The sequence below is a fragment of the Syngnathoides biaculeatus genome, chromosome 6, assembly GCF_019802595.1.
Source record: "Syngnathoides biaculeatus isolate LvHL_M chromosome 6, ASM1980259v1, whole genome shotgun sequence".
NCBI classification, from domain to species: domain Eukaryota; kingdom Metazoa; phylum Chordata; class Actinopteri; order Syngnathiformes; family Syngnathidae; genus Syngnathoides; species Syngnathoides biaculeatus.
In genome coordinates, this window is record NC_084645.1 from 1,308,740 (window position 1) to 1,410,761 (window position 102,022).

Genomic DNA, 102,022 nt, shown 5'->3' on the forward strand with positions numbered 1-102,022 from the left:
AATGAATAAACGACAGGAACACGTGGCACATGTAAATACCACACATGTGCTACCCAAAATGTTCATTATGATCAGGAAAACAGAATATGGTCAAAATGGCTCATTTTTATCAAAAACCTTGGATAAAATAAAATCATGTAAAAAAGGGTGATTTCACATTACAGTGTTGTTAGTCAGAAGAGCAGTGTGCAGGATTAGCCAAAATTGATGTATACTATTTGACTTTTTTTTTTTTTAATAAAATGAAGGGAATGCCTCATTGTGTGCGCACTAATGTTTGACCACATAAAAGAAGACCTCAGGTTTTCATTATTCTCTACATTTTCATGATTCTGATGAGATCATGGGCTAACGTAATATTGAGGCTGGACTTGACAAGCGGGAGGCCATTTTAGCAGCATAACGATGTCCTTGCTCCTGGTATTTCCCCGTGTCCTGCTACTAGTTGATGGCGGCGCTCTTATATACATTACGGTTTGTTTTCATGTGGGTGTTTAAGTGATCTCTGGTTATTACGGGAAGCGGGAGCTCTTGGCTGGCTTCAGTGGTGGAGGTGGTGTTGAGTGAAAGCTCGGAGCGCGACGATGTTCCTCCTCACTCTCTGCGGGGCTCACTCGCTGCACTAAGCGACCACCGTTTTCCTTCGGCAAGACTCGGGGTTCTGCTATGCTCCCTAAACCGTAAGTTACTTTACTTTCTTCTTCTTGAAATGTTCCTCTCCCGTAACGGCGAGTGTATCTTACGGTGAGCTGAGCGATGTGTTAATGTGTGCGTCCGTGAACGTTTCGTTGTGACTGCTGGCTAGAATAAGGCCAATTTACTTAAGGAGCATGCGAGATATCTTAATTATTCCTCTATACAGTATTTTTGGTCAAGGGTTCAGTTGGTGTGGCGTTGAAGTTTATGTCCAAGAGTGGGATACCATTGCAGGACGAAGTTAAGCATAGGAAGGAAGCCTTGCTTAAACTCAATTCGATAACCGAGCGGCAACTAAATATAAAGATACAACGCATGTCAAAAACTAGTCGACCAGGCGACCATTGAGTCTTTGTAAACTTGTTCGTTTGTTTATCTTGTTTGGTCAAACGTACTGCAGCACCGTGACACCACGCCCTAGTTATCTTAATTAGATTCACGGGCAATAGTAGTTTTTGAAGAACTAGTTATGAACTTGTTCAATTTTTGTTTTCTTATTGGTGATTATCTATCTATCTATCTATCTATCTATCTATCTATCTATCTATCTATCTATATCTATCTATCTATTTTCCGTATTGCTTCTCCTCACAAGGGTTGTGGGAGTGCGGGAGCCTTTTCCAGCTGTCTTTGGGTGAGAGGCGGGTACACCCTGAACTGGTCGCCAGCCAGTTGCACATATAAATAACCATTCATGGTTACATTCACACTTATGGGAAATTTAGAGGCTTCAATTAACCTACCAATGCATATTTTTTTTGACATGGAGAACATACAAACTCCGCACAGGCGAGGCCGACTTTAACCCGGATCCTCGGAACTGTGAGGCAGATGTGATAACCAGTCGTCCACTGTGCACAACATTTCATCGGCATTGAAACTAATATTTTTCTGAGTTAGATACTTTATTTTAAACACTGTACTTCACGAATTGACATAGAAGTACATGTATTCATTCCATATAAAATGCCTTCATTTGAGGGGTAATTTATTTATTGGGGCTGGATTTCTTGGAAAATTGCATTTACACAGCAATATGACAGGAAAAAAGGGGGGGGGGGTGGCATGGTATGAGCAGGAGGCATGCATGATGCATCGTGGGGATATTCTGCAGTTCAGGTCTGTCATGACTTGTCCTAAGAGTTGTTAAGCAATGCTGTAAAACACCTTCATTACATTAATCTGAATGACGAAACTCTTGACGTTGTTGATTGTTGTTTTCTGATTTGAGACCACACTCTCAACAATATTGCCTTCAATGCACGTCTCTGCTTTTGTATGCAATGAAACAACCTGAGAAATTATCGACTCAGGATGGGGGCTTGGGTCAAACAGGTGCAAATCAAAACATCCGGGAAGCAGCTTTACAGCTTTTCACATTTCTAATCACTCCAACAGACAAGCACTGATGTGGAATCAAAAACAGTTTGTAGGGCAACATTGGTGTTACTTGTTTTGTCTTTATCATGAATCAGTCTCGATTACCGTGGAAGCGGTCAATGGTTTTGCTCTAATAATTAATCTGCGGTTAGGAGTCAACAAATCATCTGTATTCTTTGGGTGGGCAAGGGGACTTTAATTGCCTGCAACCATGTAGAAAAGATAACTGTACTTCCCTCTGCTCTTTTTTTTCCCCCTATGTAACAACAAAACATTGTTGTATGGCTGCAATATTTGCTGCAATCTTTCTTAGCTGCCTCAAACCACAAATCGGTCAGCTGCGAGATCGCAATGTAAATGAAATGCTGCTGGTTTTGATGTAATTTTTAAAGGACAGTCATGAAAAATCTAAGAGAGGTGCTCAACTTACCCGATGACTCGGTGAGAATAGAGAGGTAACGTTTGCGGCGGTTTTCTAAATTTATCCATGCTGTCTTCAAGATATAGGGTACATATCACCGTCCTATATCTTTACCCCTGATTCAAGGGAGAGTCCTATCCAATTCCTTCTTTTTAACTTTAGTTGCTACCACGAGGCTCGTAAGCATGAGGTGTGTGTGAACAAAAGTTTGACCCCTCCTGTCACTACACTGAGGATGTCAAACTCATTTTTGTCGCATTGTAGTTATGGTTTTCCGCAGTGAGCCGTTATGACTGTAAGCCCGCGACTAAGTATGATCATATAATAACATTTACACAAAAAAATTGAAAAAAAGTCTTCTTTTGAAATCAGAAGTCAGTAAAATATTATTTATTAAACTATTATTGAATTCATTAATAACAAAAATTCTTGTACTATCTCAACAGTTAATTGATCATTTGACAACACATTGATTATTGGAGTGAACAATAGTTGTATACATATCGTGGGACTGAACAGGTGCAAAGAATATCATGTAAACTTGACACTACAGAGAAGAGTGTAAACAAGCCTTGCAAATTTGAATGGAAAAAATACAAACAAAAAAAAACAAAGTTGTACAAAATCAGGTTTCAGAATTTGAAAAATAAGGGCCACCTCTCAGCTCTTGGAAGCTGCGGGCGTGTCGAATTATACGATGTAAAATCACATTAGAAGGCTTCAAGATCAAAATTGAATTTTTGTGGACTTTAATGATTAAAATAGGCACACAAGTCAATTTACTCCCATTGTTTATGATGTGTCACAGTCAAAACATGGTACGTGACGACAGCAGGACAGTTGGACAGTCCCATTCATTTGTATCAAGTTACCCACAAATCTATGTCTCTGGTGAAAATTAACAAAACTATTCCTCGTAAAATACTCAGTGCAGACTCGGGTGGTTGTTGATGTTCAGCTTGCCATCTGCCCGAGTCTTCAACAAGTCAGTTCATTGTTTTTCAATGCACCAGTATCAAGTTACCCACAAAGCCATGTTGTCTCTGGTGAGAGTTTACAAAATTATTTGTCATAAAATGCGCACTGCAGAGAAGAGTCGTGGTATTGATATTCAGTTTCCCTCCTGCGCTTGTCTTTAAAAAGTGAATCCATTGCTCTTTTATTTACTTGTCTCAACATAGCTTAGTGCCACTTTAATACTTGTGCCACAATTTTCTATGACTTCTGATTTCAAATTCATTTTGTTGTTGAGCATATACAGTGTGTAACAAACAATTGCCAGGCCAATTGTGTTTATGAAGGATTAAGTGGGAAGGTGACTTTACATTTATACAGTTTTCATAGTCATATGGGCCCTCGAAAGAAAACCATAAATACGATGTGACCTGTGACAAAAAATGAATTGCCAGCCCTGCTTTAGGACTGCACACAAATTTGGTCGTGACTCAAATTTGGATTCAAGTGGGCATGAAAAAGCACAGTGAATCTGAATTTTTGGACTTGAATCAAACTGAATCTTAAAAGTTCACACTACTTCATATTGATGACCTACAAATGCTGCTACACAGTGTTTACTTAAAAATAAACAAACAGAAACAACAAAAACAAAATACCGATTAGATTTTTAGCCAGTGTTTATGACTAATGCCATTTTGGCTCCAGTGGGGATGGAGATAGACTCTTTTGCCTTTTATCGAGAGGATGAGCTCTCTGGTTAGGCATCCGATAGCCATGCCTAGGAAGCTGCATCGATAATTATGGCAGTGCAATAACTAAAGCTGGAAAGTAGCCATCGCTAGAGGGGATGATGTTGGGAGAATGAATAGGAGAAACTTCAAGAGGATCCAACACAATGTGGCAGATCCAAAATATTCACAATGTGTACACCCGACGCCATCTTCACTTTGCAGAGTTTCTGCATGTGCAACGTAGCTCTATAGAGATTGGTCGAAACTTTGTATTAAGTTTGTTTGGGGGCGGTGGGGGGGGAAAACAAATCAGCTAATGGAGGCTTCTATCAGCCTAGCTCAGTTTAGGTGAATGGAAAACAGGAAATTGGTCCAACGGAAGCGAAAAAGAAGCCATCGCTTGATGAAATGACTAAAGCACCTTGAATGGGAGAAAGCTGATCCAAAGCAGTGTGGCAGATGAGAGCAGCTTGGTGGCCAGCAGGCTAGCTGGAAAGTTGACATCTTGGTATGCAAGGATTTATGGCACCAGTGGGCGCAACAAAGACCAGGGATTCTCCCTTCGGCCAAGCCACAACAAGGGATCCTGCTTAAAGTGAACCATTTAAAATCTTTCAATATCGAAATGAAGCAGCTTTTTCTGTGATCTGTGAGCCAAAATGTGCCGGCGTCCTCTCTTCCCATTTGAATAGTTTTCAAACCATCACAGTGGGTTTTTCATTTGTCAGACTATTATTTCGGGGTAGTAAGATTAACGCATCATTTAGTTGCTAGACATTAACTACTGTCAATCTGAATACTGAATGGAGTTGTGGGGGTAGAATTTAAAGTCCCCATGAAGTCAAAATGGCGTCTAAATTCAACACACTGCAGTTAAGAGGGTTTGTAACAACACTGCCAAATTTGAATGGTTATCTCCAAGTATATTAAATGAGGCTTAAAGAAAAAAATAAGCCTTTCTCTCTCCTTTCGAACACTATGGGCTTGTTTTCTAAATGCACTAAAACTTCGCACCACTGAATTTAAGGTCACTTTAGTCTCCTGCGGTCATGCAGTCGACAACGCCCACATTGCATCACTTGACCTGTGCATTGCCCTGTGCAGTACCTCTGTGTAACCTGCAACTCACACGTTAAAAAAAGTGGACACAGCTTTCTCCGCGTAGCTCTCGTGATTGTCCCGTTCATCTGTGGATTCTTGGTTCATCGAAACAGGACCCATTTTTTTTCTTTTTAAATTAGGAAACCAACATAAAACTGCTTTTTTTTGGCCCTGTCAAATAGCAACAGCCTAAAAGAATCCATTTCAGTGGTGCTCTAAAATAAGCAAGCATAATTAGAATTTATTACAGGATTTTTTAAAGCCAAACTTAGTAAACAATTCTTTGTGACTGATTTCTTCAGACAAAAGTTAAATCCATGTAGTACACATACAAATATGATCCTGTATATGTAAGCATGAGTGAAGCTTAACGTCTCTTGTCATCTTGGTGAGTCTGTGGTGGCATCTTAAAAAAAGACTTCATAGATATTCAAAGTTTCCATAGGTGTGATGTCATGGTCTCCTTCTGCATGAACCTGAGCAGGACAAAGTGCTTCTTACTTGTTATGCCAAATGCAAAAGTAGGTTGCGCATACACTGGACGGTGGTGAATGGGTGTGCTTCAGTTCATCTTAAAGATGCCTTTCAAAATGTAAATGTTAGTGCATTTAATCATTCAAGTCATCTTAATGGGCAAGTTTTTTTCTGTTTTCAGGTCGTATTTTTCCCATGGAACATTTAATTACTGCATCACCATAACTCTCGCTACCAATGGTCCAATTTGTGATATGATATTGTGACTTACAAAACACTCAACTTGCCTTGGCAAATGGAACCACATTTTTTTTTTCTTTCACTGTCCCTGTAGCCTCGGGATAGACTGACAATGGACAATCCTCATTCAGCTCTCCAGTTTACTAATGGCACTCATGTAAACCAACAACGCAGCAAGCTCTCTGATAGGCTGCATTCCCACTAAACACCCAAGTACCCAATTCTAATCCAAATCTGTTTACATGTATTTTCAAGTTACCCATATTCATTATCATTGTTTACCAAAGGCCCAAAACAATGCACAGATTACTTTTTTATTTTTTTGACCAAACATTTCGTACAAGAAGGTTAAAGGCAAGAGACAGAAAAACTCGAGTGATGAGCTCCCTTCACTGCAAAAACGTTCGATCAGATTGCTCTGATCCCTTTGCTTTCACAACCTCTAGGGGTTGGTTATATTTAATCAGTAATAACCAGGATTCTCATTTGATTTCTTCTATTTTGTTTATTAACATCAAAATCTTTTCCCAGATTGCACAATTTTTTTTGTCTAAATGTATTGTTTAGCCTGGGCATCCTGGAAGTTTCCACTGATTGGCAGAGTTAAGCATAAGCATTTGTAGCTGACTGGTTATGTGTCTATGCAAGGCAATGAGGCATATAGCAGCTCATCATACGGGTAAGGCCCCTCAGGTCCTTTTGAATATCCTTGAAATAGAATTGAAAATTAAATGGGGAAAAAAAAACAGCACAGTGGATGACTGGTTAGTGCTTCTGCCTCACAGTTCTGAAGACTGGGGTTCAAATTGCCTGTGTGTCATGAGCAAGGCTGGACCACGGTCAAGAGGGGCTTGGCCTGGCCACAGCTGTTTTCCATGTGGACTCTAATTAAGACTGTGTATTTAAGTCTGGAGTTTTGTTACTGGCGTTGCCAGTTTGTTGCCTTGTGTTAGGGAGTTGCAGTCACTGCCTGAGGAACTCTGTTTCTATGCGTAAGTTAGAGTAACCCTAGTCACAAAGATTCTGTGCCCTTTTGTTTGATCCTATCCTGTTGAATTTGTTAGTTTGCCCCATAGTCATCAGACCTTGCTGTATGTCTTTTGGATCCCCCCTAGCCCAGCATTTCTGTGCCTCTTTCTTGTTCTGGACTGGTTTTTGGTATCGACCAGTTTCTGGAATAAAACACATTAAACATTATGCCTCGGCCTCGAAGTCCTGCATTTGGGTCAGTCACTGGACCGTTTGTTCATGACACTGTGTAGAGTTTGCTTGTTCTCTCCGTACCTGCGTGGGTTTTCCGGTTTCCTCCCACATCCCAAAAACAGCAAGACTCTAAATGCCCATAAGGTGTAATTGTCAGTGCGAGTGGTTGTTTATTTCTACGTGCCCTGTGATTGGCTGGCAACAAGTTCAGAGTGTACCCGCTTCCAGCCCAAAGATAGCTGGGATAGGCTCCAGCACTCCCCATGACCCTTGTGAGGATAAGTAAATCAGAAAATGGATGGATGGATGGATGATTTAAATGAAAAAAAATTGAAAATGACATATTTTTTTGTTTCATCTCCAACTTCAATTCACAAGATTGGTCACTATAATATGCACCATCCATCGTACTTTTCTTTGATTATTTGCAATACGAACAGGGCTAGTAGTATTTATGTGGCAGCTCAAAGACAAGCTTTCCAAAGTCGCAAAGATAATTCAGTATTGGGCATTGCTTGTAAGGTTTGAACTGATTTGAAAACACGAGGACTACTTTCACAATGGCTTGTTTGGCTGGATAAATAGTGCACTTGTTCAATGATACATAAACTTGCACTATAAAACCTTTATTTAGGTCAACACAAGGTCTTATGATGTGAATAATCAAGTATTTATATAAATGCAGTGGAGCTGCAGAAGAATGGCCATTAAATTGGAAAATTACAAATTCGACCAAAATATTAAAACAAATTTTTTAGAACTATTGTTGGGCATGTTGAAATGCAGACCTGAGGACCTCTTGAGACTTCAGCCCAGAATTTGTCTCACTGAGTGTTCAACAGTTTTTCTTTATCTTTTGGAACGATGACTCTTAAACACCACAAAAACTATGTGATTAGGACAATTAGAGAAGATTTAAAATAAGTGGAAATAAAAATACTAAAAGCATTTTTGTAATGGACCGTCATTGTTCTTGACAGTATTATGGCTAAAGCAACTAAGTCCACAATAATTCTAATGAACAAAAGAATGGAACAGAAATTGAAAAGTCAGCTGTATTTATTGTGTATGTATAGTTTGTGTGAAGACTCCCCTCCGAAGTGAAAGTAGTAATCTCGCTCTTCATGTTCGCCAAGGTTGCCATCCTCAACATGCTATCGAATTCAACGTTGAATTTGTCTTCTTCTACAGCAATTAACTGCTTTTTCTTCACGTTTATCTGCATTCAAAATATTTTTGTAAAGGTTGACTAAATCTATTTGTTTATGGCCTTTATAAGTTCACCTGTGTGTGTGGTCAAAGCTTAACAATTGATTTTCAATGCTTAAATTGCGTGAATTTTGTGGAAAATTGTCTGAACCCCTCCAAAGAGAGTTAAAGATTTTGAGTTTCCATGGCCCACAAATCCACTTTCATATATCCAATTTTTGTTACAAGCACCAGTTTTCAATATCGGAGGCTTCCACTTCAACGTAGAAAGGCTTTACAAGAGTTATTGCTAGGATTGAAACAAATATAATTTTAGTTGAAGTGTGCAGTGGCCTATATTTAGAATCATCTTTCTGTGCTGCCTTGCGTTTTGTCTGCTGGGAGTCTTTGTATGAGCCGACATGGATCATTTTTTTCATGGCGTCTTGCCTCTTAATTCCCTACAGACTGCATTGAAAGTTTGTTAACTGTGGCTTTAATAATGACCCTCCAACAGATGTGCATGTTTTTTCCTGTGGACAAGATTAGCAGAGCTCAGACCATATGCTGCTTTCTATGACGCTGGCACTTTTATTGGAACTGCACCCTGCTCATGTCATTAATTCTAGCAGGGGGAAGACACACAAGCAATTTCATTTTTCAATGGTGACAAACCAGTGTGGACAATATTGTGTCGTCTGTTTGGAAATTCGTGTCCTTTCTCGTGTAGGTCCAGCTGTCTCCAAATCTGGCATTTATTGACTCGACTTATCATGTTGGTTAACTTGTACTGTACTTTTGTTTAGAGGCACAACAAGTAATCGATTTTCAGATTAATCAACTACTATTTTGATAATTGAGAGAATTTGTGCACTTGTTTAACTGAAAATATTCTGAATCCTCTGAATTTCATCTTCTCAAATGGAAATTTTGTCAGATATGTTGTCCTCCACTAATCATTTTTACCTTTAATAAAAATAAAACATACAAACATCTACTTTTTCTTTGGAAAACAATCAAAACCTTTACCCATTTTTTTGATGACTTTTATGGACCATATTATTAACTGAATCACATCTCAGTTTATATTTGTGCATTTTCTACACTGTATATCTGAAATAATGGCCTATTTTTTAATCAAGTGGAAACTACAGTTTTTTTGAAATCCGATTCATAGATTAATCGAGGGAAAAAAATAATTGACACAATCGATTTAATAAGCTAACCAATAGTTTCAGCCCCTTGTTTGCTTCCATCTATTCATTTACTGTATGTACTGCTTTGTGATTAGTTTCCAGTTAAATATTTTAAAACTTGCTCTTATCTGGATTAACAGGTAAACTGCTGAGGAAAACACCGGAAATTTGTTACCAGATACCTGCATCAGCGTACCATTTCATATCCCATCTCTACAATCAGTAAGTCAATTTAGTTCCTTCAAGGAGCAATGATCACTGGAAATTACTTCCTCAGTTTGTTTAGCTTTACTTGTGAGGGGTGGGGAGGTCATTGCTTTCTTGTTCCACTGTACTGATCATTGTTTGTGTGAGTGAGTGGTTTCACATTCCCGTTTTGCCATTTGGACAAGGCCTTCAAGCCACTTTCACCCAGAGGCTCGTGTATTCTTTCATCTAGCATTTCACCTCATGACATAATGCTGATAATTTTGAGCTTCTGTTTCTGATGTTGACATTATTCAAAAATTCAAAGAATGGAGTTTGTAAATTGTATTTACAACCCACTCTAGATCTCATGGTGAAAGGAAATCCCTCATTATTTAGCTGTTACACTCTTAAATTACTAATTCTGGAACTTTAGAATCAGATTTGGGTCTAGGTATTTTTAATCCATGAAATGGAGTTTCCAAAATTTCAAAGGCAATAAAAACATTTTTTTTTTCAGTTTAAGAGCTTCTACTAACTGGTGTGTTAATGATTATAGAAACAGATGGTTTATTTGGCCAATAACAAATGTTTTCATGCTGTGGTGTAAATGTTACATTTGGCGTGGTATAATAAACTTGTAAAAGCACTGCTTATATTTGACTGCTTTTTCCTCACTGAACAGTTGGTAAAAACAGTTGCTGGCTGATTGCATCCTTCGTCACTGAACTTTCTGTGCTCATCTGGAATAAGCTTCTTTGAAGCAGCTTAACCATCAGACATTTCCAAATAAACAATTTTCTCTATTTTAAAACGGCTATGAAATAATTTCTTGTTTTATTCGGAAGAACTGGTAAGGAATGACCACATTACAATAATTGTGTGGCATATTTACAGTACAGTGCATGTACTTGTGCATCAACATGTCAGGGGATGGCTCACTTCGAGGAAGTGAAGTACTGTAATTTCTCGAGTGTAATGCGTCTTGAAGTATAATGCGCACCCCCGTTGACCTAAAAAAATCAGGAAAACCCTTCTACCAATGTACAATGCACACCACCAATTTGCTGCTTACCCATATGCTTAAAATATTCTGAATTATCTGTATTTATATTTTAGGTTTGTACTTGTATTGTTTTTCAAAAAACTGTCCATATAGTAATCATTGAGCATGTGCTGATGTAGCACTTCTTTCGGCTTATCCCGTTAGGGGTCGCCACAGCGTGCCTTCTCAGAATAACGCTCATATTTGTTAAGCACAGTTTTTACGCCGGATGCCCTTCCTCACACAACCCCTCTTGGGGAGATATATGTGGTGTTGTAGCGGTAATATAATCTTGGGACAGGACATGCTTGTCTTGGTCCCTGTAATTGTCAGGACAGAATCCCTCAACCAACAAAAAGAAATGCTTAATGATAGTATAACATTTTATTAATACTGTTGATAACACATATTACAGTCTTTAAATAAATAAACTATTTAACACTGTTTAACTTTGTATTTAATATTTGTGCATAAAAGATTTATGCATAGTCTAATTTATCCTCTACATTAACACATCCTTGGCCAAGACTTCAAAACAAGCATCTGACTCATCTCCAACCTGAAAAATATCCATCGTAGCTACCTTTGGTGCATCGCTGTCGAATTCGTCGACGACTTGGTGCGGTTCTGGTGCTTCCTCCATTAAATCATGAACAGTGATCCTATTTTGCTCCCACAGCATGTCATCCTCTGTGCCAGCCATGGCATTTGTGAGGAAATATTTTTTTTTAATCCAAAGAGTTTTGGTTCCGCAGCGCAGCCTCTCGCTCTCCATTCGGCTACAATTTGTAGCATATGACACTGTGGTGTCAGGTGGGTATCAAAACAACATGAGCTCAAACTACGTAGAAACGACCTTAATGGGCACATTAAAAAAAAAAAAAAAAAAAGCGACCATTTCAATTGTGTGTGTGCGCGCTCCCATGTTTTTTTTTTTTTTTAAATGTGTCCATGACGCTCGTATTACATACTTTGAGCTCACGTTGTTTTGAAACCCACCTGAAACCATTGACGCAAGCTATCGTTGTTTCGGACTGCGCCGCCACTTCCAGGTTGGCAACGTCATCGGCACGGCTGATGACACATTTCTTTAAAAGCAAATGTACAACTAGCTGTTGCAGTCAACATTTTTTGTCTTAGTTTAAGTTGAAACAAACTCATGGGCAGTCGTTCCTGATATTTGGCGAAGTAGCAACAAACATGCGATGCCAACGATTGTAAAATGCAAGCTCTCTGAGGAGCTCAGAAAGCTCAGGTTGGGGGCGCACATTACTGTAATATAAATGTGTAAAATCAAACATCGTATCTAAACGTATACATATACCTTTTTTTTAACACTCCTTGGACCTGTACACAACTATACAATGTGATTAGATTTTTAAATTTTTCATCCATACCTAAATATAATGCGCTCTATTAACTTTTTTGAAAATATATTTTTTTAAAATGTGCACATTGTTTTTGAGAAATTACGGTATACCAGTCTTGAGCATGTGTCAGAGTTCACGTGAAACATATACGGTTTATGTGTCCAGTGCAGAGCTGCCAAATGTTATGGAAAGTCGGTATAGTCAGGAAATCACTGAAAGTTGACTCTTGTGTCCATAACGCTGATTGTTCTGGATTTCAGTGTCTGACATTACTGGCACGCCTTGATGTTTGCTATTTTTTTTAACACCCCCCGGATCCCAAGCCGTGGTGGTAAAAGTTCTCTTTGCATCCAGTCAATGCAATGTAAGTCCCTGATCACCACCTCCATGTTAGCGAAAAACCTACATTTCTTACCGTGCTTTATACACTTATCATTTACGACGGGGAGTTGAGAGTAGGAAAAGACCGGAAAGCGTGACTCTAATCAGTAAGCTATCATCTTGCTGTCTCAAAACATAAAAATAAGTGATTTGGTGAAATAACCCACTAGTCACACAGATATTGTCATATGCAGTGAAAGCAGGGAGCACGCAGAGGAACAATTGGAAAGATGGAGACATGCACTGGAAAGGAGAGGAATGAAGATTAGCCGAAGTAAAACAGAATATATGTGCGTGAATGAGAAAAGTAGAGGGGGAAGAGTGAGGCTACAGGGAGAAGAGATAGCGAGGGTGGACGACTTCAAATACTTGGGGTCAACAATACAGAGCAATGGAGAGTGTGGTCAGGAAGTGAAGAAACGGGTCCAAGCAGGTTGGAACAGCTGGCGAAAGGTGTCTGGTGTGTTATGTGACAGAAGAGTGTCTGCTAGGATGAAGGGCAAAGTTTACAAAACAGTGGTGAGGCCGGCCATGATGTACGGATTAGAGACGGTGGCACTGAAGAAACAACAGGAAGCTGAACTGGAGGTGGCAGAAATGAAGATGTTGAGGTTCTCGCTCGGAGTGACCAGGTTGGATAGGATTAGAAATGAGCTCATTAGAGGGACAGCCAAAGCTGGATGTTTTGGAGACAAGATTCGAGAGAGCAGACTTCGATGGTTTGGACATGTTCAGAGGCGAGAGAGTGAGTATATTGGTAGAAGGATGCTGAGGATGGAGCTCCCAGGCAAAAGGGCGAGAGGAAGACCAAAGAGAAGGTTTATGGATGTGGTGAGGGAAGACATGAGGGCAGTTGGGGTTCGAGAGGAAGATGCAGGAGATAGGCTAAGATGGCAAAAGATGACACGCTGTGGCGACCCCTAACGGGACAAGCCGAAAGGAAAAGAAGAAGAACCCACTAGTCACACAGGTCTGGTTGGAGCCATGTTTTCACGGGGAGTACTGTAATCAATTATAAACAACAATATATCAGGCCAATTAATAGTTGTTTACCATAAATATAAAATAATAAATGTCTACACAAGATGCCACGTCTGAACCTGATGAATTAGTACGTCAATGCCCACTTCACCTCTGAACGGGGACAGGTTAAAAGTACGTTTTCATGATTAATAAATATTTGTAATTTCAACCTTTATTGTTCCCACAATGTCTGATTAATTTAATACATTGATAAATAGCTGATTTTACCCAGTAAGTGTCAGATGGATCTACGTAGCCAGTGCCGTTCTGCCAGTGACTTCCTGCACAAGCACAAGATGTGCCTGGTGGTTGTACAATAACAAGACCTCAGTACAGGGTATTATTCAAATAATTATTCTTTGATTGGCAGACCTCCTGCGAATTTGCCAGTTCATCTAAAAAATATCTCGCAAATAGGTAGCAATATTAGGTCATGTCACAAAATCTTTTAACAAATGAGACTGAGTAGCTTGCTGTTGGTTTTATTCACTCTTAAATGGATCAAAACATGAAACTGGCTTTAACAAAGGAAATAAACTAAACAAATTGGTCCAGAAAATAAATTCAACTTTTTCTGTGATTTAGAGATCAAGCTCTTCATGCATGAACATCAGACATACTGTGCAGGCAAAGATTTGCTGCTGGCTAAGGTTGATTCCCTCATTTGTTGCTGTGTAAACTCTGCTGAGCCCTCATGACATTTTGGGAATCAGGAAAACCTGATTAGCAAGCTGTGTGCCTGTACTCACATTTACCAAGTGGCCGCTTTTGCCTATATGGATATGAGAATAATACAGACCATGTGAAAAATTTGAAGGCAGAGAGGGCCACTTCGGCGGAGGTCTCTATGGAAACATTTAAGATGTACAGTATCACATTTCAGCGGCACGGTGGAGCAGCTGGAGAGTGTTGGCCTCACAGTTCTGAGGACCGGGTTTCACATCCCGGCCCCGCCTGCGTGGAGTTTGCTTGTTCTCCCCGTGCCTGCATCGGTTTTCTCCGGAGACTCCAGTTTCTTCCCACATCCCCAATACATGTATTAGTTGGAGACTCTAAATTGCCCATAGGTGTGGTTGTGAGTCTCCGTGTGACCTGCAATTGGGTGGCAACCAGTTCAGGATACCTTACCTCCTGTCCGATGACAGCTGGGATTGGCTCCAGCATTCCTCCGACCCTCGTGTGGATAAGTGGCTCAGAAAATGGATGAATGAATATCAGATTTCATGTGAATACTAAACAAGGGCATATCAGTACACTGTATACCGTCACAATTCTATCAAACCAACAGTCATCAGATTAGCTCTGGAGGTCCACTGACTGAGTCATTTCAGTCCACAACAGGATGTCTGATCTTCTAAATTGTCAGGAGCTGTGTCTGTGAAGGCTGTGCCTAGATCAAAGCTTTTAATACTCAATGGAGATTCAACACTGTATTTAAGCCATCTAGAGTGCAATGGTAATTAATGAATATGAAACAAGCTCATTAAAACCTATTTATTCACCATGTCATCCTTTGTTTATAGATAAGTTGTGGCTGTTTATAGCATGAAAATTCTACTCCCCCTATAATTTATTTTGTTACCTTATATTAGCTTATATTGTCAAATTATAGGTTGTGCGTGAGATAATAAATGCAAACTCCAAATTTGAATGCTCTAAAAGTTATGCTATTTGGAAGCTGAAGAGATGAAAGACGTTGCACAACAGTTCAGTTGAGTGTTTTTTCTTAGGCTTTATTTGTGATGGTAGGAGTGACTCCAATGAGAAGTTGCGATATCTGTAAAGCTATTGCATGTAATATTTGTCAACCCCTCGGCTGGAATTCTCTATTACAGCAACAGAGCTGTTGCCACAATATGACGAAGGCTATGCATGTGATGTTCTTTGTCTTTGATTCTACATTTTTATTGTTTTTAAGTACAGTTGGTGCGAAAAAAGATGGAGTCTTCATGATGTCCATTAGGCACCTTGTTGGGGTGTTAAGGAATCCTCGGAAAGATGTGTTGCCTTCGTTTGCGTCAGTTGTTTTCTTTTGACATCAAAGCTTCCCCATGTTTATGATAGACATCAATTTGAATTATACCAGGCAGTGTTGCATTTGTGCATACATTGTTCAGTGCTGAACTTCATGTATAGTATTTGTCAGGCATCCTGTTGGGCAGCTAAGGTATCCTCAGAAAGACATGTTGACTTCCTTTGTGGCGGTTATTGTTTTCCTTTGCGCAGTAAATCTTGTAGGATTTTTTTTCTGCAACAGAAATGTAAAAATAATATGAATTTTTTTTTTTTTTTTTTAAACGATCTGAAAACAAGAAGCCGTGCTTCACCCATTGCTTAGTAAAATATCTGGTCAGTCATTTCCGTTGCGTCGTTTTTGCCAAGTGGACCAGCATGGGAATGTCACCAGTCGACACGAAATATAAAAGATTAGGTACTGAAAAACGTTGTTAAATTATGGTGTCAGAGGAGCTGATCAGCATTATGTGGCCTCTTCTTGTGGCTCGTGTGAGAATTCCCCCCACATACGCACTTTTTTTCCCCTTCTTTTTCTTTATAAAAACATGTTCGAGAAAAAAGACATTGTATTGTAGATGGTTAATATTCATATGGGTGCTTTGTCCCTGTTTCCTGTGATATGGCTTCATCATTTATCAGTGCCAGAAGGAAATGCTTAGTTCTATTGTGCCAAATGCGGAAGTTAATTACTCATACCCATATATCCTCATAGCGGGCAAGTGAAAAACTATCTGGGGAGAAGAAAAATACACAGCTACGCAGACGTCACAAAGGACAGCCTGCCCGTTGGATGACTGGTTGGCACATCTGCCTCACCATTTTAAGGACCTGGGTTCAAATCTGGCCTTGGCTGTTTGGAGATTGCATGTTTTTTTTCTGTCTCTGCATGGGTTTTCTCCGGGTACTGTGGTTTCTTCCCACATCCCAAAGACATGAATGGTGGGTCAGTTGAGGACTCTAAATTACCTGAAGGTGCGAATGGTTGTTTATATTTCCCCTGCGATTGGCTGGCAAACAGTTTAGGCTGTAACCCGCTTATCGCCCAACGATAACTGGGATAGGCTCCAACACGCCTGAGATCGGAAGGAGGATAAGTGGTACGGAGAATGACTGAATGAAATATTCATAATGTCAAATTGTTTGTTTTCACAATGGAGTGTAATATCATAGTTCCATTGGCTAAAGAACCATACAATCCATTCAGGAATATTGTCATTGTAACATTTTTACACTTTGTCGCAATATATGCTATTACCCTATTTGGATGCAAATTACACCATTACGTGAATTTTATGTCTTATTGCATAGCCTTACATTCTTGCTTTTTTAACGACAAATTTTAGGGAATTAAGGTAAATCTTTGTTTTGGCAAATGATTGAAAACTGTTATCCTGACATTCTCACACACACACACACACACACACACACAAATTAACGCAGGCACAGGGAGAACATGCGAACGTCACACAGGTGAGGCCGGATTTGAACTGTGAGGCAGATCTGGTAGGCAGTTGTCCATCATGCCACCAAGACATAAAATTGAATAAATTAATGAAAATGGAATTCCAAGCAGTCAATATTTTGTCATTTAAAGCTATTCAAAGAGTGGCTTTTCAAAGTTTCCTATTGTATGTGTAGTCATTGAAAGTTAACATAATGACTAATTAGCACTGATACACCTTTTGACAGGGCAACCACAACTCGGCTGACTCGAAAACATATGTTGGGCTCTGTTTAGATTACCTTATACTATATCATTAGCTTGACAGTATGTGTTGATGAAGAACGTTAAAGTGAATGAAGAGTAGTCTGATGGGAAAAATTGGAAGTTTAAAAAAAATACATCAAGCAGCATCCAGGTGCAACCTTCAAGGTTCCGCTGAACTTCCACTTCCAAAGAAGTCCTACCCAGCTCATTTGTATTTTAAGGGCTCTTCATCCAAAGAAGGTAATTCACCGTGTGAACCACTGGAAGCAAAAATTTCAGCTCTAAAAGCAGCAAATAAAAGGGACACTTGAATTTTATGGCGCGTCCGGAGAAACAATTTTTTTCCTTTAGGTTTTTACAATTGTGTTTCTGCCTTGGTCTCCTTGCTTCACAATAACAGCAATAATTAATGACGTATGCATGCATTGACAGCATATCGACACATTTCCGAAATTGTGAATTGAACTGTTTCAGCCTCATCTCATTTAAATGATACTTTACATAAGCTTAACATAAGATCTGCCTAATATAGTAAAGCTCATTGAGAAGACTTTATAACAGTTTTGATGATTAAATGCCTCTTTGATGTTCAATGTGAATGGTTTGATTAAACATACTTATTCAAACCACCTGAAGAAGCCGATTCATCTTGGCCAACTTAATTTTGTTGTTTGTGTGTCTTTCTAGTTCCAAGATGAGGACATTTCAAAGACAATTTGCTAAGTCCTCTAAACCAGAATTAATTGAATTCTCCTTTGGCACAAGTACTGTATGACAAACGATCTTACCCTCGTACATACTCACTCCCCCCCCCCCCCCCCCCCATACCTAAGGCCTTTGTCCATTTATGCAGCCTTTCAAGATCAAGCTTGGGTTTTTGATGATTTTACATTATTTAGATGTCACTACTATATTTATTTGCTACCACAGTAAAACATTGGCACTTTTTTTCAATGGAAATAATGGTGACAAAGTAGTCACAGAATGGCAAGCAACAGAAGCATATGTAGTTAATGTGTATGTGTTGCTGCAGCGGTGAGGATATCTGCTTAATGATACTAAGTGGAAATTAATTCCTGTGATATTAACACTTGAGTTATTCCAGCAATAATTACAGGCTGGTGAGCTATTTCTATGGGGTTTGTGGGGCTGGTTATGTAAATCCAGGTTTCTTTCAGAAAAGCAAACGTAGCCTATCAAAAAATAAATATAAAAAAAAATTGTACAATATATAATTTTATTCTTTGCATGATTTTTTTAATCTTACACAGGTACAAAATGTTTGTATTTTATTGGTTGTGACATCCCCCACAGTGCAGAAATCCAAATGTCATATTTGTTTACTGTCTCATGTAGATGGTCAAAAGGCAAAACAGTCCTGCAGAAGATGGAGACAAGAGCCAGAAACAGAAATGGAACACTTACTGGTCCCTTAGTGTTTTTGAACAGTTGCTGGTTAAACAAGTTTTGATTTTGGTTTTGGAAGTGAAACAATTTTAAATCAATCCATCAGATTTGAATTGGATTTACCATAAAGTGAAATAGTTTGACTAATTTTAGAAATTGCAAACATTCCTTTCATTGTTATGACAGACTTAATGCTGATGCTCAGCTGTTAGTGAATATATAGTACTTGTGATGTGTGCAAATTCAGTGATTCCTCACCCATAAATGGGTGGCTTAAAATGTTCCTGACTCTTATGAAAGCCTCTTGGTCTGTCATTTGAACTAGTGATTACCAGCTTTCCTATGCCAAGCCATAAACTTGATAGGCAGACAATGTCGGACGCAGATTGAGCTCTGAAATTAGTTCTGCTTGTCATCAAGGAGGCTGCTTAGCAACCAAGTAGCGCTTCCACAAGCAAGACTACTACTTCTGTGCAATTCACATATTGTAGTTTTGTGTGAGACAGAACTCAAATATGATCTCCAATATCGACGAAGTCTAAGTCTTCTGTTGATTGAGTGCTGTCATTTATGCATGACTTTGGATGCAAAGTGAAGATTTTATTGCCATTGCCGTTCAGAGGCTACAGGATGTAGGCAGAAAAAAATGTTCATTTGCTTTATCGTTAACCCATGGACATGAACAGAAAAGAAATGTACCTTTTGTAAAATATTTCTCTCATACTATAAAAAATTGTCTTTCTTTAGAAGAGGTAAAGTCATAAAAGCTTCTTAGCTTCAAAATGAGTAAACTGTGCTTTCCTCAAAAGAAAACAATGTAATTGTCTTCAACTAATGAACATATAGTACATGACATAATGTCTATACTGTATGCACGTCAGTACATATCTTTTATAGCCACTTGGTTGTTTGTCTCGATGTGCCCTGTGAATGGCTGGCGACCTGTTCAAGGTGTACCCCACCGCTCGCTCAAAGTCAGCCAGAATAGGCCCCAGCGTGCCTGTGCCCCTAGTGAGGATAAGCAGTGTGTCAAATGAATGAATGAATGAATGAATATGTCTATTAGACTCATTAACTATGACTTGTATATCTGTTAATAATCCTAGAATGGTACTTTACACATTGCCTGTGCAGTTTGTTAGAAGTACCTGATGTTAAAATTGTGCATTCATTTTATCAACCGCTAATTCGCAGTGCCAAATGTGTAATGTGTGTTCTGTGCTAACCGGAGAAATGCAAAACATTTTCAATACACAAGCTGTCTTGAGAGGGGAATCAGTTGGATAGGATTTGCGATTTTTATCCACTAATTTTTCATAAAAGACAGGCTAATTAGATTCCACTCATGTACCGTGGGCAACAAGCATTTGAAATCTGGTCTCGCTATATGCCCTTGACTCTGACTCATTGTCAAGGCCTCAATTTTCTGTAATAATGCTTTTAAAAAAATGATCTTTGCAGTGTTTCGTAAGTGATGCTGTGGGGTTTTAAAACTTTAGGTGATGTTAATTGCTAAGATGAAACCGTTTTCTGCTCTTGATAACGTACATAATAAAAGTAATGGTGTTTGGCTGTTTTATTTAAAGGTGTCTGTTCAAGCATAACAGAAATAGCAGTAATGATTTGTCAGCTTTGTTGCTGTGCGAAGAGCTCAGGACCTGATTATTCAGTTTTCTTTCGATGTTGGCCCTAGCCCTGCTGTGCTATGATGTAATTTTATGCTCTTCCTCAGAGGATATTTTTCCTCTCCTGCCTGTGTGTCTGTCAGCACTGCTTTACTTCACATTTGTAATGCTTCAACCATGTCAGGAAATCTCCAGAGAGAGTAACAACACCAGTGACAGTTCTTAATGAATCCACACTTCTGAAGACCCCATCCCCCAATGGTGTGACCCACGTATGCATCAAAATAAATCGCAGGCAGGGTTGTCATGACACTAGATAAAAACCAAGCAATTAAAAAAGATATAAATCTAAACTCTCTAAGTGCGTACAACATCCATCCATTTTCTTAGTCGCTTATCCTCACGAGGGTCGCGGGAATGCTGGAGCCAATCCCAGGCGTCATTGGGCAGGAGGCAGGGTACGCCCTGAACTGGCTGGCAGCCAATCGCAGGGCACATGGAGACTGGCAACGATCACACTCACAATCACACTTAGGGGCAATTTAGAGTGTCCAAGTAATGTTGCATGTTTTTGGGATCTGGAGGAAACCGGAGTGCCCGGAGAAAACCCACGCACGCACGGGGAGAACATGCAAACTCCACACAAGCGGGGCTGGGATTTAACCCTAGTCCTCAGATCTGTGATGCCAACGCTTTCCAGCTGATCCACCATGCCGCATGCGTATAACACACCTACACAATACAAGAGGAAATACCATTAGTCTACCTTGAACTTTTATTTTTCTCTGCTGTTTCTGTGGTGTTCTGTCTTGAAATTGTCTTTTATTTTCTTCATTTGAAACTAAATTTAATATTTGCATACCATTTAGAAGTGGTAAAGTGAATTCCAAATGTACACTGCAAATGTTGCTAGTGTGACGTAACATGAAACATTTAGCACTGCTTCAATATTGGAGCCATGTTTCCATCAGTGTTCAGCTTGTCACAGATTTTAAAGTCAGTATTAATGTTGCCAACATTCATCAGAAAAAGTACTGTACGCTTTCGATACATAAACCTGTATTGGACCTTTTTTGGGGGTTGTGTTGGCAAGGTTGTAGTGATGTCATCTGTCTGATTTAGTTAGCATACCAGTATGACAAAGCACCCACTGTTGGATGTATCAAAACATAGTCTTTAAAGGTCATGAAACTAAATGCCCTGTTGGCATGTGACTGTTGCAACCGGACAACCTTTATTTGAGACTGTGCATTTCATGTTCCTATTCAATGCGAACCAATCAACTACCCATTTGTGTTTATACTTGGAGTTTGTATTTACTTAATAGAGATTGCTTTTCTCATTTAGTCTGTGGTCATTCTTTCCCAATTTAGAAATAATCTCAAGTGTTTACCAATGGATTTTACTGAACTATATCAATTCACCCTTATTATTGTCTTCATTTCAACTTGCCTTTGTCTTGACTCACAATACCTAAATTACTTCCTCAGTCTTGCTCCTGACTTGTCCAACATGATGGACATGGACAGTAGTAGTAGTAGTAGTAGTAGTAGTAGTAGTAGTTCATGTCCATGTCCTCTACTGATACCATAGAACGGTGGTTGTTACATGAGCATAAAATGCCAAAGTGTGACATTATGTTGGTACACTTCATATTTTCTACAATGAATACACATATCCCTTCCCAAAATTTTGGGTTGATACTCTGTGAGCAATGTATTTACTGTTATACAACTATGCATTGATATTTCAACCTAATGCAATTTTTTTTCAAACTGGGGGGCGCAGCGTTATGATAGAAGGGGGTCTGGAATACCATGAACCACCATGAGCATCGTTATTAAGTTACACCCAGCTGTTTTTGATGATTCCCAGGAATGTTTGTAAGCGATAAGGGGGCTTAAAAATATGTTTGGGAACCACTGGTCTTTTGCAGACAATCCTTTTATTGCTATTTCTGCTATTTCAAAGTTGACTTCTCTCAGAAGAGCATTTTTTTTTTCCCCTACCAAAATAATCTTTTGATGGTAAATGAGGGGTTAGTTTTATGTGCAGAAGTCCATGCATTGATCTGTTCTGTTTTATAGACCTCCTTTCTTAGGGATTGTAAACTAGGGCTGCATGATACTGAAGAAAAAATATATATTGTATTTTTCTTAAACCTGTCCTTAAACCTGAGCGCATCATCCATGCGCAAAGTTGCAGAAGTGTCATTCTACGATATCCAAGTGGTCGCCATATTGGCTGCGTCCTCCGTCCGTGACGTCACCCGGACATTCACAAATAAACACGTGGTGCACCGTAACTATGGGAGACAAACGTACTCCGTCTGACACAGAAGCTCTTTTCGAAAAGGAGAACACCACACAACAGAGTGAATTTACCGGGGCAATATTACACTATTGTTTCAAGCCCTTGGGACAATATTACACTGTTTCGAGCCATATTCAGATGACATGCGATCACGGCCAAACCTCATCCCCATCCGATCCACTTCCACGGCGGAGATGAGCCGTCGCGGCTCATCGCAGCCAGCCGGTGTGGCTGATTTTCTGCGCCGTGGTGGCATATAAGGAGGAGGTGGAGCCGAGCCATGCTGGTTTTAGGGGTATGTTCAAAACCGCCGCAGTACTTGTTGAATACCGTCGAGCTGGGGAGCATTACTGCCTCCCTGTCATTTGGAACCCACGAAGCTCTCGTCCTCTGCACCTGTGCAATCCATTTTTCACAACGAACAGGGTCTCTTTCAAATTTATGACTGGTAATTCCATTCTCCCGAGTGTTCAAGCAATGTCCAGCAATGCTATGAGCCGGTATTTTGGCTAACACGAAGGAACAACGAGCTACCTTCCCGGAAGTAAAACTAATGGAAACAAACGAGTTCACTAGGGGGCGCCACTCTCCTTTACATCATTTCCTCCTTCTTCTCTAACAAATTCCTCGAGGATTTTCATGGCGGGAGTTACAAAAAGCTGTATACGTCAAAATCATGTTTTGTGGTGGGGAAAAAAACACATGGGACCATATTGGCTGTGGGTTTTTCATTAATATACCAAAAATCATCCATTTCATGACACTTGACCTTTAAGTATTGTATTCAAAGAGGTTCCTCTGTTGGTCACTGCTAATATTACTTGAGTTGCATTGCAATCCACCAACTTTGCAACAAACCTTGCAATTTTACTACTGCGCACACGCACATCGCGATGATGGTGATCAAAAAAATATATATATCATGTACCCTGATGTACATTATTGTAAACACTCTTGCCCACAAGGACTTTTACTGTATAATATAAACTAGTTGATATTCATGTGTTTTTGGCTTGAGGTGCAATGCCAGTCAGAGGTGCTTGCAGCAGCAATTGTGTGTTTCTTTCAGCGTGTCCCTTTTGGGGTCGCCACAGCGTATCATCTCAGAGGTCATATAAAAATTGAACTGTAAAATGGCAATGCAAGATGGGAAAGATTGTTAAATGTTGGCAAGTTATATTCTCAGAAATGTCCTTTTTAGTTTGAGGCACAGCAGCATATCGTGTACCCATGACTATTTCAGCATCATAAAATTCTTCACTGAGAAACCGAACAATATTGCAGTGCTTCCTACCACTCATTCAGCATGTGGTTTGTGGTTATGCGGATTTCTGCAGAAGCCTGTCACGACTAGCCATAGAGCAGAACACAACTGTGGTAGTTAATTGCCTCTGACAAATATCGATTATACAAGCCTTTTTGGATGAGTGATTTCTACTTTCTGACTGAGTAGCACTAGGTGTATACACGGGTTAATTGTACCTTCTGCCATCTTTTGGAAGACCATTTAATTTTTTTTACCTGGCACCATTCATCGCTGGCATTGCTTAGATAAAGATACATTTGTGAATTAAGTTCAATATTTTCTGGCATTCCCGCGACTTTTGTCAAGATAAGTGGCTTGGAAAATGGATGGATGGAGAAATTTCCATTGGCACACCTAGTGATTGCTAATCGCCAAGTAGTTGGTAATCACTAGTTTGTTTGATAGGGAAGTGCCTTCCCATAAATGGAGTTGTACAAAGTTCACTCAGGCGACTTTCCTAAAACTTTTAAAGTAGCTGCCTTTACGCCTGTCCTTAAAAAATTGAACTCTAGATAATTTTATGTTAGAAAACTATTGACCCTTCTCAAATCTCCCTTTCATAGCCACAGTTGTTATTTTTTATCAACTCACTAATTTCTTCATCTTAAATTAACTTTTAGTCAAATTTGAATCAGGTTTCCAAAGCAAATTTGTGTAGCGCATTTCATACACAAGGTATCTCAATGCGCTTTACATGATTAAAAGCATTCAAATACATAAATAACATTTGAAAAAGTACAATTAGAATATCTTTTAGTGCAAGAAATAGAAGTACTCTAAAACCTATCAGAAAAAAAGTTTTTAATCTGGATTTTAAAATGTTCACACTTTGGGCTGACATCACCTCTGTTGGCAACATATTCTATTTTTTTTTTTTTTTTTTTTTTTTCACCATAATAGCTAAATGCTGCTTCACCATGTTTACTTTGGACTCTTTACTCCATCATTAAACCCATGTCAGTTAATCTCAGAGCCCTACTGGGTAGGCAAGCATTTCTTTCATGTACTCTGGACCAAAACAATTTAGTGATATATAGACCAGTAACAGAACTTTTTAATAAATATATTCCAAACTCGTAAAAGTACAGAATCTGCTCTTATCAAACTACTACATGATATAATGTTGAATACTGACTCTGGAAAGGTGTCAGTTCTGGTCTTGTTCAAGCTCAGTTGCGGCTTTTGATACGGTGGATCCTAAACTGCTGAACAGGTTAGAAACTTGTGTAGGACTAAGTGGAACAATTTTTAAATAATTCAAGTCCTACTTTGAAGAAAAGGGTTATTTTATAACCATTGGGGTTATTTTATAACCATCAGAAGTGTTCAATCTCATCGATTGGCAATAAGCTATGGGGTCCTTCAAGGGTCAATTATTGGACAGTCATACCAAATACTGTACATTACTAAATTATTTAATTATTATTATGAAGTTATGCAGAGTGAAGGCCTGCCTGTTCCAAGTAGACCAGGAGAAGCGGAGCCATGCTTTTATCGGAAGTAGACTAGACTATTGTAATGGTCTTCTGACTGTAGTCCCCAAAAACAGCTGCAGCACTTTCAGAATGCTGCAGCTCTCAAGTTCCAATTAGAACAAAGAAGTCAGAGCATATTACTCCCAATTCTATAGTCTGTAGAATAGATTTTAAAGTTCTACTACTGGTCTATAAATCACTAAATGGCTCAGGTCATGAATACTTGAAAGAAATGCTGGTGGAATATAAAGCCAGTAGACCTCTGAGATTGACAGACTCGGATCAAATACTGGAGCGCAGAGTCGAAAGCGAACATGGTGAAGGAGTGTGTAAATGTTAGGCTGCCCACAAATGGAATAAGTTGCTAAAAAAAAAAAAGTGGCATCGTCCCCAAGTTTAGGTTAAAAGCTCTTGCTCATGCTTTTTCGAATATTTCCACCTTTTATATTTCATGCATTCTACGCTGTTTTGATTTTCTTTTTTTGGTTTTGTTTTAAATGTGTATAAGAATGTTCCCTTTGTTTTTAAATGCTTATAATCGTGTAAAGCACCGAGTTAGCTTGTGTATGAAATGTACAATATAAATGCATTGGTTTCCGTCTTTGTTCCATTTCATTTTTATGTATGGTTTACTTAAGTTGTTCTCAACTTCTGGGGAAATTTCCAGGTTAATAGCACCTTTGGAAGTAACCCAGAAAAATTATGTTTCTATGTCCGTTATATTTTTCAGTTGGTACTCCTCAAAATGTGAGTGAGTTGGTGGGCTATGTTGCTTTCTTACTTTGGGGCGGGGAAGGAACAAAAGCAAGGTTGTCATATTTAAGTAACACATTTATTCACAGTTTTTCACACCCATAAACTGTGCGATGATTTTCCTCCCCTTCCCCCATACCTAATGCCACTTACAATGTTTCCCGGGGAGTTCACACATTTCCCACAGTTTTTACTTTGTTTAGCCATTTTTTCATTTCATCAAGACATGCTCTGCCATAACATCCAGCAAAGGAATGGAGATGGCGATTCCTCTTGTACACTTATTGGACCAATTGTGTAAATGTAGATTCAATTGCAAGCAAGAATATGGGGTACAGTAATCCCCCCCCCCATCTATCGCTGCGATTACATTCCAGACCCCTCCACGATAACTGCGATACAGATATACCCTATTTAAAAACCTCGTAGGCATGTTTTTCTATTTACATGAGTTAAAAAAAAAAAAAAAAAAAAAAAAAAACGTTTCAAGGTTTTTAAGCACACTTTTAAAGTAATGGATGACCCAAATTTTGTATAAAGGGTAGAAAAAAAGTAACCGTAATAATACACCAAAAAATAGCAATGTAGCGAGACTGTAATCCGGGAACCACATTGTAGCGGGGGTTTAATGTACTAGCGTTGTTTTGTGGCACGGGAATCTCTTCACTTAACAGCAAGTATCAGTTTGGCAGATAGTGAACAAGTTTTTTTTTTCTTTTTTTTAAAAAAGAAGCTTCAGTTTTTATTGCCTGCCCAGTTGAAGTTTACTGTCAAACTGAAATTAAAACAATTACTTTTTTTTTTGTAAAATAATTAGATAGCTTAGTGTTTAACCGAACGCTGAACAATACAAAATTCCATTGATGGGCTTAAAAAAAAACATTGCTGTTTAGTAATGATGCTTTAAAAAAAGCAAATGATGAGCACCACAGATTGTCAAAAATGACTAATTACAGCATCTTACTGAGTACGTTATGCAACACTTCTTCGTCCATGTCTCTGTATTATACTGCCAAAGGAGGCCAAGACTCTCTTTCTTTTAATCAACAATTTTGTAAAATCATGATCTGGGAAAAGTTGGATATTTGCATCTCTATGTGAGGAAATGGGGGTGGAACATAATCTTGAAATGTTCATACCAAGCAATGGGAAAATGTCAACACAGCAAAACTGTGGGAGATAATAGCGAAACATTCAAAAGCACTTGAGGAGAAGATGTCATTTTATTTTTCTTCAGCCTCCATTCAATCCCTTGACTGCGTGAGGGACCCATACAGTTCAGCATCAGTTGGTGGAATGGACATGACTTTACAAGAACAGGAGGAACTAACTGAAGTGAGACGAGATTGTGTTTTAAAGCTGAGCTTTGCACCAATACCTTTTGGATAATTTTTGGTTGACTACTGCCAAGGAGTACCACATACTGTCAAACAAATCAGTTTTGACATTGCACTGATTTTCCACATCTCTGTGAGGTGAACTTTTCAAGCCTGACTACTATAAAAAGTCAAACCAGAGTGAGGCTGAGAGCTGTTTAGGAAAAGCTTTGTGTCTTTCATTGATTCCTGCCAGTATATCAACTCAATATTAATCCAAGCAGGCACAGGTGTCACATTGAGTGAGTAAAATATGACTATTAAATCTATTTTGTTTTTTTGATTCACTATACTTTGGTAAGAATGGCTGTATATTGTTTATAAAGGCAAGAGTGATTCATTTCTCGATTTTCTGATGGTGATGTGCTGTGGGATTTTTGAATGGGTGGGGAAAAGTGTGCCTTGGCTCAAAAAAAGATTGAAAAACACTGCTCTAATGAATATTTTTATCTCTAATTGGATTGATTACTTTAATTCCTTTTGTTCAGGTCGTTCCAAAAATAGTGTTTCAAGCTCGCATTTTCAACTGAATTTTGCACCATGCGTCCTCATGAAAAACAGAAAGTGAGAGTCCATCGATTTTTAAAATCACTGTATTGCCTTCCTGCGTTTTTCAGGATTGATTTTAATCTTCTTTTAATTAGGAGTATCCCGGCAAGCATCTTATATCAAGGCTCTGTTGATTGTTTCTTTTTTGTTTTTCAATTATTTTTTAATTTGTGGCTGTGCACAAGATCAGGGTGAGTATACTCAGACTTTAATGATCCCAGTTATGGACTTCAGAAGTGAAGTCAATGTTCTTGGTTTGAAAAATGTGGTGAAGAGCCACCTTTTGAGGATAGCTTTCAAATAGGACTTTCTTTAAATATTTAGCTTTTGTTTTGTTTCCCTTCCATCATTATTATTTAATGTTGTTATGGTGTTTTATTCTATTCTAATCTAGTATAATATAGTGCTATTGTGCTTATTTAATTTTATCGGTGGGAGGCTGGAACAAAAAATGGTTGGATAATGGCATTACCCTTCAATGCCTAAAGATGATTTGAGATACATGTTTTGAGTTATTAAGTGCAAGCATTCTTTGCATGAATTAAACTCATATCTCAAAGCGCCACTGTATAGCTAGATTATAGGATGCAGGGGTTAATCTTTGCTGACTGGAAAGTGAAAGTTTGGGTAGATATTGACTTTCTTACCTTTAATCACAGACTTGACAGATAGGCTCAACTACACCTACGGGCATATATTTATCAGCTCCTAGACCAGTTTATTTCTGTTCTTTTTTTATCTTTTCATTCCAGCAGCAGACTTTCTCTTTGTCTTTTTAACCCGAGCGTGTCAGACTCATTAGTGTTGCGGGCCACATTGTAGTTACAGTGTCTCTTAGTGGGTCGTTATAACTGTCAAATCACATAAATATTGGATCGCCACCTTATATTATTACATGGACAGCAAATTAGTAGTTTTGAAGTTGAAAGTCAAAGGTAATACTTACTGTACTATACTGTAAACTGTTCTTCAAGTTGCAATACTGTAAAACGGTGTTTGTCAGTAAAAACATTAATACAACTGTTACTATATGACAGTTAATTTTTTTTTTTTTCCAGATTTTAGCAACAATCGTGGTAGTTCAAGTACTTGATTTGCTTTTGTGGGCCACAAAAAAGTGATGTGGTGACCCGGATCTGGCCCTCGGGCCTTGAGTTTGACACCTCTGCAGTTTAACCCCTCTGACATTTTATAGAATGTAATTGTTGTAGCAGTTTTTCCCCCAACTGTTTCTGTAGAAAGCTGACATATCACTGAACAGTGAGTGAGTTCTAAAGTTGTCTGCTCCCGCTTCATTCAATATTAAGATATGGTCTGTCCCCAGTTAACAGAATAATAATGTAGTCATTTTAGTATAGGCTGAAGTAGCCCCTATGCTATTGAGAATAATGCCAGTGGAGTTATCAGTAGCTCACAATAGAGACATCATCAAAGGTAGTTGTAATCATAGGTGTTTTCTATGATGAGAAGTTGTTTGGACCATCAGCAGTTGCTAGGCAACTGCATCAGCGCCACATTGGCAATTCAAGAAGCAATGTTAGGAGTGTTCATCTGGGAGACCTATACAGGAGCAGTTGAGCATATGGAAGAATGTGTGATATGCTAGAGTGCAGGAAAGTGTCACATTTAGCAATCTCATTAAGCACTCATTCCAGGACTTTAATGAGGTCTTGGTCCAGAAGCAGATCAAGATTCCAGTGCTCAGAGCTACATTCTTATACAGTATATTGCAAATAATGTGGAACCGGCTGGCTCTTGCCACATAACCAAATAAGTGACTCTTAACGCTTTAAAGAGTCTAGTGTTTGCTCCAAATGGGGAGGTTCTCTACTACTACTGTATTTTCATGGCTATAAGGCGCACTTAAATGTCTTGAATTTTCTCCAAAACGGACAGGGCGCCTTATAATGCGCAGCACCTTATACGTAATCTGTCGTCCAAAATTTGTACCTGACTGGAAACATTTCCTGCTGACACGCTAGTTATATAAAGGAACAGCGGACCTGTGAGAGAACAGCATGTGGAAGTTACAGGAGAAAGTGTGAGAAAGATGTTTTGTGTCAATTATTTCTTCGCTCATCGTTTTGGTGTCTGCTGGTTGAGCTGTTCTGTCTGCTGTGGTGTAAAGATTTTGGTTTGGTGTGAAACTGTGGGTGAAGATGGTGAGTTGGTTCATGACTCGCTTTCACCGCTCGTAGTGGGGGGCTCAGTGTAAGCTTATTCTTCTGCTTACAAAAATAAAGGTGCAATTGTGCCTCACTGTCTTGCGAGCGCCACCCTGCTTGCGCCTAATAATACGGTGCGCCATATAGCCGTGAAAATTTGGTACTTTCCATTTTTTACTTTGGAATGTGGAAATGACTAATTTTCCTTATGTATTAATGAAGCAAAACGTTCTTTAGAAATAATATTACAATGGGGTGTAGTAAATTGGGTCAGGGTTAGAGTATAAAAATGCATAAACAAAATGTTTTGTGACAACTATTGCAGGGTATACCTCGTCTCTTGCACAGTCAGTTGGAATTGGCTTCAGTTCCCCCGTGACAACGTAAGTGACGAAAACATTTATTTTTGGCCCCTTTTGGCTCACATCATTTAGTCACCCAGAATGGTTGCCCACATGCGACTGCGCTTTCATTGATCTCTGGATGTATGTACTCCGTCACAAAGGAATCCACTGTTGTCCGGCTTTTCATGTGTAGCGACAGCAATCTGACTAACAAAAAGATATTTCTCAATGTCTGTGCACACCCCACACAACACATTTCAAAATTTGGTCAGCTGTCTTTTTTTTTTTTTTTGTCATTTAGTCTAATTTACTGTGTGGATATGTCCTGTTTACACGTATATGATGTACAGGTAACCTGGCAAACAAATATTCACTAAGTTATCACTGATAATCTTTCAAATAGATGTCATTGAATACTATTAGGTAAATACTGGGTGTTTAGTTTGGCTTCCCAAAAGAGCTGATTTATTTCCTTCATTGTTGACATAGCAACGCCACAGTGGATGACGGGTTAGCCCATCAGCTTCACAGTTCTGAGGACCGGGTGCAAAGTCTGGCTTTGCCAGTGTGGAGTTTGTACGTTCTTCCTGTGACTCCGTGACTCCTTGGATTTCCTCCGGGCACTCTGGTTTCCTCCAACATCCCAAAAAGATGTATTTATTGAAGTCTCTAAATTTCCCATCGTAAAACTGAATGAATGTGAGTGCAAATGCTTTTTGTTTCTATGTGCCCTGCGATTAGCTGGCGACCAGTTCAGCGTGTAACCCGCCTTTCGTCCAAAGATAGCTGTGATAGGCCTCAGCATGCCCACAACCTCATTGAAGATAAGATGAACGGAAGCTGAATGAATGTTGACAGAACAGTTTGATGTGGTGTCCTCATCTACAAGTTTTTTTCCCTGTGGAGCAGTCTTTCATTTCAAAAGAGGTTGTTCAACAGAGCATGTGAAAAGAAGTTAAATCGGACAATCAGACAAAACTGTTTTTAGGTAGCCGCTGGCTTCCCAAAATTATCAGTGATAAAGTGCTATTTTTGGAACAAAATAAAATCGTTACTTCAAGCTCCATTTTGTGCTTGCAGTGGAATACCATCCGAGCTACAGTACCCTGTAGTTGTAAACCCTCTTTCAAACTGGCAAAAATGGCCACAATTTTTATCCTGGTTGCCAACGGTCCAATTGATTGGTTAGAGTGAGCAAACACTATCCTGCTAATTGGATCCTAAAAAATGATTACATTCTAAGATCATACACATCACACCCGCCAACAGCGTGTACAAGTTGTCTGATGTACAAAAACCACTGTTTGAGATTTTAGTAAGTTGGGCTTTTAATGAGTAAAAAACATTGTGAAATTTAAGAATTTATAGAAAGTCATACAAAGGCAAGTACTTTAAAGAAAAACATACGATATGAACGTCCAGTGGCATAACACTTTTGTTTATTCATAATCTGAAGGAAAGAACAGACCTTGGATTTTTTTTTTCTTCCCCTTCTAAATGAGACGTGAATTTGCATTTGTCATTTTGTCATGTCTGATGCCTTTTATGTAATTTCTGCTTTATCCCTCATAATTCCTCACATGGATCCTTTCCTTTTTTTTTTAAATCATCTCCTGCAGTTGAGTTGCCTTGGGGGGGAAAAAATGTTGTTGTTGATTCTCTCGCTTTTTTTTCTAGGCCCTTAGATCATGGCTTCTAAACCCCACCCTCCTCTGATGAAGAAGCACAGTCAGACTGACTTGATAAGCCGCCTGAAAAGCCGGAAGATTCTTGGAGTTGGAGGCGAAGATGACGACGGAGAAGTCCACCGATCAAAGGTCAGATTAAATTCCTGTATTGTGGATTCAGCAAAGGCAAAAACACTAATGGATGGTTTAAGAAATGTAAACCAGATCAGAATCATTATTCACAAAGTTATTTTTTTAAAGCAATGCATGTAACATATAGCCTGTGTATCTTCTTTCAAAGCCACATCAATCTAGTAATTGGCCTATTAATTGTATAGTCTCTTGTTTCTGCAAGGCATAGAACTCATATAGTGTACATCTTTTATAAGGCTTCACATGTATATGCTCATATGGACCGAGATACCAAACATTCCTGTCCCAAACACAATGTAGATGTTGGTAAAGAAAGTGATTTGAGATTCCACTCAACTGAAGATGCTTTAGAATAGAATGATAAAAATGCAAATCCAGCAAGGAGCATCAGGAACGTTATGTGTCCAAATCAGACATCTGCCGTGCACATTCTCTTTCATGTAGTTTACTGTTATACACAGTTATAGCACTCTAACAGATGGAGGAGCTGTTAATGTTTGACAATCCATGGGAATTAACAGAGTCGTGTGGTTGGTGTTATGGAGTGTAATGATTGCATGATCAGTATCAGTCACACTGAAGTCAGTGTTTTTTAATGTAAATTTTGTTAATTCCCTGTTTAAATCAGGCACTGGTTTACAATTTTAATATTGTTGCATACTGTGGGGTAATGAGGAGAAAATTTCCATTAGTTCCATGCTAAGGCTTACTCTATAAAGGAAAAAAACTGCACACATATGTGTGGATTTGTAAACAAAGGAGGGAAGTGTTTCTCAAGTGCCTCACATGCTGCCTCTTCCTGCCGTGACAGGAATACTATTACTTTTACTAATGCTCAAGTGAGATAGAGGCATTTTTTACGTTATGATATAAGATATGGCTGTGTTTCATTGCCAGCCCCTCAACACTTTGGCCAGCCCTTCAGTAGTCTGCCAGCATGAGACAAGGCATGCACACAAACACTAATCACTTTGAAACTGTTAAAATAGAGCACCCTCAGAAAGATAGTCTTTCACCTGGAAATTTTTCATTTTCTGTTTTCTTCCTGTTTATGACTGAGTAAGGAAACGTAAAGAAATCACAAGACCGAGCATCTATGATTAAACATCTCTCCTCAAACGGCACTCTAGTTCTTCATTTCCTGTTTCTTCCTTCGGTGCTGTTGCTCCAAGTCAATCCTTTGCCATGAGTTGCTGCTTAGCTTGCTGTGGGTATTTTTCAAGCCACAAATATTCATTTGTTTTTGTCATAGCCCCATTGAACCGCAGGAAACGGTATTCACCAAGTCACATCTCACACAGATGGAAAGACGGACTCATTGTTTGGTCTGTGTATAGTTGTACAAAACTGTACTATCTGCTTTACTGTATTGTTCAAGTATATCAGTGCAATATAAAAAAGGTTTACTATATGATATACTGGTACCCTTTATCACTTATTCTTTATTTTGATGTTTTATTGGGTTAGTTCCCTTGGTACACTGTCACATCCAAGAGAGTAACACAACAATGACATTTTATCATGTGATACTTGTGCCTTACTCTCAAAGCATGACTACTGTAATCGATTTACGATCAGTACAACTGTTACACAGTTGATTTAAAACTCCACCGTCATGCCTATAAACATTCTAAAATAGATATTGTAGTGAAAAATACATATAACGTTATTCACTTCAATGTCTATACGAAAAAATAAATATAAGCGGAGAGCATGTCATCCATGCGCAAAGTTGCGGAAGTCTCATTCGACATCTAAGTTGTCGCCATATTGCCTGCAACGTCATCAGCAGATGTTACACCAGGACATTCGCCATTGAAAACACGTAGTGGCAACTTGCTATGGAACACGGAAGCTCTTTTCAAAGATGACAACATCTCACAATCGAGTGAAATGACCTGGCCAATATTACCCTATTATTTCGAGCCATATTTTAATAATACACAGATCAATTCTAACAACAGACTCCCCAACAGTATGTAGCCTACTCAGGAGGACCCATGCCGGGCTGGGAGGAGAGCTCCTTTCTCCTCCCGCACGCAGCTAAGCCACCTCTGCGTCGGGGCCAACGCAGAAGCCGTCGCCGGTGAGCGAGCCGTCTCTGGCGGGTGAACCGTGGCAAGCGAGCCAACGCACGAAGTGGGGTGCCCAGACACTGGTGGCCACTGGGGGAAGAGCCCGGCCAGACCACCTAACTGCCCGATTCACCTCCGCGTCGGGGCTAACGCGGCGGCAATCCACAAGGCCGGCCCCGCCTTGTCGATAAGGCTGGTGGCAATCCACAAGGCCGTGCGAAGGCCGTCCTTCCGTGACTGCTGTGCAGAAGCCGTCCGACGCACACATCTACACATTTCGCACCCCTGACTTACATACGCGGATCTTTTGGTACTTTATGAGAGGATTACGTCCCCCCACCCCCACACACAGTTTTTTTAGTCGCTCTATACACACCTACCTTTCATTCGGAACCCATGAAGCGCTCGTCCTTTGCACATGTGCAATCCATTTTTCACAACGAATCGGGTCTCTTAAAAGTATGAAGTGTAAATCCATCCTCTCGAGTGTTTGAGCAATATCCACCTATACAATGAGCCAGCATTTTGTCTAACACGAACCAACAGCGAGCTGCCTTCCAGCAAATAAAACTAGTATAAACTGATGAGCCCACCTGAGTGCGCTGCTACTGTTAACGTCACTTCCTGGTCTTTCTCAAAAACAAATCCCTCGAGAGGATTTTCATGATGCGATTTACAAAAAGCCATAATCAAAATCATGTTGTGTAGTGGGGGGAAAAAAAGGGGTGGGTCCATTCCGGCTGCCTTATTTAATAACATACTAAAAATCATGCATTTCATGACAGTGGACCTTTAAGCAAAAGTTGATTGGTCATGCAAATGTGTTCTTTGGTACATAATTGTATATATTGATGTCTAGAAAAATTATTATTGGTAACAGAACGCTTTAGCTAAAAAGCAAGTAATGTAGGTACTAATGTCCTTTCAGCATTGTTCCTGTCATACTGTGCATTTTTTTTCTTTTTGTACATTTAAGACAAAAGCTCAAGCCCCCATAAAAAAAAAAAAGGACCAAGTATTAGTGCTTTGAAATTGTAGGGTGAAGCTGCAGCTAGCTACTAATGTAGTAGTCTGGAATGAATGGGGAAATGGAATGTCAGTATTTTGAGGGTAATACCCCTTCAGCAACATATTGGTATTAGTTTGTGTCAAATGAACTTTCCCAGTACTGCCTGCAGCACTGTGACACTGGCCTCTGCTCTGCAGTGCAAGAGAAAAGGTGAAGAACCGTGTCCATTTACTTCACTTAGAGCCATTTTGTTAGGAGACCAACACCTCATTGGATACTCACAGGCCCCATCTTCTCTGGCAGCTGTCAAAATACTTGCCGGGATGCTCACCCAATACCTGTGTAGGGGAAACAATCAAGAACATTGTGGCTTACAAAAATATTGGTCAAACATAAAACAAAAAAAAATACAATGGTGATAAAGAATCTGTACATTAATACTATACATTCCCCTTTCAAACATAAAATAAAGTTGTTTGTTTGTGACAAACTATTGTCTCATACTGTTTATACTACTTTCCTTCATAAAACAAGAATGTAGTTGCAAGTAGCAGTAGTGTCTTTGCCTTTGTCCTCCTCAAGCATGATGTTTTTCTTTTGGGAATTTTGGGTCGAAAGCTTGTGGTTAGAAACAACTTTTTTTTTTTTTTTTTTGCAGCTTGTTTGACAGGTAAAGAATGAAGCAGTTATTCTATTTTTCTGAGATACTTCTTCAGGTAGTCTTGCGTTGTTGTTGTTGTTGTTGTTGTTACCTAGCCCCACGCGACAGCCCTGTAACATTTTCCTTCCTCTTCTCAAAGTTTCACTTTGTCATGAACGTTCAGGTACTTTTTAACCCACCAGACGCCTGAGATGAAGGATGTTTTTGTGTCATTAACATTGCAGTACCATGCTATAGGATAGGAGATGTGGAAGTGAACAGGAAAGCGAGAAGCGAGAGGCTCGTACATAAATAAACTGCAATGCTCTGACTGGCTGAGTAGTGGGGCTATGAAGGAATTGTTGTGAATCAAAAAATAACATACTACGAATGGCACTGCAGTGATAGTGTCGCACTGTATGCTTCTTTCTTCCTTTATTTCATAGCCACCACTTTGGATTACTAAACATGCAAAGCTGTACAGTAGCAACTCTGGTCATGTAGCTAATTATAGAGCCATGGTTACATGTAGCCATCTCACCTGGACAAGGCGGCTAGCTGATGACCGTGCCTGAGGAACTTCACGGATGTTCATGACTACGACCATTCCAGAATGAATGGGAGAAATACGTGCTAGGTTAAAACAGACCATGGCCATGATAAGTCAGGGTATCCTGGTTAAAGTAAGCCATCATCGATTCTTTTCCGCCTCTGAGTGATATTGTAAAATGAATTTTCTGAACAGCCTCCATGATAGGTTTTTATTTTAAATGTAGACATTCAAAGCGCGTGAAGTATGTTTGATTTATATTTTCAGTGATATGGAGCTGATCATATTTCATTCAAGTACTTAAAATTTACCATTGTGTGATACGAAGTCTTGCTTGGATTAAGTTAATTTTCACCAAACAATTTGTCTCCTGGGAGTCATTTGGGTGGTGTTTACTCATCTGGAATTCACAAGATGATGATGTTATGACACATCTCTTCTTAATCTTCAGGCTCTCATTAAGGAGATGAAGACATTTACAGTCTGTAATTAATATCACAGGAGCATTTTCTGTCACTTGGTCTGAATGTTTATTTATTGCAGTTTACTAAGACCCCCCCCCCCTCCCCCAAGAGGGCACTTTCTTCTTAGTTATTTGCGACTTCAATAAATACTCTATCATTTGGGTTTCTATCAACGTTTCAATTATTACTAATTGTCCATTGTCATAACTAATTTCTTCCCTCTTCTGTGTTGATTTATAGATAAGTCAGATGCTGGGAAATGAGATGAAATTTGCAGTTAGAGAGCCAATTGGGCTGAGGTGAGATTTCAGCTCCTCGTTTAGTCAGCAGCAAGTGTCAACACACTGAACACAGCATCACTCACAGTAAAGTTCAAGATGTCAACTGTATTTAAACAAATTGGGCCCTGTGAAAAGCGATGCCATTATGTTATGTCTCCTCTTTTAGGATGTGGTTGCTAACCTCGGCAGTGGGTTTCACAGTGATTGCCTTAATGGTAAGTGTTGCAGAAATTAACCAATCAACATGCAGAGCAAATTGTGCCTTTCAGTCATTGTGTCATGTGCAACTATGAATGAATGGTCAGTTGCGCATGCATGAGGGATCTTGAGAAACAGTTCTGCCTTTGTCTGCTTCATTGCGTCAAAGTTCAATATCTCCAGTGTTCGCGGCATCAACAGTGCTTCCAGCTCACGAACGGAACGTCTGTGGCACAGTGGATGTATTTTGAGGGCTGGTTTTAGGGACATTTGGGGGGACAATGTTGCTGTGTTGTAATAATGAGGTTTGTGTCATTCTTTTCCTACACAGGCCTTGGTTTTTCCCAACCATTTATATGAGGTTGTGTTTGAGGATGAATTATCTACAACCAGCCTCTCCGTTCGCCTTTATGGAGGAGCTTTGCTAAGTGAGTCTTGGTGCAAAGATGCAAAAACATAAATTCACAGAACATTTAATTTGGTGAATATTCTTTAGCTGTATTTAAATGGAAACCTGTTTTAATGCTTATTCCTTTACATGTTCTCAACACTGCACTGTTTTTCTTCTGAAGTGTACACTAGTCATAACTGCTCCATCCAAGCATTCATAATGTAGGCTACAGTTGGCTGCAAAAAAATCCCTTAGGGGTAATGGGAACTGGCTTTCTATTTCTTTCCACTCTAATTTCATTCATTGTGTCTTGAGTTTATTATACGTTCCACAGATTATTCAAGAGTAGCTTCTGGTTCCTCATACATCACTTCTTCTGGCAGGACATTGTAAATGGTATAAAGCAACACATCTGGTCACAGTAATTCCAAAATTCTTTTCAAAAATGTGAACTAAAGCAGTGTTTCTCAATTAAATGTTTGGAAATAGAATTTGTCTGTTCCAGGCCCAAGAAAGAAGTTATGTTTGCCTTGTTTTTATTAGTGTGTAGTCGAAAATGGATATAGTAAAATGTGCAAATAACTGAAAGCACTCCTTCTGTAGTGGTTAATGTCTCAGACCCTTTGTATATTATAGCTTTGCTCCCACTAGCAGGCACTTGATCCACACTAACAATAATTTTCACCCTGTTCTACAATGTGGTTTCTTACTTTGTCTAAATAGTCAATTCTTTTGCCACAGATGCTACGATTGTTGTTTCTTTGTCCTTAAAAGTATGATTTCACCATACTGCACGGCAAGATCAAAAGCATGAATGCTCTTATGTTCAGCTATTACTTCTTTTCATAATAAAAACAAAGGTATTTGCAATTAGATGACGCACAGAGCTTAGGTTTACGTGCCGTGACTAAATGGACAAGTGAGACTTCTGCATGGATTGCAAGGCTGTGAATTGAAACAGTTACGGATAAACCATGGAACTTTGATCATGAACCATGGTGTTTGAAAACTTCCATCCATTTTCTGAGCCACTTATCCTCACAAGGGTCGCGGGATTGCTGGAGCCTATCCCAGCTGTCATCGAGCAGGAGCCAGTGTACACCCTGAACTGATGGCCGGCCAATTGCACGTGTTTGAAAACAGGCAATCCAAACCTGTACAGGGGTGTCATGGATTGAACACTATGAACGAAAGATCAACAGCCTAGCATACCTTGAACTGGATAATTTGTATTTTTGTCCATTTTAATATAAACCAATTTGTCATTCATTTGGTTGGATTGATAGCAACAGTCTTCTCTCTGGTCTCTAAAGACATCTCATATTTACAGGCTCTTTTAAAATACACAGATTTAGAAAGTTGGTCCACTTTATAAATTAAATTTGTATTTGAATTATTCAATCAAGGAGTCAATAATTTTGTTCCATTTATATTCTCACCTCTCTACACTGTAGCAGAGCAACGCTTGAAATAACCAGATTCGCCTCACAGTTTGCGAGTCAAAAGTCTCTAATTCTGCATCTTGTGAAAGCATATTTTAAAAGCACAACTGCGAATTACAGTTTTTTTTTTTTTTTTTTTTTGGTGATTCACAATACTTGAACTGTGGGGATGGTCCCAAAAATCTTAGACTGGACTCACAAGCGTTGATGTGCCATAATGCCCTGGAAGCAAAGCTACTTGGTTGAGTGGGAAGATGGTGATGACAAATACAGACGAAAATGCAATAAAAAAACTGGCACACGTGGTAACATTTCAGACTGAAATTCAAGGCAAGTACTGAGACGTGTAATTGTTGTAATATTGACCTTTCTATAAACCAAGGACCCCCAAAATAAAGCCAGGTAGGACCTGATAAAATAAAATAAATGTAGCATAAATTAGTGACATTAAAGTTAATGTACCTTAGATCTCGCTCTCACTGGAGGAGACATCTCTGTGAATGCCAGAGAATTGTAGGCCTCAGTTCGAAGACCTGGGTTAAGTTTCCGGACCCGCCTGTGTGGAGTTTGCCTGTTCTCCCTGTGCAGGTTTTTTCTGGGTGCTGCGGTTTCCTCCCACATCCCTAAAAACATTTATTTATTGGAGACTCTAAATTGGCCCTAGGTATGATTGTGAGTGCGACTAGTTCTGTTTCTATGTGCCCCGGAATTGTCTGGCAACCAGTTCAGAGTGTACCCCCCCCTCCTTCCTGTTGGTAGCTGGAATAGGCTTCAGCACTTCCATGACCCTTGTGAGGATCAGTGGCTTGGAAAATGAATGTATATAATGTATGCTGTGCATGTTCTCCAAGACAGCCTTCTAATGAGAAACCCTTGAACATCCATAAAATCCTCAATTTTGTCGCAATCGTTGTTTTCAGAGCTTGACGTGGGAATAAAGATGTTGATTCTTGACTTCAATGAAATCCAAAATATTGAGCCAATCGTGGTATTTTCAAAGGTTCACATGGCGATGGCCAGAGAGAGATGTCCACATATATTTTTATGATGATAGTTTGCAGTTTTGTGACATTAAGCTACATAAAGGTTTTCTCAATACTGAGCATATAGAAGAGTCACCAAAAGGTATCCAATAAAATCTGACTCCTTGGCGACCAGGCTAGTCTCCAGGAGATGTCACGGAGACCTCTCTGCAACCATTGGAGACTCAAGTTCCCATCAGGTCGCCAACCAGTGTTTGGTACAATGAGATAAGGGTTTTATTGATATAATTAGGCCTGCTGAGTGCTATGTCTCTGCTAAATACCCTCCAGTTTGTGGCTTATTATGATGACAAGAACAGTATAATGCAACCATAGTAAACGTAACTTCATCCACAGGTTTCTTCTAAGTTTTGCTCAGTGTACTACCACCTTATCTGGAAGTGGGTATATTTTGATTCGCATAGGAGGGGGAAAAAATGTGGTCCGAGATTTTAATAGAACTTTTGATGACATAAAAAGGAAACTATTGGTCATTTATTTAGTGAAATGTCTTGTTTCCTCTTTTGTATTCATAATTGCTCTTTAACCAAGAAAAAACACAGTTTGTCTCAATGTTCCATTATTCAATCAAATCTTCATGAATCCATATTCTTCCACTATCTGGGTCACGTCACGGGGGCAACAGCTTTAGCAAAGAAGCCCAGACTCCAGGCCCAGCCGGGAGGCACAGTTTCAACAGCATGTCCTGGGTCAAGTACAGAAATAATCGATATCTGTGTGTGTACATTCACCACCTCCTCTTAAATTGTCTTTTTGTCTGTGCGTAAAACCCTTGATCCCTTAATCTGCAAAAGATACCACCTCAAAATTTCAAAAGTGTTCCTCAAATAAAGTCACTTATGATCAAAACTGCTGCTCACAGAAAAAAGCCTTGGCCGTGTCACATATGAACCAAGTAAAAATTATTTAAAAAAAAAAACAACAAAAAAAACAGCAACAACTATATGATAGTAAATATGCTGCTTAGCACAAAAGGACAGATATAAAACATGGTGGTGCAAAAGATATAATTAAACCAGGTAAGATGGGCAATCAATAATAGTCTTTTTCCTCTATGTTGAATGTCAATGTCAGAGAGGGGAGGGGGGATGATTTCTTCTCAGACAAGACGCAGCAAAGGGGTTGAAGGACGGGGTCTCATTAACCAAGCAGCTGCTATCTGGCAGGGAGACAATACGGTCCATCAACCCAACCACCCACCCTGAAGCACCCCCGCCCAGCTCGTTTCCATAGCTTCACTGGCGTGTCCGCCTGCATGCGGGATGGCAGTGACATGCGGCGGAATGAACCGCAGGAGTGGCAGAGAACGACATGAAATGGAACAGAGCGTTTTATAAAATCAATAAGTCAAAGCATTTAACGGAATCGATAGACCAATTACCGTTGGATGTGATGAAATACATGTCCACAATATTCCAGTTAACGATGAGGTTCTATTAACCGGTGTCGTTGAATGTGTCGGGATCTTTTATTGTCTATTTTGTGGTTTACTGCAATGCCCCTTATCCTTTTCCCCTCTCACCCTTTACCATCTATTTTACCTCTTCCTTGCAGGCTTGGCCCTTATCATGTGGAACGGTCTCTACACAGCAGAGAAGATCGTCATCCAGTGGACTCTACTGAGCGAAGCTTGCTACTTTGCAGTGCAGTTTCTTGGTATCCACATCTCCCCACATAATTGTCTCCTTAACATTTCCTGTCGTTTGTATTCCAAAAGATGAGCAGAAAACATCGAAGTTTCTGAGTACAGTATCATTCTCATCCATGTGCAGAGACTCCCCTCTAGTGTTCAAGGTGTAGAGTTACACACTACATTTTTCAAGATTTCCTTAGTGGCTCAGATAATAACGAAAGGATGAATGTTTCTTTTTTCTATACTGGATTTTTAAACTGGTGAGGCAATTTGGGCCCAAATGTAATAAGGATGTTTCATATATATATATTTTAAAATCTACTCCCTGTGCTAATCTTGTGCTGTTATTCTGCAAGAAGCAAGTATTCATACAAACTTTCAGGGTTGTTACCTGTACTGTACTCACACAGAGGGATTCCCAAAAATGTAATCAGTCATTCATATGGATGTGCATGACAAGTGTTCATCTCTTGAGGCAAAATGGGGATATATTCCTTCAACTAATGTGAACTCAATCAATCAATGCAATGGAGTAAAATCCCTCATTGTTAAGAAAAGAAATATAATGATTGGCCAATCACAATCTTGACACATTGGTGGCTCTGCTTGTAACACTATGCGTAGGATGTGCTATACATTTGCACATCCATGGTCCCTGTGTTGTTTTTTACTCATCACGTGATGCTTTGTGGTTTCAGTGACGTCCATCACCTTAATAGAGATTGGCATGCTGCCCAATGCCGCCGTACTGCTTCTTCTCAGCAGAGTCCTCTTCCTGGCGGTCACCATGGCTTACTACTACCACCTGGGTCGCAAGCCAAAGAAGATCTGAAGTGATGTGCAAGCTCCAAGGATAAAGGGAGTGGACAGCTGAGCACAGATCACAAAACATGGTTGCAAAGTTTGGATTGTTATTTGAAATGGATCTTGGTTGGAGCGTTCTATTTTCCAAGTGAGATTTTTTTTTTCTCTTTGCTCCATCCATCCTTGGGACTTAGCGTAGTGTCTCTCTCTCCCCCCGTAACTACCACCACACCCCAACCCAAATAGTAAACAAATGAGCACATTACAGACTTGATAAGGAAAAACAAATGCCTCTTTCCTTCAGAAAAGTGAGGTTAAACGTTCATGGCACAAATTCCTCCCGAGTGCTGTTACTGTGTTTTAAAAAATAACCACTTTGTATTGTATTGCATTTGTATTCTTATCTTATCAGCTATGTACTGCGTAGGGCAGTGTCTCACTTGGTTGCTAATGTACCGTGGGAATATTTCCAAATTTACAGTTCAATTTACTGCTTCACAGGACCAATAGTTTGAGTTGGAGTTTGTTGTTCTGTTTTTTTTCACACTGTTTGCAAAAAAGCCTCAAGCGTCAACCACTGTAAAATTTCGACAGAGACCTAACAAGCCAAGTCTTTAATGTTGACTTTCAAGATTAGCACAGTAGTGAACAGAGCAAGTGTAGCATTTGGGTTGGGCTTTAGTGTCGAGCTCGCATTACAAGCAGTCTTTGATTTAGAGAACACAAAAAAAAATCTTTGGATCCTCATGAGTAGTGTAGCACAATTTTTATGTAACGCCATATCTGTAGCCTTGCCTTAAAGCCATTTAAAAGCGTCACCAACACTGCATCTTGACATCTACTGGGTGTGTATGTAAATAAAAGTACATGTGGTAGTGTGCGGAAGGAGACAGGGAAGTTGTTCAGTATTAGTTAAAGCTATGGTTTCTCTCAAGTGTAATTTTTGTACCTATATAAGCAGCTCTTGTATTTTGATGTCATGCATGTAAAAATTCAGCAGTGAAGAACTCGCTGCGACAGTGTAGCAACCAATGAATCAAACTGATGTTCACATTGGTGAAAGTCAGCATATTAATTATATATATATATATATATATATATATATGGTGTATTTCAGGAAAAAAAAGGTTATGTGCTTTGTCACAGGTACTTGGCAATTTTATTCTGCCTCCACAACACTCAGTACAATTGTACCTCCCAGTTCTTTGGCATTATTCCAGTTCAGATAGTTTTACTCTGAACTTGTGCTTTTGCACGCCTTAGGCCCGGTCGAGTCTAAAATATGACTGAAAACAAAGCTTCAATTTCTTAATGTAAACCGGGCCTCCTCCAGGTGGTCCCTCGGTCACGCTGCAGATGGGAGTAGTCTTGAGGTCTGAGTGATTACGGGTTAGCAGTTGCAAGTTCAGTTTTCAGCATGCACGTGCTTGTTACTTGGGTGAGTCTTAACTCCAGATAGCAATACATGGGTGAGGTCTCCTGTACTCCTTCAGAGTAGTAATTATCTCTTAGCAATGTTTAATTAGATACAGTCCTCCCCAGCAACTGAGTTTAAGACTACTACTCTGTCCTTACTACCACACTAATTAAGGGGTAAGAAAAAAATAAGTAATTCCATTTCCGCCTATAGTAGAGGCTTCAAATCATCAGACATTTGAAATGTTCAAAGGTCTGTGGAGTATGTTATTTTAGGGCAGATACTTTATTTTTGGGGCGGGGTGAGGTGGGTTGGGGGGGAGGGTGAACGAGAGAAGGCTAACTAAAAAGCTTTTCTGTACGCGTGGTTCTCCGACATTTCTCTCCAAATATTTTGTTGCTCAACTGAGTTAAGTGGAAGATCAAGAGCAGTTGTTTAACAGCTCCAAAGCTTTTGTTCTGTTCTGAATAGCATTCCTGGTCAAATGGTTTCAACTTGTAGCAATGTTTTCTCATGTATAAAATGTTTGTCGATCTTGAAAATTAGTAGTTTGAAATAAAGAACACTTGTTAATTTTGAACAGTTCCGAGTTGACGCCATTGCTTCTGTTTTCTTTTGCACCAAAATGGAAATCACACATCTAAACCAGGTTTGAAAATGAGACCCCACATCCACGGGTGCTTTCTGACTGTGTATCATATTGTAGAAACGACCAACACAGTGTTGCATCTGAAAGAGTTCAAGAAATGAAGGTTTATGAACTAGTTCATATTTTAGGCAAACGAGAACTGAACATAATTCATTTCTGCCAGATGACATTGCACTCTTGCTGAGATCTGTGAACGCTTTTCGAAACAAAAGTTCCTTTTCATTCAAGATTTACAGCTTTTGTTAAGGACATCAGGGATAAAAGCCATCTGGACACAACATACAATATGAATGAGCCTTCATATGTCAGGAGCTAAATCCCATATTGGGCAACAGGTTAAGTGTAGCCGCCAATCATGTTATGTGCGCACGGTGCATTCAGGAGCACTCCATCAATAGGAGTGAATCCATTCTTTGCTAAGAAAATTATTTGTATCAGTCCTTTTGTAGTAAAACTGCGGTGTGGTCATAATGTGGAATTCATTTTGTTTAATATAAAACCATCTAGCCATCCGTCATTTTTCTGCACCGCTTATCCTCACTCGGGCCACTGACGTGCGTAGGGCTATTCCAGCTATCTTTGGGTACCCTGAAGTGGTCACCAGCCAATCGGAAACATCCATCCTTTCCCACTCACATTTCCAGGCAATTTACAGTCTTCAATCTATCTTGCATGTTTTTGGGATGTGGGAGAAAACCCACGCAGGCTCAGGGAGAGCATGCAAATTCCGCACAGGTGGGGCCAGGATTTGAACCCCGGTCCTCTGAACTGTGAGGCAGATGTGCTAACCAGAAGTAAGTCCTAAGATTGATCTCTGAAAGAGAGCAGGATGCCACAGCACTCCTGAACAGGAAAGCAAAAGTAGTCAGAGGCTCAGCTTAATTCTTAAACAAACACAACCAGTTCTTCTTGTATTTGTGTCTGACAACAGTGTGAGCTTCTTCTTAATTTGTTTGTTTTATCTCACGATGTTTGTGAAATGAATTCAATAATTCTCTATGTATATAAACATTTTTCATGAACAGTAGTCCTGTGTTACGCAACCTTAACTGAACCAATCCACATTTTGCTTATGGTATACCACTAGCCATCGTAGCAAAATGTAAATGGAAATATTTACTCATTTTACTCACAAATGTACTTTGTGTGGAGTGTGTGCCTGTTTAATTGAAAACAACGCCATTGTTCTTTTGTATGAATGAACTGGTGGATACAAAGGTTAATTGCTCGTTCTCCTAGCCTATGGATGAGCATTTACCGGTAATTATCTCTGTCACTATACATTACTGCATATTTATGAACAAAATGCATTATTTGTACTAAAAAAAAAATATTGTGATGGCAATTGAGATCTGCTCCCATCCCAACTTGATGGCAGGTGTGGCGGTGGGTCAGCGGCCTGCCTTGCAGTTCCCGTGAGAAATTCAAAAACTCCCATTCCCAAAATGTTCAACTTCTCACATTTCTGCCACGCAAATGTAACCTTCCGTATGATGCAATCTCTTCAATCTGATCTCTGACAGCCTTGATCTTGGATGTCTTCCACATAAAGCAGTCCTGTTCATTATAGGATCACAACAGCTAACCTCCAAACGGGTTTTGACATGTTTCCACAAAGACACAACATAGCCGTTATGCAATTTAACTTTCTGTTGACGGTGTGTGCCCCCGCCCAGTTTGATTGGACCTACATGTCTTGACTCCAGTGAACCAACAGGCCTCGGAATGTTTTGTTTTTAAACAAAAACGACATCACGTTTTGTGTCAATGGTGATTCATAAAGGGAAGCGTTTTCAATCTACTGTATTTACAATCTCTGCTGGGATGCTGGGGATCTCTCCGATGCTACAGGAGGATATTTGTATAGGGTAGCATTCAAGACCTTTTTCAAAAAGGACAGGTCACAGACAGGGAATCAAACCACGGTCTTACACAGATTGCAAGTTTTCACAAGTTGCTGGACAATCACAAGGGAACTTGGAATAAAAAATAAATAAATAAATAAATAAAAAATATATATATAATTTTTTTCTTTTTCGGGGTGGGGAGTGGGGGGGGGGCAGCTGGAAAGTTCTCACAGTTCTGAGGTCCCGGGTTAGACCCCGGACCTGCCTGTGTGGAGTTTGCATGTTCTCCCCGTGCCTGCGTGGGTTTTCTCCGGGCACTCCGTTGTCCTCCCAGATCCCCAAAACATGCAACATTAATTGGACACTCTAAATTGCCCCTCGGTGTGATTGTGAGTGCAGGTGTTTGTCTCAATGTTCCCTGCGATTGGCTGGCAACCAGTTCAAGGTGCACCCTGCCTCGTGCCTGTCGACAGCTGGGATAGGCTCCAGCACTCCCTGTGACACCCTCGTGAGAATAAGCGGCGAAGAAAGTGTAGTTACAACTTGATTTCAAAGGCAACGCATTGCCTTTGATGGCAACCTTGACCTTCCCACCATGGCCACTCCGGCGGCACATTGGGTCTCTAGGCTGCAAATCTAACTACAACTAATCTTCATCTCTTTACAGTACACTGTTCTAACGAGGAACTTAAATTACATAATCTAGATATAAAATATATATATTGTTATAAAATGCACGGTGATTGTAAATGACCATGGAAAGCCTGTTTAATTGAATAATCTATGAACTATATAGTCGCGTACACGATGTCCATAGGAAATGCGTGGTGGTAGCAGTGAATGAATGGACACGACTGGGTTAAACCAAATCAGACACGCGGGGAAGGGGGCGGGGATTTTTGTGAGCTTGAACTTTTCTCTGAACACACTCCGACCCCACTCCACCCCACAACGGATGCAGTCAACACGCAAGCGTTACTAACTCGTTGGACTTAACGCGTTCGTCGGAAGACTCTCGACAAAATTGTGAATTCCTACCGCCACCGAAAGAAACGCAGTTTACAGTAAGTGTGCATTCATTTTTTTTTTCGTACAGTTAATCGTACTTTTAAACGGGCACTGTTGTTTTTTGTTTGCCATATTTTGACCGTTTCAAAACTGAGAAAAAAGCACAAGTAACCCGACGAGTTTTCTGGCAATTCAATTAATGTTAACCTAGGCCCTTTGATCTCTTTGAATAGGGTTCGTTGGCATTGTGGATTGGTCATTAAATTTAAGATAATACATACCTTTTAGTTCCACTATACATTGAAAATAAATTACGAACCACTTATTTTGGTAGCAATAAACATGATATTGTAGTTATGTTAATATCCCTGATCGCATGATACCCAGTAAACTAATTGTATCCAATCTATCCCACCCTCTTTGACACTGTCGTGGTTTTCGTTATATAAAATAGATTGCTTTGAGAAAAAAAATTTCTTTGGTTGATTTTAAAATGGAGTGGGTTGTATCGTACATTTTTTTTTCGAGGGGGGGGGACGGTTCACTTATTTCTTGGTATTAGTGCTATCGCCACAAAATATAATCAAGTCATAAATCAATCAAAACACTCGTTAACACGTTCATTGACAATACTTGTAATTGAGTAACACTCTACCCACCATTTCCTTTGAGGCAACAGCAGTTTACAACACAGCAACCCATGCTGCCTATTTCAGTAAGTATGTGTCCTCCCCCCCCCCCCCCTTTCAGCATTTTGACTGACCAGCAGACTCAGGATCAGCCTAAATCAGTATTCATTTTTTTTAATGGTGTGAGATTGTCATGGCAAAACCCAGGAAGAATCTCATAGGTGGTAACTGTGAGCCCCCTCTTTCCTCTTTCTCATGATGAATCATTGTCGAGACGAAATATACCACGACATCACGCCCTTAAAATAACCTTCTGATGATATCACGAGAGAAGCCTTTGTTCTTACCTGTATGGTCCTTTATCCTCCACATCCAACCAGACACCCTTCCAGCTGGAATCTCTGTTGACTTCGTGAGAGACTGACCTTGTAGTGGTGACCTGCAATGAAGATAATGAACTACATCCTGTGTTCATAGATGTTAAAGCAAGTTTCTGTGGCCATATTAAAGGCTTTATAACCGAAGTAGTGCAAGAGGGTCATGGCAGAGCACAGAGCACATACTTAACATATGTGTAAATGGGTCAGATATTGATATCACAGCAGTGGCTGGAGGTAGGTTGAGGCCTGATGCCTTCAAGGCTGTTTTTGATCCATGGTGGGTCCTTTACACGTACTACCATCTGGCACGCACACTGCTTGTAGTACAGGGCTGGGGAATCATTCACTTCTGAACATAAAACTGCAGTGCAAAAAAAAAAAGCACAAATGCTCATAAAAATACACATTTACTTCAATATTGTTTTTGATACTGAACTGGCCAGTAAATGGAAGAAAGGTTCCTTAGAATAAATTGTATGAGATTGATTTCATTTGGCCACATCTCTAGCCTTAATTATTACAGATAAGGGAAAGTGGCTAAAGAACTAACACGTTTCTCATTGTGGAAAGCTATGCCGTCACCCATTTAATTTGTTGCATTATGACGCTAGGTCGGAGGGGCTCGTTTCTGATAAGGCTCAATCCACAAATATGAATCTTAGTTCAACCTTTTTAAGTTTCAATTGACAAAGAAAATCTTTTGGAATTATGTTCTTGCATAACTATCAATTATATGGTCTTAGGTTTGTGCGCTAGGGCGTAACAACATTTTTTCCATTTGAGTCATGTAGCTCGTAGATGCTTTTTACATAATTCAAATATTTTGTCGTCGAAATACAATATTTGTTTACCCAACAAAGTACATATTTTCTGATGTGTTTTCTGACATGCAGTGCTCCCTCTACTAATGAAATTAATTTGTTCCGGTAGTCGTTTTGTAATATGAATTTTTCAAAAGTAGAAGTGTTTTTTAACATGTAAATAGCCTAATCCGTTCCAAGCCCCCCTCCTCCCACAAAAACTAAGCATTCAAATTACATAATGTAATACACTGTATATAATGTAAAATGTTGACACGTGAAGGGCTTAGTTTGCATTCAACTATATCAGCATTTTATTCAAAACATTGATATTGTGACAATGAGGATAAGCAGCTTGGAAGATGGATAGATGGAAGTAAAAATACAATTGCAATTGTTTCTTCATTTAAATAAAGTAAAAAATTACATGACAGGTTATGGATTAACAGATTTAGATGTCATTTGTTTAGTATTCACTGAACCAACTGGACATTCTGCAGTAAGAATACTCGTCCTTTGGTATATCACACAAGACACAAATCAATAAAGAGTCTCAAAGGGCTTCACAGGCCCACAGTCGGAAAAGTAATTGACGACATCTCCTGATCGAAACCCCTAAACCTCGATGGCTGGTTATTTTTTGAGCGTACACAGTGAAGGAAAAGGTCTGCTATGGTAAATATTTACTTTGCACTTTTGGAGCACTGCCTTCTCGTCCTGAGCCAGGGAGCTCCATAAAGTGTTCCTACTGTTCTTGTGCGTGGCGTTGGTCTGGCCCACAGCTGTCTCCCGAAAGGAAAATATTGCTCATTAGGAAACTACTGAGACCCAGTAGAAACATGGAGACTTGTGCAGTTCTGCTTATGTGGCTGTGACGCAAAATAACGAACTAGTCGAGTAGCAGATGTTACTGTAACTTGTTCAAATTTTATGTTCTTATCTTTAGTTCCACTTTTATAAGATTGTACATCATCTAGTCACACTGTTTACTGTTTCGCAAAGTTGCAGCAAGGAAACCCATTTGCATGCTTCTTCACCACAGTGTCTTCCTGATGATCTAAGCAATTGAGTCATTGTCAAGACTTAAAACTCTTGACAAGGATGATCTCAAAATTAGTCACATTGATGACAAAACTTTAAGTCCCGCCAGAGAAGCACCATTGTCTTCTAAAAATCTGGGGTTTCTCAAGATCCTGTCTTGAAATATGGTCTTTTTTTTTTTTAGAGTTAAACTTATTCAATTTTCCATTGTTTTTAACATGTGGTTTGACCTTCTCCATGGCAACTGCCTATAAATAACTATCTCTTCTCCATCTGTGCTTTTATGTTTTATACACACACTGGCTGTACAAAATTAATGGAACCACTGCACTGTTTTTACTTCTGCCTGGCAGAATTGGAACCATGGCGAAAGGATGCGTCACCGTCATCAAGTACTTTCTGTTTCTGTTCAACCTCATCTTCTTTGTAAGTAATGACCAGTTCCCAATCACACATTTGATCCTGTTTCACACGTTCACTGTGCGACCCCAAAAAAAAGGGACAAGCCGAAAGAAACTTACTTTCCTAGTGAAGAAACTGTTCACAGTTTATTGTTACTTCTCTGTTTGGCATGTGTTCAGCTGTGTGGAGCGACAGTGTTGCCAACTTGATTTTTTTTTTTTTTTTTTTAAGATGTATTTATTTAGCAAGTATTCAGAGGCCTCTGCAAGTTTCCAACAAAGTGACTAGTGACATTTTCTTGGGTTATTGGATGTAGTCGTAGCAGGAGATGTTCACCTCAAATGAACCATGCTTGCAAACCCAATTTGGAAAAGGTGCAGCTTTGTATGTGCACTTTTACGTAAACAATACAGAAGGTGGATCCAAAATGGACCCACAACCAGACTCTGTGTCTCCTAATACCTCCAATATAGGGAGAGATGGGAATTCTTCTCGAAGTCCACATATCCCTGATGTTAGTCCTGCAGCAGACAGCTCACCTGGGTAAAAATGTTTAGCGTGACAGAAAAATTAATGTATATATTGATTATAGCCAATTTGAACCCTTGTAGATATTCTCAGATTATGTAAAGTGGTCTTGAAATTATATTTATACTTATTCATATTTATATAATTGCATTTTTCCAAAGTTGCAGTGTGGCAAGACTTCCCATTCTGTCAAGATGTTAAATCTGGACACAATGACCACTTTGACCTGAATACAGCATACTAATAATGATGAAAATGAGTTCCAGAGAGTTTTATTAAGTTTTTACTTTGTTTTTGGTGAGGAAAAACAATGCCTTTTTCTGGAATTTTTTTGTGTGATATCGCCCATTTGAAAATCTGGCAAAACACCTTTCAATTACAGTAAAATAGAATAACCCAGTATTTTTTTATGTTCATCTTTGGATATTCATCGTCTGTAGTCTATTAAACTAAAAAACATTGTTCATCATTGAAACTATTTTTATCCAATTAACTATTTAAATACAGTGTGCCCTTGCCCATTCGCGGTCCACTGTTCGCAACCCCACATTTTTGCAGCCTTTGCTCTCCAAGTTCTTTTTGTATTTTCACAACCATAGAGGTGTTAAATTCTCTTCTAAATAGATGAGACACCACATTAGACATGATGCCTTACAGTGTAAGCTACAATATGATGCACTCACTATCTGCTAATATGAGGAACAATTGCATTTCACATCTGTAAGCAGAAGAAGCTTACATTGCCCCACACATTACCATTACTGAAGCTGTTGTGCACACTCACAGTATCACATTGAAACTAAAATTATCACACCACAGCAAACAGAATAGCATAACCAGCAAATGATAAAACATGTAAAAGAATGACTCAAGAAATAATTGACACAATGTGCACTTTAAATGCTGTTTACATCCTCCCAGCATGCTTTGCGGTACTAAGGAGTGCCGCAAAGCATGTTGGAGCGCTGGATAGTCTGAATTGCTTGAATTCAAACGATGCCCAACCCGAGGTGATATCGGTGCCAGGTTTAACATGACTCTGAAAATGCACTCTACTTCTGGACTTTTCTAATGAGTGAGTGTTCCTGAAAGAAAGCTTTTGATGTTCCTGGTGGGAGGTGTGCGTCGTCACTGGTCTGCACTGACATGTTGGTGGGAGCCAGGAACTGGCGGGTTGATGATGACTGCCGGGGGCTCAATAGTCCTACTAAATGAACACCTTTTAACCAGGGCTGTAGTTATTATTCACGTGTTGGAGAGGGGTTCCACAAGTACCGGTGTTTATAAATCGTTTCTCTCCCCCAACTGTTTAACAAGGATCACAAACAGCACATACAAGGTGTGAACCTCCTGACCTCATTACTGTTTTACCAGACGTTTCACACAAATCCCAAGTATTCCACTAAAGGGATCATTACAGTAGAAATAGAACAATTATAATAACAATAATATCATTAGTTTGTAATCTAGTGGCATGTTTGCACAATTAGCAGGACTGCAAATCAGAGGTTAACGTGACCACTATTTTTATCTGCATAGTATGTTGTATTTATCCAGATATGTAAGACAGTGGTCCATGTTTAACAGGCAGTGAAGCGCAGGACAGAGATTTACTTCCAGATGCTACACTTTGCATTAACATTTCCCAGATGGGAAAAGTGAATTGGGAAATTTACCATTATGCTGAGAGGTAGAAAGCAAAAGCTGATGAAGTTTTATAACTTGTTTATCCATGCACAATTGTTGTCACTTTTAAATTGGAGCAATTCTTAACCACAACAATTGATGTATGTTCCACTTTTTTTAAATAACAATCAGCTTCTTTGCTGTCACACAAGTGTACCTTACATCACTGTGAATGCACAGGAGCAGATGGAAACATCTTTGCAAGAACTGCAGTGATAGCGGTTTCGAGTGACGCGAGTCTTATACACTTGCTGTGTGTAAATCCTACACAGTGGTACCTTCACATCACTGCAGGAATAAGAAGGCAATGACTGTTATGTAGCCTGTGGATCTCTTAGTCTTGTTCCCTGCCCTTTTTTTCTTTCTTTTTTGAGAATTAGATTAATACCAGATGCAACTGGCTGTTTAAACAAAACTCTCCTCTTTTGAAGGCACAACAGCTTTATAATTTTAACAAGACTATGACGGCTGACTCTTGTCTATTTACTTTCACAGGTCTTTGGGGCGTTGATCATGGGCTTTGGACTGTGGATTCTCTTTGATAACCAGAGTTTCATTGCTGTTCTACGTAAGTGCCTTAACACACGCAGACGCTCGCCTTCCAACTGCCACGTCCTGGTGTGATATTGCTCTGTCGACATTCAGCACATTTGACCTGTCAGTTCTGCTGACAGGACACTGCCTGTTCTGTGCACCATATGTGGACCACCTCTCAAGTGGCTTACTGCAGAGCCACCATATAGGAATGTTCAAACCGGATCCCAAAAAAGCAGCTAGCAACTGAAACATGATGGTCTTAAATGTCACTGTTGTTCTAAAAATACAAAACTATCGTGGCCTGGAAGTGTAAAACAATAAAAGATATCATGAAATACTTACACATTTCGGTAAACATATTAACAAAAGCCAAAATCCATCCATCCAAAGCAGAAACACTTGTACGAGCAATAAAACAAATTACAATTGAGACAGCCTGGAAAGGGAATGACCCATTTCACAGACATGCTTAGATATCCCACATGCTTTTTCGGCAAGACCCGCCCTTCTTTAACATAATTCACTCTTGCATCCTGGGAAGTATAGGGTACGCCAGGGGTGCTCAATGTGTCGGTCGCGATCGACTGGCAGCGAGGCAGTCTTGGTTGATCAAGGGATGGCATGGCCAAAAAAAAAAAAAGTCATCAGCCAATTTTCCTTCTAAACTGCGCTTATGAGCAATTGTGCACCCCTGATGCAGTCTCTTCGCAGATATTCTGCGTTACGCACGAAAAAAAATCCAATGCAAATTGAAAGTATAACATGCAGCTATAGTGAGTGAGGGATGACTGGTTGTTACATCCAATGGCACAATTCAGATACGTACTGTAAAAAATAAAAAGAAGAAGCCACTGCTTTCTTTTAGGCAGCACCTTACACCCCCCGCCCCCTGCTCTTAAAAACATACACTCATAATTACACATGTTAAAGTACTTATGCACCCCATAAAATCTGTTTTATAATGGCAGCGTCCACCACCGCCGCTTTAGTTAGTAACACAGTCTGGGCAACGTAGAGCAAAGATGAGCTGGACATGCTGCTTATGTTTACTTTCAATATTAATTGAGAAAGTTAAAATTGAAATGTTGTTGTTTTAAGATGCAATGACTGTCGGATTATGTGAATAATCGGAGAAAAAGTTGTTAAACTGGATGAGATTTTTTTTCTTTTCTGAGTGGGAAATGTCTGGTCTGAAGCCAAAGTAGAAAGTGCAGGATTATCTGTTATGTAATTTTAAAATTACACCTTGGCGCACAGCCTGATCCAGGATGAATGCACAGACAATATAGTGCACAAAAAACTAATTCTGTATTTTAAATATAGGCAAAGTAACATTAACCTTCAAAAGAGTTTGGGAGCATCATCATCAATCTCCCCCACCCTCTCACCCCCCTCCTTGTCGGTAGCCCGCGAGACGCTGGCTGCTTGAAAAGTAGATCTTGGGGTAAAAAAGTCTGGGCACCCCTGGGCTACGCAGATGTAATGGGATGTCCATTCTAAATATAATTGAAAAAAACAATTTTTGTGAGTTTAGGTTAGGGTTATGGGAGTTGAGGCTGGCGCACACCCAACACCGCCGCCGAAACCGACGGAATTAGGGCGAAGTGTGAAATGTGTCTATCGGCCGCTGGTTTTGATGCCAGTTAAAATTATAAGCCGCGTTAAATATATAGTATGTCGAGCATCAAATCTTGTTTTAATATATATTAACCCATGTTCATAATGCAATGTGTGCCTGTGCATGAAAAAGCGAAGCTTGTGACGAGAATGGTCAATTCAAATGAATCGAGCCAGCAGCTTCCTGGTAAATATCCACACTTTCCCTTTAATTCTCGCCAGCATCCTAACTGTTTAACAACTTGGTTCTTCCTGAACTCTTCAGCTATCTTTTTATGGTTTAAGAAATGGAATCAACTACAATATATTGTATCTACAGCACTGAACGCTGGCTCGCTGTTCACGGCATCCCTAAATACAATCGTGCAATATGTCCTTCCAGGAAAATGCGCTCCAGACAACGCTTTTCCGGGTCGTCTCAATTGTAATTTGTTTCATCTTTTGTAAAAGTGTTTCTGCTTTTGTTATTGCATTTCCTGAAATGTAAGTGTTACACGATTTATATTGTTTTGCACTTTCTGGCCACCGTCAATCAAGTGAAAAGCTCACTATTACGAGACTTCATTTTGTTTAGCTTTATGACAGAGAATCTGCCTTATTTCTGTTTGGAGTTGGACCTTAAACCCACCAGCTCTTAACACAATTTCACACTCCCACACATGTTGTCACAGTTCTATTTCTACCCAAGGAACCAAAGCTTCCACAGAGTTGCTGACATAAGCGTTATCAGAGCAGTGTTGGGCAACAATGTTAGAAAGTATAATGAAACAAAATTCTAGCTTTGCCGGGCAGGAAACCAGGATGGAAAGTTATCTTGTATAAATCTCTACATCTGTGCTTTTTGCTATATTCATTCCAGCTGTAACTTTGCTTGGAGTACCAAAGTTTCCTTTGCTTCTGAATTATAAATTTACTGTCTCCTTTCTCATGGTTTGGAATGTAAATATCTAATTTCTTTTAAGATACCTTGTGTATTACCTGCATTTGGGTGTTAATCTGAATGTTCTTTACCATGTAAAAAGTAGCTGTACAACATTTTGAAGCCATTATGCACACACCAATTGGATGTTTAAATTTATTTTCAGCCATTAATTTAAAACATTGACATCAATCAACCAAATTGGATCTTGTATCCTTAACAAGTCACATTTGAGTGTTGTCTTCTTCCTGTGGTTGCCCATTGAATAATCTACCCAAGGTCATCAAAATCTTAGTTTAAAATTTAGTTTGAGTTTAGTTTTCTTATCACCAGTGTAGTCATCTAGCACATGGACTAAGGACATCCTGTTTCATATGGGACACAGCGACTTCTCCTACATATTTTTTTTTAACCATTTATCCTTTTGTCCTAGAATACTGACTTTACTGAAGGTATCTTGCTACTTCTTAAACAAAAAAAGAAAGTTTTCCACAGTTATGTATGTTGATTAATCGTGTTCTATGAAGCTGTAGTATTGCCAGACCATAAACCGGATCCATTTGTCCTTGGTTTCCATTTTTTTATACAGTACCTGAGCTGCTTCAAAAACTAAAGTCAAAAACGCATAGGGAATGATTTGGTGTCAAAAAATATCTTTTCTTCTTCCCTCACACAACGTTCCATAACCAGTGTCAAGCAAAACATTTTCCAACATCCTGATCAGAGTAAGCTTCTTTGTGAAATGACTGTACTTGCGAGTATGTGCAGCAACAACCATCACTTTTAATCATCTGCATGCTAAATATCTGGTTTTATTTACAGAAAAAGCTACAATATCAATCACTCCCCTCTCAGCCACTTTCTCACATGACCCAATTTCATTAGAACCGGCTAAACTATTTTCGAGGCGACTTGCCTAGAAGCAAGCCACAATGCATTATGGAACAGTGCAGTATGGAGGCCAACAAATTGCTGATTTGAACCATTTCCATCTTTTTAGTCTTCTTTACAGCGGGAAGTCTGAAATATAACACTGGAACTTTACTACCTTTTTTTTTTTTTTTTTTAAAGTATAATTTCCAGTAAAACTTCTCATATTTCAACCAGTGAAGAGACATCATATGGAACTACCCATCTTTTTTGTTATTCCATTTACCTAATTGTGTGTGGTAATGTTTTTGTGCTTTAGTTTAGAAATTGTTTTAAGGAACATGGAAAGCTCTGTTGTTTTACAGGTTGAAATATCGGTGTTATAGAATTCAAGCATTACAAATATCTTGCATTGTGTTTAGAACTGAAAGATCTCAGTAGTTTTTAACACCCTAAAATTCAGTGAACCCCCACCAGCAACCTTCCTGGGGTTCACTGCCCAGAGCGCACGCCTCACATCGTTCTCCTGTACAATGGTCAGGGTGGGGGAGCACTGGAGCAGCTGAATGTTGCAGAGACAGAAGAAGGGACTCTTATCTTCCTTTTGTACTCCTTTTTGCCATTTTTGATACCTTTTATTTTTTCAGTTCAGCTCAAGCCGTACAGTAAACCGCTCTGTTACCTGACCTGAAGGGAGTGCCGCGGGTCCTGAGGAGTGAACGAACCTGGCTGGCCATCCGGGGTTTCTGATTTTAAACATCTCTCTCTTTTCCTTACACACACACTTTTTATAGACCAGTACACCCCCCCCCCCCCCCCCCCACTACGTATCTGTCCAGGTCCCTGTGTACAAAAAGGTCCTGGTCTGTTTGTTGAAAGCAGTCCTGAAGTTAACTGAGTGCATTCTCTGGCCAGGATTTGTGTCTTGAGAGGGATATATGAAGGGATGAGCAGCAGGGACATGTGGTTCGCCTCACCAATGTGGGGGAGGGGTGTGGTTCTGTAGCCGTGTGGATGTTGGAATACATGTGGTCTAAAGTGTTTCCACACCTTGTTAGACATTTAACATGCTGGTGGAACTTTGGGAGTACAGTCTTCAGATTGGTCTTATTAATGTCCCCGGCTATGATGTTAACCCCTTTGGGGTGGGCCCACTGCTGTTCATTGACGTTCAGCAGGGGAGAGAGCACAGCTTTAGCGTTAGCATCCGTTGGGATGTAAACAGAAGTGATGATAGCTGCAGTTAGCTCCCTCAGGACGAAAAAGGGCCTGCATTTAACAGACATGCACTCAATGTCGGGTGAACAATGTCTCTAAATAATCATGTTGTTGTTGCACTAGTCATCGTGCACATATACAAAGAGCCCCCCACCTCTGCTTACGCTGGAGCTTTCAGTCCGATTCCAGTACTGTAACTATCTGGCGGCCAATAAAGTTTTTTCAGTCTTGTCGGTGAATAAACACATCGGCCGTGTGGGACTATTTTGTGGTCTCTGAGACAAACAACACATACATTATTTGCAGTATGTGCACAACAGAAGTACGTCCTGGGAAACATCATCTAAATGCTTCAACACAAAAAATGTGACTGGGCCCCTGAAGAAGGTACATGAAGACCAAGCCACGTTCAAGCAACACGGCATGAGGAAAGACAAAAACAAACAAAAAAAAAATGAAAGTCAAATGGATTATATTTTTCTATCTACATTTGTTTGATATTAAACAGTGGGGAAACTATCCAATAACAAAGTATTTGAGAAGGGGGCCCACACTTTTTCATGGCACTATCGCATGCCAAGAAGCAAAAAAGCGCAGCTGTAGCTAAGCTGCTACAGCTGCCAGGCTCTTGTCAACAATATGGAGTGAATTATCTGATTCTGGCCAGTTTGTTCCAGCCTGGAAATATTCCACGGCTGTTTGTTTTTGTGTTTTAAACCCAGATAACACATGGCTACATAGTCACTCCAGTTTCTTTCCTCTGCAATCCTCCAGCTTTCCATTTCAGCTACGCACCGGTCCAAAGTGGGCAATCACTTCATCTTACCACAAATATTGTCTTGGTTCAACTCTGGAGGCTGTTCACGTTAGAAAAACCTTTTTCTTTTTTTGGGGGGTGGGGGGGGGTAATTCTTGGACTGTTTGCACTGAGAAGCATTGTTTTTATTTATTGTACTTCAGTATATCAAACTGCTTTGCATGATGTGAATATAAGGACTTCATTTGAGCTGAGTTTGGAAGCTTTTTTAGTTGTTACAGCAGAAAACGAAAAGCAAAATTTCAGCCATAGCTGCAAAGACTTTTGTTGAAAAGTATTAGCCCCATCTTATATTTTTCTATAGTTTTCCCAGTTTATGATAATCAAACAAATGTATACGATATAAATATATAGAGGCCTTGAGTAATTAAGTTAACTAGCTTTTCCCCACTTCATCCCCACACTTGCATATCCATACATATTTTTTTTCTTCTTTCTGCAGAAGAATCATCCGACACGGTGAAAGTGGCTTCCTATATCCTCATTGGAGTGGGTTCCTTATCAATGGCCATGGGCTTCTTTGGCTGCATTGGAGCCATCTATGAAATTCGTTGTCTCCTTGGTCTGGTGAGCCTTTGCATTTACTGTACTTGAAACGCAGACAGTAATGGGTACTGTTGGGGAGTAACAAATTATTTGGAACTTGTGTAATTTAATTGTGTACTTAATACAATTGCAATTTATTACCGTACTGAGAAAAATGTAATTAAATTACAGTTGCTTTTACAAATTTCCATGATGACTGTTTTAGTGTGTTTCAAAAATGCTGCAAAAGCCGACACTTGTGCTTCGGTCCCTCTGTGAGATGCCGCCGTGGTCTCAAACGTGACGTAGAATTTTTTCAAATACGACCTCGAATTCCCATCCTGTGTTGCAATCAATTATTTTTTCCTATATTTTGTAACGGTTAGACTCATAATGGTACGTTTTCGATACAAAAGAACATTGACCTTTGAACAGTTTTATCATTATAATTTATAAAATTCTATTATTAAATCAAATATAATTTCAGACTTTATGGAACATTCACTTATTTGGGTTATCATCCAATGCTGTAAACAAAAAAAAAAGTATTTGCCTGTCTCAAATTCTTCTATTTTTAGTTTTCCCACTCTCATGTTTAATACTATCAAAAAAATGCAAATATCAGACAAATGTAACCAATATGATCTTAAAATGCTGTCTTTAAATGAGGATTTCATCGATCCATCCATACATTTTCCTAGCCGCTTATCCTCACAATTATCGTGGGAGTGCTGTCGCACATCTCAGCTATCTTCAGGGAGGAGGTGGGCTACGTCGTGAACTGGTTGCAAGCCAATCGCAGGACACAAACAAACAAACATTCACATTCGCATTCACACCTACGGGTAACTTAAAGTCTTCAGTTAACCTATCATACATGTTTTTTGGGATGTGGGAGGAAATTGGAGTGCCTGGCGAAAACCTACACAGGCACAGGGAGAATATGCAAACACCCGGGGTCAGGATTTGAACTGCTGTCCTCAAAACTATGAGGCAAATGCTCGTCCACTGTACACCTAATTTAATCTGTTAAGGATTTTAAAACATTTTTTTACCTGTTCTGTGGAAAAAGTAATGGTCCCTGAACCTAATAACTGGTTGGGCTATCTATCCTGAGCAAGGTTTTCAAGCATTGGCTGCATTTTTAAGACAAGCGACTGGATTTCAATCGCATTCAAGTATTGATTTCGACTAGCGCACTCCAAAACCTTGATTTTGTTTTCTTCAAGTCATTCAGAAGTTGACTTGCTGATGTGTTTTAAGTGGTAATCCTGCTACATAAACCAAGTTTCCTTCAGTTGGAGGTCCCAAACTGATGGCTGAACATTCTCCTTCAGGATTTTCTGTTAACGAGCAGAATTTATGGTCTCTATCAATAACGCCACGCTGTCCAGGTCCTGAAGGAGAAAATCGGGCAAATACATCGCACTACCATCACCATCTTTGACTGGTGACATGTTCTTTTTCTGAAATGCTGTGCTACATTTATGCCAGATTGCAAATGTGCTACTCATGTAATGACGTGTGACCGCAGCTTAGTCATGATCACAGGCAAACAAATTGTTTTTGTTGTATGACAAAGCCACTGATGGTCTGGTGGCAGGATGGAAGTTTTACCATAAGCATCCATGGTCAGCCTGAGCAAGTCATGTTAGTCATCTAAATTTCCTGTTACTCCCTTGCATTTCTGCCTGAAACTGAAATAGAAGAATGCCTTTAAATCTTGCTCGCTCTCCCCAAATTGACCACAATGGTTGATCATCCAGACAGTGGTGTTCACTACTGTTATTTCAAACTATTGTTAGAATAGAAGCTGCACATTTCCTTGTAAGAAACATGGATGGAATACACTTGATGAAGGTCCATGTGACAAATTCCTGCTGACATTAAAGTGAAAAGCATCACTACTAAGTGCGGGAAGGGGGTTTGCAGCTTGTGTTGACTATGTGTGGGGTAGCGGCGTGGATAAAAGCCAGTAAGATGATAGTGTATGAGAGGATTGTGTATGTGGCCTCTTCTGTTGAGCGTTAATTGTAGATCTCCTGTGACCTACTTCTCCCTGTGACCGTGACCAGCTTCCACAGGACCTCCCTACAATCACACAAATGTTCTAGATCGGATACAATATGTAAAACAGCATTGTGAAGATAAACAATGTTTGACCGTGTGTTTAAACCTGATTGGTTTTCTTGATTGTGATTTTACTTATGTGGGGGTAGGCTGCTGGAGAGGTCTTATTTGAACGTTACTCTCATTCTGTTCATCCCTAACAGTACTTCACCTGCCTCTTGCTCATCCTTATTGCCCAAGTGACTGCTGGAGTTCTCATCTACTTCCAAAGAGATCGGGTGAGACTCTCGGTTTTTGTGTTCTTTTTATTCTATTTTTTTTCCCAACTTCCTTTTTTTCAACCTGGTTAGAATCTGCCCACTGCCTTTCCTCCTCGTGATGCAGCTGTGGCCTGCTGGGTGTTTCCTTCCTCATGTCACAGCTGTGAGCATAAACCACCTGCTTCCTGGTGAAACCTATATCATAGCTCGACAAGTGGAAAGTCAGACACTGTTGTTTTTTAACTAATGTGACATTAGAGGCTTTTCGTAGGGCAGATGATGTGGGTAGTGTAGTGGAAAATACTGCAGTGTTTTATCATCACACCTTTACCCATCTTTACGTTGCCCTGTAAGAACAATAATGACAGTCTTTGAGAGCACAGTGCCCCCTAAAGAGGAGAGCTTCCACCCACTGGCTTTCTTGAATGTTTTCATTGTGCCATTTACTGTAAAAACAAACCTAACTAGAGCTGTCAGCCTTGCACCCAAGGCCACATTTGGGTACTGCCACATTGAGATAGGGTCCCATTAGGGATCTAGTACATATATAAGAAATAGTCATCGTTTGTGTAATTATAATCTTAGGTTTGATTTAAGGTTTTGCTCTGTTTGTAACCTGTAGATGACTAGATTATGCTCACTTTCCTCCATGATCATCAAAATTGAAAGAAAGGCTTGAAATATTTCACTTTGTGTGCGGTGAACTATTGCAACATGTAATATTAACATTTTGAAACAAGTTGACTCTAAGTCTATATTCAATTTTTTTTGGTCAGATACCTGTGTAATAACCAACCGTTAATGAGAGTGTTTTTGCACAGCGTGTGGAGGGTGTGTTGTATTTGAAAACGTCCCAGCCAATTAAGAGCTTTCATTCTTGGTACATGGCTACAGACTGCTGCTGCTCTCCAGCATGCGGGTGTCTGTATCCCCATGAGCCTGGCTGCACTCCTTGTGTTTAAGGCTCACCACAGGGCAGGGCGGTGCCCGCTTTCCCAGAATAGGGTGAGCATGTAGCTCCCAAAGAGCTCTGAAGGCTGAAACTCTGCCACAGCTTTGTGATCTTGCACACAGACGCTCAGGCTGCATTTATGCAGCTTTTCATCTCCGCTCAGCATGGCACCTGACAGGCCCAGAACACCGGAGGCGTGCCCTAGTGAAACATTACATGCAGATGTTTACACAAGACATGGGTCTGTTGTGTTGTCCATGCAGAAGGGATTATATGTGGAGATATTGACACACACACTTGCATACTGTTCTTAAAAATAATTATTGTGCTGGAAATGTGAATGAATGTGTTTCCTTGCTTTACTAGCTGAAACATGAAATGTCCAACATCATAAAAGGGATGATCGTCCACTACACCGGCCAGAACAAAACTACAGAGCAAACTTGGGACTACATCCAGAAGAAGGTGAGTTAGTTGATGACAGATGACAACATTGAACAGTTTAAGTTTGCAAACAGTTTTAAAATTTCCAACTCAAACGTCATTCCTATTCCTTCCAACGTATGAAGCATGTTCATTCTGTGTCCATACATTTGTGGTTTAAAATGCGCTTGTGTGTGCTAGCCAGTCAGAGGGAGAGATTATCGGATTATCGTTCCAAACAATTGACATGGGTGTTACTTCTGGACTCAATACATTCTGTGCTAACACTGCCCGCAGCCCTCACGACAAAGCAACATGTGCCAAATGTTAAATATTTCTTTTACGTGCATTTTTTTGCGAACACACCCTGAATCTGGTTTATTTAGATTTTTTATGTATCTACGTTTTATTTATTGTTCTTCATGATAATGCCAACATTCAGTGTTGTTTAGAATTGCAAGTTAATTGTTCTTAAAAGGATGTACTTGAATTATGCTACATAATATCATATCAGTGGCATAAAAACAAAAACATGCATACTATCGTTTTTCGTGATAGTCTTTGGGTAAATATATCATCCCAAAAATCTGATATTATGGCAAGATGAAACATAATACGATGTTTTGAAATAAGAGCAAGAGCAGTGGATCACGAAAACATTTTGTACAAATGCCCAAATACAAATCTGCAATATACCAGGACTTCAAAATGTAGCCTCCTCTCCAGAACCTTTGAATAGTTCATACCCTGATGGTGAGGAGTGTGATATTTTATTGGAACACAACTTCTGGTCCCCTGTACTTGAAAAGGGTTACCACCAACCTGGTCTGCCAATCCAGAGGGACTGTCCTCAATGTCCATGTAATGTTCCAAAGGCCTGTCAGCTAGGATAGGCCCACACCATCCAGAGCCTCTAGGAACTCCAGGAGGACCTCATTCACCCCTCAGGCTCTTCCAAGTATTCACCCCACAGACTCATAACATCGTGAGTCGACATGAGCAGCGCCCCACCCCCACTATACCCAGTGTTAATGTTTCCTCCTCCTGAGATCCCTGATGATGGACCAGAAATTCCTGAAAGCCATGTGGAAGTCATTCCCCATGGCCTCACCAAACTCCTCCCATGCCCGTGTTTTTCCCTCAGCAACCACAAAAGCCAAATTACTCTTGCCTAGCCAGAACCAGTCACCTGCCTCCAGAGTCCTACAAGTCAAAAGCCTTGATATAGGATACCTTCTTAAATGTAATGGTATTCCTTAACGCTGAAGTCCCATAATCGGTTTGGGGATTGATGCTATGCCAAGCACTGAGCACCTTACAGCCTCAGTCGGCCTCCTCAACAATTGAGGTGGAGAACATCTTCCACTCGGACTCAATCCCCCCCTTCTCCTCAGGGTTTGAGTTTGGTTCTCATGGAGGTGGGAGTTGAAACTCCTTCTGACAGGGGACTCTCCCAGACACTCCCAGCAGACTCTCACTAGGTCTTTGGGCCTGCCATGTCAAACTGGCATCTTCCCCCACCATTGGAGCCATTTTACCACCAGCTCCGCTCCTCTCCTCACCAGTTTCCAAAATATGCGGTTGCAAGTCAAATGACACGTTCACAAAGTTGATCATCGAACTACAGCCAAGGGCAGGGCTATCTCACGTACAGCTCAGATCAGCGCCACAAATGGGTTTAATCTAGCCTGTGAAAGGATTTTGCCACCTTCTTTTCCTTTCAGTTCGTCCCGTTAGGGGCCGCCACAGCGTGTCATCTGTTTCCATCTAAGCCTATCTCGTGCATCTTCCTCTCTAAAACCCACTGTCCTCATGTCCTCCCTCACAACATCCATCTAACTTTTCTTTCATCTTCCTCTCGCTCTTTTGCCTGGCAGCTCCATCCTCAGCACCCTTCTGCCAATATACTCACTCTCTCGCCTCTGGACATGTCCAAACCATCGAAGTCTGCTCTCTCAAACCTTGTCTCCAAAACATCCAGCTTTGGCTGTCCCTCTAATGAGCTCATTTCTAATCCTATCCAACCTGGTCACTCCGAGCGAGAACCTCAACATCTTCATTTCTGCCACCTCCATTTCTGCTTCCTGTTGTTTCTTCAGTGCCACCGTCTGTAATCCGTACATCATGGCCGGCCTCACCACTGTTTTGTAAACTTTGCCCTTCATCCTCGCAGAGACTCTTCTGTCACATAACACACCAGACACCTTCCGCCAGCTGTTCCAACCTGCTTGGACCCGTTTCTTCATTTCCTTACCACACTCTCCATTGCTCTGTATTGTTGACCCCAAGTATATGAAGTCGTCCACCCTCACTATCTCTTCTCGCTGGAGCTTCGCTCTTCCAGCTCCGCCCCTCTCATTCACATTACATATATTCTGTTTTACTTCAGCTAATCTTCATTCCTCTCCTTTCCAGTGCAGGCTTCCATCTTTCTAATTGTTCTTCCGCCTGCTCCCTGCTTTCACTGCAGATCACAATATCATCTGCAAACATCATGGTCGAAGGGGAATTCAGTCATCTGTCACCCTATCCATTACTACCACAGACAGGAAGGGGCTCAGAGCGGATTTTGATCGTGAAAGTATTTTGTAAAGTAATAAAAACAAAAAAAATGCTGCAAATTACCAATAAAAGAAACTGCTGTTCTGATTGTGTCCATTGGATGGTGCAAAAGCAATTTTGTCTAGCGAGCAAATTGTGTATACTGTGGAAGACCAAAATGCTCATTGTCCTATTTATTCACAGAAGTGAATGGACAAGCCATATGTTTGGTCTGTTCACAGCATTTTGCAGTACTAAAATAATATAGTCATTGTCGCCTCTTTGTCAGTCTTCATGCTGACAGATATGACAAGTTCTAAGGACAGCAGAGAAGAGAGAAGGTGAATGCACTGTTGGCGGGTCTGAAGAAGTAACAGTGTATACTCGCAGTGAAATCTAGCTACCACGTTGCTAATGAAATCACAGAGGTTTCACTTTCATTTAGTGAGGGTGGATTTGTGAAAACATGCATGATAAAAGCAGCGGAGATCGTGTCCCCTGTGAATGCCAAAATTCCTTTGTGAAGCACCGAGGCATTGTCAGAGTTGTCCTCAAAATCTTCAAATAACTTGAGGTGTTTTATGATTCAGTAGTGATGGTCTGCTTGTACTATTTTGGACACACTGCCTTGAGGCTGCTATTGTGAGGATAAGCGAGTCATAAAATGGATGGAGGGATGTCCTCAGGCTCCAGCTTTTTGTTGTTGTTGTTGTTGTTGTGCTATTGGTTTTAATTTTTATTTGATTTGCATATCAAACCTATTTTTGATTTTTGCGACTGTGGTTCTTGCACATTTGTGGAAGAGGATTTGATTATTTTTATCTACTTTTCTGTCAGAGAAATGATATAAAATGATACAGTTCTGTGACTCACTGAGTCATTGTTTGTGTGTTCTTTTCCTTTGGATTGTCAAAACACTCTTATAATTCACAGTGATGTGTTCGTACTGTTTTGGAGTGTATCAAAAAGAAAACAATGTGAAGTTGTTTTTAAGCTCCAAACAGTCTCGTGATTTTACCATTTGGGCCCACTTCAGGATGGATTTTTCCTTCATTTGCGAGAAAGAGAGCTCAAATGAGTTTGACACTCCCAGCGTAGGGTGTCCTGGTGCCATGTTTCATTGTGGACAATCCATGACGAGCACAGTAGTCCAGTAACTTAGCACCGCTCAGGTTCCAATTGGGGGAGGGTGTTCTAACCCATCACCGTGTTGCAGGTCTCAGTGTCATTACCCACGGTTGAAGTCCCCAACAGGGGTGCTCTCCAGCACCCCTTAACTACACCAAAAAAAGATGAGTGCTCCGAGCTGGTCTTTGGTGGATAGGTAAAGACTACAGTCAGGACCAATTCTTCCCCACCCAAAGAGTGAGTCTCCCCTCTCGTACCGAGACACATGGGGCAATCAATATACCTGCACGTGCTGGGTACCTCTCACCATGGGCAACTCCAGAGTGGGAGAAAGTCCAACACCTCTTGAGATGACTGGTACTGAAGCCCAAAGTGTGTGTGGAGGACAGCAGGTCTATAGCCAGCCAGAATTTCTTAACCTGGCACACCAGCTAAGGTTATTTTCCTGGCAGAGAGGAGACATTCCATGTCCCTACATCCCTTTTCTGTAGCTGTGGATTAAACAGCTAAGGTCCGTGAATTTGGCTGCAGCCCTGCTCACACTGCACTTGGCCCCTCCCACAGGTGGTGGAACCCACATTGTATTATCAGGCTTTACCAGGACTGCCTGCAGGGGGGGCAGTAACATGCGTCTGGGTGAGGAAAAACTCAGTCCAAAATTTTAACTTTTTTTCTAATTTTAAGGAGCAAATTTTTGCAAGTTTCTCAAGTTCCTCCAGCCTGCTCCTGCTTTGCCACCCACAGCCAGGCGGAACCCTACACACACACTCAACACGAATTCTTTTTTGGGGTGGGGGGCAATGCAAACCTACTCATTTCTTCAAGCCTTGATTATATTTGTGGAATTAAACATTTTGGAAGAATGGAATTTGACAACCAGATTGACATAATACTGTATGTATTTTTGTCATGCTTCAGGAATTAATCAGCTTCCCTCTCACCCCTCCCCCTTGTCACAGATGAACTGCTGCGGGTGGACAGGTCCCGGCAACTGGTCTGACAACATACTCATCAAGAACAGCTCCCAGTACCTCTATTCGTGTTCCTGTCGCAATGAGTCCTTGCCTGGTACTGACATCAAGATGGAGGGCTTGTGTGAGCACCTGTCCTCAGACCTTCCTATCTACGAAACGGTACCGTCTCTCACTACAATGTTTTTTCTCAGTGGTTTCTTGAAGTTCGTCCTGATCTTTTGAGGTTTTTTTTTTTTTAAATGTTGCTAGGTTGCGCCTGACAGTTGGTCTTTAGGTTTCATTGGCTCATTATCCATCCTGTAAATCCGGTATGACTAGCTGTTTTTCTCCTTGTACTCTCACTGTCTTCATGTTACACCATAATGTAGAGCTGAACAATAGATGTTTTTTTTAACCTCCCCGCTGATATCCAGTACTGTTAATTCTGTGCCCTCCACAACTTGTAACAGTGAAGCGTGTGTCTGCTTTTAATCAGTCGCCATTCTGGACGCTCAATTTATTGTTGTGGTCATCACATCAGCACAACATTTATGATGCTGTGCCATTAACTGGTCTGTGTGTTGCAGAAATTCCCTTGCCCCCCCTCCATCCTTCTCTGCTCAGCTAAGCCCTATTATTCTTACACTCACCAACTGGATCCAAAGTCAATAGTTGTTTTGAAAAACGTTCTGCTCATGTCCGGATGGGATTACATTCATCTCCCCCCAGCCACCCACTCCCCCAGACCTACAACCACCCCAAACTTTTTCTTTTTTTTTCTCCACAGCTAACATTCCTTTTGTCCTCTGCTTCCCCTCTTCTTGATTCCTTCAGGGGTGCATGACCAGTGTGGAGAAATGGCTACTGGAGAACTGTGGCGTTATTCTGGGGATTTGCATCGGAGTGGCAGTCGTGGAGGTATCAGTTTTCTCTTCATTTTAGGGCTGAAGCTAATTGTAGATTATTCCACCTCTCCTGCATCCTACCTGGGGGTATTGATGTACTGTATTGTGATGGAACCACACAATTTCATCGAAATTGCTCTGAACAACATAAACTTTCAGCCATCTCAGCCTCTGTTGACACCTCCCGTACAGCTCACATCCAAATCCGCCTCAGATACTTTTTCAAATGTTTTTTCAATTACATGAAGTGTTGCTCTGACTGCCCATTTTCCACAATGGATGCATGTTAGGAGAGCCATATTGTATGAGGGATAACTGCAAAATGCACAATGCATGAGAAACTGTGCACTTGTTTGGATAGTTCATCAGATAATGCACAAAGTAAAGTTGCTAACTGAATCAGATCGGTTGGCAGATACCTGTCTTTTGTTTTTATGTGAAACTACAGTGAAGAAAATAAGTATTTGAACACCATGTTATATTGCAAGTTCTCCCACTTAGAAGTCATGGAGGGGTCTGAAATTTTCATCGTAGGTGCATGTCCACTGTGAGAGAGATAATCTAAAAAGAAAAATCCAGAAATCATAATGTATGATTTTTTTTTTTTTTTTTTTAATTTATTTGTGTGATACAACCGCAAATAAGTATTTGAACACCTGAGAAAACCAATCTTAGTATTTGGTACAGTAGGCTTTGTTTGCAATTACAGAGGTCAAACATTTCCCGTAGTTGTTCACCAGGTTTGCACACACTGCAGGAGGGATTTTGGCCCACTCCTCCACACAGATCTTCCCTATCACTGAGAAACACAGTTTCAGCTCCCTCCAAAGATTTTCCATTGGGTTTAGGTCTGGAGACTGCCTAGGCCACACCAGAACCTTGATATGCTTCTTACGGAGCCACTCCTTGGTTTTCCTGGCTGTGTGCTTCGGATCATTGTCGTCATGTTGAAAATCCCAGCCACGACGCATCTTCAATGCTCTGACTGAGGGAAAGAGGTTGTTCCCCAAAATCTCACAATAGATGGCCACGGTCATCCTCTCCTTAATACGGTGCAGTCGTCCTGTCCCATTTATTTAAAAAAAAAAAAAAAATCATCATACATTGTTATTTCTGGATTTTTCTTTTTAGATTATCTCTCTCACAGCAGACAAGCCCCATAATGAAGATTTCAGACCCCTTCATGATTTCTAAGTGGGAGAACTTGCAATATAGTAGGGTGTTCAAATACCTATTTTCTTCTCTGTATACAATTTCAAACCAATTTCATACAGTTTTTACTTCCATTATCTTGTTTTTTAAGTATGTACTCTGAAGTAGTAGATGGTAGTGTGAATTCTGTTGCTGTGATATAGCAGAGTAATCCACAAAAAAAAAATGCGTGAGGGACCAGGATAGAACAGGTAGATTGCTGTACGTTGGTGGATAGAGACATGGTCCAACCACAAATAGTCAGCCTTCTGGTACAGTAAACGGCTTACAGCCAAGCGCTCACACACACACACACACAGACAATCTAGAGTACCTGTACTTACACATCAAAAATTCTAATGACGCTGTGAAGAATAACAGTACAGTCCAGTTTAAGACAACGAAGATTCGACCGCACAGTTGACCACAGGAGTTAAACATGGATCGTGACAACACTCTTGGGACGGCCAGCGCTGGTGAGAAAGTCTGCTGCTTCCTCTGTTGCAGCCACAACATGAACTGGCAGTCGTGGATGTCTAAATAAAATGTGAATAGGTTTTGCAAAAGTAGAACTGTGAATATGCCCAGGGCATTTTACCCAAAATGATACACTAAAACAAAAAGTCTTAGTCATATAAATGTTTCAATAGGAAGAACAAAAATTCTCTTTCATTGCAATGCCAACATCTAATCACAAACTTCACCAGTCGATAATATTACTTAACCAGCCTTGAAAGCATTCGCCTTTTGGCGTCAATGCTAACATCCCTATTATATAAATCGTATGGTTGTGTGTAAACTTTTCATTTGAACATGTGATGATGGCTCTTTATTGTTTTTTTATATATATTTTTTTTTAAATGTATCTGCGTTCCACTTGGTTTTGCTGTCAAAAAAAAGACAGGGAGGGAGCCCTTTGGTAAAACAAATATCTTTGGCGTCATACCGGGTGGGACTTGGAGCAGTGTGCAACCCTACATTTCAACGCATTTCACAAAATTGACTGCTTCTCTTCCCCCACCCCCACCCCCGCCCCTCACACAGCTTCTTGGGATGATCCTGTCCATGTGTCTGTGTAGGAGTGTCGTCCAGGAGGACTACACTAAAGTACCCAAGTACTGACGTGCAACTCAAGCATACATGCACGTGGACGTGGATGGACTCCTTCCCTCTTTCACTTCTTGGCTCACATTCTTATAGTCACGCACGTCACACACACACACACACACACACACACACACACACACACGAAGGCACCTGTGCATATTTCTGACACACACAAACACGGCAGTGACACATTTGTTGTCTCTAGTTTGCAAGTTTTTATTATTGTTGTCTTATTGTTCTTGTTCTGCATGTCTGTAGGTGTGAATGCGAGTAAATGGTTGTTGTTTTATATATGTGTGCCCTGCGATTGGCTGGCGGCCAGTTGTGGTGTACTCCAGCCTATTGCCCGAAGATAGATGGGATGGGCTCCAACATGGTTGCGACCTTAGTGAGGATAAGCGGTACCGAAAATGGATTGATGGGTGGATGTTTGAAGGACATTTTCTGAGAGGTATTTTTGGGGGGGATGTGGGATGTGGAGGTTATCCATTTAAAAAAAAAAAAAAAAAAAAAAAAAGTATGCAAACGCTAAAGTAAGCGTATGAGGTTTTTTTTCTCTTCGGCGATTCCTTCCGCTGACTTCAATTAAGCGCTTAACAGATTTAAAGAAAAAAAAAAACAGAGAGAGCACTTTAGTCGAATCTGATGAAGCAAAGATGCCCGAGATTTCTCCTCATTTGGGGGCATCGAGACAGGCGGGAGAGGAGAAGGTATGAGACGTGTGTGGAATCATCCCGCTCTGTGATCCTGCAGTTTTTATTTCCGCTGACATTGGGTGGAGGGGGAAAAAAAAAAAAACTCAGGCAGGCCCACTGTGGTGGAGGTTTTGGCATTGATTGGCAATTCCTCATCCTCTTGCGCCACGCCAGTTTACTCCCACCAACCTTCCTCCACCCTCGTACATGCTTGGCATCACATAATCAGCCCGTCTCTCCAGTGTCTGTCTGGGAGCCAGGGGCTGAATGATGGCTTTGCTGAAAGAGGAAGAGGCTTTCTCTGCCTTTTTCACAGTAAAATTGCCATCAATTAACAGATTTAAAAGGGTCCTTTTTGGCACTGTTACTGAACTGACAATAGATTCAAGACAATGATCTTCCCCTGCTTTCAAAGATGGTTTTCTGTTTTGTTTTTCTCTCTGTAATGAGACTTTTCCACAGGTAAAAATGTCCATCACTCATTTGTATTTAACACATACATGGACTCATTATCAACTTCTTTTTTTCTTTATCCATGTCAAACAAGTATTGCAATCTTCTAAATGTTGTGGTTCTTTGCGTTTATCCATTTCAAATATGTTAGTTTCATCTGCCAAATGGTAACAATAATTTATCTTAAGATGAAGGCGTTTACTGTGTTGAATCCTTTTTTTTACGCTTTGAAAGTAAAATAGTAGTTCAAAAATTGTTTGTGGGTTTTCAAGCGATATTTGATGATTTAAAAAAAATAATTTTGTATTTTTGTTACCATGGGAAAATGAGAATTAAATGTGACTCCACGACCATGTGCTGCTTTTTTCATTTTTGTATGCCCAGGGTTGTACCGGTGGGGACCAGTAGGTGGCACCATACACTAGCCCAGAAAAATGGGTCCAGAGCAAGTATAATAGTATCGCTTGTAATCATGTGATCTGAAAGAGTCTGCATCAGTCTAACAATGAAGCTTATAACATCCTCCGTAATATCTCCCCCCAGGGGATTTTTTTTTTTTTTTTTTTTTTTTTTGGGGTCTTCTATGTGACTGGAGCAAATCATTGATAACTGACAGCATTTCTGTCCTTCACACGGAAGAGTGCTCCTCCCAATGGCGCCATGCTTCTGGAGGGATGGTTCCTCTTCATTTGGAGCAGGCCACAAGGAAGTTGCTCACCTGTGAATGACCAGCACAAACAACCTAAAAAAGGCACTTAAATGCGGCTGCATCATCGGAGCAGCCAATTCGTCTCTCGAGAGGCCTCTCCATGAATTCAGCACATCAGCATCTGGTCCTGCTGAATTATAATCATTTTGCTTCTGATCATATTAGAGGCTATGAACAACAGCTGTGACACCACGTAATGACTTCCATACTGAGCAAAAATTGATTGCGGCTAACTAGTAATTCATTTCGACGTTGGTCCTACGTTCATGTAGTGCTGCTTTTCAAATGTGGCTATGAAATCAGTTCCGTTTGAAGACATGCCAAAAATGTTTGGGTTTTTTTGTTCTGTTGGTTTATACTATTTATATTATATTTTAATTGGAATCTTCCTTAAGGCAACTTGAAAGAAAGTAAGAAATAAAAATGGTCACCCAAAACAAATTTGTCCTCAGGATCACACCAGGGACACTGTTTTTGTAAGCCATCTCCAAAATAAGAACGTACATGCAGTATTTTTGTCTTGAATTTCTTTTTGTATCTTTGTCAAACATTCTTAACACTTGATTCCATTATTAAGAAGGAAGGCCTTCGATTGGGAGGTGTCACTGACTGGCAAGTAGCACATGGTTTGCAAACACTGACACTTTCCCCATTGAGATGTATTACAATGCAGTTATTCTATTATTAGCCTTACATATCCAACTTTTTTTTAATGTTTATTAGCAAAATAGGACTTTGCATACAATATTGTAGTACTCACTTCACAAAAGATGTTAATAGTAAGTGATTGCTTTTTTCCCCACTTCACTTTCATTGAACTTTTTTCAATTTTTGGAGTTTTATGTCAGTTTATTTTGACTCTTTTTAATATTTTTTTTTTTTTTCATTTGGCCACACTTTGCTCCCTTTCAGCAGCAGGTTCTTTCCGCGGACAGAGGTCCACAGTTACAGTGTTTCTTCATTAACACAAAAGCCTATTGTGTGAATGAACTCCTCAGTGCCCCAAACCCACTTACTGAATTAGTCAATCTTTGGTAGCATCCTAATAGATTTTCACCAGTTTAGACACAAATTTCACACATACAGCTCAAAACTCATCACACTTGTACTTCATGATGCAAAGAAGCCAACATGAGACAATTCAGGGAGCCCTGGTTGTTGAAGTCTTGGGATGTTTGGAGACAAAAAAGAGCCCGAGGCAGAGTGGTTGAGGATGAAGAGATCGGGCAGGAGGTACCGTGTAGTACAAAGTAAAATTGTGTATTTCAGATGACATACGGGGAACTGTGGTTGACCCATGTTCTTCTCCATAGTTTGACAATGTCGAAAGCAGGAATGCTGCGAGTCCAGCCCAACCTGGACGATGTCCACCAAAGTGATGATGTCATTACATATGCTTACGCGACAGTGTGACTCTAAAGTGCTGTTTTCAAAAAGGTGTGTCCATACATTTTTGGGGATATTATGTGTTTATACTTATTATTCAAGTTCTAAACAAGATTTATGGTATTTTGCAAAATTCATTCCTATTGGAAATATGAAACATTAATAACATGCTGTGGCTTTACGATCTAAGCGTTGTGTTTTCCTTTTTTCAGTGTTGCGTATAATGAGTTTTCACTGGTGGTTTTTTTTTTTTCATTTTTTGAGTTGGAGTCCAGGAGTTTGCATGTTCTCCCTGTGCCTGTGTGGATTTTCTCCAGGTACTCTGGTTTCCTGAGCTGACTAGGGCTGCACAAAGCGTTGTGGCTTCTTTTCTCAAACATAATCAAGTGTTCATGTCTGTATATAAGAATATTGTCGTCCAGAAGAAAAAAAAACAAGAGTGCCAACAGCGACCTATAGCTGTTTTTCACTCATTTCGGTACTTGCACCAAGGACGCTACAGCAGAGCCACGGCAACTATTAAACAAAAGAACACAGTACTTTCCAAGTATTAGCCAATGGAAGTATTTCGCCTGGTTAGTGATTTTTTTAAATGTTTTTTGAATATCTATATATTAATCAGAAAATCCCTAAATTCATGCATCTACAGTATCTTGGTGGCATAAAATATATCTATTTTTTTATGTTGCAGGAGAACCATAATCTTCAAATTTCGAATTATACTTGAGCTATGAACAAACTCATTCAAACTAAGTTACAGTACTTGATTTTCCAAGGTGGCCCAGAGCCGCAGGAGAAGGATGAAAGCTCCACATGGCTCTGAAGCTGCCATTTCATCTGCAATGTTCCCCCTTGATGGTGCGTCATCTGCTGGCTTCCTTCTCATCCCTCCACCTGCACATTGAGCTGCTCTCCCTGCTTCCACCCCCACATCTCTTCAGGCATAGCAAACGGGGTACACTCATCACATGGGATTCAGTCATTCTCAACCATTAGAAAACCAAGTCACAAATTGTTATCGCAGTACCTTTTTTTTTTTTTTCCATTTTAATGCTATCAGGTGGGGGGGGGGGTATCAAGAGTCCATTTGCCTTGATTCAAACTTTGCAGTGGTTGAAAATCTCTATAACTACACGAGTGTGCTCCAGTTCTGGATTACTTGGAACCTGACCCCCTTTTCTTACACAAATGATCTTGTACTTTATGGCTCGCAGACCCCCCACCCCGAATTGGATGACGGGAGGGGATCAGCCGAGTTAAATTAGGTGTTTCAACCGTTTCTTTGATAGGCCGAGAAATGTTAAGTGGAAGGAAGGTCTTTTGGTGTCTTCTGCCTCATTTCCTGCCTTGCAGGGTGAAGAATCCAACACGCCTGAGAAAATTAACCTCCCTTTCTCTTTAGACCCCTACAGCGCGCTCTGCCCCCGATGACTTGAGTCTCCTTAGCTTCCACGTTTTGTGGTTTGTGTGGCCGTCTTACTTCACTTCTCTCTCGTTTGCAAGTTCTCTCCAGGCATCACAGACCCAAATGGTATGTAACAGGGCCATTGAAGAACCCAAATTAGAGTAGCTGGAATTGCGATCGGTTTCAGCTTCTATATGTTGGCCGGGGTCACCAACGGGCGATCAGTCCTGCCTTTCTGAGTCAGCTGGGACAAAGTCCAGCTTGCCAGTGACCCTGAACCGTGTAAGCAGTATAGAACGTGGATGGCTGCTTTCTGTCTGGAGAGAGGAGGGTGGGCTTGACATGGAAAGAAATTGCAAGCATCGCTGGGAAGTAAAGTAAAAATGCCTTAGGAGTCTACGCTTGAGTATATTTCCTATTTTCCCGTTATGCGTTGGCATTAACATACCAGATGTGCTTATGCTTGTTTCTTTGTTTGTTTGTTTAATACACGTCTAATTCTGTTTTCAGCCAAACTTTAATGGCAAATGGCATGAAAAAGATCACTCTTCACCAGCTGCAGGTTGGTGTGAAGTCAGTTGAGTTCCCTGGCACGAAACAGCACATGTATCTGAAGTTTTACCTCGCAAGTCAAAAAAAAAAAAGCCCAAAAAACGGAGGGAAAAAAATTGTCCAAAAACAGTAAAAAATAGCGCAAAAAAACAGGGGGAAAAAGTAGTTTGAAAAGCGGAAAAAATAGTCAGAAAAACACAAAAAAATAGCCCGGAAAACAGGGAGAAAAAAATTGTCTGAAAAACGGGAACAAATAGTCCGAAAAGTAGAGGGAAAAAATGAGTCTGAAAAACAGAAAACAACAGCCTGAAAAACAGGGAGAAAAAATTGTCTGAAAAACAGAAAAAATAGCCTGAAAAACAGGGAGAAAAAAGTCAGAAAAACAGAAAAAATAGCCCAAAAAACAGGTAGGAAAATATTAGTCCAAAAAAAAAAAAAAAACCCCAGAATTGTGTGTGTGAGTGTATGTGTGAAAGCAATGAATAGGTTTCCGATTACGCCATCTTGTGTGTCATGGAGGTCAAAGAACACAGGTGGTAGGTGGTATCGTTATTTTACTACTCATTGCTCTATTTTATCACTGTGGTTTGTTTGTATTACAACGGTTTGATCCCGTTAGCTTGACTGTATGGAAAATTTTGAAACAAAACAATTAACCCCATTTTGACTCTATCATTGTTGGATAAATGCACTCTTAAGTTTGCCACAATCCTGCGTCTGTGATGCAAACCAGAAGGTGGTTTTCTTCCTCTTCTTCTTCTCGCTCCATGCATAACAAACCCGACTCAATAAAAGCCAAAGTTATGAAAGCAAGGAGACTAATAAAAGATGAGTACAATCTCATTATTGATTGTATCCTATGAATAAATGGATGAAGACGAGCACTCTTCCTGGCGGGCTTTTTCTACCCTTTAACATTTACCATTTTCTTTCAATACAATTCATTATGACTAAGCATGAACACCATTACGTGTCACTATAATGGATCAATGATATACATCATTTAATATTTACTTCCAGAATGAATAAAGGATGAAGCACACGTAACAAAATAAAATCCAATAAAAGTGTTCTATCCAAAGAGATGCTAATGCTCACTTTTGATTGATAACCTCTTCCACTGGAGCTTAGCAGATTGCCTGCATTGTAATATCTCCTTCTTTTATGAACTGCTTTAAAATCCTTTTCTATCCAATGTGATCTAAACGGTCATCATATTCTGATTTTATGAATTGCTTGCACCTTCAGTCCAACAATCTGTGGGTATCTATCTACTGTCAAGTAAAAAACTGTGAATCCCAACCACTTTGGGAGACCACTGAAATTTCACTTAATTGAGCCAAAAAATAGTAATTGCAAATGTTTTTACATTTTACAAATTGGGTATCATTGTTGGCAGAAATATTAAATATATGGTGGTGCGTCGAGATACAGATGAGCCGACTTACATTTTTTCTCAATTTTAGAATGGAGGAGGAAGCTGGAGAACCTGGAGAAAACCCATGCAAACTGTTTTTTTTTTTTTTAATTGATTTGGAGTTGTTTGACTTGTGGTCTCTCTTGTATTAACTGTAAAATATGTAATTTCTTTATTTTATACAAATCTATAATGGTGTGAAGCACTTTGTGAGTCATTTTTGAAATGACAGTCGACCGGGGGAGAATCTGAAGTCATCTCCAGGTACATGATCATCGCTATACAGTAGAAATAAAATACTCCTTTACCTTAGTTTATGTAGTAAGTAAATCTCAAATTGCGTATTACTCTCTGTGCAAAGGCTGAATACTCGTATTGCATCTGATTAGATCGTGCAAGCGATGTCAGTAGTGGTGATGGATGGAGGTGGTCGTGCACCTATGGCAGCTCCGGGGTCCTCATTAACCTATGGTAATGCACTTGTCCCCCCCACCTTACCCAAAGCCCTTTGTGCTACATTTGTTGCATGTGGCTCATCTATCTCCCTCGCTTTCTTTTTTCCTCCTGTGGTTGAGAAGAAGAATACCGAGAACGCTGACCACAGCAGATGGACGTGAGTAAATGCAACTGCCTCCCCTTCCTCCTGCTCATCTTCTTCTAGCGACACTTATCTAATAGGATCTAGTTTTCCCTAACCCGGTGGGAGCAGGACTGATTCCGGCATTCCAGCTTTACTGGGGGGAGGGCTGCATTTGGACCACAAATGCGACAAGCACTTGAAATTGGCAAGCGTTGGTGCAGGGCCCAACAGGGCTCATGTAGACGGAGGACAGTTAAGTGTGTACATTTGCCTTAACAGCCGTTTTCACCTCGCCACAATGTCTGCGGATGTCTTCTTTACCGCTCATTTCTCCTGCTCCCCATCAGGCCTGCGAGTCATTTATTTATCTTTGCAGCGTTCGGTGCCTGGAACGTACCGGAGAGCTCTTTAGAACTTTAGGAAGTCTGACTAGGACCATGAGGCGGGCTTTGTGGAGGGATTGTAAATCAGTCTGGGATTCTTATGTTTGAAGCAGAAGGACACGAGCTATGTGGTTATTTTTACGGTGTTTATGTTGGAGCTTTTCAAGTAGCTGCTGTCATTCACTCGGTCAGATAGTTGAGAGATGGGAGACGCCGAGCTGCTCCCATCTGAGGGATTTGACGTTTTCCAGTGTTGGCAGCCCTCCATCATGATTAAAGAATGAGCATGTGTGGTCCCGTGCCAGGCTCCACAGTCACTTTCATCACGTGCCGCGGCATTTTTTTATGATGACAATCAAATATGAATGGCTTCGTGTCTGTGGAAAATCACCGCTGTTTGTTACCAGCTGCTCCCACTCAGGAATGGCATGAAAAAGATGAACACCTACACGTGAGTGGGACTGGGCCTTCCTGTTTAAAGAGGAGCTGCTTCCTGAGGGGGAACAGGGGTGGGGGGGGGGGGGGCCTTATCAGAGATCAGAGATGTAGGTGACTGGTGGAGCGTTGACATGTCTTTGTTCCTGCCCGGGAAAAACCTGCACCGTATTTTGACAATGCACATGAGAGTTACTCAACTTCAGATTGTTTTCAGTCAACACTGCAACATAATTGTGAAGTCAAGTTGGGTGCTAACAATTAAAAAGAAAAGAATTCTATATTCAGCAACAATTTACAGCTCATACATGTTGAACATTCACTTTGCATGGGCTGGGTTAAAGTTTGCCCGCTATTGCATGGTGATATGTCCAAGCGCAGGGGGGTGCACTTACTCAGTGAAACGATTGCACAACTTGACCAGCAAGTTCGTTCTGGGGCAAGAACAGCAGTGGGATCTGCAGGGTTACAATTTAGGGTGTTGGAAAAATTGCTTTCTTCTTCTGCTTCTTCTCTTCCTTTTGGCTTGTCCCGTTAGGGGTTGCCACAGCGTGTCATCTTTTTCCATCTATACCTATCTCGTGTATCTTCCTTACTTGGAAATTTCCTCATCTTTAAAAAAAAAAAAGTAACGACACTATTTCTAATTAATTTAACATCTTCTTTAAAAATCGCGATTGGCTGGCGACCACATCAGGGTGTACTCAGAGATAGCTGGGATAGGCCTAAACAATTTTTTTTCATAGAAATATTTACTGTAATTATGTCATCATTCTTACAACGCAATAGGTTAATGACGAAAAAAACAACATATTCCACCATGTCTACTGTCATGTTTCTCGTCGTACCAGGGACCACCAGTTTTAAACAAATTTGTGTCTCAGTAGAGCCTTGAAAATGCCCCAGAATCCTTTTGCATTTGAAGCGTCACCATACATGATATCATCCATAATATCATGTAAGGTCTGCCCTGCGACTGACTGGCGACCAGTTCAGAGCGTAGTCTGCCTTTCGCCCGAAGCTAGCTGGGATAGGCTCTGGCTCTCCCGTGACCCCTGTGAGGATAGCCAGCTTACATAATGGATGGATGGATATCATATAAATAAGGCTTTCAGAATATCTTGTAAAACTTCAGTTCATCAAGCTTCAAAGCAGGAGATTCACAATCATCCAACTCGGGGTCTTTTGCAAAAGTTGAATTTACTGGACTTCTCCCTGGTTGTTGACGATTTATCACCTTCCTTGTAATCGAAAAGGATTCTTCAGATGTACAGGAACTCCTTTTTTTGTGCCGAGTTCCCCATATCGATATCTCTGGTGGATGTGCCCTCTGGTTGGAGCCACGTGAAGATTGTTGTTGTTCTTGTTTTTGCAACTTAGATTTCGAGATCTTTTTGTTGTTGCTGTTTGTTTCATTTTGTGTGAATTCTGCACGGAACAAATTTAAGTGAAAAATGAACTCTTTGAAATTCAACTCCACCATTCATTACGCCTTCAAGTTAAAAGTTAAAAGTAATTGATTTCTTACTTATGTCATATTGTTAAGAGCTTTTAATTCATTTGGACGCCAGTTTGGGCGAAAAAAAAAAAAAAACTCTATCGGAACATTTAGTCATGATTATGATGGTGACAGTTTGTCTGGAAGGGATTCCAGTTGTTTAAAGTTCAGCTCACAAGACATCAACGTAACTTTGTGCGCAAGTTGAAACACAATATAACGTATCACGAATCTATTGTAACACAGTAGTTAAATCATAACTGTAAAAAATTGTATGAAAAACACTTCTAAGCCACAATTATAATGTACAACAGTAAGTACGGTGGTAGCACCACAACATAAACTTGTTCATTATGTGATGCAGCCAAATTGTTGCAAATGAAAAAATGTACTTGTACTGTACATGCAAATCAGGATTACAAGTAGGCTCCATGACTACCATTGGACTGAAAGGGAATCAGTAATTTTATTCGACATACATCTTCGCTGTCAGAGCTTCAGGGTTGAAACATAAAAGTAGGCTCTTACACACAATTCACAGATTGCATCCTTTTTTTTTTTTTGTGCCTCAATGAGTCCGCTCTTGCAATGAGGGCAGAGTGGGGATCTTCAACACGGGTTCCTGCTATGGTTCACGTGTGGCCGGGCAGGCTAATGGTGAAAACAGAGCACGACGGAAAAGAACAAATCAGGCCCGTTCGGTTAAGAGGACACGGTGTTCATTTATTCAAGAGCGTAATCAAAAAGAGCGGAAAGAGGTGAGAGCAGAACGGATGGCCTTCTGTGCAATATTCTCATGTGCTGATTAGAGGAGCCGTGTTAATAAGATTCATCGACAGCCTAATGCAGAGATCAGGCTCCCCCCCCCCACCCCATCCTCCCCCGCTGGGTCTGTCTGCTCCCTTTGTCTTTGTCTGCTCCTCCCCACAAAAGTCGACGGGTTTTACGCTCCAGGAATCTTGCCTTTTTCGTCCAATAAATCAAAGTTGAAGTTTTAAGCCAAGTGCGCACGCAGCAACTTTTGACATCTGAACCGAGAGACTCCACACAGGGCCAAAAAAATAATCAAGGAGACTGCCGGCATCCATCAGCTGTGAGGACTGTGGCAAAAAGAGACAAAATGCATGCCAATCATGACAGAACATGACAAAATTTGAAGGGACTGTGAAATGCCATGTAAATATGTATGATGTACTTTCTGCCCGTCCCTGCAGCTGGACCACGTTATTACAAGCAATGCCAAACGTGAAGTTTGCTTCGGAAAGGCCTCGTCCTTGACCATTTCAAGCCTTCAAATCCCAGCACCTGCAAAATGGAGCCACTTGTGGACTAAGAGGGCACGGGAGACCAGTTAAGGTTTTTTTTCCGTTTGTTTTTTACGAGGTCAGAGCAGACACACTTGAGTGAGTGGAACCGAGGAACACTAACTTTCATTGACTTTCGGGATGTGTCGATACATCTTAATCGTTGTTAAAAGTCTCCCCAAGATGGAAACTTTAAAGACCCTTTGCCACGGTATTAACTCTTTCACTCCTCAGTGCTTAAAAGCTAAGTGATTCTGATCTCTCTTTGCATGTTAAACTACGACATGCATCATGCCAGAGGTAGCACAGTGACTTAACTGTTTAGCATGGATACCAAGAGGTTTTGAGTAGGAATGTAGGGCAATGAAGGCTTACAAATAACTACACTATGCAGGGAGTCCTCGGTCTACGACTGCGCTCCGTTCCTACAGTTGCGACTTAACTCGAATTTCGACTAAAGTCGGATTCCACCATTAAAGTCAGAAATTACATCAAAATAATTTGTATAAAAAACAAATACACGGAAATAAACAAGATGATGTACTTAGCGTTACTGCTGAGAGGTGGATGGAGAAGAAGAAGGGGAGGCTGTGCTTAGCTACTGCGAAGGAACCTGGTCCTCAATCCTCTCCATCTCCACACGTATCAAAGAACCCTGTTTTGTGATCATTGTATCAGACATAGGAACGGAACCCTTCATATGTGCTAAAATACGGGCTTTGTCTTTAATAATTGTCACCACGGTCGACCAACTGAAGCCTTGGTGGGGTTGGTGTCTCTCCTTTCTCCAATCTTTTTATGATCTTGAGCTTCGTTTCCATGGTAAGGGATTTTCTTTTGGCTGCAGAAGCATTGCTAAAAGACACAGCTTTCTTCTTTGGGCCGATAATGTCTAAAAAGGAGGGCAAAACAAACTCACAAACATGGACAAGCATTAGCCAGACAAAATGGCGGACGGGGGACAGCCGTTGTAAAGTCAAAACGTCTTAGATCAAGACCGTCTTAACCTGAGGACTCCCTGTAATATTAACAGTAATATCAACACATGGACATGGCAAAAGCTCGTTTCAGACAATGTGGTACTGTCTAAGCATCTGTAACATTTCCTGGCAAGAAAAAAAAAACATTAGCCAACTCTTATCTGACGACATGAACGGTGACCTGCGATTGAGTGCAGCTAAAATGAGGTCTGGGAACGATAACAATGTGTTTTTATTATTTCTATTCAATCTTTTGATCCTGTTCAGCAGAAAGGAGGATCTGTATTCTGTTCATGACGGAACAGTTTTACTGTGCGTCAGTGCAGTTTTTAAGCTGCTAACTGTGGCTCTTTGTATTCTGATGGATTTGAAATTTGAAAAAGGGTTGACAGAAAGAAAGCAAATTAAACGCTAAATAATATATGAACAGACAATGACAAAAGATAGGACATGAGGTGTAAGAAAGTAAATCATTATATGCCCAATGACGTATTAAATTTAAGTGTTGTATAAGGACAGGACAGGATTGGACAGGAACAGAACAGGAGGTGAAGCTGACTGAACTGTACATCAGAATTTCGATGGGAGTGGCTGTGTAAATTCTAAATGGCTTTAGAAAGAGTGCAAGGTAGAGGATACGCAGGAAGTTTGTATAGTTTTTGCATAATTTCTCGCAATGAGTGAGTGATCCCACGGCGAACAAGTTAAGTCCCAGCAGCGAGTATCTGCGGACATGTGCAAATGAATTGACCCCGTTTCGCCTGCACAATCATCTTCAAAAGTGTCCTGTCATTGCTGCGCATTGACAACGGGGGCTGAGGACTCACCCAACCCACTCGAGAGGCGGGGTAGCATCCAGAAGCCCACACAACAGCGGCCCGGTGGACGGTACAACGCCCACACCAATGGACCCAGCGTGGTCCACAGGCCCCACTGAGGCGCTCTAAAGCTGGCCACCTTTAGGCGTCAGAGGACGCTTTGCTATCTCATCCGTGCTGGACACCCCCTCCAAGCACCCTGCTATGGGTTCCTGCTGAGACTGATGCCTCAGCTCAGACGTGATTATACTCGAAACCACTTTGTGATTCAACGCTGCATTACTGCAAATTCTCCGACTTTGTGGCTGGATTGGGAATGACAATTAGGATTGATCGCATAGATTACAGGAGATTTATGCCTCTTGGGAACTGTCCAGTGCTGCATCGTAGCTGTTGTGCGTGTTCTTTGTATCACGGAGACAGTATTCATGGCTCAAATTAAACGTTCTAACGTTGCAGATGCAACTTGATGCTAAACTGAGAAGAGAAAAAAAACATGGCCAAAGTGTGGGAGCATTTCATAGTGAAATACAAGGTGAACACCTGTTTGTTGTGTAATTACCGGAGCACTTTTACTAATATACAGTTAACCCTGCAGGCTGTTAATTGTGAGTAGCGTCCAATGTGTGGCTTATTACCGTACAAAGTACCAAGTACAATATAACACAACTATAGCTGTACATACAGGGGTACTGTTTGCTCAGTGTAGTCACACATGAACAATCTCATGATTTGTAACTTTGAGTCAAGTTGGTGAAAAATTTTTATCAAATGTGGCAAGACAGGAAGAAATAAGCATAAAGTAGGTCACGTACCAACACAGTCAGGTGGAGGAAACATTTAGACTTTTGAGGTTTCTACATTTTTCTTCATTCCAATCTTCAACTCCCAGCATTACATTGTCTTATTTTTATTGTTTAATTGGACCCCGAGGTTTGAATCCCTGACTGTTTAAACTGCAAAAAAAAATGTCACCACAGACTCAGAAGGTTTCCCCTCAAGTGCAGAACAGATAAGCAAAATGTCTCAAAGAAAAAAAACAAAGAGCCTTGAATGTTGTGCAGCAGTCAAAACATTGAGAGACGCCTGTCATCTGTCTTTTTCGTCCATGTGCACATGTTCGGATGTGGTTCAGCTGAGAAGGCAATGCTGTAATTACACGCGTGCACGTAGGCAGGCAGGCAGGCGTGTACGCTCGAGTACACGATGACGGACCTCCTGCTTAAAGGTGAGAGCAACCAGTGCTTAGAGGCCTGTGCTGTCTGCCTCATCTGGCTTGGATTAGAGCTCAGCCGTTGTCTGCGCTCCGATGTCACATTGCGGCTGTGGAGGAGATAACGGCATTAAAAGAGGAAGGAGGGTATGAGAGATGGGGGGGGGGGGGACTCAGACGACGAGGAAGAGCGGGGAGGGATATGAAACAATAAGAGCAGCCATAACTGGGGGAAAAAGCTTTTAGGATTTGTGATAAGCTGCGTCTGTGTCACTCCAGATGTGTGAAGCCTTTAGATAGGCCTGATGAAACAATGGAGGATGAAAATCATTCCAGAAGTAGAAGCATGTGCTCTCCATGTAGCTTTGCAACATTGGATGTTAAAATAACAGAGTAATAACTACGTATAATCTAAAGAATGAAATATTTCACACATCATCATTTAATGCTTCAATTAAATGTATTCCCATATGCCTGCCTTGTCCATTGTGGGGCAATAACATCATGCATGCATCATGCAGACTCAAAGGAAGATGAATAGTGTCACAACGACTGTGACTCGGTGACCCGCTGTAATATTTGCCATTTTTCTCAGAGGATAAAAAAATGTGTGACTGTGAGTACTTTTAGTATTGGCATGTGACAGCAAACTTTGAAAACCTTTTGTTTTATTTTATCCCTGCAAGCATGTCCTCTTATGAATTCCTCACAATTTGTGTGGAACTTAATCCAGGCTTTTGAATGGCAAGCAGAGTGATGGGATTTGGAGTGTTCGGAGTGTTGTTCTGGGGTCTTCTGAGCAGACAGGCTTTCTAGGTCACTACTAATTGATAACTGGTGTTAATAACAGTATGTGGCATGTGCATGAATCTACATGGATGTCCTGGATTTCAGTGTCTTGTCGCCCCGAGGCACAGGTAAGCGACACCGGCACAATTTCATCCAGGCTGCCAAAAGCCTGTCCTCCTGCCTCATCAGCCTTTCTCTGGGGTTTCTTCAATGTTCAGGGACATCAGAGGGACCGCAGGCTGTGTGTGTGTCTTGGGGGTTCACAGTGGAGCACGTGTGGGGGAGGTTGGAACACTCAGAGTTTAAATGAAGTATCAAGTTGTAGCCAAGGTCAGCAGTGAAGCGATAACCGTAATGCATTTGTGATATCTCTGCAAGGCCCATCCACCCATTTCCGAAGGCACTACTCTTCTTTAGTGGAGTGCGTAACAACTGCAACTGACTCCCTCGACTCAGCTGACATTGGTACACCCTGGATTGGTTGCTGCCCAAATCTAAAGGACATTTTGTGTGTGTGTGTGTGTGTGTGTTACCCTCAAAAAGGTGTATGGCTGTCTTTTTTTTTTCTTTTAAACAAGCTGGGATTTTGCTTTGTCTTTATATGTCAATCTTACGTGATATATAAATGTTAATGTTAAATTTTAAATTCAAATGAAGCTTCAGATGAGACAATCCGATCTTCTTCACCCCTCATTGAGCTGCTGCTGTGCTGAACACACGCGAGCTCCATTATGTGCTTCATTTGCTTCCCGTACCTTGGTTGTCCATCATCCTCACCCACGTATCACCACCAGTGCTCTCAGCGGCAATGTCATCACGTCAAAACTCTGACAGTTTTCTTTCTGTGCCCCAGAAATTTTGTTTTTGTCTTTTTGACAGTTGGGTGATCAGACTTGTGTGGCTGCTTGTCAAAATAGAAAGACAGAAAATGAAATCACGACAGACTGGGTCAGTGTGTGTTTGTGCGTGTGTGTGTGTGGGGGGGGGGGGGAGGGGGTGTCTGTCTGTCTGTGAAGTGGGGGGGGGTTGCGCTGCTCGGTTCTCCTGTAAAATTCGGTCGGCATGGCGACAGGGACGATGCGGCAGTTGGAGTGCATCTCCTTGGAAAATAAGAGGCAGAGCATTATGTAGCCACCTTTTTACTATTAATGAACATCAATATTTATAAGGTGTACAAAATGGTTGTGCTGCCGCAGCAGGAGGAGAAGTGCTGACCCGCAGAGACATGAGATGAGCTCATGAAGTGCTTTGTAACATTTGTCATTGTGTGGGTGACACCTTTAATAACGCAGCTGCCTTTTTGCAGCATTTACTACAGTACAAGATGACAAGACTACTTTAACTAGGTGGGTCACCAATCCATTTGATTAGTACAAGATTGCCGTAACCAAATTTTGGGTCAATGTGAATTTTAATCTTCTGACTGTGAATGAAATAAGAATTGTGACAGTGTTAATGGAAATTAAAAGATAATTCTAAACCCTATTCAAAAATTCACACTTGTGTATAGTATTCTGAAGTTGCTAGAGGTGAGTAGAGTAGCCAAATATTGTACTCAGTATTGTGACTTTACTATCATATAACTCAAGTAAAATTAAAATGTCGATGTCAAATATATACTTGATAAAATACTAAGTGAAAAAACTCAAGTGTCACCTGTTTGTTGTCTGTAAAATAACAAAATCACAGAGGCTACGTCCACGCTCACGTGTCATCTGATTGGTGAAGTGTAGTCAAATAACATGAGTGATCCTGTTAGATTGGTGCAATGGGCGCTGTTTGCGTAAGTCGAAGATGGAGTCTAAAAATGGATTTGCACACGCGAAAATGGATAAACAAAAGTTAATTATCGTAACAGAGTAAAAGTATCCACCCTTTGTCACATAAATTGGAAAAGTAAAAAGTATGGTGCATTTAAAGCACTCTGAGAAGTCCAGTTTTTCGAAAATATTTGTGAATTTAACGGAGTAAAATGTAGAGCGTTCCTCGCCACCTGACGTAGCGCTGTAATCGTTCATAGTTTTATTTTCGACAGCTCCATGTTGCTATTGTGCATTTTCATGAATTGATTTTGACTCTGCAGGCCTCTGATTGGCTCCCAAATAATTTCCAACTGAAAAGGGATTCACAAAGCATTTGTTTCCATTTTTGGGTTGACAAACACAGCATTTTGGAGCCCGTAAACTCCAACATTTTTAAAATGTAATATCCAAGTAAGTGCTATAAACAGTGGTGATGTGCGTGCATATTAATTGTATTTGTAGCCATGATTATTATGTGTCTCCGGCAAAGTGTTCATTTACTTATTGTGTTACTACTTGCATTACATACCATAGTTCTCATTCACATATCTCACCCAAACTCCAACTTGACAAAAGTATTCAAAACACCAGTTCTCCCAGAAGGATACTATACTTTTTTTTTTTTTTTTACTTTTCTACTCATCAGAGTAGTTTTTAATTCATTCAATTCATACGCATTACTATTACTTGAATATTTTTGTGAACACAATCACTCAAATTGTCAACATTTCAGCCTACAAGAACTTCAGTACGAGATGCTGTCTCGGTCTGTTTGCAAAATGGAATGCTCTGTGACTCAACGTAGCAGGTCAGTCACAGCGCCTGAATGCAAAATGCAGTTCCCCCAACTTCATCAGACCTGTTTTGAGTTCCCTATTGTGTTGTGGAAAATTGTTGTGCTCAATCAAAATGAGCTCGGAGAAAAAGTGATTTACAATGTATGCACTGCACAGCTGATGAGAGTCGTGAAACTGATTTCACCGTTGCAGCTAAATGTTTGTTAATGCTTCTGTACAAGTTCATTGTCATAAAATTATCGATAATCATAAAAAATAATTGAGCTGAGTAAGATGCCATGCAATGTTATTTTCCTCTTTTCTTTGCTTTTATGGTTTGATTTTATTGGGCTATGAGGTCACGCTGAAACTCGACTGTGCTGTTTTTCACCTCTACATTTTATTCCCCTTTTGTCTGCGTTTGTCTTTGCCACTCGGTTCTTCCCTGCACTCGCTCCTCACTATCTTGAAGGTGGTAACATAATTATTTGGACTAAAAGTGGAGAAAAGAGCTTCCCGGGAGCTTCGTACTCGAGCAGATTAAATCAGAAATGGAATTGTCAAGGAACGGGAAGAGAAAAAGAATAGTTCTTTTTCTACTTTATTTGCATGCTTTCCCCATCCTTCCTTCTGGCTTTTTTTTAAGGGTCGGGGGCTGGTGTGACTCACCTCCTGTGGCTACCTTGCAATCTAACCATATCCATAAAGGCTAATTTAAATGGCTTTGATAATCTGTTAGTACTGTAAATTGGCCATTAGTTTGATAAAGAGGAAGAGACGTGAATTCAATATGCCTCATGCTCAGCAACGTAATTTTCCCTTTCGAGATAAAACATTTCAAGATTAAAATAAATTGCGAATCATTAGGAGCTGCTGTGAGCATCTCATGGATGTTCTTCGAATATTTATGATGTGACCCTAACATAACCTTGTGAGCATCTTACCCTCCCAGTGGGCTTCTTCCAGCACAAAGAAAAAGCGTGGAATCATACCGAGTGGAGGGGCGGGGGCGGAAAATCCAATTACGGAAAGTTCAAACACCATCTGATCACCACACCCCGTTTTATTCTTCTGGAGAAAAAAAAATGTTTGATTTGAATGATGGATGGGTGAATAAATTGGATGATGGATGGGATGGTTAAATAGCTGGATGATAGGTGGATAGATATATGGAATAATGCAATAGGTAGGGAGATAAACAGGTGGATGTTGAACGGTACATCATTGATCGTGGATAAATGTGATAGACTGGTTGATGGAAGGACAGGTGGATTGATGGAATACACTTTGTATGCATGGATGGAAAGAAGGAATGGTTGATGGATGGATAAATGAGTGGATGGGTGGGTATATGTGTGGAAAATTTAGGTGCTGTGGATTTATTGGGAGAGAGATTTCATAGAACTTCAGTTTCTGAGCCTACTCAAACATTCTCAAAAAGACAAGGTTGGGATTCATCACGATGGGGCTGATTTGATGAATTTAAAAAAAATCCCATCATGTGTTCACCCCAAATGGCCAAAACCATCTGTCCTTGAGTCAAATACTTCTGCTGTGTCACGGTGTCAACACTGTGTCAAACAGTATTTTCTTATAAACCTGCTGATCATCTGACCAAAAAAAAAGTGATTACAGTAAGAAGAAAAGAAATGTTGTTTCTTACTTGGCGCTGAACGAATGAATGAACAGTAACTGAAAGTGTTCTGGGTTGCATAATGATCACGCCCAAGTTTATTTTGGACTTTTTCTTTTTCTTTTAAATTCCACAGATGCCACAACTTTCTTATCCAGGTCACTTCCCAATGTCTTGGGGCATCTCACTACTTGAATCAAATTTTTCAGCAGACTCCTGCTTGGTTACCACCACTTCCTTAGCAACAGCACGATATATACTGTATATATACACAGAGACACACAAAGTGTATGGATGTCCATGTGTGTATGTGCGTGTGCATTTAATGATGACAGGCACTGCTGGGCGCAGATGCCGATGCTACACAGTTATCCTTTTTCTCATTACTGCTGCTGTGTGGCGTGAGCTCTACTGGGCCGAAGAAAACCCACCAGGAACTCCAATGATGACAGTGTGGTTGCTTTTCCGGTGACACCTGTCTAATATTCCGACAAGAAAACATAGGAAACAATCCGGGGAGTTTTGTCTGGAGACACGAAAGCAAGCAAACAGAATTCAAACTCATTTCATGTTCACGTTTGCGCAAGGACAGAAGCAGCGCCAAGCTGACAAGGAAAGGAAGTCGAAATCGGGAGCCAAGACAAAACGCAGCACTATGTTGGTCTCTGTCCATTTTTCATGATGCTGGACTGCAGGAACACCTTCGATATATTTGTTGAAATTGGCACACACGAATGCTCCACAAGAAACAATGAACCGATTCACAGTCAAGTGATAAATGTCAGAGATTATAAAGTCAATCTATTTCAATGCCACATACTGATTTAAAACAACAACATTGAGTCATGGCGTCACCCTATCCGTGATAGAACGTGTATTGATCACATACCATTGGAGACATTGCAAGTATTGATGATTTTATTACATCAGCGACATGGAACGAAGTTCAATGCAAGAGCTGGCTCAAATACTCGACAAAGCTAATCACCCCTTTCAGCATCACTTTTCAGTGACATTGTTAGACAGGTACCAAATAATCAGTCTTTATTATTCTGACTGTATTGTATTGTAGTATACCTGCAACCTTTTGAACATGGCATTTAGTTTTTTTTTAGATTTTCTTTATTGTCTATTAAAAGATATTTTTTATTAGGTCCCATTAGATGATACTGTGAAACCTCATGACAATTTTATTACAGCATGGACTACTACAAACACGAATGGTATATTGATATGCTTCAGAAATACCATTTGATAAGGAATGTAAAAAAAAAAATTGTAATTTTGGGCAGCATAGCATTGAGCATTTCTGCCACATGGTTTTGAGGTCCCAGGTTTAAAGGTTAGTTTAAGCTTTGCATGACTCAAAAGCCATGCTTGCAGGTTTCTCATGCATGCATAAGGTTCACTGGGGATTCTCCAGAGATTCTCCGTCCATGCCAATTGACTGTGTGTTAAAATGAAGCACTTTTTTTGTAGCTACACCCATCAAGATTATTGTACAGGTCCAAATATTTGTTTTATACTTTTTTTTAATGGCCGAAACATGTTCCCCCCCACCCCCCAATATCCATGATGTGAGGGTGCATTATATTGAGGTTACGCTGTATGTTTTTTTTTGGACGCCATCACCTGCAAAAAAGTGAACAAGCTGAAAATAAAAGATTAATTCCGAAAATGACTTAATCAATGCCCGATGACCTGTGCTTTCGTCTTGCGGGTCTTGATGGGTTCCTCTTGGCATTCTGTGATGGATTGGGATGCCTTCGTTAAGAAGCCGAAGCATTCTCGCGTCATCATGTGGAGATGAGGACAAAGAACATGACGAGGTGAAGGTGAGCAATGTGATTGTGGAGTGTTGTGGCTGTCTTTGGCCTCTGTTCGTTCATTACTGTACAAGGGTGATGCAATTGCCATCTGCGTCACCAAAAGGACAAGAAAATCAGTTTTTATCGGGGTGGGGGGTGTTCGGGTTTGCCTTGCTGAAGGGCACCACAGCACAATTTTGAAGGCAAAGCGTGACAGTGGGCTTTATGAAAGGGGCAATAAGTATTTCCTCTGTCACCGAAACAATTTTATATCTCGGGTTGTTTTGAAATCAAATCATGTAGGCCATTGTTGACAGTAGTCCAACCAAAGTGAAATTTTGACAGTATAAGAAGTGATTGATGAAGGATTTACTTTATTTTCTTATCAACCGCTTTTTCTGGTATTTAAACACAAAACAAACAGAATAGAAGAGCATAGGGAAATTTAATAGCTTGTGTACAAATATTTGGATTTTTGAAGTACTTGCTCATGCGCAAGTGTATGTAAAATTGGAAAAAAAACAAGTGAAGGTTTTGCCATCTGCCTATTTTTAAAAATGTCTGTGAGCAAGTCATTCTGCACTTTGTCTTTAATATTGGGGATAATTTGCATTACTGAATAACCATTTGATATTTTATTTTTTTAGCTTTTGCAGTTATTTTTCAAATGTTACTAGAATGTAATCATGGAAATTTCCAAATGCAACTGTAATTTACCTATTCATTTAGCACACTAATCTAATGGGTTACACTTAAATACATTCTTGAATTAAACTACGAAATCTCATTACATGTACTTAATTACTCCCTAACCCTAGCAAGGGTGTCATTATCTTTGTAAATGCAGAATTGTTCATACAGTTCTTGTACCACAATAGCCCAGACGAGCTCGGTGTGACAGACAGATGGCTCATTCTCTCCTGGTGATTTGAGTTTTGAGAGGTTGTCGAGGATGGAGGAGGGGAGGGAGGAGGCACTTGTTCCATTGGCCTACTTTCTTTCCACCGTGCGTTTGCCTGCTCATCGGTTCATCCTTGTGGGAAAACTGGACATACAGTACATGCGGGGTAATCAGCAACGCTTGGCCTGTCGCCTCCAAACAGAGGGGGGGTCCATAGACAAAGAAAGCATAATGACTAAATACAGTCGGTGAAGACTAAATCTTTCTCGGGCTCGTTTCCCTTCACGTTGGTCAACATGAGCTTCAGCAGGTGTTATTGTTGCGAGTGGCAGAAAAAGAATGCAATGAAAAATCCGTGCGTTGATTCACCTTTATGCACATCTCCCCCATCCCCACCCGCCCCTCCCACGCTTCACTGCCTCGGCTCAAGCAGCCATCACTGGCCCAGCCGCCCACAGCAGGTAGGCAGTCGGAATTAGGACGGAGACTGACTGCAGATGCTGTCAATGTGCACGCGCACGGTAGGAGTAGGAACAAAAACATAAAAGCACTGCAAACATGAAGTAAATATCTGCCACCAGGATTTGAATTACAAATGCCACTGAACATTCTATGCTGTAAAATTCACATAGTAATTTCAAAGTGATTGTAGCGCAGAAGAAAAGGAGTCAGAGGCGGCGTGTTGAACACAGGAGCAAACCTTGTTTTTAATGCAGACATCAACAGAGTGAACCCATTACGGCGGGAACTCTCTAACACACTAACACCGGAAGTGTAACCAACAATAACGTTCGTGCCGAACCTTGTAACCTAACTCGAGGTCCCGTAGGTGAATTATGAAGACCACCACACCAGCCCCCCCAGAGTTCACCCATAGTCAAAATCCCTGTGCCGTGGAGGGATGATGGCCCGACCCCGGCGGGTGTGCTCTGCAGGGGCCAAGGGGGTGGCGGGGCCGCATAGTCCATTGAGTCAAGGGGCCAGGGCCCTGACAAGGTCGAAGGCACCCCGGCTGGTGCAGGGAGGCGGGACAAAAGGGGCCGGCCCCGTCGTGGGGGGAGGGCCAACCAAAGGATGAGGACATCAGCCCTTCTTTGGGGCCGCACCTGAGGCCGAGTATGACCCACTAAGTTGACGTTGATGTTGTGGAACCTCCTCTCGGGGACAGCAAAGGACTCCAAGGGGGCTTTTGCGTCGCGATGCACCTTAGCACGCTGACAGGCCACGCACGGGTCGACTCAGGTCTGCACCCCGTGGTCCAAGGTCTGGTCCGCGCTCATACGGGAGTAGTCCAGACCCAGATGCACAGGGCCGACGACTGCCCTGGAGAGGCAGTCCACGGCCACATTGTGTTTGCCGGCGATGTATCGGATGTCCGTAGTGTACTCCGAGATGAACGACAGTTGGAGTTGCTGGCGGGTGGACCACGGCTCGCCCACCTTGGACGTGGCGAAAGTGAGGGGTTTGTGGTCCACATATGCCGTGAACTCACGGCCTTCCAGTAGGGAACGGAAGTGGCGGATCGCCAACCAGAGGCCGAGGAGCTCCTTATCGAACGTGCTGTATTTGTGTTCCCTGGGGACCAGCTGACGGCTGAAAAAGGCAAGCGGCGCCGCCGACCCACTGTTAGAATGCGGTCCCAACAGCGTAGTCCGACGCGTCAATAGTGAGAGCGACGGGGGCCCCGTGGGACAGGTGGGCCAGAATAGCAGCCCGGCACAGCGCGGCCTTCGTGGCCCCGAAGGCTTCCACCCTCTCGGAGAACAGGATTTTGCCCGCCAGGTGGGCCGAGAAGTCCTGAATGTGGGGGACAGGGTAGCGGTCGGGTTTTAGTGGCATCGTTAAGTCGGCGGTAGTCACCACACGGTCACCACCCGCGCTCTGGTCCAGGGAGGATGTGTAGTGGCGAGGCCCACGCGCTATCCGAGCGGCGGACGATGCCCAGGCGCTCCATGTTGGCAAACTCAGACTTAGCAACTGCTAGCTTCTCAGGGTCGAGCCGTCGGGCTCTAGTGTGAATTGGGGGGCCCTTGGTCTCGATGTGGTGCTCGACCCCATGTTTAGTTGCGGCAGTGGAGAAAGTGGGCAGTGTCAAGCCAGGGAACTCACCAAGGAGGAGCTGATACTTGGTGCCATCTGAGAGTGAACTGGAGAGACCGCCCAAAACACCGGCAATTTGAGGACGACGGTTGCTGTGTTCGGTTCAGTCGCGGAAACGCTGGGACTGACGTCAGGGTCACCAGTGTAGCCCCGAAGAAAAGGAGTCGGAGGCGGAGTTTTGAACATGGGAGCAAACCTCGTTTTTAATGCAGACATCAACAGCGTGAACTCATTACACCGGGAACTCTCTAATACACTAAAACCGGAAGTGTAACCAACAATAACGTCTGTGCGGAACCTCGTAACCTAACTCGAGGTCCCGTAGGTGAATTATGTAGACCCCCATACCATCATATTTTCCACTGCTGTATTTCAGTTTAACTTTTCAATGTTAACAAATTCGCCATATAAAAAAAAAATCAAAATTTAAAATTCAAATGGAATATTTTCAGTTTCCAGAGATTCAACTGGCTGAATCTGTTGTCGCTGTCTGGAATTCACCGTCTAATATCTAGACAATCCAGTTACGCTTTCTTAGTCACGTGACATCACATACTAAGAAATTGTAACTGGATTGGCTGGGTTAAGAAGGCAGGGTTACTTGATGGCAAGATAAAAAAAAGATGAAATGATTTCAATGAAGATGACATAACACAGGCATTAATTTGGAGTAGCGTTGTGCAACTATAAATGACGTCGCCCCACGCTCCTGCTTCGTCGGCGACTGCGTCTGGGGAGGCCTTCGTCCGGAGCTGTTGCATGCCTTGTCGTGGTTCCCGCTTCACCCTTGGGTTCCTTACCAAGGCCGTCCACCCGAATCGCCCCGTGGGGATCCTGGTGCTTGGCGTCCGGGTCGTCCTCCTGACCTGTCCACTCGGACGCCTCGCGTTTGGTGGCCTGGATGGCCGCCAGACTGGGGTATATTTTTTTGTCCACATCACCAATGTGGTGAAATGGTCTCTGGGTACATCTCTGACGTCACAACAAGATATGGGGCAGATCGGTTTTGGAGATGGAAAAGGGAGCGTTCCCAGACCCATCAGTTATTTACAATTTTTGGGAAATGGCTGCCAGTGTCAATTTATTCCGGAAATACAGGCTCTTTTAACAAAATGCCAATCACAAGCAAATATAGACAAAAAAAATCGTACCTCAGGAGAATTTACAGCCTTGAGTTAGCTCAATTGTTTTCAAACTTGGGGGTTCGTTCATTAGGAGGGGCGACATAGTGACGGGGGGCGCACGTGGCTACCATGAACCATCATGAAGATTTTTAATTAAGTTACACCCAGCTGTTGTTCATGTTTTTGTTGTTTCGCAATGAATAACACTAATAAGCACAACTCAATGGCTACCAAAATAAGTCTGGGAGCCGTTGAGTTAGCCTAACTTTGTGGACGGCGGGAGGAAGTCAGAGTACCTTGAGAAAAGTGAGGGTAGCACGTGCTTCCCACAGGAAGGCTAAAGACTGAATACAAAACTGTGACGCAGATGTGATAACTACTCTGCCATTGTGGCGCTGGAACTGATCCACCCATCCATCCATTTTCTGTACCACTTATCCTCACTATAGTTGCCTAATTGGTCGTAAAATGACTATTTATGGATTTGTTCTATGCCAGTGAAGTACAGTGACGGGCAAAACAACACTCTTCGCATCATGGTGTAAGGTACAATATAACTTTTCTGTACAGAATGTACATTTTGTGACATGGTGGTGTGCCATTGTTTTTTTTTTCCTCATTATGGTCCTCATTTCAGGAAAGACTGGGAAACGGTGCTCTAAACAACAATACTCGGGGCTTGTTGCTAGGTTACAGGCAGGTTACACACACAGCGCAAGCGCGGGAGTTGGTAGGGTTCAAGTGTTCCCAAGCGAAGGTGTGTCCCGTCTGCTTTCGCTTGGTGACGTCTTTGTGACTACATGTTGAGCTGCAATCGTCTCATCAAGGGGGGAAAGTGGATGTCACGGACCCCCATGGAATGGTTCCGCTAAAATATGGAGGTGAACAGAGGAGTTTTCAACAAAAGAGCCGCTATTATGTCTCAATATTTCGTACACTATTTGAAGAGAAGTTAATTCTGGATAAGAAAATGAAGGTGAGGAGGATTTATTTGCAACGCCTCAGTGTTAGGACTGTTACAACCCATTTATTACAACGTCAAAATAAAAGTTGACCATAGGTGGGTCATCAAATTAAGACAGATGTTGAAGTTTCAAAGTTACCAAAATATAAGGATATACAAACCCCAATTCCAATGAAGATGGGACAGTGTCCATCCATGCATTCATCCTTTTTCTGAACTGCATATCCTCACTAGGGTTGCGGGTGTGCTGGCACCTACAGTATCTCAGCTGACGTACAGTGAAGGAAGACCCTCAACTGGTCACTAGCCAATCGCAGGGCACATACAAATAACCATTTACTCTCTGGGAGGAAACCAGAATACCCGGAGAAAAACCACAGAGGCACGTGGAAAACATGCAAACTTGCAGGGAAGCCTGCTAACCAGTCGGCCGCCATGCTGCCCCATGTCGCAGCCATCACATTCAAAATGAAAAACTATTTGTAAAAAAAAAAAAAAAAAAATCAATGTACATCACTTTGAATGTTTAACATCTTGTCTTTGGATATATTTTATTCAATTGAGTATAGGTTGAAGATGATTTGCAAATCACTATATTGTGTTTTGATTTAAGTTTTATATAACGTCTCAGCGGCGGCATGGTGGAGCAGCTATTTAGAGCGTTGGCCTCACAGTTCTAAGGACCGGGTTTCAAATCCGGGCCCCACTTGTGTGGAGTTTGCATGTTTTTCCCGTGCCTGCGTGCGTTTTTTTTTTCCGGGCACTCCAGTTCCTCCCACATCCCAAAAACATGCACGTCGGTGTGATTGTGAGTGCCACTGTTGTCTGCCTCCATGTGCCCTGTGATTGGCTGGAAACCAGTTCGTGGTGTACCCCTCCTCATGCTCGTTGACAGATGGGATTAGCTCCAGCACTCCCGCGGCCCTTATGAGGATAAGTGGATTAGAAAATGAATGGATGGACAACGTCCCGCTTCATTTGAATTGGGGTCTGCACAAAGAAACACGACTTGATTCTAATTCTGGTCTACAACCCATAAATATAGACGAAGTCTTCCTTTAACAATCCTGCAGATGACGCCTGAGTATTTACGCCCCCCCCCCAAAAAAAAAAAATATGATCTGATCTCCTGTTGACAGATTGAGGTTGTGAGCATGTGTGCTGGAAATGCTGCTGACATAATGATCAGAGCCACATCATTATTGTCTGAGGATTTGTGGGGGAAAAATGTAGAATTGTAAGCCCCCAGGTTGTTCTCGCGAACATGATTCTTACTTCCTCTTCAGCATACAGGGCAAGGTCAAAAGTGGAAAGCCTCCAAGTTTGTGCGATTCATTTTTGGAGCAAAACATGATTATGTGTTCAGCGTGCCTCATAAATACAAGCGAAACAATCCATCTCAACACCACCGCAAGCTGTTATATTAAAATATTCTTATGCTGTTGCCAGAGAATTTCCTTAAGACTGCATCCTCTGTGTGTGTGTGTGTGTGTGTGTGTGTGTGTGTGTGTGTGTGTGTGTGTAATTGCACAAGGCTCACTTTGTGAGAGCTTGTGAAGCATTGCACGGCCTGTATTAATGAGATGGTAAGATGGTATGCGTGGGAAATTGCAGCGCAGACTGTGTAAGTTTAATTAATTGAGTTTCGGGTGTGTGATAAAGAATGTGCATGTGATCAACGCCATGCATACAAGCTCCCCTATCTACAGAATGTGTGTGTGTGTGTGTGTGTGGTGTGTGTGTGTGTGTGTGTGTGTGTGTGTATGTGTGTGTGTAAGTATGTGGGTGCGTGTGTCCTCAACTAGATGGTGCTGGAACAATTCCTCTAGTTTGAGTACAAAATGGCAAGAAAAATGCTTTCCAGTCATTTCTGTATGTGCTGCATTAAATGTGCAGCCTGAATTCATTAAAATTGATTCAACAATTTCATAGCCATATATTGGAGCTGGAAACCGTCTCTGGAAACACTCCCATCTAAACATAAGACGATAAAAGTTTGGAGAGTTTTCGATGACTGGACTGTTTTGCTGATTGAGCCTCAAATAGAAAAAATAATGCATGCCTGTGCATCATGTCCATTGTGAGTTATGAAGTTTTCATTCATTCATTCATTTTCCATAATGCTTCGGGTCACTTGACTTATTTCGACCTCTACAGCGTGCAGTTTTCTCGCTAGAGATACCGACACCCCGTAAAAGAAATCTTCTCTGGATGTCACAATTGGCAAACCTACATTCTGGGTATAAAACTGACAGGAAGTATGCGCCCAAATGTTTTCAGTCTGAGCCACTTGCTGAACATGTGTAGCCATCTTTGACAAACATTAACTTTTCCTCTGTGTCTGTTGTGAACCTAGACACAGACAAAACATCTAGTGGCTGACTTTTCTCTTTCCTTCCTTTTTTCCCTTTTTTTTTCCTGTTCAGCTGTTAAGTCGAGCTGGATAAAAAATTTGTATCCCTTTTTTTTGCTGAAACAGTTTTAATGTCACAGTGGACTTTTTAAGCTGTCACTTCGGTTTCTTTGTATTCTGATGGATATTTATTGCAAATGAAAGGGAAGTGACAGAAAATGGATGGATGGATGGATGGATGGATGGATGGATGGATGGATGGATGGATGGATGGATGAAGTAGAGCCATACTGTTTGTTTCGGATGGATGGATGGATGGATGGATGGATGGATGGATGGATGGATGGATGGAAGGATGAATGTTTCAGTGTGGATTTTTCAGTTATTTTTTCAGGCCTGTGTGTTGGTTGTCGATATATATTCAAAAGCAATGTTCCAAGATTGTTTTCATATAAGTTTCAAACTATTTTGTAAAAAATGTCATTTCCCCCACTGACTAGCAAATAAAGAGAGGGTGATTAAAACACAGGATAAGAAAAAACAATGACGTAGACAAGCTTCACTCTGTGTACTGAAAGAAGAAAAAGAGCCAGCCAGGGGAAGCACCTCAGCCTTTCTTTGCTCTCAGTTTCTTATGAAAATAACATTGGACCCAAAAAGAAAATTCCTCACAGCTGTTCTTTGTGGCACTAAACTGTTCATGTGATTCTTGCAGTGTGAAGCCCCACCTGACTTTTTGAATGCCGTCTTTCAACAAACTTGAACCTCATTTCACTTTACAATAAAACTGTTTGTTATTTCATCTTTGCCTTAATGTTGAACCTATAAAAATCCGCAGCCAGTGTCCTACCTTGTGCGCCAGTTTGTGAAGGATCCGGAGAAAGCGCGATTGGAGACGGGCTGGAGGGATTTGATGATGGCATGCCACTGGGAATGTCAGGGTCGGGACCTTTTCGAGGAGATGCCTAAAGGATCAGTCTGCGGAGCACTTATCTTGCTCTCCATCTGTAGTAGATTTTGTGACACGAGGAGGACAAAGGCAGAGAAGACGTGCCCCAATATATATATACGTGTGTGTGTGTATATATATTCATATACATATAGGCGGCATGGTGGAAAGCATTGGCCTCACAGTTCAGAAGACCTGGGTTCAATCCCGGCCCCGCCTGTATGGAGTTTGCATGTCCTCCCCGTGCCTGCGTGGGTTTTCTCCGGGCACTCCAGTTTCCTCCCACTTCCCAAAAACATGCAACATTAATTGGACACTCAAAATTGCCCCTTGGTGTGATTGTGAGTCCGGCTGTTTGTCTCCATGTGCCCTGGGATTTGCTGGCAACCATTTCAAGGTGTACCGCGCCTCCTGCCCGTTGAGAGCTGGGATAGACTCCAGCACTCACCGCAACCCTTGTGAGGATAAGCACCTAACAAAATGGATGAATAACCCTGAACAGCGAGCCTCTATCAGCGTTAGATGCTCTATATACAATCTCATCTACTTGGTCCCATGAATTAAACCACAAAAAGATTGAGAGTTAAGGAAGAAGCAGCCCATTAAAGCGAGGACACTGGTGAGAATTGAAAGGAAAATGTGGCTAGATATTTGCAAGGAAGCGGCTGGTTTCATTCATTTGAATGTACAGTACAATCTGGTCACAACCTTTGCTTTTTCATGCACAGGCACAATATAAATAAATTAGTTAGTAATAGTTAGTAGTGATGTAAAACTACTTTTGATGCTTTTCATACTCATGTACTTATATGGCTTGGGCCCAGGCATGACTCGCAAACCCACAAATGTATTTTCACCAGAGAAGCAAGTTTCTGTGCATTGGGATTGAATGTAAAATGGGCTGTGAAGACACTGTTCAACGGAGATTAATGTTTTGCATCACAGCTAAACCAGTTGGCCGACTGGTTGGCCGCTTGAGGAAACAGTTGCCAAACCATGCACACTTTACAGTCGGTTTCGGCAGCGGTTCTCGGTCTGTGCAAGCCTTAACCACCATAATCCCAACTTTAACTCATTTTAAACTGACCCGACCCCAAATTTGGTCCCCTGCGTAGCCTACACTTCCCTTGTTACAGGTGCGAATCATATAGACAGTTTTCAGTCACGTGGCCTCATCCGGGCACTGCTTACAATTGCCGCCATGTTGGATGGGTTCACTCTATCGCTTTTGCATACAGACCCGAGTTACGCAAATGTTCGTACGACTGTTAAAAGTGACGCATGGTGGCTAAAAAGACTTTGGAAAGTTATCGGTGCTCATTAGATGTTGTTTCAAGAAACCGTTACGACAAGAAGTGTGCTTTGATCGACAGTATCGACCCATATGCCTTGGAGAAACACAAATGAAGCAAGAATTTCGAAGTGTGGGCGTCGGTAACCCATCCAGACACTGTCACCTATCTCCTCGTCTCGACAAGCGCTTATACTGTGGACCAACTAAAGAATGATGAAGGTCTGGAGGCCTACAACCAATTAATCAATGGCTGGGGTCGTGATGCGGCGGTCTACATAGAAAGCAACCTGTGTCTCCACACT

The 102,022-nt window shown here is 40.9% G+C and overlaps 2 protein-coding genes across 3 annotated transcripts; both read left to right on the forward strand.

The window, feature by feature from the left end:
- Nucleotides 1–384: 384 nt before the first annotated feature.
- On the forward strand, nt 385–44,976 carry LOC133502444 (tumor protein p53-inducible protein 11-like). Its single transcript, XM_061823241.1, has 8 exons — nt 385–680; nt 9,728–9,809; nt 32,307–32,446; nt 37,428–37,486; nt 37,635–37,683; nt 37,998–38,094; nt 42,097–42,198; nt 42,874–44,976. Exons 3-8 carry the CDS (start codon nt 32,318–32,320, stop codon nt 43,005–43,007), a joined length of 570 nt encoding a protein of 189 aa, XP_061679225.1. The 5' UTR covers nt 385–680; nt 9,728–9,809; nt 32,307–32,317; the 3' UTR covers nt 43,008–44,976.
- Nucleotides 44,977–47,797: 2,821 nt separating this feature from the next.
- Nucleotides 47,798–72,900, forward strand: cd82b (CD82 molecule b). Of its 2 annotated transcripts, none has more exons than XM_061823180.1 (9): nt 47,798–47,956; nt 51,104–51,176; nt 53,862–53,934; nt 59,787–59,911; nt 62,143–62,217; nt 63,518–63,616; nt 68,203–68,376; nt 69,031–69,114; nt 71,337–72,900. In XM_061823180.1, exons 2-9 carry the CDS (start codon nt 51,114–51,116, stop codon nt 71,412–71,414), a joined length of 771 nt encoding a protein of 256 aa, XP_061679164.1. In that variant the 5' UTR covers nt 47,798–47,956; nt 51,104–51,113; the 3' UTR covers nt 71,415–72,900. The 2 variants fall into 2 exon arrangements, with proteins under 2 accessions (XP_061679164.1, XP_061679165.1); XM_061823181.1 differs by lacking the exon at nt 47,798–47,956 and adding an exon at nt 48,585–48,588.
- Nucleotides 72,901–102,022: the final 29,122 nt, after the last annotated feature.

Excerpts from the sequence above, each read along its gene's own strand:
- LOC133502444 (XM_061823241.1), top strand. The coding sequence starts at position 32,318 with ATGGCTTCTAAACCCCACCCTCCTCTGATGAAGAAGCACAGTCAGACT. Across the intron at positions 32,447-37,427 it reads GAGAAGTCCACCGATCAAAG|ATAAGTCAGATGCTGGGAAA; the intron begins GTCAGATTAAAT and ends GTTGATTTATAG. Across the intron at positions 42,199-42,873 it reads CTTTGCAGTGCAGTTTCTTG|TGACGTCCATCACCTTAATA; the intron begins GTATCCACATCT and ends TTGTGGTTTCAG.
- cd82b (XM_061823180.1), top strand. The coding sequence starts at position 51,114 with ATGGCGAAAGGATGCGTCACCGTCATCAAGTACTTTCTGTTTCTGTTC. Across the intron at positions 51,177-53,861 it reads TGTTCAACCTCATCTTCTTT|GTCTTTGGGGCGTTGATCAT; the intron begins GTAAGTAATGAC and ends TTACTTTCACAG. Across the intron at positions 59,912-62,142 it reads TTCGTTGTCTCCTTGGTCTG|TACTTCACCTGCCTCTTGCT; the intron begins GTGAGCCTTTGC and ends CATCCCTAACAG.